Source organism: Diospyros lotus, chromosome 7 (assembly GCF_014633365.1).
Source record: "Diospyros lotus cultivar Yz01 chromosome 7, ASM1463336v1, whole genome shotgun sequence".
NCBI classification, from domain to species: domain Eukaryota; kingdom Viridiplantae; phylum Streptophyta; class Magnoliopsida; order Ericales; family Ebenaceae; genus Diospyros; species Diospyros lotus.
This window is the reverse complement of record NC_068344.1, coordinates 37,752,377-37,876,294: the sequence shown is the minus strand read 5'-3', so window position 1 is coordinate 37,876,294 and position 123,918 is coordinate 37,752,377. Positions and strand designations below refer to the sequence as shown.

The 123,918-nt window shown below is 35.4% G+C and overlaps 7 protein-coding genes across 12 annotated transcripts; 3 read left to right on the top strand and 4 right to left on the bottom strand.

Moving 5' to 3' along the window:
* The first annotated feature begins 15,899 nt into the window (after positions 1–15,899).
* On the top strand, positions 15,900–28,111 carry LOC127806439 (subtilisin-like protease SBT2.5). 4 transcript variants are annotated; one of them, XM_052343736.1, is made up of 12 exons: positions 15,900–16,118; positions 16,331–16,416; positions 16,714–16,965; positions 19,681–19,825; positions 19,954–20,348; positions 20,579–20,674; positions 20,766–20,838; positions 23,452–23,737; positions 24,885–25,210; positions 25,532–25,799; positions 26,239–26,520; positions 27,225–28,111. In XM_052343736.1, exons 3-12 carry the CDS (start codon positions 16,769–16,771, stop codon positions 27,629–27,631), a joined length of 2,475 nt encoding a protein of 824 aa, XP_052199696.1. In that variant the 5' UTR covers positions 15,900–16,118; positions 16,331–16,416; positions 16,714–16,768; the 3' UTR covers positions 27,632–28,111. The 4 variants fall into 4 exon arrangements, with proteins under 4 accessions (XP_052199696.1, XP_052199697.1, XP_052199698.1 ...); XM_052343737.1 differs by having other exon boundaries at positions 16,711–16,965; XM_052343738.1 differs by having other exon boundaries at positions 15,900–16,212.
* A 5,317-nt stretch (positions 28,112–33,428) lies between these two features.
* On the top strand, positions 33,429–39,631 carry LOC127806804 (oxysterol-binding protein-related protein 4C). Its single transcript, XM_052344326.1, has 7 exons — positions 33,429–33,741; positions 34,838–35,026; positions 38,039–38,284; positions 38,604–38,700; positions 38,783–39,074; positions 39,195–39,297; positions 39,377–39,631. The coding sequence occupies exons 1-7, from the start codon at positions 33,724–33,726 to the stop codon at positions 39,629–39,631; spliced, it is 1,200 nt and encodes a 399-aa protein (XP_052200286.1). The 5' UTR covers positions 33,429–33,723.
* A 4,281-nt stretch (positions 39,632–43,912) lies between these two features.
* LOC127806172 (sphingoid long-chain bases kinase 1) lies at positions 43,913–59,146 on the top strand. Of its 2 annotated transcripts, XM_052343280.1 has the most exons (10): positions 43,913–44,420; positions 44,997–45,072; positions 50,572–51,142; positions 51,242–51,598; positions 52,192–52,285; positions 52,386–52,423; positions 52,859–53,005; positions 56,206–56,305; positions 57,195–58,141; positions 58,602–59,146. In XM_052343280.1, exons 3-10 carry the CDS (start codon positions 50,723–50,725, stop codon positions 58,749–58,751), a joined length of 2,253 nt encoding a protein of 750 aa, XP_052199240.1. In that variant the 5' UTR covers positions 43,913–44,420; positions 44,997–45,072; positions 50,572–50,722; the 3' UTR covers positions 58,752–59,146. The 2 variants fall into 2 exon arrangements, with proteins under 2 accessions (XP_052199240.1, XP_052199238.1); XM_052343278.1 differs by lacking the exon at positions 44,997–45,072.
* Positions 59,147–60,400: 1,254 nt separating this feature from the next.
* On the bottom strand, positions 60,401–63,009 carry LOC127806788 (leucine-rich repeat extensin-like protein 2). The gene is given in 3 exon segments (XM_052344303.1): positions 60,401–60,958; positions 60,995–61,795; positions 61,798–63,009. Coding segments are annotated over 3 exon segments (2,145 nt in total). The 5' UTR covers positions 62,891–63,009; the 3' UTR covers positions 60,401–60,707.
* Positions 63,010–65,300: 2,291 nt separating this feature from the next.
* On the bottom strand, positions 65,301–77,138 carry LOC127806962 (zinc finger CCCH domain-containing protein 16). 2 transcript variants are annotated; one of them, XM_052344592.1, is made up of 11 exons: positions 76,984–77,132; positions 75,782–76,095; positions 75,036–75,234; positions 74,725–74,822; positions 74,507–74,602; positions 73,297–73,390; positions 68,299–68,522; positions 68,038–68,144; positions 67,718–67,958; positions 65,878–65,950; positions 65,301–65,719 (listed from the first exon to the last, which is right to left on the bottom strand). In XM_052344592.1, exons 2-11 carry the CDS (start codon positions 75,799–75,801, stop codon positions 65,681–65,683), a joined length of 1,191 nt encoding a protein of 396 aa, XP_052200552.1. In that variant the 5' UTR covers positions 75,802–76,095; positions 76,984–77,132; the 3' UTR covers positions 65,301–65,680. The 2 variants fall into 2 exon arrangements, with proteins under 2 accessions (XP_052200552.1, XP_052200551.1); XM_052344591.1 differs by lacking the exon at positions 75,782–76,095 and having other exon boundaries at positions 65,308–65,719; positions 76,984–77,138.
* A 3,655-nt stretch (positions 77,139–80,793) lies between these two features.
* Positions 80,794–86,620, bottom strand: LOC127806498 (uncharacterized). Its single transcript, XM_052343841.1, has 6 exons — positions 86,165–86,620; positions 85,675–85,728; positions 85,272–85,352; positions 84,560–84,629; positions 84,361–84,449; positions 80,794–81,128 (listed from the first exon to the last, which is right to left on the bottom strand). Exons 1-6 carry the CDS (start codon positions 86,342–86,344, stop codon positions 80,994–80,996), a joined length of 609 nt encoding a protein of 202 aa, XP_052199801.1. The 5' UTR covers positions 86,345–86,620; the 3' UTR covers positions 80,794–80,993.
* A 1,080-nt stretch (positions 86,621–87,700) lies between these two features.
* Positions 87,701–121,218, bottom strand: LOC127805727 (uncharacterized). The gene is made up of 25 exons (XM_052342478.1): positions 120,917–121,218; positions 120,142–120,262; positions 119,932–119,994; positions 117,303–117,404; positions 117,019–117,187; positions 116,801–116,899; positions 114,803–114,952; positions 111,204–111,243; positions 110,929–110,988; positions 110,732–110,803; positions 102,263–102,361; positions 102,012–102,127; positions 101,795–101,913; positions 101,016–101,086; positions 99,103–99,208; positions 98,421–98,560; positions 95,461–95,619; positions 95,281–95,384; positions 94,277–94,452; positions 93,329–93,518; positions 92,405–92,504; positions 92,100–92,268; positions 90,737–90,819; positions 90,530–90,606; positions 87,701–88,219 (listed from the first exon to the last, which is right to left on the bottom strand). The coding sequence occupies exons 1-25, from the start codon at positions 120,992–120,994 to the stop codon at positions 87,895–87,897; spliced, it is 2,988 nt and encodes a 995-aa protein (XP_052198438.1). The 5' UTR covers positions 120,995–121,218; the 3' UTR covers positions 87,701–87,894.
* Between the last annotated feature and the right edge of the window lie 2,700 nt (positions 121,219–123,918).

Sequence of the window (123,918 nt, the reverse complement as noted above, 5' to 3'; positions counted from 1 at the left end):
TAATTACAAAATTTTAATTTTTGTTATAATTTAATTCTTCTTTTAATTGTTGTCATCATAGTCACAAATTCTTTTAATTACCAACCCCTTGCAGGTCCACCATTGCATTCAGGAGTTTGGGATAGTGTTAAGTCGTTGATTTAGTTATATTTTTGTGTGAAAATGTAAAATTAATTATGTTTATTAGAGAGGTTAGGATTTCGAGATTTAGTTTGCAACGAACTTGTTCGTTCATCTAGAGTCTTAAAACAAGTAGACTGTGAATTTTAAAGAAAATAAAATAAATTTAAATTATAAAAATATAACTATGATTGAAGACTCTTAATTATTTATTTGACATCAGTCCAATTGTACACAAAATGTTTTCTTCATGGCCTATTATGTACATAATGGATGTTGATGTTTATTAATTAAGCTAGCATGCATCAAAATGTCACCATCATTCATCAAAGTATTAGCATGGCAGGTGACATGTCCATTCAAATGAAATTGACATGTCCATCTAAAAAAATTTCAAAACCAATGTTCCATTTTTTCATTTTATTTCTAATATTTATGTCTAAATAATTGTATTCATTGTCTAAATAATCATATTTGTTGTATGATGTGATTTGTATTTATTTTCAATTCTTATCGGATGACAAATATTATCATATTTGTATACTTATATTTTTATATCAAAGTTGATGCTTGCAACTTGTAAATTTTTTATCAGCCCTCTAATTTGGTCTTGATCTTAAATCCATTGGCATCATACTAAATAAAATAAAATAAAAAATAATTTACTTATTTCTTGACTCGTAATTGTATGGGTATTTTTTGGTCTATATTTATTCTATTTGACAAATTTTTAAATTTTTATCCCCGATAGTTAATCGAATTTACCATACGTCTATCAAGTCTAATAAAAATTACCATCCCTAAATTAATTCAATGCCATAAATTTAGTTAAAAATATATGAAGTTTTTTCTTCTTGTGTTATTGATTAAAATTGGTAATAATTACAATTTAATTGTGTTGTAGGCAAATTCATTGATCACTCGCTAGCGGTGTTCAAATTTCAGTTTCAACTAATTACACTTTAGTCCGATTCTTAGTCTACATACAAGTTTTAGCTGGTTATCAGTTTGGATTGGAATCAGTCCAAAACCAAAAATTGATTGCAATTAATATAATATTTATTATAAATTAATAATATGCATGTATTGTATAGTATATTACATTTTAAAATTTTAAATATTATATTCATGTTTAAATATTTAAACATATGCCTATAATATATACATATATTTTTAAAAAAATTACATTAAAAAACTACTAATAATTCCTCACTAATTACATTAAAAATTACACCCTTAACACTTATAATTCCTCACTAATTTTACAAATTCATCATCAAGATATATGAATTTCGACCCACAAAAATTGCAATTAACCCTAATATCTACCACCAGCCCCCACCTTTGAGGATGTAGCAATGTAATCCAATAGACAATTTTAAATGCTTTATTAGAGAAAACATGTTCCAATTCCAGGCTTGCGTGAAAGATTTTGGTATAGCATTAGGATGTTTTTGAATTGAGATGGGCCTTGTATCATATATGGGCTGACTGTCCATGGCCCATGGGACCAGCTTGGCCCATTAGCTACGTAATTATGCTTTACTAATGAGTGCCAAATAAGTTTCTCCCTTTTACTAATGGGCCTTGTCTAAGCCCATCAGCATTTTGATAAAGAGCAAGTTAGTTTTTCTTTCTTTTTTTCTTTTTAATATATAATTTTAGTTTTTCCAGAATCAATATTCTTGAAAATTTAAGTTTGGACTAGAAAATTAGATTGGATCAGATTAAAAACATTAATTCGATCTAAAATTAAACCATCTTGGTCTAGTCTTTGATCCGAAGAATTATAATTTTTTATTTTCGATTCTGATCAAATATATATATTTTTTACTCTATATATATTAATGTATATAAATATGTTAAATCCATATTAAATAGGAATAAAATTAATTTATTGCATTGATTTAGATCGAACACAATCGTGTCAATCGAGTCTAATTCGATTTGTTAAATAATGATTGAATCATTAATCTTCAAATTCAAAATTTCCATCTATAGCAATTGTACATCTCTAGAGATCTCTCAATTTTTCAAAATAGAACCTTTCATTGCCAATCGAATTTGAGTAACTTATGGTCCGCTCACTTGAGTTTGAAGAAAAAATTTAATTAACTTATGGTCTACTCAAGTTTGAAGACAAAATTTAATTGAAGTTACCATCTCACCAAGCAAAAGGAAGCCTTCTTATGGAGCGATGAAGTGCCACTAAGAGACGTGGAAAGATTTAAATAAACAATCTTATATTTAGTAAGAGGGATTGGTCATACCATTTAAACAAGTGAGAGTGATTCTCTTGATTTAGGAAGAAATCTCAAAACAATCATGGTGATTCTATTGATTTACAACCCAAGTTGGGAAAGGGGTAGATGATGTTGCTGTAATGGGAACTCAAAACATCAAGTGTGACTTTTGTAAAAGTTGGGTTTTTGTTCATTGAAACAAACTTCAATTTGGTATTCAATATAGAAAATGAAAAGCAGTTTGACGGGTAATACTTAAGAGTATGTCCTTTTTTTCTTATCTTTTGAGGACTATATCACTTATATAATCTAAATTACTTCAATGAATGTGTAAAATTTTTAGAGAGATTATTTTTCATGATTGTCAGGCTAGATTTCTAAATCGAGTGAAGAGGATATAAGATGTGAGCAACTTCTCTAATATAGTAGAGAGGAAAATGATGATACGTGATACCCAATAATTAAAGAAACGCATGTCATATCATTAATAGGCTAAAAAAATATAATATCATCTTAATCAGTACGTTATAAAAGAGGGATTGCCCACCTCGATAAAATTATGTAAATCACACTTACACACTTTCTATGAAGCACGGAAACGGCTCGGAAGCGCCGTTTCGGCGTTTCCGAACCGTTTCCCGTTTCGAAAACGTGAAGACGGCCTGAAACGGCCTTCGAAACGTTTCTGTAAATTGCGAAACGTTTTGGGGGCCGTTTCGCAATTTACAGAAAATATGGGAAACGCGATTCACACTTGAAACGCGTTTCCAGCGACCAGTCACTCACCTGCAGCGAGGAGGACGATCGTCACCGAGAGGCGAGGCTGCGGCGGGCGACGGCGAGGCGAGATATGGAGTATGTAGCGACAGTCGAGGCGAGAAATGGTGTACGGCGGTGGGCGGCAACGAGGGTGAGAAGCGAGCGACGGTGGCAGAAACACTTCGATTGTGAGAGAGGCGAGATCAAACGCGATGGTGAGGGCAAGAGACTCGTCGATGGCGAGAAAGACGAACGACAGTGGCAGACTTCGACTGCGAGAGAGGCGAGACGAAGGCGAAGCTGAGGACAAGAGACTCGTCGATGGCGACCGAGAGAGACAGCAACGACGGCAGAGATCGACTGTGAGAGAGGCGAGATCGACGGCGAGGGCAACAGACGCGTCGACGGCAAGAGAGGCGACGAGTCGGCGACGGTGGCAGGCGGAGAAAGCGGCGCAATCGACCATTGACAGCAAGGGCATGGGTCTCTCATCTCTGAGAGCTTGTGGTATAGGGTAATACTGTAATATTATATCTAGTTTGTAAAATTATAATTTAATATTATTTATAGGATATAAATGATATATTAATTTCACATACACCCCTATATTTTTTAAAATTACAGTTTACCCCGCGTTTCTGTTTCCTAACTTTTTTGAAAAATACCGTTTTTGTGTTTCTGTTTCCGTATTTTCCCGTTTCCCGTTTCCGTTTCCGTGCAACATAGCATACTTTCATCAAAGAAAATAATAAATTATACAACTCTCAACTAAAACTTTGACCAATTTAAAAGTGTTTTAAAAGATTAAACTTGCGACGCTAGTGCATTTATGTAATACATTTTATGTCACATTAATAAAAAGTGCCTCTAAATGATTAAAAAAACTCAAAATTTGTAGGGGTACAACACTTGATTATGCTTTGAATATTATTATAAATGGTTGTTAATGGCGGTGGAAAGGGCCGGGCGTGAGAGAGGTGGAGTCAAAAACAAAGTCATGGCCCAGAAAATCAATCACTCGGTAAAGTGAGCAATGAGAGAGCACCAGAATTCAAGCACTATATGATTAACACTGTGCATCCTTAAAAAACAATTTAAAAATTCTATAATATTTGTGAGTATGGATACGTACGTCTTTCTTATATTTTATTTTTAATAAAAGTTATTCTGAGTATAATATGTGTTCGACTTTTGACAAAAATGAGTTAATTTCTATATAATTGAGAAACGTAAAAACGGGTTATTTATTCACGAGGTTTTATCAACTTTTAATGATGATATTGTCTCATTTCATTAAAATTTTGAGTTATTTTCATTATATTTATATTTTATACGTTTTAGCAACTTGATTATGAATTTTGGAATCAATCACCGTAACATTGCCTCTATACAAACACTTGCAAGAATGAGCAAGGATTATTCTCTTAATATAGCATTTGACGCTCGAGTTAATGTAATAAACGAGAAATTTATATATATATATATATATATGTGTGTGTGAACACTATTGATTTTATATTTTACTTGTGGGAGTTCTTTGTCTTTATATAGGTAAGATGTATTTGAATACTCATAATTATCATTTCTTAAATTATCGGACTTAATTATATTGAAGTAGAGGCAAATCTCTCAAAACAGATAGAGATTGGCTCGAAATTTTCATAGATAAAGTGATTTGGAATACTCAAAGTTATCTCTACTCTCGTGTTCAGTTATTTCGAACTAACAAATACTTTATTGAACTAAATGAAGATAATGCTAATATCGAATTATTCAAAGACGAGGTGAATCGAGATACTTGAAGTTATTTTTAATTATTCATAAATTTTATTATTTTTTATCTGAATAAATTTAAATATTGGATTCAAATTCTCCAAGATAAAGAAGTAAAAATTAGAAGTCGATAAGTATCTTTTAAAATTAACATAGATGAAAATACGCATATCATCTCTCTATTATTTATACATATGACCAGACGATACTAATCAATCATTAAGGATAACATAATGACTTTTTTGAGGGTATTTTCTCGCCACAATTTATTATTAAACATTTTATTTCATATAGTACAATTGTTCTTATAATTTTTTTTAATAAAAGGGGTTATTATTCGTTAAAAGGAGATGATTAACGATTTAATATAGTTTAGATTGTCAACCCACCAAAAAAGTCTTCACCTTTTCCATTTTGACAGCTGCCTTTGTCCCCCCATATTGGATCATTGACTGTCACCTTTTCATCCTTAATGATCGAGACATTTAGCAGGTTCACAAATTGATTTAAATTGTTAAATTTTAATTGATTTAATAAATATTTTTAAAAAGTAAAATATTAAATTTAACTTATCAAAAAACCAACACGTAGTTGAGTTTAAGAATCTACTTACCTCTCTCCAACTTTATTTATTTATTTTTTTTATGACCCCATTCCAAATTTGCGCTTGACTAATCTAAAGATAATAATTCCGACCTCTCAGTGTTACTACTAGGTAAATCGCGGGATGTGCCTAATTGACCAGTATTTAAGGTTGGATCAACTGATAACACCACCAAGATTCTCCCAAAAAAAAAACAAATATCCTCCCAAAAATTAAACTCACATTTTAGCATGACATGCAACCCCTTCTTTGCCGCCCAACTATACCCCAAAAGACAATTTATCTTCCTTTTCTTTTCCATCCGGCTCTTGTTACGAAAAGAAAAAATAGGTTACAAGATTATGAACTCTAAGGTAGCTTAACTTTATTTTTGATGACTATTTTTCTTGTCCCACTATCTAATTTTATGCTAAATATTTGAATATACCATATTAAGTTAAGTATTAAAAAAATATATATTTTTCAGAATGAAAGATCATCTATTTATAAAAGAGTATGAAACTTTTTCAAATCCATTAGAATTATAATTTTTTAGATAATATTTCTCGTCATATTTTAAAATCTACTAAGATAATAATTCTTATGAATAACGTTTATCCTAATATTTTATGATCTATTAGAATTAGCATCTTTATGCATAATATTTATTCTTTTGTAGAATTCTCGAAAGAATTTTCAAATATCAAAATTACCTTGTTTATTTTTGTTTAGACCCTCGATTAGGAAAACAATTATACATTTTTAGTTCAAAAATTTATTTTGAATTTTTATGTTTTTTTTTTATCTTTTAATAAGTTTTTGCGACACATCAATTAGGTTTCTCAAACTTTATCCTCCTTTTCCACTCGTCTCCAATTATGAGGGGGGAAAAAGGTACAAGATTATGAAGATTATGAACGTCCATGTAGTCCAATTTTATTTTTGATGACTATTTGCATGGCCCACTGTCTAATCTCACATTAATAATATATCAAAAGTAATATTTGTGATTTTGGCATGTTGATGGTTAAGATACTTGTAATCATAACAAAAAATTTACTTTAAAAGATGCTTAGGAAAAACTCTTGTGAAAAAGAAAGAAAAAAAATAGGAGTAAATATTTCAAAGTTTCCTTCTTTTGGATAACGAAGTGTCATTTTATGATCATCACGAGTGTTCTCATATTATCAACCCAATTTAATAAAAAACTCGATCCCGAAATAATAGGCAACGACTCACTTATTATTTATATTCCCCTGTGAGTACTATTACTCTTACATTGACCATATCAGGATAATTAATTAATTATGAGTTTATTTACTTATTATTGAGCCAACTTACTCATATTAATTTGGTTTTGATGATTAATAAAAATATTTTTATGATATAAATATTTTCTCTTATTCATGTAAAAAGTAAATTTATTTTGAATTAAAAGAGAATTACTTTTAAACATGTTTTATTGTTTTAATCATTTATGTCTAAAAAACTTATATTTGAATTTTCAAATTTTGAATTAAATGATAATTAGTTTTAGACAAATTTTCTCTTATTCATACAAAAAGTAAATTTATTGTGAATTAAATGAAATTATTTTTAGATATGTTTTATTGTTTTAATCATTTATGTCTCAAAAGCTTATATTTGAATTTTCAAATCTTGATTTCTTATGCAAAAAATAAATTTATTTTGAATTAAATGTGGTTCTTATTGTTTGAGAAAACCTAAACATTTTTTGAATTTTAAACTTCATATTAACCATTTATTTAGTGGCTAAAATGCTTATAAATACTCTATCCTAAACTCATTTTTTGAGCATTCAAGTACTTCCATTGCATATCCAAAGCACTCGAAAGCTCTCAAACATTATCAAACAAAACATCAAAACAATCTGAGGCTCTCAAAATATTATTACACATCCACCGAAGTGCCACAAGGAAATAGGAGAAAAGTTCTTCAAGTCTTCTACTACAATTCGAATTTCTCCATTTGATATTACAAATTTATTTATTTATTTATTTGAATATTATTACCTTGTATAATTTATTCTTAATTGTTTATTTGTATTCAAGTGTGGACAAATTATTTATAACATTTAAATTATTATTATAGATTGTATAGGTTTCTAAGAACCATTAAAATCTAGATGAATCTAGTTTCAAATGTAAGATAAGAAGAAAACCTCGATGTAGTGGTTGTTTAGAAACCGTTGTAATCTAGGTGTGTATCTAATTTCCAAGATGAGCTAATGTGAAAATCTTAATAAAATTATTTTAGTGGAACCCCAAGAGTGGTTAGACCTTGGGAGAGTGGATTAGGTGTGTGTGAAGATACCGAACCACTATAAATTGTGTTATGTCTCATTGTATTTATTTTTATTATATCTTGTGACTTACATTTATTATTAATCTCAAATTAATTTATTATATTTATCAAATATATATTTTCAATCAAATTATTAATAAAAAATATTTATTAAAATTAAAAAAAATTAATTACTCAATTGGCCTACCTAAGGGACCAACACTTGTGATGCCAATTTAGGATTTAATTTAAATATCTCTTATTTACGTGGTTTATTATTAATACATAATTTTTGTTCCGATCAATTTAACTAAAAAAATTTAAATATTTATTTCAACATATATATTTTGGTTATGATATTTGTATTAATTAAGATCAATATTAACGCATAGTCACTATTTTTGGTGTATGAACTAAGATAGAAATACAAATTTAATCACTAAGTCATAATTAAATATAGTGATGGGAAACCCGTGAACCACTTAAAAAAAAATCTATGAAAGAGTTAATAAACCCTAAAAAATTGAGGTAATTGCGGGCATTAGGCATAGAAAGCCAAACCCTAAAGCTAAGAGCTAGCTTCTTTGACAATGTTGTCAATTTTTAAATATTTAAGAATAAAAATTTAAAAATATCTAATAAAAATTATGCTTATTTTGATCGATTTAATTTTTTCTTAATCGCCCCTCAAAATCAACTACAATTAAGACTCCATTTGTTTGTCGAAATACATTTTTATGGCCTTTTTTTTCTTGTTGTGTTTGGCTCTAGTTGGAAAATAATTTCCTAAAATTATAAAGAAATTATAAAAGTGACTTTTAGAGTCAAAATTAAGAAGTCACTTTTTAGAGCTATACAACAATCGGCCCTATCTAGAACATCTAACGTTTTCTTCGCCTTTATTGAGCTCCTTCTATATCACTCTCACTGTTTGTCGACTCTTCCTACATCACCACATTGTCCATTGAGCAACTCTTGCGTCGCCTTTATTATTCGTGACTTTTCTTACGTCGCCACCTCTTATGTCGAGCTTTGTCTATGTTGATTGGCCTCTCTTTATCTCCGTTGCACTCCGCCAGCATCTGTTTGGGTTGCCATCTTCGTCAGGCTCTGTCTTTGTCCAAATCCACTTCCTGCATCACTGTTTTCATTATTTTTCACCCTATTTATCAAGCTCTACATACGTCATCGTCTCTATTCATCTCCAACCAGATCCAACTCTCTTTGTTACCGTCTCCATCTTTCTCTACCATATCCATCTTTCTGTATCACTGCCTCCGCCACTAACCGTATCCGTCATTTGAATAATACATGTTATTATTATATTTTGGTCTTTATTATTATTATCTGTTCATTATGTTTTTTATCTTTACACGTTATAAATTTGATAATAAGAAAAAAATATTATAATTTTATAAAATATCAGACAAACATTGAAAAATATTTTTCAACAATATTTTTAAATTACATCCAACATAACAGAAAACACATTTGAAGAAATAACTTTTTAGAAAACTGTTTCTCTAAAAAAAAAATACTTTTCTCCTAAAAAAACGAACCTAAATTGGATATGAAGTCTGCAGAGGAAACATGGGATCAGTATAGGAGTGCGTGCACCAGATCTTTTTCCGCAATGACCTGTTTGGGAGGCATCTATCTATACTAGAATCCAAAAAAAAAAAAAAATTAAATGTGGGATTGAGGGTGGCGGTACTTGCAGCAATGGGGTTGGCTTAGATGGATGATTGGGTGTTGTTTTTTGGGGGGAAATGTTACATAAGTATCATTCGGTGCAATTTTATCATTTTTTTTTTTAATTTTGTCAAGTAGATATAAATTTATTTAATTTGATTTAATTTTATTTATCGATTTTAAAAAAATGTGTTTAGATTGATTTGATATATCATGTATCATATAATAATAATATTTATAAAATATACATATATATAAATAAAAATATATATATAGCTTGTTATACGTAATCTATTTATTTTTTTTTATGATTATCTCTATTAATAAAATATTTTTTCAAAATATCTTTTATGTATCTTGTTTGAAAAATAAAAATGATCAATATGTAACAATTTCCGACACAACTTTATCATTATATCGAAACAATTTTACTTAAATTTTTTGTATCCATCTTAGACGTTTATAACACGGAGCATGACTTTATGTCAATAAAAAAAAAAAGAAAGAAAGGAGAATATGGGTGATTTAGTACCATATCATAGCATAGCACATACTACTTGGCATTTCTCTCGTTTATGGAATCTGCTGCAATTATAAGTTGCTGTCACACAAATGGAGTTTCACCCACAGCTCACATGTGGTGTTTAAGAATAACGACAACTCTGGTAGGGGCAGCTCTCACATGGCCTCAGCTAAGCTAAAGTAGCCGTTACTACCCGCCCCCATCATCATCATCATCATCATCGTCCATCTGTTATTGAGCTTCCATGTGCCCCCTCTCTTAAAATTTCGAAGATACTGTTTAGGCACTTCAATTTAACATTGTGATGATATTTTATATTCATTTTTTATATTTTATATTATATCAATTAAGATATTAATATAAAATATCACTATAAATAGTAAATTTTAATGTTTAAATAATATTTTCGTTAGATTTTAGAGATTTATACAATCAATATATATATATAATATTGATGAGGATTTTGGGGGCAATCACTTTATAATTTGTATTATAGCTATGCCCTATTTGAGTTCTTCTCCATTTCAAGATACGAGATACTCGTAGTAGTAGCAATGCTTGAGCTAGAGCTTGTTTAGACGAGAAGGTTGAGGCCTAATCTCTTGATGAATCCTCTCATATTCAAGTCAGTCATTAAATTTTAAAATAATATAATAAATAAATATCTTGTCTTTTAGAAGACTACCCGTTTATATAGGTAGACTAAATGATCAATATAGGACAAGATGATGCCAAATGAGTGGTTGAATTTAATTTTTTGAGTAAACTCGGTGAGGTAGTCATGGGTGTGGGTTGGGCTCGGACCCCTTTTTGTATTATTTTCTTGAATAGGCTTGAGCAAGTTTTGAGTAGGTTTAACTTTTCAGGCTTGACCTCATTGGTGCTTAAATTAAATATCGGTTGTTATAGGATTAAGAATTTATCGGCAAAGGCTAAATATCCCCTCATCATATATATACTTGCATTTTAAACAAATTACCTTGTTAATACGAGATTACAGATTTAGAGTTGCATTGAGGTGTATTATTTCTCGAATGATTCTCTTTGTTATATATTTTTTAGTCGTGTTGGATTGTATTATTGAGAATGGAAAGTGTAGAGCATCTTTATAAAAAAAAAAAAAAAGATTTTCTATTATGATATATAAAAAATACTCTTTAGGGTATCTTATGATTTTTGATTTATATTTAAAAATTTCTAAAATAATTTACTGTTCACACAATAAAGATAGAAGATATAAAAATATAAAAAGAAAAATTTATGTTACTACTATTTTGATAAATAATAATGATATTGATACAATTACATATATAATAAGATTAAATATATGAGGCTCTTTACACTCAAATCATTTAAGAAGATTAACTCGACCATATATATCTTAGAATCATGCTAGATGTACATTATTTTTGTACATCTTAGGCTACACATAGGGATATTATGACCAAAATATCCCTCGTCTCAATGCGCCTCATAAAGGACATTTTTATTATTGACACACATTTGTTTAGCCCAAAATATACACAAAGATGTACCAATAACATTATTCTATATCTCAGGCCTCTTCACACCCAATTATTTCCATTAGGGCGTATTACTTATCTTATAAAAATTAAATTGTCAACTTTACGAGCTATGTTACTCACAAAGTAATTACCCAGTAGCATGAAAGAGCAATTGATGCCACTTTGGGACCATATCATGGAGCTGTTTTCAACCAGAGCCATAGCCCACACTCACAATGTAGTAAACAAGACAATAAGGATATAAGTTACAAGGGCAATTGCTAATTGCCATATTGAATTCCCAACAAGGGACTGGAAAAATAAACAGTAATCAAATTAGACATTAAAAGATTCGGAACATGTCTCATCTTCGTGGGCACAAATTATTGCGTCATCAGATATTTTTATAAAAAATTAAAATAAAAAAAATTATACCAGAATTTACTTTAATAAGTATTTTAATTTTAATATATAATTATTAATAAATTACATAATTCTAAGCATGATGTAGCAATGGCACCACGGGAATTGTTGGCAATAGCAAGAAGGACAAAAATGTAAATTCAACCCCAGATTTGTAATGCTGCAATGCTGGAACCCGACAACGTTTAGGGAAATTCTATTGGCAGCCGGACAAATTACTCTTCACAACCCACTTCATGCAAAATTATGCATTAATTTCCAAATTCTCATTTTAACCCCAACCCATTATCTCATCCGACCACCCCAACCACCGCCTCGCCTCTCTCTTTTTCTCCCACACCATATACACACAAACACATACACGCATGGCTGCGGCCATGCGTGTGTGTATATAGATATGTGTGTGTAAGTGTGTGTATATATATATATATAAATGTGTGTGGGTTAGCCATGGCCGGCCCACTCTCTCTCTCTCTCCGCGAGATGGGTCGGCTTCCATGGCAGCAGTTGCCATGGCCACGACCATGAAATCGTGTGTGTGTATATATATATATATGGTGTATGTGTTTGTGTTTGTGTGTGTATACGGTGTGAGAGAAAAAGAGAGAGTTGAGGCGGTGGTCGGAGGAGATAATGGTATAGGTGTCAAAAGGGCCGGCCCGGCCCGAGTCGGCCCACGGGCTTTTTAAACGGGCCGGGCCGGGCCCGGGCCCTTTGGTCATTGATAGGGCTCGGCCCGGCCCACGGCCCCCTTACAAAGGGGCTGGGCCGGGCCAGCTCGTGGGCTAGAGGGCCCGGCCAGGCCTTTAGCCCACAGGGCCTAGCGGGCTGGGCCCGGTGGGCCCGACCCTTTTTTTTTTTAAATAATTTTTTTAAAAATAATACATATAATATATACATATATAAATATCAAAATAATACATATATAAAAATTAATTTGTTTCTTTTTAAAATATTTTCTATCTTAATTTTTAAGTTTTAAATATTATTTCATTATTTTATATTTCAAAATTCTATATGCCTTATAATTTTTCTTGTGAATTGATATGAAAAATAATGTACATATAAAAAAGAGAATGTTTATTTATAATTTAAATATATAACAAATTTAACTTAAAAATTTTAAATAAATTAATTGATGGTTATTATTTATATATATTGCGAAATTAAATTTTTTAGTATCTAATATCAATAATTACTAAATAATAACAAAATTAAAAAAAAATATGAGTAAGGGCCTTACTGGCCCATAAGGGCCCAACAGGCCACAGGCCGGGTCGGGCCGTGGGCCTAATTTCTTTGGCCCAGCCCGTATGAACAGTAACGGGCCGGGCCAAAGCCCGGCCCGTCACGGGCTGGGCCGGGCGACCCGCGGGCCACCCGACCATTTTGACACCTCTAGATCATAATGGGTTGGGGTTAAAATGAGAATTTGAAAATTAATGCATAATTTTACATGAAATGGGCTGGGAAGAGTAATTTGTTGGGCTACCAATAGAATTTCCCCAACGTTTACTCGAATGTTCCAATTTTAGCCTCTCCTAATTTTAATTATTTTTTTTAAATAACGTGATATAATTTTTTAATATTTATATATAAAAAATGAAACTTCCCAATTACTTCATAATTATATAAATGATAATGTTAAAAATATTTATCAAATAATTTAGGCAAATATTAGTGTTTATTTCTTAAAGTGATATTTAAAAATCACAAATTGAATTTGTTGTAGTTCGAACACAATAATAAATTTATTAGTTAAAAACATTGTTGTCAAACTGTTTAAACTTTACAAAAAATAGAACAATAAGAGGGTGTAAAACAATATCCACGCAAACAATCTAATATTTAAGTTATATACTAAACTTCACTGAATACTTGAATATAATGTATTCAAGTATCAAATACATTATTGGAATTCCAGTATCAAATGTATACTCTTTTTAAAATCAGGGCTATTTATTTATAAATGAATATGGAGATTCGTGATAAATATTATTGGAATTCCAGGATCCATTAAAATTAGGATTCTAACCAATAAAGTTTATCTTAATATTTCAAAGACTATTAATATTTAAATTCTTATAGATAATGTTTATCCTTTTCGCAAAATTCTCTTATTTTTTTCCAGATATTGAAGTTATCTTATTTGCGCTTTATTGAAGTTATCTTGTTACCGTAGTCCTTGGGGAACACTAAAAATCCCTTGGTCTTTAGGAGACCATGATGTCTTTCAATCTTGTGATAGTTAAAAGACCATTACAGTCTCTTGCCCTTCCAATCTTCAAAAAATTATAAAGGTCTCTTGGTGTTTCAATTTTTGGGAAATCGTCGTGTTCTCTTAGTTTTCGGTCTTTGAAATATCATACTGGTCTCCCGATTTTTCAATTATTTGAGAAATTTACACATTTTTAGTTCAAACAATAATTTTGGTTTTTTGAACTTTTTCAATCTTTTAATATACTTTTGCCTATGACACATCAAAACTGAAATTATTCAATTTTTATTATTCTTATTGATGTCGCATCTCTAATAATTTATATAAATTTATTTTAAAAGTAGAAGAATTGTGATTGTAACTTTATTTTCTTTCCTTACCATTTCATCTAATAGTTGGAGAGTAATAATTTTATATTATTTTTTTATTCGTATTTTCTATTGTATTACAAGAAATGATTTTTGATTCAAAGAGAGATGAATTCCTTGAGTGTGAAAAAGCAAGGACGAAATGAAAAATTCGATGCAAAGGTAATTTTAGAGGAATATATGAATCGACTAAGCTATTATAAGTCTAATTGATTATAGTTTTTGCATTTTAATTTAAGTGAATCATAACTTATAATTTGAGAAGAGTTATGGTGCACTAAGATATCATTAAAAAGTTTATTCAAAGCTCTACGACATGCCTAAACAATAAACCTTTTAGGACCGAAAAACTAATTAGCTTCAAGATATTTTTTCCTATTTTTGTGTTATTTTTTATTTTATCATTTTATCCCCCTTAAGATTTTTGACTTCTATTTAAGGACTCTTAGACCTCTAACTATGAGGATTCATCATTAATGAATTTTTTGTTTTTGTTTTTATACATCTTACGATTCCAGGTCAGTATCACAATTCATCCAATTCAGCCCAAATTTTATAGTTTGATTTGAATTAAAATTTACGATCATTTTATTATACATCTTTCTATCGTAGCTTATACCCTAACCCAAACCCAACCACAACCACGACCACAACCACAACGCAAATGCATATCTCCCAAATGAAGGATTATATAGTAATAGCCAAATCTATATTTTGTCCTTGTACTTTTGTATTTTTTTTTTAGTGATTATTTAATTTTTTTGTTGTTTCGATTATATTCATAAATTTAATTTTTGAGTTAATTTAACTCTTATATTCTAATTATTTTTTAGTAACTCAAATTTTTTAATATTTTGATTATAGTAATGAATCAATATTTTTGAATCAATTTAACTCTTATACATTTATAAGTAAAAAAATAAAATAAAATAAAATATAATGATAAAATACACATCACATTCTATTCACATCAAAAGATATGAATTAAATTGATTAAAAAATATAAATTTAGATATATAATTAAAATAATAAAAAATATATGAATTAAATTGATTAAAAAATATAAATTTAGATATATAATTAAAATAATAACAAATATAAATTATCGCATGAAAAAAAGTTAAGGTATAAAGATTAAATTGGTTAAAAAAATATATATTTAAGTGTATAATAAAAAAACTAAAAGACAAAGTATAAGTTCGGGCTCCAGTAATAATAATATATTTTAATTAAATAGGATGGTGATTGGGATCAATGGGATATAATAATAATAATAATAATAATAGTAATAATAATAATAGGGGGAAAAAAAATCCAAAACCGCGTAAACAAATCATGACATCAACTTTAACAACAGAGAGAAATATAATTAAACAAGATGGCTGATTCCTTCATCTGCGCTCCTTTGTCTGGCGCCTTCATAAAGTTCTAACCCTAACTGCTCTCACTCACTCTCTCTCACTACCTTTTCCCTTCGCTTTGTGGACTCGGCCACTTCGAGTGGTCTCTTTCCCCCTATCCCCTCTGCTCATTTCAAGCAAATCAGCCCACTGACCTACATTCAATGAATGGCTGATTAGTTGGAATGTAATCTGAAAGCATTTTAGGTACGATAGATTCCTTTCTTGGATCAATGCCGGCAAAGATCTCCGCTTTTGATTTGCTGTGATCTGATTTTCTATCTCAGAGGCCTCGCCCTCGGTTTGGATTTCGCGATTGATTCCTTTCTTCAATGCTTAGGCTTGGCTACGTCTACGTGTGTGTAGCCATGAATGGTTAATATGTATTATTTATTTATTTTTTCGTTTCTTTTATGCAGGTTGCTTCATCGCTTCACTTGCGACTACTAAAGTGACCAAGTGTGTGTGTGTGTGAGAGAGAGAGAGAGAGAGAGCTTTTGCTCGGGTGAGTATCTTAATATTCTGAGTGCTTTTCCCTTTGATTTTCTTTTCTCAAACGAGTTCAGTTTTCATTTCCGTGGCTGCATCTTCGAGCTGGAAGCGATATGCTTCCGCATCTTGCATTTCTTGTTCAGTTCTTTCCTTTTTCTTTTTTATTATTATTTTCTTAGAAGCTGTACCGGCAATATTGCAAAATAAGCTTTGCTTGCCTTTTGGTTTTCTGTTTCACTTTTCTTTTTCTTTTTTAATTTCTTGTTGCTGCTATTGTTATTAATATTTTTAATATTCTTTTGCTCAGCAGTGTCCCTGGCGTCCAAGTGTTGTGATTTATATTCACAGTTTGTGGGTAAACTCAAATGGATTCTGGATCAGCGAAAATGGGGTCTGCAGAGTTTGGGTGTAAAATCTTATTGATATTTAGCCTTTTGATTGCTGGAAGGGCAGAGATTTACATAGTAACAGTTGAAGGAGAGCCCGTCATCAGTTATAGAGGCGGCGTTGATGGCTTTGAAGCCACCGCCGTGGAGTCCGACGAGAAGATTGATGCTACCAGGTAATCACAATTTTCTCCACAAATTATTGATCATGTTTAATTTTGAAGTTTATCATCTGGTATTTTCGAATTCTGACAGTATCTTTCCTGATAATGATGTTTGTGGGGTCATGGCCACTGAATTCTCCATTGCAAACTATGTATTTTTGCCAGTCTTATTGCTTTTTTTATATTGAATACATTGTTTGATGATTGGAGTCGTTGAATTGACATCTCCCAATCAGTGAGGTCGGCGTGTCTGAGCAACCTAGAAATGGTTGCTTAGTGTCTATTTCTACACTAGATTAAAAATTCAACAGATAATGCGGTCATCAAATTTTCTTTAGAAATGTAAGATTGACAGTATCGGACAGTTCCACTCTGTAAACAAGTAGAAATGACACAGCACGCGCAGCACATGTTTATGTTCTTATGGGACAGTAAATAATTAATTTTTTTCGCACTAGTAGAAATTACCTGATATAAGCAAAGATGTTATTTTCTAGGTTGACGTGTAATTGTTGTTGTTTCATGTTTGTCTCTAAATACTCTAATTCCTCAAGACTTATTACTCCTCCATCTTGCTTTGTGCTGCTTGTACTTGGAAAGAGAATATTCATAGTTGTATATAGAGATACGATGTCAATCACCTACTTCAACAACAGCAACAATCACAAAGCTTGGGCAGGGTTGACTATTCTAGACTTTTAGCCGTCTCTATCCATAGCTATATCTTGCGTAAGGTCATTATCTTGGTCATGTTTAAGGATTTTTCACCTAGTTTTTTTAGTTGTCCTCTTATTCTTTCACTACAAACTTCATTTCATCGATTCGCCTCACAGGTGCATCTATATGTCCTTGACGCAGATCCTAATGCAATCTAATTATAATTGAAAAAGTCTCAGTATCTCATTCACAAGTCCTAACATACATTTTTTGCTCGGTGATAGAAGCCCTTAGTAAGCAATTTGGATTTCTTATTTTCTAGAACTCTTCACAAGACTTCTCTAGGGACTGCCATAGGTTTTTCTTTTTCCAAGTTTATTAAACACTTGATACAAATATTTTGAGGCCTCGCCAAATAAATAACTTCCTTTGTCGACCTAGTAGGCATAAAGCTAAATTGGTTTTCAAAGACTTTGGTTTCTCTTCTTGACATTTACCGAATTTTCCTTTCCAAGAGGTTTATAATGTGGCTTATTTGTTTGATTCTTTTTATAATTTTCACAACTTTGAATATCTTCTTTATTTTTGTACACAAGCACTAAAGTTTTCTTTCTCCAATTGGCCGACAACTTTTTCAATTTAAGGATTACATTAAAATTTTTTGTTAGCAAAAAAAGCTCTTTTCTTATGTTTATTTTGAGATATTATTTGGTCCAACTATATCACCATTAATCAATTTTGGGTTAATGACCAAAAATTACCAAACTTTGGCTAGTATATCAATTTTACAACAAACTTTAAAACTTATCAAGTTTACATTTGAACTTTCAATTTTGTATCAATTCTAAAATGTTGTCAAAAATTTGTTAAGTTTGAAAAATGGGAAAAAAAAAAATCAATAATTAAAACATGAAAAGAGTAATAAGTTTTCAAGTTTTAATGGTGTTGTAGAATTAATACAGAATTGAATGTTCAAATGTAAAATTAATATGTTTTAAAGTTTATTTTGATACACTAATGAAAGTTTGGTAATTTTTCCCTTCATTTTTTCATAACTTGCAAGCCTTTCGTATGACAAAGACATCTATAGAACATTGACGTCATTACTTTTTAAGAGTTACTAAGATGCTCCAACAAAATATTTCTCTAAATTCATTGAATAACTTCGAGAAATACTCCTTTCATCTCTTCTTGATCGCCCCTTTTGTACTAAGATGCCTTTTGACTATTTATCCAGGTATGGCCTAGGTAATTGCCTATGAGTTTGGGTGTGTGTAAGCAACTTTGACTTGGAAGTTATGTATTCATGTAATCATCACAACAGAAGTTCAGGGATTGTTTGTTGTGAACCATGAAGTCTTTCCTTCAGTAGGACATTTGAGAAGATGCAAACTCCAAAAGTTATACTTCTCAACCTCACGTCATGCTCCTTGGTTTTATAAGTTACGAACAACATCATGCATAATTAGTCAACTAGCATTCACATATCCATGTAAATGCATCTAAAAGATTATTTCTTATTATACATATGATGCTTGTGGGAATGCATGTTTCAATCCACAGGTGTAAGGCTTCATTAACTTGGTTTATGTTGGGGGAAGGCTTTATTGACTTTTGTTTCCATTGGCTCAGGGCTTTACTGATGTGGGTTTCTTTTGGGAAAAGATTCCATCAAGTTGGGTTAGCTTGGGTACTGAAATACTAAGTACCTAACATCCTATTTAAGTCCCCTATGGTTTCAGAGACATGGATATTATGGCACCACCTATGCATTCTACGGAATGCAATTACACTCGCATGTTTAGCAAGGAGAAAAATTGTAGTATGGTTATTGGTTGGTACTGTGTTTACTGAATGGCATGTAGACATGCTAACAGCTTTAAACCGTGATCACTGTGGAGGTCATTTTATAAGATCGATGTGTGGCATCCTGAACCTTGCTTTCTATCTTTTGTCACTTGAACTATGAAACATTGACATCCTAGTATTGACTTCTGCCACCTAGAAAAGGAACGTGTATGCTTAATGATTACCATACTTGATTGCTCACTTCTTGTTTTTGGCTTTCAGTGAAGCTGTGACTTCTTACTCCCGTCATCTAGAAAAGAAACACGACATGCTTCTAGGAATGCTGTTTGACCGCGGGACCTACAAGAAACTTTATAGCTATCGGCATCTCATTAATGGCTTTGCAGTTCATATTTCTCCCGAACAGGTGATGACTTGGACCATTCATTTTATTTTGATTTCCCAAGGACTGATTTCCTAGCAATTACTTTTTAGCTAATTGGTGTTCAATCTTCTTGCATCTACATTTCTTACACAATCTAAGTATATTAGTAGGCAGAAATTCTTAGACGAGCCCCTGGTGTTAGATCTGTTGAAAGAGATTGGAAGGTGAAGAGACTTACAACACATACGCCTCAATTTTTGGGGCTTCCAACTGGAGTATGGCCAACAGGAGGTGGCTTTGACAGAGCTGGAGAGGACATTGTAATAGGATTTGTGGACTCGGGGATTTATCCCCACCACCCAAGCTTTGCAACCCACAATACTGAACCATATGGACCTATTCCAAAGTACAGAGGAAAATGTGAAGTTGATCCTGACACCAAACACAAATTCTGTAATGGAAAGATTATAGGAGCCCAACACTTTGCAGAAGCTGCAATTGCAGCTGGCGTATTTAATCCTGCAGTTGATTTTGCTTCTCCCCTCGATGGAGATGGACATGGGAGGTTAGATCCCCATACAGTTCTCTTATATTTATGTCAAATGGTTATTTTGTGCTACCACTTTTGCTTTGTTTAGAAAGTTCTGTTGGTTGCCTGATGACTTTAACTTTATGAAATGAAGGAAACCATTATAAATTCTTCAGACCTTACAGCTAGTAGTTTGAATGCCTATTATCATTTTCTTTAGTCACAGTAATCTGATCACCTTGTTCATTAACAACACTGTTTTCCAGTCATATAGCAGCCATTGCAGCTGGTAATAATGGGATTCCTGTGAGAATGCATGGATTTGAATTTGGGAGAGCAAGTGGAATGGCTCCTCGGGCCAGGCAAGTATTGCAACCTTCAATGGTATTTTTTCTGATCATCTCTTTGTCAATACATCACTGGAGTAGCAATTGTTTGTTTGTGTGTATTCAGAATTGCTGTGTACAAGGCACTATACAGGCTTTTTGGAGGGTTTGTTGCAGATGTGGTTGCAGCTATTGAGCAGGTGACTGATCTCTATGTGAATATTAGAAAAAGAATGATGGTTAACATCATATAATATTTTTGTTGCCCTTTGTCATGGAGCTCTCAGCTGATGTGTAAGTTTGCTATTTAGTTTCTCATTTCAAACAACTAGCAACCAGCATTATTAGAAAATTAGATCTGTTAACTTTTTAGGTGATTGAAGTAGAACCTTCACCTTGTTGACTGTCAAGATTCCTATGTTATGTTCATTTATTCAGTTTTGACAAATGATTTTGATGGCTGCTTGGAGATGTATATATTTCAAAGATAGTTTCTTATTTCTAATAATCATGCAAACTTCACAATCAGAAAATTTAGATCTGTCAACTTTGATAGGTTATTGGAGTGGAAGCTTTACCTTGTTCATTGTCCCTATTGTCTTATGGCCAGGATGGCATTCTGAGAGATGATTATATACACACAGATACCTCAAAATTCTGTAAATCCTAGTAAGAGTCGGGTTCTCCCTTGTCTTTGTGTGGCTGCTTGCTGGTGTTAATGTGTGTATATGGTTAATTTCTAACTTTTGGGACATTGGAGAACATTAGTGACTGGACTGTTTTTCTTTTTGATTGCATTTTTTCAGTGCCGGGTTTAAGGTGCAAATGGTCTTCTAATAGTTGCCTTTTCTTAAGGAAAGGAACTCACTGCTATACCATCAGTTGCATTAGTAGCCATAAGGGGATGCTTTTTGAGACTTGAGGGTTCTTTCACTGGCAATAGCTGCAATACTATCCTGTCTTGTCCTATAGTTTGTGAGATATGAATTTTTGCAGATACTGGAATCCTTGCGGTTGAAAATGATGATAATAAAATAGAATACTAATAAAAGAATTTTGAAGAGGATGGTATGCTATTCTATCAGTTCTAAGATTGTATGAGAGCAAGCAAAAGTCTTGAGTTCAAACCTCACTGTCAGTTTGATATTTTAATAGTTGAATGTGTTTGGCATGTTGAGAGGAAAAGTTATTATATAAATATATAATTATCCACCACCTTCCATAAGATGAAGTGTTTAAATGAGTTGGTGTTTAACAATTTACCACTTGTGTTTTGTGCTTCTATTTTTTTTTTTTTTTTTTTTTTGGGGGGGGGGGGGGTGGCGGGGGGCGGTGGTGGTTAATTTGCATGTGTAATGATATGATAATAACTTTTTCCTTCTCTACTAATTGTGGTTGTTTACTTACTAGACTGCATATATGTAATACCTTGTTTTGTTTTCCACTTAAACCTGTAAGCTATCTACTTACGGTATTTGACTACTAGGCTCCACTAGCATTTTCTTTTTGATAAATTAGGCTCTATGCCATTATTGTTAGAGGTAAATGTGCTACCCCACTAAGTAAAAAGAAAAGGAAAAAAATCTGTTATCTCAGAAAAAAAAGAAGAGATTTTAAGCATGAAGTTCTTGATAACTAAACTATGTGGTAAAAGCAAAGATGTGGTAAGAAAGCATACCTTAGGATACGATATCAGTCACTTCACAATGAAGGTTTCTGTTGAGTGTTGCACTGTACTTGGTTAGATTCGATTGTATCAAACTGTCTACACTGGAAAGCTGCTTTTAGAGTGCGTGCCCTTTTTTTTTAATTTGAAAATTGAAATTTGATTGAAACGGAATGTATTTATTTCTCTACTAGCTTACTCCTTACTGAATGAGTTGTATCCTACAACAATAAAAATCACAAGCCTTATTCCCACAAGATGGGATTGGCTACATGAATTATAGCTTTCTGTCTATCTCTAGTAATGTGGTCACGTCTTTAGTAAGGTCATTACACCTCATGTCATGTTTAAACATTTCCCACCAAGATTCTTTAGTGATTCTTACCTCTTTTGGTACAAAATTTTTTCCATTGTATCCGCTTGCCTTGTAGATGTTTATTGGTCTTTTTCTCACATGTATGAACGATTTTAAATATGCACCATTCTGACATCAGTTTGATCCTTGAAGTGATCATATAAATATGCATCCACTTGCCTCATAGATGTTTGCCAGTCTTCTCACGTCTTATCTTAAATATTTACCATTTTGACTTGAGTTTGATCCTTGAAGTGATCATATAAATCTTTTGCCTACAGGTAATAAGTTTGATTTGATGTGGTATATGGTTCTGAAACCTAGCATGTAGGAAGCAAGTTATCCATGGCAAGCAAATTTATGGTAGTTTTTTTTTTCTTCCATGAAAAGTTTGCATGCTAATTTTTGGAGAAAATTGAAGTTATTTCATTTGCTGTCACTACGTGGCTCATGGATTTTGTTGCAACATTTATAGTAGCTTATCACGAGAATCTGTTATCAGTTGGTTCTGAAATTGCAACACAACGCTGCATCTTTGCTAATATTTTCACATTAAATTATTAACTTCATAAAGAATTACCTTGATGGCTCAGCTCCTCTTTGTTCACAACCATTACTTTTGGTCATATTTTTCTCAAGGGGAAAAATCTCAGCAGTGTGATTGTTGCAGGATGCATTTGCTGCAATCTCACTCAAATATCAGATTGTTGTTTAATTAGTTCTGATAAATCATCTTTTTCTATAGCTTTCAAAATTACACAAGTTTAATTCAAGGGAGACTTCTCTTGACAGGCCGTTCATGATGGAGTGGACATTCTCAATCTCTCTGTGGGGCCAAACAGTCCCCCAGCAACCACAAAGACCACATTTTTAAATCCTTTTGATGCTACGCTTCTTTCGGCTGTGAAGGCTGGAGTTTTTGTTGCACAGGCAGCTGGGAATGGAGGCCCTTTTCCAAAGACCTTAGTGTCATATAGTCCATGGATAACATCTGTAGCTGCTGCAGTTGACGATCGCAGATACAAAAACCACCTGACCATGGGAAATGGGAAAATTTTGCCAGGAATTGGATTGTCCCGTAAGTTTTATGCAATTTATTTCATGGTTCTTTTAAGTTGATAGCCCTTAAAAGAATCATTAATCGATCTTTATTATTCTTTTTCATCATTATATGCTAACTTCACAATAAAATTTGGTCCATAAAACGGTTTTTGTGGATTATAGATGTTAGTATAGTAACCTACTATGAAAAAGTCATAGTTATTGTAGAGACTTGTTAGCACCATGTGGAAACATGAAAATGTGTCTTAGATGCAAATGGACCTCCATGTGTTAACTTTTGATTGTAATTAATGCATATGATGATGTTTGGTTCAGTTAAAGCTGGCATCATGGAATGGCACATTCCTCTGTTTCTTGAGTTGAACTCTGAGGGTCACTTGGATGCACCAAGTCTGTTTCTTTCCATTGAGAAGCTGAACCACTCACATCTACCAATCTTCTTTTCATATATCTAAACCATCTTAATCGTGTCCCTCACATCTTATCTTCAATGGTGTCACTCTCATATTATTATGTATAATTTTGTTGTCTTTTTTATGGCCACACATCCACTGTAACATCCTCAGCTTGGAAGTTATTTTACCTTTAAATTTTAGGGGACCCGCAATTTATTATACCCATTTTGAGTTTTCATTCATAATCTTGATTTTCCTCTGCAAGAATACTGAATAATATAGGGGATACTATCAGACTTTTGCTTGAGCTTTTAACACTTTTCAGTCTATTAGCATTTGGATGGTAATGGAAGCTTGTACCCGTGTAGTCATGGGTTTTTCCCCTCTTAGGCCTTCCCTTCAGAGAAAGCATAAGATGATACTTAATGTGCAGGAAACTCGTGAAGTCAAAGTTCAAGTTGTCTAAGTATGTCTATTTGATTCATGGACAAATATATTTAACCAAACTGTTGTTACATATCATGTCAGTCAAATATATTATCATGACCTATAGCCGGTAATTCCTACTTTGGTTCAGGTTACAGACATTCAGAGATGTTTAGCATTTGTGAGAGTAGTGCATTTTTTCTTCCATTTTTCTGTTCCACTATGGCTGAGCACTTTGTTCTTTGGCATCTTCCAGCTGATTTTGATGCGATTGTCTAGTAATGTTTGGTTATGTAACTCTGCACTCCTGAAGCTAAACCATGTCTACATGGCTTAATGCAGCTGCTACGCATGCAAATCAAACATTCACTATGGTTGCTGCTAATGATGTTCTGCTGGATACTTCAGTTATGAAGTACAGTCCTTCGGACTGCCAGAGGCCAGAAGTTCTAAACAAGCATTTGGTGGAAGGAAACATTCTTGTTTGTGGTTATTCCTTTAATTTTGTTGTTGGTTCTGCATCAATCAAGAAAGTATCACAAACAGCCAAGAGCCTTGGTGCAATTGGATTTGTTCTGGCTGTAGAAAATGTTTCTCCAGGAACAAAGTTTGATCCCGTCCCTGTTGGAATTCCTGGTATTCTCATCACAGATGTTAGCAAGTCCATGGTAAATATCACCCCTTTCTGTATATATTTTGTGGCAGTTGAGAGTGGCCTCTTCAATGGTTGGGCACAGTTTAATATTTTACTGAAATTTGATGTTTGTAGAAAGTGTGATTTCAGTGCCCTGCCTTTTCCCCAAAATGACTTTTGCTATCTCTTAGTGGCATGTCTTCTTAAGCATTTCTCATTATCATGTGTTGCTAGTTAAGGTCATTTTAGGTTTTGGTGATGCAATTCTGAAGCATTTTGTTCATTTATATTTTGCTAACTGCACCAACTCATGGTTACTTTTTTGGAATCTGGTGATGGATATCCCTGGTTTTAGGACCTTATAGCTTATTACAACAGCTCCACATCAAGGGATTGGACTGGACGTGTGAAGAGCTTCAAAGCAACAGGTGGCATTGGGGATGGTTTGAAGCCTACACTGCACAAATCAGCACCTCAAGTTGCATTGTTCTCTGCCAGGGGGCCCAACATAAAGGACTACAATTTTGAAGAGGCAGATCTTCTCAAACCAGATATTCTGGCTCCTGGTTCTCTAATTTGGGCTGCTTGGGCTCCAAATGGAACAGACGAGGCTAATTACATTGGTAAGAGTTAACGACTCCAATTGGGCTCTCGCTCTCTCTGCTTTTTAGATCACTTGGCAAAGGGTTTTCAGGCTTTAAAATCCCTATTAACGTTTTATCAATTTTGAAGTGCAACTAAAATTTGTTATTTAAACAAATATATTTGTTGCTTACACGTGCATGTTCACACAACCATGTCCAGATGTTGAAGTTGTGTGCTCTCAATGCCTTCTGATGCATTATTTACTTATAAAGGATTTGAGCTGTTATTTATCCTTTGTTCAAGCCATTTGAAATGAAAACAAGCATACCTATTTCTGGATGGAGTTCAGTGCTGCTTTGGATTGGTATATAAAGACTTCTATATCAAAAGGCTTGCCTACTTTTGATGGAATGCATATATACTTGACAAATTCATGATATTTTTCTGTTTTTTAATTTGTATTTTTGATTGAGGCAGGAGAAGGATTTGCTGTGATATCTGGCACTAGCATGGCTGCACCTCATATTGCAGGGATAGCTGCTCTTGTAAAGCAGAAGCATCCTCATTGGAGTCCTGCTGCCATCAAATCAGCCTTGATGACAACAACAACAACACTGGACAGAGCAGAGAGACCACTTCAAGCTCAACAGTATTCTGGGTCCGAAACCCTGACTCTAGTCACAGCTACACCTTTTGATTACGGGAGTGGCCATGTCAATCCCAAAGCTGCTCTAGATCCTGGACTCATCTTTGATGCAGGTTCTCTCTCTATCTCTCTCTTGCCTTCTTCCTACCTCCCTCTCACTTCTCCATTGTATTTTATGCACTTGAGCACTCTTTATATTTGTCCTTGTGATGGCAGGCCGAGTAGACCCAGGAAAAATTTTAGATTTGAACTCACCCTTATATCGTGTTTTTCCTTCTTCCTTTTCTTGCGACATAAATTTTGAGCCACATAGGTTGCTGTAGAAGCCAGTTCTGAGGTTTTTGAAGTGCCTGTCACATGATTTGCCGGTGGTATGAGACATGTAATTATGCTTCGATCTTGTTATGGCCTACTCCCCTTGTCTAGAATTATAAAGAGCAAACACTTCTAGTGGCCTTGACGGGAGATGCAATGATTTGCAGCATTTCCCAGAAACCCCTTGACAGAATTCCTAGAATTTGCACGTTTATATCTCCCTTCCCTGATGTAAGATCTTATATCTGTTGTTGAAGAAGGGTCAGGGCACGGATTTCTGATTCATGAAGGCCGAAAGGACTAAAACATACTAGAAATTGAGCATTAGGAATTGCTTCTAAGTAAACTGGAAAAGGAACCTAATGAGAACCGTATGTCAGGAGTTAGTACACTAGGGAAACATGTAAAATAGAGTATGAGGATTTAACTGGCAACTGTTATCTTGTTTTCTGATGCATTGGATAGTTTCCAAATGATTGAAGTTTCTGTTTGTTATATATAGGTTACGAGGATTATCTGGGTTTCTTATGCACTGTACCGGGAATCAATTCTCATGAGATAAAGAACTACACAAATTCGCCATGCAACTACACCCTCGCCCACCCAGTTAACCTCAACACACCCTCAATCACAATCTCCCACCTTGTCGGAACTCAAACTATTACACGCACGGTAACAAATGTTGCGGAGGAAGAAACCTACGTCATCACAGCAAGAATGGCACCGGCAGTCGCCATTGAGACAAGTCCTCCAGCGATGACTTTAAGGCCTGGCGCGTCCAGGAAATTCACCGTGACACTCACGGTGCGGTCCGTCACAGGAACATACAGTTTTGGACAGGTTTTGCTGAAAGGAAGCAGAGGGCACAAAGTCAGAATCCCTGTGGTGGCCATGGGATATGATCGGTAGCGTGGGGTTTGTGTCTGTGTAATCTAGATTGAGTGTCATGATATGATGATATTCTTTGTTATATGTGGGAATAAGATAATATATATATATATATAGAGAGAGAGAGAGAGAGAGAGAGAGCTAGAGGTAATGGTCTACATATTTATATATATATATATATTATGTTGTAAAGATATCTTAATTAGTACAAGGAGGGGAGACTCCTATTTTCTTCCACTCATGTAAGCTTTGGTGAGTTTGCTTCTATAAGTAGGGGTGGGATGCCTTGTGTTCCCCTTGACAATGCTTGAAGTAGGCCTGGTTCTTGGATTTGTATCTGATCTGGAAGAGGAAGCTTGTGAGTTAGGCAGCAGGGTTTCACTGTCATGTACCTCTTAATCTTCTACTGTTGTATTCTTCACTCTTGTTCTTGTAATGATGATATATGTTGGTAGTTTGCCACAATTTGTTCTTTTGTGATGAATTGAATTCTTTTCCCAAGTTGAGTTGGTGAAAGGGGATGGTTAATCCCATTTAATTATTTCACTAATCCTTCAAGTTCATCTGTAATCCAGCTTAAATTAGGTAAAGGGTATCATGGATCATCTAATCCTAGATCGTCAACATCACGTATCTTACCCAATGCAAATGATTGATAGGACATGTTTGGCTTTGTGGGTTAAAGAGCAAACACTCCCTTGTCCTTGCTTGGACTTCATGATGTTAATTCACATGGCTGACAAGTTCAATTAATTAAGTCCCAGTAGTATTTTTAAAATCAAAAAATATTACTTTTTAATTTTTAATAATAATAATAATATTTAAAAAGATGAAGGAAGAGAATGAAAATGGTATTTCACCAAGTTGTTTGGTTCTTTGATAATAATTTAAAATGTCGCATATTTCTCATTTAGTGATATTTTCTTAAATGTTCTGTTATAAAATTTAACAGTGCTTATGAAAACACCGTTAATCAATGAATAAAATGAAATTTTAATCTTATTCTTGGATCTTGTTCGTGAGCTTGAAAAAATTAATATTTTTATACATTTTTTTAATTTTTATATATATGAAACCACTACAGTATCAATTTTTTCATTTTACTTTTTTATTTTCTTTTAACGTCTTCATTCTGATGTTCCTTTTGCTTCATATGAATTTAAAATTCCACAATATATCTTTTCATAAATCGAAGAAAGAACGACATTTTGAATAATAAACATTTAGTTTAGATATTTACCATTAAAAAATATTGGATTCTTTTCTAGATAAGTTTTGAAAGAAGCTCAAGTTATAACACACAATGAAGGACAAAACAACTCGAAAAACAGGAACACCTTTGCATTATCACAAATTATTATTAGATAACTTAGAAGAAGAGGTTACTTAAAGGAAGTGAAATAGAGATCTTTAATGGGAGGTGACCATTTCGTGCAATCAAAAGACTTTCCTTGAGGTGGGCAATTGACCCTTAAGCTTATGCCTTCCACTCTACATAGGAACTAATTAATTAAACTTAACGTACACTTTTGAACTCTTACACACACACACACAAATATATTTATATAATGGGACACGAGAAAGAGACCCATTTCAAAAATTACTTAATTTCTCAAAATCAAAATTGTTCTGAACTATCATTATAAATTTTTCATACTAATATTTTTATTGTCAAGATATAATAATAAATTTATTTTACTTGAAATGTTCTCGTCAAGTCGTCTGAATGTGTAAAAAAAAAAAAAATCAAATTATATGAGAAAATTCTCATGTAAATACTTTGATAGTTAAGTCAGATATTGAAATGATAAATATAGTATTAAAACTAATATTTGTCATATTAATGCTTTTATATAAAAAATTGTCATAAAAAAGTGCCAAAAAGAAAGACCCCTCAAATGAAGAGACCCTTTATTTATTTATTTATTTTCAAATATGCTATGTTTGTGCATGTTGAAGTATACTCCTTAAGAGATGGAGACATGGCACATGCATGCCATAAAATAATTGGTAGGTGTTAAACATTGAAAATTGATGTATTTAACAAAAGAGGCATGAATTAATAACGAAAATCTCAATCAAGTTTCATGAGTGTCGGTAGACCGAAAAAAAGAAATTGAGACTATTCCAAAATTGATTTAGAAAACAACTTTGATACTTAAGTTATACGTGAGTAACATAGAGAAGGTTAAGAAGGTATAGATAACTTAGTATTGATTTTAAGAAGGATTAAATGTTTACTCAAATAAGAGATTCTCCTATCATATAGCTATGAGGAGATAATTTTTAATTTAGAATTAGGTTTTTTTGCTCAAGAACATCTAAGTGTCGTCATCTTAGATAAATTAAGGGCATGAAAATTATCCTTACATAATGTTTTCCTAAGATTTAGGAGAAGAAGTTTATTCCAAGTTCATCGAGATTTGAGTTGATTACTAGATTGTAAAAATCCAAGTTCGAAAAAAAATAAGTTTGTTTGCAAGTCTACAGAAACTCTCAAGTGGAAGATTTCTTTCAAAATAATGACACCGAGACAGAACAAGATTTTATCTTTTGAGTCAAGGTCAATTCTCAAATATTTTCAATGACGTTCATATATAAATAAATATATAAAATTGACGTGTGAGCCAACATTTAAATATATTTAATATTTATCTTTCATCCCACAAAAAGAAAGAGATATAGGATGAGGGGGACCATCTCATCTTTTCTTGCAACTATCATAATTCCTATAAAATTTGCATGAAAATCGTTTCAACTATAAATTATATCAATTTACACCCCCCACCCCCCAACAATATGATTAAATGCTTAGAGCCCTCACCATATAAATTTGTACCAGTTTAGTCCTTCCTCCTTCCCTCTAATTAATAACTTGGTGGTTATTATTGTACATGAAGAACCCCTGCAACTACCATTAATGACTTTGCCAAATTAGTTGTTTCTTGAAGCCCTAGCTTTTATCACAATTAAAATTGACCTTATATTTTGTATAGCTTGTGCTCAATAAAAACATACCCCCACAACTAGAAGAAAAATAAATATAAGAGATTGATCGTGTCGTTCGGGCACTTGAATGCTCATATTTATGATCTAATCAATAAAAATAATAAGATCTTTAGTTATTAGAGTAAATTTTTAAAGACATAATAACTAACTAAGATTTAATTTGAAGACGCAACGATATGAGACTTAAAAGGTTGAATTTACTTAAAAATCAAAATAAAATTTATCTAAACAATAAGTGCTAGGAAAGAGACAAAGCCTAAGTCCCTGACCCACAATTGACTCACCTAAACTTGTCAAGATAATTGAATTCAATCTTTCAAGTGGTACCAACTTACCTTATCATGATTCTTCACTTTGCATGTATAAAGGCATTGTTGTTCAAAAGTCAAATATAACATTTATTATGTATGTATTGTTACTGTATCGTTCACTTGTTTAAACGTTGGAAATTAATTTGAAATAATTATAAATTTGAGGAGTCATATATATATATATATATATTGATAAATGCCCGTAACCAATAAACTTTTTTTTGATATAATCAAAGCATCTAATAGATGTTGGGCACAGATCCCAGATGGAGTTTAGATTTAGGTACGAAATCAAATAATAATATACTGAATCTCTCTCAAGAGTAGAGTACCAATACTACTGGCAATACACCCCCGGGAAAATGGCACATGGCATGCAGAGGCCTAGCTAGGGGGCAAAGCCCGGGAGACAGGAAGATCGAGAGTGCATAATAATAATAATAATAAATAAAGAGCCAATTGATTTGAGGTAGGTAGCTGGTGGTGGTGAGGGAGGTAGCTGGTTGTGAATATTAATGTTAATTATTTCATGTCTTCCATATCAACGTCACCTTTCAAGTCAACTCGGGTCGGGTCGGGTCATCTTATTACCACACTAAAGACTATTTTTTACTTAAAATATATTTAAAACACTAAAATCAAACTGTAATTGCCAAACGTCACTCACTCCTTGACGGTGATACTTTTTACCACTATTTTTTTTTTTTTATTTAGACATATATAACACAACACCGACCACACCCTCATATATATATATTATATATATACCAACTTTAAATGCTGTGAATGATTAACTGCATCGTCGCAAGTTTAAATGTTTTGAGACGAAAAGGTGAAATCTATCACTTTAAAAGTTTCTGCAGCTCAGTTTCAAGATTTCTGTAGGAGAGATAAATCATAGAACTGAGCAGTGAGATTCAAACACAAAACCTGTGACTATGACTGATTATATAATAATTAGAATCCAAGACTCTTTGAGACCAACACATGTATGATCTCAATCATTGAATTATGCTCGTGGGGGACCCAAGTTTAAATGCTGTTCATGCATGGAGTCAGTCGCACACACTTGCAGCAATTATTAACTTGTAACTTTGTTTTTATCCAAGTGAGGTTTTAGTTTTTTTTTTTTTTTTTTTTTGGGGGGGGGGATTCATTTGTTAATTAGTTCCTTGATTGGGGAGTTTGGAGTAATTAATTTCCTAAAATTGAGGAGCAATTTGTAATATATAATAATTATATATACATAATATTGTTTGAAAAGGGCACTATATATATATATATATTTAATGTTGTTATGATAATATAATTGATGATAGTTGTTGAAATCGATGATTTAATTGTGAGAGTTTTATCTTTTTTTTTTTTTTTATAGATAAAATGATTAATTAAGACAAACCAAATTAACAAAGATGTATATATCAATAAAAGTTGAATTCTCCTTCACTAAGACTACATACTCGAAAAAATTAATCTCTAAAGTTTTCCAGTTCACTAATTAGGATAGCGTACGTAGAGAGGTGGAATTTTTGAAATTATATGTCTAAGATTGATCTTGAGCTAACAATAAATTTGGTAATATCAAAATTATTTTAAATTGTACTAATATAAGTTCGAATTATTTGAGATTCAAATATGAGAATTAAATTTTAAAGAGTCATTCTTTTTAATTTTAGAGTTTATCACACACACACATATATATAAATATATATAGGGACATATGCATGGAGAAGTCCTGTGTCAGTCCCAACTAAACAATAATAATATATATATAAAAAAGTTTCAGTGGCCCAATCTCAACTAAACATTAATATACTTCAGTCACAGTGCTCCCCATACATTTGCCCCCATAGATGTAGATAATTAATTTTCATGTATATTCACAATTTGAATAATATTCAAAACAAACCTATAATTACAATGTAACGACACACATAGTAAATATGGGTCGCGCTATTCGTACAGAAGGGGTTCACAGAACCCCTTTCACAGACACGATAATTCATCATATATTGCAAGATTTTAACATAAAAAAATTGTGATATATTACGATTTATTTATCCCTTTTTCTCTCTCTCCCTCTCTCGCCGCCTGCCTCGCCCTCGCCTGCAACATCACCGTCTCCCGCCTCTTTTTTGCGCCTTGCCGTCTCGCTTTCTCACCGTTGCAACCTCCAGTAATCGGCGACCACCCAAACCAACTGAGCTGTAGCGGACGGCAGCAATTGACAAGCGACGAGGGCGATGGCGAGGAGTAGAGGCAAGCACGAGAGAGAAACAGAGCAGAGAGAGAGAGAGAGACACACAGAGGAGAGCAGAGGCGAGAGAGAAAATATGTGTTGGATTGAACTCAGGGATAATTGGATCATTTAATAATTTTGTAAAACTATCTGTATATCCTATCTGTACAAATAGTTTTATCCAGTAAATATAATGGACGCGTTGTCCAGTGATTCGAAACGCGACACACCGTTTGGCAGGAAATAAATGTAAAGAGAGACAGGGGATGTAGATCAGTAGATGGGCCACTAGGAAGGAAGGAAGGAAGGAAAGAAGAAGTCGTGAAACTCTCTCCAAACAATCCCCATCTCTCTCTCTCTCTCTCTGCATCCAAACTCCAAACCCTTCAAACGTGGCCTTTTAAATGCCTCTTTCCTGAAACTAAGCCACCCACAACAGACAGACCAGACCCCCACACCCACGTACATATAGATCCTTCAATATTTCTCGCCGGAAAACAGCTCTTCCTCGGCGTACTCTCTCTACCTCCCTCTCTCTCTTTCTCTATATATATATGTGCCAACACACCATGGTTATTTCTCTCTCTCTCTCTCTCTCTCTATTACTGGCATGCAAAAGCTGTTTTCCGGCGCCGGGCTGTATATACATCTTATACATATATGTTACTTTTACTGGTCACCAAAAAGCAGTTTTCCGGAGGCCTAGCTACTTTCTGCGTCTGCTTAACATATATCGATCTTATGTGTGTATATGTATATCCGCCGTAAACTGTTGATGGATTCGATGTTTAACGTTGTTGTGTTCTCTCCTGCTATTACATATATGCATCATGCCATCCACAAATTTATGAGCATATATCCATATATATTAGTCTGTATATTTGTCAGCATTTATATATATATATATATGTATGGCTGAGAAGATGGTATCATTGTTGCTTGCAATGTTATATATATAATATTCTATTCTTTGTGGGTTGGAAAAGTGGCCTGCCGGCTAGTTGGGCAACCTTTATATATATAATTATATATATATATTCTCTTTTTGGTTTCTTTAAGATTCACTGGAGGCTTTGATAACGTGTGACGAAATTTGATGCCTTTGAAGTGGTCTTGCTGAGAAGTCCTTGCACTTTTGTCATGTTTTCTTAATTAAAGTCAGTCCCTGAAAAATTACCACTTCATATATATTCATTTGTTGTTAAGTTTGCCAGCTCAATGCTTCCCGGCGATGAATGAAAATGGGCCAAAACTAGGATTATTGGAAATATGTCATTTGTTCTACGTACGTACTCTGTATTGTATTTTTGTATTATTGTGACAAAATATAATATATATGATTTGTATGCTTAGTTGGAGTCTTTAGAACTTTGTAACTATAGTCTTCAACTTTATAAAATAAGGTTTTTTTAACGAAAAAATATCTTTTCTCATTTGTTGTAAAATTAAAATCATAAGACGTAAAGTCATCCCGACCCGATACCCGAATACACCCGGCCGGGTCAAAATATAAAATGGGCATGTGAGAGTGAGCCAAACTCAGGCAAAGCCATTTGGATTAAGTTCTATTATTATTATTATTATTATTTTAATATCTTGAGATTAATTTGTTAAAAATAAAATTTGGAAGTGATGGTAAAAGGGGATTTTTACAATATTGTGTTGCAGGTGCAGGAAGGGAAGATGAATAGCAACGGGCGGGAAGGAAAAGCCAGAAGGGTGGCTGTGGTCACATCACCCTTGAAACTGGAAGGGGACTCATCGGACGGTGATGATTACAGAGTTCCCAATCTTCTCCACCGAGTCCTCAGCCTCTTGAAGAATGTGCACCCTGGAACCGACCTCATCAGATTCCAGGCAATTTTTTTCCTTCCCTTATTTTTTTTTCCGATTAAGTTGATTTATCTTGATAAAGGGTATTGCTTAAGTTAATTATCAATATATAACTCATTAAATCAGTCAAGTGATAGGTGTCTTGATAATTAATTAATTAATTAAATATCAATATAAATATCATTCTAGATATGTAATAAGTAATATTACTTGTAAATCATTATTAACGTCTTATTAATTAATTACCAATATACCCATCACTTAAATTTTAATTTAAATAAATAATATGTTAATAATTGATTAGTGAGTCGTCAACAAGGATGTGAAATAGTATTTTTTTAAATATTTTAATTATATTAAAAATCATTTAATGTCAAAACATTAAAGATAATTATGTGAGTTGATAACATGAATTGAACTCTATAAAATCTAATCTCCCATTGTTTCTTAGTAGCTCAAAACAATACATTTTTATCTTAGCACGAGATGTATTGGCAGCTACAAATCATTTGATTGGAATAAAATTTAGAATGGGTGCACTTGACACATTTATTTTTTAGATTAAATTATTTTTAATATTTTGACAAGAACAATCAAGCATTGCTAAGCTAGTTTAAGTTTTAGTTAGACCGGGTAAATCACAATTTTAGCCCTTAAACTTTGCATATTGTAGTGAATTAGTCAATGTATTTTAATTTTTGTTAACACGATCACTAAATTACTCTATTGATTTCCGTCTAATTCTATTAATGAAATTTGAAATGACGTATGTTAACATAAATCTTAAAATGACTTTATTGTAGGATTTAGGTTAATTTAAGTTAAATAATTTTTGAATTTATATTAATATATGTCACGTCTGTTTATGTTAATAAAATTTGACAAAATTTAAAAAGGCGGTTAAATTTCAGTAAAGATCAAAATTTAATGATTGTAATAACTAAAATTAAAATATAATAATTAATGTATTATAAAATATAAAATAAAAAACCTTACAATACTAGAGATAAAATTGTTTTGTAGAATAGTGGGAAGTTAATTGTCTCGCACTATGTATTAATTATATCTATGTTTTAATAAGCATAATAGTTGATTAGTTAGGTCATATTGTCACATGGACCCAACAAACTGTCCCCTTTTTTTTTATATATTTTTAAAAAAAATAATAAACAAAGTACCTTTTATTAAAATATTTACAATAACAATGCACAAAAGATACGAAATCTTATTTAAACATTTATTTGTGATACACACTCGCATGTTAATATATATTATATATTTATATTAATCAAATATAAAATATAATATATTAATATATAAAGAGAAATGCTATATATTATTACAAATAGATTTGACAATTAAACAATCCTACTCGTGTCACACATAAATTCATAAGATATATATTCAAATTCATAATAATTATACCTAAAATTATTAAATTAATCATAAATCTACAATTATTATAAAAATTATTTAATCATGGTCATACCATGTTCCAAAGATATTATAGAATCCATTATTAATTGTAGATGGAATTTGGTGAAGTGAACCTTTCCAAGTTGAATGAAGCAAATTAATTAAGGATGTGTCGGAGTAGGTAACACTTACCATCTGTCTCTCTCTCTGTCACTCCTATTTGATTGGACACTTCCTCTTCAAAATTTTGAAACCTAACAAAATTAAAAATAATCAATTACCTAAATTTTAATTTATTTTACATTTATTATGTGACCACGTGCTTTACATAAATTCTAATTCATTAAATATATTTTTTATTTAATTATTTACTCAAATCATTGTATCAATATACATTGTTATTTAAATCTATTTTCTTTCTTTTGTCCTTTGCTCAAACACTTAACTCATATCGATTTTATATATTTCCATCGTCTCTTTCATTGTTAGTTACCATAATTTTCCTCGTATTACTCTCTAAATTAATCTTTTCGTATCGTAAAAGTTAAATTTATAAAAAATGTATTAACGAGTTCACTTAAAATCACGGGAGAACTGATCATACAATTTTGTTTCTAAAATTATAGATTCTACATGTGTATAAAAAGTATACAAGTGAATAAAGTTTAAAGTGAAATTAATTTGCGACATTCTTAGTAATATTTTTATATTGATTTGTTAATGTCATAGAAGTATCAGAATCAAGTATAAAAAAATAACATAATTGCTACAAAATGTGTCTATATATTTGTTGTACTTTTCTAACACCATTTATTGTTTGTGTAGTTTGGTGAAAGATTGAGCTACTTATAATTGCATTGCTGCACCAATTGATAACTTTGGTGGTACATTAATGGGGCGGCTGACCCTCAAAATCATTTCTCTCCTATTCTATTTTATTTTGACAACTTAAAGTGTATTTTTTAGAATTATTTAAATACCCATTGTCAAAATCCAAATTGATAATGACGAAGAGTTTGAATGGTTATAAAAAAAAAAATAAAAATACAGAGTAAAAAATATAAATTTGACCAAATTTAATAGCAAGCAAATGTATAATTAATGGATAAATTACATTATTATTTTTAAATTTTATATTTCATAATAAATTAATCATTATACTTTAGTTTTTGTCATTACAATTACTAAATTTTAATTTTTGTTATAATTCTATATTTCTTGTAATTTTTCATCAAATTTCATTAGTAAAAATTAATACAGTATACATAAATATAAATATCAAAATCACTTAATTGTCAGATTTATATTAATTTTAATATTAAGTAATTTTTTAATTTATATTAATATATATTAGGTTAAAAATTAAAAAAATAAACAAAAAATAAAATTTAATAATTATACTGATAAAAATTAAAATATAATTATTAATTTATTATAATATTGAGATAATTGTCATTATCCGACCCCCAATACTCATATTTTTAATTACGTCAAGGAAAGATTTTTTTTTGATCCTTCTACTTCTACACAGCAATAATAAAACTCGCAATTCACCGGTATTATGCATTACGAGGGCTGTGTTTGTACGGATGAATTAATTACTGTAATAATTAAGTGCAGGTGCCGCCCGTCTTCAACATCCCCAAGTCAATGCTCCAGTGCTACGGCGAGCCGGTTTACTGCGTCGGCAAAGACCTGCTGGGCGCGTGCGCCAACGGCCAGAGCTCCGTCGACCGGTTTCTATCGGTGGTGGCCTGGAACATCTCCACCCTTCGCCCTCTGATGTTCGGCGTCGCCCCTTACAATCCCGTTCTCGGAGAGACCCATCACGTCTCCAGGGGCACTCTCAATGTCCTCCTCGAGCAGGTTTCTCTTATTCTTGTTCCTCTCTTCTCCTTCCCCCTCGTCCTCCTCCAAGTTCGTCTTCGAAGTGAAGTAAAGGAATAAGTCTGAATTCTAACCGGCACCCATGTGCAGAAAGAGTACCCTTTTACGAACGAACTCATTAAAACCAAACTCAGATTGGCCAGGATCATCATTGTAGGACGAGCATTTAAGTTAATTCGGTTGGTCGTGAATAATTTGATCGAATCAAATGAATTGCATTTGTATATAAAATTGTTGTAATCATAATATTTTAGGCATTTGATTATGGAACTCTAGAAAACCTTCTGGCCGTGAACAGGTTTCTCATCACCCACCAGTCTCTGCACTTCACGCCACCGACGAGCAGAATGGCATCGAGATGATCTGGTGCCATCATCTTGCCCCAAAATACAATGGTATTTGACCATGTTCCCACTTCCCTTTTTCTCACTTTCCCGGAAAAACATCTTTGATTTTGCTCCGTTTCCATGGCTGCAGGAACTTCAGTGGAAACCAGAGTTCACGGAGAAAGGCAGCTGAAACTACTGAACAAGGGTGAAATTTACGAGATTGGGCACCCGAACCTTGTGATAAGATTCCTTCCGGTGCCTGGCGTTCACTGGGTCGGCAATGTCACGATTCGCTGCCGACAGACTGGGCTTGAAGCCATGATTTGTTTTGGGGGCTCTTCGTTTCTTGGCCTCAAACCTAGTAATCGATCCGTTAAAGGCACAGTATTCATCTCATCGTCGAGGAAGCCTATTTACGACATCACTGGCCATTGGGACAGGTTTATATATTTCCATTTTTAGATATCTTTTCATTTGAACCATTGCCTGATGATTCTCTGTTTTGTCGTGTAATTCTATTCTCTGATTTCAAGATAAGTTTTTCAAATCTGGATTTGCAGAACTGTAACCGTTAAGGATGCCGGGAACGGCAAATCAACGGTCATATATGATGCCAGGGATGTGCTTTCACGGCTCCGAACTCCAATCGTAAAGGATCCAGAGGTAATATATATACAGATATATATATCAATCATATATATATGCATAACAATTAATTGTAACCCAAATTTGCATGGTGCAGGGGGTGTCGGAACTCGATTCGACGATGGTGTGGGGCGAGGTGAGCGAGAACATCCTGAGCAAATGCTGGGAGAAAGCAAGGGAAGCAAAGACCGAAGTAGAGGAGAAAGAGAGGGAGCTGTTGAGAGCCAGAAATGGCAGAGCAGAGATATGGCTGCCCAAACACTTCACCGTCTCTCACACACCCCAGACCGGATGGCAATGCTCGCCGGTTCAAAACCGGGTCCCCCCAGCCCCCATTGTTGTTCCTCTTTGATCCACAAATCTCATCATTAAACATTCAAGAATTAGTAATCTATGATTTGACAGTTAGTTAATCAAAAACTATTGGGTACTTTCTTGTACATCCGATTCGCTTCTCCGATTAAACGACTTTTCTCTGATAGTGTCCAGAATCGGCTTCCATGACCGCCCCTTCTTCGATGACCTCTGCAGAGTCTCCGGCGCCGCCTTTGTTATCTCCTGGGGCGAGCAGGAAAACCGGTTCGGACTTCCGGCCGGCGAAATCCAAACCGGGCTGGACCCAGCTGAGAATGATGACTTGGCTTGGGAGCGCCCAGATTCTGCAACCCGGGTGAGCTTCCTGGCTACGGAGGCCAAGTCCACCGGAGAAACGTCTCCCTGGATGGTGGAGTAGGGCAGCAAGAAGTAAACTTGGCCGCGCTGGAGCTGGGTGCTGGAGTGCAGGGGCTTGAAGGCGCCGGCGCCGGAGACGATGAGCTGGGCCCTGGTGCAGAGGAAGTGGCGCGTCGGCTTCCCGGTGACTTCGCCGGCGGAGACGGGGTAATCGAACTCTTCTATGAATCCGTTCAGGTGCACCACTCGAGTGGTGTTGAAGGTAGACGTCGGCGAGGAGGAGACGCACGACAAGCTGCAACCCATTGTGCTATGCGACTTCTTCTAACTAATGCAGAGATACCATAGAGAAGTATGAATTTATAAAGCTTCCCCATATCTGCCAGCGTAATTCACAGGGTAACCCTACCTATATAAGTCCAATTTTGAATATTTTATTCAAATATCCAAGTCCAAATAATTTTAGTGCCAAGTAGACCCAACTGTGCAGCCGTGGGATTAGGGTTGGACTAAGTGCAGTGCCCTTTTTTTTAAAGGTAACTCTGAACTTAATCTCATATATGCAGTAATGGAGTCGGTAGATGGGTCATGTCCCACTATTAAGATACACAAAAAATTATTAAATTTTAATTTATAACTAAAAGGATATTAAATTTTAATTTAATATATAATTTTATAACTATTATTATTTATCATTCAAATAACAGAAATGATTAAACAATACAAATAGTTATTAAATATTAAAATATAAAAAAATTATTGAATTTTACATTAAATTATAAAACATAAGTATTTCGTTAACCTCTTTTAACATCAGTTACTACTGATAGATATAAAATTATATATTAAATTAAAATTTAGTAAATTTTTAATTATAAGTTAAAATTTAATAATATTTTTACACCTTAATTTAAAATTTAGTGTGGATTTATGCTATTTAGGCCCATTCATCCATCTCACCTTAGTTAAACTTTGAGTATGCCCCTTCCAAGGATCAGCTGTCCCTAAATACCGTCCCAATTGAAGGAACTGCACTATAATTGCACTGGGAAAGCGACCCAATTAAGAATCAAACAAGACCAAGTAAACGGAAAGGAATATATGATTATAATTCAAGAAAGAGTCAAATCAAGGAAGAGTCAAAAAAGAGACTAAATAGTTCGTTAAATTTTGTATTAAAATATAAAAAAAATAAAATTTAATTTATAATTCAAAAATTATTAAATTTTAATTTTATAATTATTTTCAATTATAATTAAAATAAACTAATAAAATTTTAGCATTTTTGTATTTGATGTAAAGTTTAATAATTTTTTTTTGTACTTTAGTACAAAATTTAATGATCATTTAAGTTATTTAACCTTCTATATAGTTAATCACAATATTATCTCATTAGTCTTTTTAACGATAATTGACAATAATTATAGAATTATATACTTAAATTAAAATTTAATAACATTTTAATTATAAATTAAAGTTAAGTCATTTCTTTTTTATCTTAATACAAAATTCACTATTTATCTTATTTAGCCGTGAAAGATACTACGCGTTTGGCGTCCATCCCTTCTTGGGCGTTGGTTTGTTTTTGTCTTTGTTTATTCATTCAGCTAATAAAAAAACAAAGAGCAGAGTAGAAATCAAGTCAGCCCGCCCTCTCGCTTACGTTTAACTTGATTCGTGCTTTCTTTCACCGTGTCCTCGCGGGCATTCATCATCGCTTCGGAGATGTCTGTCAGTTGACTGCTTCTGCCTTTGTCTTGCAGTCTTCAAAACAGTCCACAATTTTGTGCCCAATCAACAGTCAAATTATGCACTTCACCCTCACTGTTGCTTTCGAAAGACTGAAGAATAGCTGCTAGTTAGGGTTTAGAGACGATGATCAAAAAGTTAGATTGTCATTTGATCGTAATTGTTGAATATAATAATAATAAATTTCCTTATTAAAAATTTATTTTTTAATTATTAAAATTTTGTAAAATATAAAATTATCAGATGAGGTAAGTTATTTTCTGTACAAATTCTTTGAATACTGTAGAATTTGAATTTGTATATTTTTTAATCTATATATCTTAGTTAATACACACTACCTTAGACTTTGGTTTATATACCCATCAAATACAATTAAAGGTTGATTTGAATCACGCTAATATTATATATATTTTACTTTGGTTTGCACAATTCCATCCTCACATTTAATATGTTATTAATAGCTATATTGTATTCTTTTAATACCTAATAATAGTTTGTTATGCATTATTCTTCATATATATATATTACGTTAAAGATCCCAGAAACTATGCCATGCGACAAATGTATTTGCTTAAAACTTTAAAAACATTTGGATCAAACCAAACAAAAAAAAAATGTTACGATGAGAAGTTATAACAAAATGAATGTTGTTGTTAACTTGGGGTATCTCATAGGTGATGTTACATATCATTAGATGGAAGTTATTGACGGCCACTTAACCCAACATGACCTTCCTTATTATTTGAGGTTGCGTTGGGCAAAGTGCTTCCTCACCCATGGCCCACTATGGTACGATCTGGGCTTGTGTTGTCTAACTTTTCATCTTCTTTTTTCAACTTTATAGGTAATAGGTAGGGACGGACTTAGGAGCAGATCTGGAAAAGACCTGACCCCCAAATCTAGAGTATTTTAGCTTTCTTCCCCTCAAATAAGTTAGATCTGCCTTACAGATCTGCGAAAAGGTTGAATTTGGAGGGACTGTAACAAATAAGTTAGATCTACCTTGCAGATCTGCGAGAATGTTGAATTTGGAGGGACTGCAACCCTTGCAGCCCCTCTAAATTCGTCCTTGGTAATAGGCCTTTATGATGTAAGCAAATTGCATAACATATTAAGTTGCTCTATATGAAACAAGTATTGTTACGTGTGCCATCAGGATATAGCAATATACTGATGTCAATCAAGTGGGTTACAAGTTTGATTTTGCCCTGCATAAAGGCAAAAACCTGACCCAACCTGTAATTTACCTTTCTTGGCATAATTGAGGGCATGAATACCGAAATCCGCACAAGAACAATTATCCCAAGTATTGTTACATGTACGAAGATGTTGGGCTAACCAATTTGTCATTTTTAGTTGTAGTCTCCAAATATTTGAAATATATTTTGTCTATTCTATTATTTATCAATATTAGATTTAGTATTGAAGCCTTTTTAATGAGAGATCACAATTTGTTATATATTTTTTTTTGGAATAGAAAATATGAAGCAAAATAAAAATTACAAATAAACATTTTTTTTTCTTGTTTTTAAAATTTTAACGATGAAAATAGGCAACAAAATGTACGCTTTTATTTTTGCGTGTTTTAAAACAATGAAAATAAAAGTTAAAAAAGTTTAATCTAGAGTTATAATACAATAATAGAAGATTATAACGTATAACAAGAGTGATTGAATAACATATGTCGAGTGAGTAAAATGACAAGAACACTTTGTTGTATCGCCAAAGTCGACAACAAAGTCGAGACGTTAAAACAAAAAAATGAGTATTTTTGTCATTTTACTAATTAGGCATATAGTAGTGGTGGAATTACATGTTAATGAGAATGTACAATTGTCTCCTCCCTAGCTTCTAAAATTGGCCTAAATTATCTTGGTGTTGTACATAAATTACTATGCTTTCTAATATTTGCTCAATTGATATAAAAAAAAGATGGCAATTAAGTAATGTGAATTTAATATATAGATTTAGATTTTGATCCCACTAACCCAAGATCTTGACTCTGCCGTTGTCACTGGCATCTTGAATGGACGACTAATTTGGCAAAAGAATATCATTATTTATGACAAAAACACGAGGAAGCTGAAGTGAAAATTTGGGCGGGAAATAAGGGTTGAAGTGTAATTTGACCGTAAATGAGGAGAATTAGAAGAATATGGGCAATGTTTCCGGGTTAAAAGGACAAAAAAGAACAAAAATATCAGTTGTCTACCTATCTCCAGTCCTGGCCAGATAAGTATCGAGTGTATTTTCTCTTGAATTGGGGTTTTGTTCATTTGATGGACGATTGGACACGACGACGGCGGGGAAGAGTTCAAGAGGGAGAGGAAGAGCGATATCGAGGAAGAGACAGACAGTGGTTTTGAATCGGCCGAGGTGGAATTGGATCCATCGTTTTGCATAGGAAAAGCTGATCTGACCTGACGCCGTAATCATCATCTTCGTCATCGTCATCCGAACCACCAACCTTGGAGGCGCCGTCAATCAGGAGCTGAAATCGGCACCACGTGTTGCTGGTCGCCGCTGATTCTTAGTTATAGGCGCCTGATATCACTTGATCTGCGTCCGGTTGTTGCCGCCGACGTCTACAAGCTGTAACTCGAAAATTCACCTGTTAGGGCCTGGCTGTCGAAGATCTGAGCCGCTGCGGTCTGCGTAAGTGGGAGGCCCTAACATTCATCAACTCTGGAGTTGTGTTCGGCTACGATAATTGAATTGAGGTGATTTTTGGTCCTTTGCCTCCCCATCTTCTGTAATTTTCCTTTGCAAATTTGAGAAACCTAGTTGCGTGTTTTGCTGAATAAATTGCATTCGGCGCCAACGTCTTTTGCCACTTCACAAATGAATATATATTGGCAGAAGGTAATGTTGTTCTGCTGAATACATTAGGGAACGAATGACGGGCAGTCTCATAAATCTGGAGAACCGTTATATTTGTTCAAGTGTCTCTGTTGGTAGTCATGTTAATGCGTCCTTTAGCTGCGTTTTCTTCTTTGGTTCTGTTATTTTATTGTTTTCTCTTCTGAACGGGTCTACATTGTCTGACACTTCTACTTTCCGGTACTCTTTTTTTGTCTGGATTTTGGGTGCTGGGGGGAGGGGATGGGGAATTGTTACTCTATTTCTTGGAGAAGCAAGCCCAGGTGTTCTGTCATAAGCTTACCAAGGACACTAATTGCATATAAGTTGTGATTACAAATGGATCCCCTGGAGCTGTTGGATTTTGATTTTTGTATTTCGCAATTCATCTTCAATATTGGTGAATGGAACTCCTAAAGTTCACTTGTGTTCTTTAGGTTTGTGGCAAGAATATCTCATCTCTCCACATCCAGTACTTATTGTTATGGAAACATTGACCTGGATAGTTCAAAGGTATAAAGGGTTGGTTGGCTTTCCTCCTTTTTATGCCTGGTCCTTCCGTCAGCTGACGGTTTTCCCCATTTCTGTTCTTTTTGTGGCTGATCCTCTTCTATTTTTTGATGCTAGGGTAAGAGATTTGAGAATATTGAGATTCTTGTTTTTATTTTTTGAGGTTGTGTCATGCTTGCATGGTAATTTAGCTAAGAATGAGATCATTTCTGTTGGTAATGTGGTTACTGGTATATTATTAACTTTTTTTGGTTGTAGAATTGGTTCTTTCTCTTTCTCGTACTAAGCACCTGCCTTAGATGCAAATCTAAAGCCAAATCATCATGGAATGGTATGGTTGAGAGAGATGAGAAGAAGGCATGTCTTGTGAAAAAGGCAATATACTTGTCTAAAGGTGGTAAAGCTACCCTTCATGAGGGTCCTTTGCTACCTATTCCTGTTTGATGTTCTTGTTTCATATTGCAATTTCAATCTGTGAGATGAATTTAGTTATCACCTTGTAGGTGGGAGAAGGTGCATCTTTCTTTTGAACACAAGAGTTTACCTACTAGGATCCTTAGGCTTTCCAAGTACTGAGCTCTCCTTGGAAATTGGCTTTGGATACATGTTCTTAAAAGAGTCTTTGCTGGATAGTGATTTCTTGTAAATTTGGGTGTTCATGGGGTGACTGTTGGGAACAGTTCTTTACCTTTTGGTTGTGTTATATTTTGAAAGTTTGGAATGCTTTATTTAGGAATGTTGGTTCTAAGGTAGCTTTTTGTGGTTGAATTAGATTTTAGCTATACAATTATTGTTGTTAAAAGCCTTGAGTGACACTTTTTCTGACCCTTTTAGTTTTGCTAGAGACTGAAGCTTTTGCAAGTATTTCCTTAGCTTTTTCTAAAGACTGAGTTTGGTCTTCTATCTATAGAAGAAATCTTGAGTATTGGGAGGTTGGTTCCACGGCATATCATTTTGTTATACTTTATGAATGTTCTCAGTCTGGGTAATTTGAGGACATATTGTTTTAGAGGACTTTGCCTGGAGGATGATTTATGATTTGTTCATTTGCTAGTGTTCTTTCTGATCAAGGCAGTTTCTTCCTTTTGGATGTTATTAGGAGATGAACAAAATAAGTGGATCATGACAAAAGATGCAATCATGGAAGTGAAAGTTCCTGTCATGTAAGGATTAATGGCAGGCGGTTTGTCATCATAATGAATCATTTCCAAACAGTTTAGTTTAGAAGTTCAATCTACTCCAACATTGTATGAAGCACATCATAAAAATATTTGGTTGCCAATCTCGATGTTAATTCCGTTGAAGAATTTTTAGAAAAATACAATAACATAAGACATAAAGGTGTTAGTGCCATTAGCATAGCATACATGCTTATATATCCACTTCATTTTCTTAAACACTACTTGTAAACAATAGTAGGTCGTGCTCTAGAATGTTACGAATGAACATGGATAACATATGGCAATAGGATATTAGAAGTTGTATTTCAGTTGGGGATGTGGTGGTGACAGGTCAGTATTAGTGAGGAAATGGGAGCTCATTTTTGACAGGTGGTGAGTAAAGGGCTGCAGGGGTCCAAGCCAATGTAAAAAGTGGGTTAATTGAGGGGTATGGCAAGTGCTTGAGAAATGTGGTGCTGTAGTAATTTTAGTTAGTAGTGGTACCTCCTTCAGGTGGAGGACTGTGATGAAATGGGAAAGAATCAAGTTACAAAAATAATAAAGCACACATAACAGTTTTCCAATTGCAGCCAGTATAGGAAATTCATCTTTTATATCGAATTTATGTAGTCCTTTTGATCATTTGAGGGGTATTTTAGCCATCAAAACAAATAATTTGTTGTTGTTTGATGAGAGGGTGGAATTTATTTCAAGATTTGTAAAATAAGGGTGAAGATAAGACCATGGATAGAAATAATTTACAGGCTAAAACTCATGTAACCAACCTCATTTAGTGGGATGACGGCTTGGTATTATGTTGTTGTAAGGCAAGGGTAGTCTATATAAGTTGTCTAAATTAAGGGGTAATGAGTGTTTTTTCAGATACCTTAGGGGTGATCAGTGTGATTTACCTTTTTGTCAATGATTTAGAGTTGGGGATACTTTGGACACTTAAAGTACTTGGTTGTTGTTTGCCTTAGACATCACGATATGAAATCTGGCTATAGTAGTTAGTTGCTTGCTGATAACTGGAAGTAAAGGAGCAAATGGCATTTAGCTATTGCAGAATTATTTTAGGTATTGGTTATTTCAGTTGTTTGTCATTGATTGGCTGTTGTTGCTTGTCAATCAGTTGGTAGTTGTCTGTTGGTCGTTAGAGATAGTTTCCCTCCAAAAGAGAAGTCTTCTCTCCTCTCTAAAGCCTGGGATCACAACAATCATATTTCAGTTGCTCTCTCTCTCTCTGTACTTCCTTAGGGCTGTTCACTGGTCTACAGTTAATTTCCGTTCTTGAACCTTAAGTTTAAGGTGCTCTTGGTCGGAGACCTAACCCACCAACTAAAGTCCATTCTATTGTCAAATAGAATGGCTAAAGGAACCAGAAGCAAGATTGCTGAAAATACCAAACAAATGGAATCCCTTCAAGAGAAGATGATGATGGAAATGAATGACATTGGGGATTGACGCAGCGTGTAGCGCGTGTGTGAAAAAAATACACCAAAATAAACTCTTGAAAGAACAAACTTCAATAGCCGAATGTTGGCTTTCAAGAAGACGCAAAAACAAGATTGTTTTGCTAAGAAAACCCAAATAGGTTGCCGAAATTTGTATTGAGAAAAACTGATTACAAACTCTAGATTTTAGACATATTTATAGTGTTTGGCTAATCCATCTAATACTTGTAAATAAAATCCAACTAGAATAAAATCATCTAACTAGAATCCTACTAAAAATAAAACTCTAATCAAATATGAAATAGAATTAAAATCCTAAAACATATGAAGTAGAATAGAAGTAAAAATCCTAAAAAATCTAAAATCTTGAAAACTTATGGAGGTCTACTGTAGCGCTACTGTAGCATTACTGTTCTAGCCGGTTACTGTTCTGATTTGGGCCGGGTCGGCCTTGGACCGGGTCTTGAATATTAGTGACTACATCATTCACCTCTACTTGAGAAAAAATTCGACCTCGAATTTTGGTCCAAGTAGGACAACCTCATGTCTAACAAGTACATAGAGAGATTAGCCACATTGAATGTTTGGAAATACCCAAACCCTAACTCATTATAAGGATCAAAGGCTGCATAGTATTGTGGAGGCCACCCACAACATGAACAACTGGAACAGTCCCTGGTTCAGAACCCTTGAACTTTTCTGCTGAGGGAACATGAGCAAAGACATTCCTCCCCCTCTTAGCCCTATTTTCGTTGGCATCGGTCCAACCATCGCCATGTTTGTTGCCCTCTTCCTCCACTGTATTATTACTGTTAGATTGAGGACGTTGAACATTCCATCTTGAGCGCTTCTCTAATTTGGTAGATCTTATCACAAGTCCTTTTCCTCTCATCAGCTTTCTTGATTTTGACTCCTCAACAGCTTTCGAATTCATTCGTAGATTTTTCTTGCCTGGAGAAGTAGTCTTCTGCAACTGTTTCGAATAGAAGCTTATTCCATGACTATCAACAGTCTCTCCATCACTTAAAATATTGATGCTTGAATCCTCCTTTGGTCCAAGCACTTGATCAGGTATAGCAACAGGTGCTACAACATTCTTAGTTTCAGAATCTAATTTCAGATTAATGTCGAAAGTAGTTGCACTACTCGAATTAACTAGCCTAGGAGATCCAATACCCCTATCCACAAAGAGACCCCTGTGACCATCTTGCTTTTGAAATTGGAAAGGTGAATATGTTCCAATTGCCTTCGATTCAACCATGCCAGAGCTTGAATAAACTGTAGAAGGATTTGCTACCATGACCTCCATCTCCTTTTCGATTAGAAGAAACACTACCATCCTTGGATTGTAAAGCAATGTCTGAGCCCTCAGGACTGAAAAATACCCTAGTATGAGTCAATAACTTTGGAGTTTGTGTCATGTTAGCAGCATAAACCAGACTTGAGTTTGCCAACATTGAGGTTGCTAGGACAACATAATGTTCGAGATCAAGCTCCAAACTCATCGAAAAGCCATTCTTTAGTTTATACTCATCGTTCCCCTAATGGTTGTGTTGCTGCGCATTCCTCCTAATCTCTCTACCACTAGGGTTGGCTATCATACGACCAAGATCCTCCTCATCGTCGCTATCATCCATCATTGGTCTTTTAGAATTAACGAGGACCGAATTAATGGCTAGTCTTCCTGGTTTAATGTAGCCAGCTTGATTCACGTCATTAGTCCAATTCCGGTTATCATTAACTTGTTGTAAAATGCCCAATTGATTGCGGATTCGCTCCAATTGCTGCTTCATTGTACGAGTTATTTCCCGTTGTTCTTCGATTGCTCTCCAAACTGCGAGCAACCCCCGATTACCGTCATGAGGCTAGTTGCTACCGTTACTTTCAAGATTGGTCATTTGATTGGTTAATTAACCGCTCTGATACCACTTGACGCATCGTATAGCACGTGTGTGAAAAAATACACCAAAATAAACCTTGAAAAGAATAAACTTCAATGGCCGAAGCTTGACTTTCAAGAAGATGCAAAAACAAGATTGTTTTGCTAAGAAAACTCAAATAGGTTGCCGAAATTTGTATTAAGAAAAACTGATATCAAACTGTAGGTTCTAGGCATATTTATAGTGTTTGGCTAATCCATCTGATACTTGTAAATAAAATTCAACTAGAATAAAATCTTCTAACTAGAATCCTAATAAAAATAAAACTCTAATCAAATATGAAATAGAATTAAAATCCTAAAAACTTATGGAGTTCTACCGTAGCGCTACTGTTCTTGCGCTATTGTAGCATACTGTAGCATTACTTTTCGGGCCGGTTACTGTTTCAGTTTGGGCTGGGTCAGCCTTGGACCGAGTCTTGAATATTAGTGACTGCATCAGGGATGAATTAAAGGCTGAACTGCAAAACATGCAACAAAAGCAAGAGCAACAACTCCAGCAAATTCAAGAAGGGATCACAACACTTGTGATTTCTTTCTCACAAAATAAGTTGAGTACTTCAAGAGCACTTGAATTCAATGGAGAGAGACCCCTTTTTCCTCACCCTAGTACCTTACCAAACTCTTCTTTTCACCCTACTACTTTTTCTTTCTGAAATTCCTCTAGTCAATTTCCTTCCATATCAAACCTAGGAGTCTGCCACTAAATTTTTCTCTGTCTATCCGCTTTTTGCTAAATATTTGTTCCATATCATCCACTCTTCTCACAAGATCCTCAATTAGTCTTCTTCTCACATGATCAAACCTTTTCTTAATTGTGTCTCACTCATTTTATCTTTAATAAGAGCCACTATGACCTTATTGCAAATAACTCCATTCTAATTTTATCTTTGAGTTCTATGCATCCATGAAAAAGACTATGCTGAAATTTTTGACATGATTTTTACAGGATAACAGCTTGGGTGAATACAATGCAGGTCGATATGTTATGCTGAATTATACTGCCAATTTCTGTAGATCACCTCCTGTACAGCTTATGCAACGGCACCATTGCATTCTGTCTTCCATGTTTTATATCTGTTTTCTACAGTGACACAAATATGCAGAAGAGTGGGAGTCTTTCTAAGAATAATTCATTGAGGTTGACAACCCAGCAGTCCCTTCGCCGCTTGGGATTGTGTTCTCCAACAGCAACTGGACAGCACTCTTCCCCAATAGTCTTTCCAGAAAAACGTGGTAAGGTAAAGACTTCAAGGCGTGCTGACACAAATGTTGCCAGTGAGGATCTCAAGAAAGTAAAAAGTGAGGAGCACAGGATTGATATTGGAGATGAGCAGTCTGATTTGTTGGGACATGATGTATTTTCTGGAAAACTGGCTCTGGATAAGAGAAAGACAAGTAAAAGTAATGATTCTCAGACGTCAACAGAGACTGTGAGCCAGGATGTTGTTGATGCTAAACTCACAAGGCAGGCACTAGTCTGGGGTTCTCGTATGCTGCATCTAGATGATGTGATTTCGGTGAGCTTTTCTAGATTGTTTTGCTTTTTGGCTGAATAATTAAGCCTGCTTTTATATAAGTATAAATTGGACTCATTGTATAGTTCAATCTCTGTGTAGGTATCGTACAATATAGGTCTGAGACACTTTACTATTCATGCATACCCTATCAAAAAGGCTTCATGTGGCCTTTCTTGCTTTATTAAAACTGGGAGAAGTAGGAAGGATTTCCGCTTCTTGGCAGCTAGCTCTGAAGAAGCAGTACAATGGGTTAGTGGATTTGCAGATCAGCAATGCTATGTGAATTGTCTGCCTCATCCTATGAAGCAGGCTGCAGATATAGTTGGTGGTGATTTTCTGTTTGAATCACATATAAAATCTAAGAGTCCACCTAAAATCCTTGTGATTTTAAACCCGAGATCTGGACATGGTCGTTCAAGTAAAGTTTTTCATGGTATGGTGGAACCAATATTCAAGGTATGTTGACATTTCTGGAACACTTTAGAAGTCTGGTTTGAAACTTCTGTAGAAAACAAATACAAGAACTGTTTGCTTATTTTGTTGTTTCTTAGAGCTTAAGAACTTCCCCAATTACAAGAGTAATCTTAAGATAACTAGATACTCTAATGCTTTTGAATGCAACTAGTAGTGTGGACATCCTAGGTCTTCAACACAACCATCAAGTTTCAGCACCCTCTACCTTTCAAAATCTAGAAGACCAGAATAAAGTGCTGTAGAATTAAATAATCCAGAATTTGCAAGTTTGTAGAACCTCCATTTCTTCATCATCATCTTCCTCTATTCCTATGTCTGTGTCTGATGCTCTGGCTCTCTTGTCTTCCTGTCAAACATGTTGTTCCAAGATTCCTTGACCATGGCTTAAAATTGTGCATCCCTTCTCAAGAGGTTGATAACCTTCCACCTCAACACTTTTCTGGATTACATCCATATTTGGGTTGTAAAAGTTGAATAATGAGGCATTATATCCTCAATATGAGAAAGTTGGTAGGCCCATAATTCTTTTCTTTTTTATATCATGCAATTTATTTCAGATTTGCAACCTGTAACAGCTTGCAGGGTTTAAGATGGAGGTGGTCAAAACAACATCTGCAGGTCACGCTAAAAATCTTGCCTCAAGTGTTGACTTCAGTACATGTCCTGATGGTATCTCCAAACTATTTTCTGTTTCACATTGGTTCTAGTATGCTATGACATACTAACATTATATTTTGGACTTTTGTTCATTTGTGATATTGTTTTGCAGGAATTGTTTGTGTTGGAGGTGATGGGATTGTTAATGAGGTAAATCAAAATTTTCGGTTATTTTTGTCCATTCAAATTATGAATGACTTTTCCTGAATATTTATTATTTACCTTACCCTTTTGATAATTATATTACATATACAAAATGCAAATGAATGTTTCTATATGTACTCAGTAATATCAAATATTGGTGAGTTTTAAGTTTTAACCTTGTCAATTAATTTGATTTTCTCCCCCTTCACCTAGTTGACAGAAGGTAATTATAATTTTTGGGGCTACAAATTATATTCTTTCATTGTTATAAAGTAATTTCAAACTCAGAGGTTATGGATTGTATTTGAAACCTGTGTATTAGTTTGTGATTTGGATATCTTTCCTGTGTATTAGTTTATATCTTTCACGTGTTTGGATTTTTAGATGTTTCTTGTTTTTGTTATTGAGAAAAGGCTCATGCCATATAGCACTTTTCTTCAGGTTTTGAATGGGTTGCTCAGCAGAGACAACCAGAAAGAAGCAGTTTCTATTCCAATTGGAATTATACCGGCTGGTTCAGATAATTCTTTAGTTTGGACTGTCCTAGGAGTTAGAGATCCAGTCTCTGCTGCTATAGCTATAGTAAAGGTAATCTTTTTTTCTTTTCCGGTCACTACATAAATGATGGAATGCCGATTATCTTATGATATTCAAATATTAAATTTCTTCAACTTTCCAACACCTGATTGCTTTTTGATGTTCGTTAAATATATCTCAAAACATTGCTATTTGATATCTGCCATTCTTTTTCCTTTTCTTTAAATATTATTTCATGCTAGTTTTATCTCTACATAATTTTCCTTTTTGTTTAAGGAATAATATTGAACATATCCTATCAGTTTTTCTCAACACATTTGATGTTTTCCCTGTGCTAGTTCTGTTTTGTTCCCCCTCCACTTCTTTTTAGTGCACTAATGACATTATCTTAACAGCTTTATATTATCAAAACACACAATTAATTTGATATAGAGGACTAGTCCTTGTATTACATTTAGGTTTGATATTAAGTATATGGGCTTTATAAAAGGTAAGGCAATGGATAGAAATAAATGGAAAGCTAGAATTTATGTAGCTGACCCCACAGTGGGATAAAGGCCTAGTCTGTTCTTGTTGACTAGTCCTTGTTTTTGAACAGTGTTGAATCAATAACTGCTGAAAAATGATACTACTACTACCAAGGAATATAATATCATTTCAATTTAGTCACAAAACCAAAGAGAAGAATAATGTGAATCTAAAGTTCCTCACGTTTGATTAACCAATGATATTTCAGAGTCTTGACTAAAATTTGTAGTTTGGGCCAAAATGATGGTGGATTGAAATTCAATTTTCAAGAAGAGAAATATATTCAGTAGATATCCAAAGTGATTCTCTGCATAGGGGCCCCACCTTAAAACTGAAAAGTACAGCAAATGAAGGGAAAGAGAGTGCCAGTAAACTTGCTCTGGCCAGGGGGCCTAGTCATTAGATGTTCGGGGCCTTGAGTTTGTAGGCATCATGGGATTTCTGATCAAATGTTCAAACATGTTCACAAGGTACCTTTTCCTCCATTCTTTTCTTTGGTCCTTTATCTTTTTGGATTTCTTCTGCCCCTTCTCTTTTCTATGCAGGTTTGCTGCATGTAATTGGGTGATTTAGCTATTGCTCTTTAGAAATATAATTATTAGTTTTTATAGTGTTATATTGTAAAATGATATATTGTATTATATCATAAATGAGCAGCTAACAGATTTGGTCTGGGACAGAGCATCTAACAGGTTTGGTCAAACTAGGTGCTATCTAGGTCTTTGGTCAATCCTCTCTTCATTACTCTCAATGGAATGGGGTTTAGGGTCAGCTTTCATTAGTACTAAGTTGTCATTAGACTTGCTATTTCCTTGGGTGAGTTGGGCCTTCTTTTGGGAACAAGTTTCAATGTTCGGCCTGTTATGGGTTAAACTGGAGCCAATATTCCACAGTTTTATAAGAGCTAGGGATGGTGACGACCAGAGAAAAAGAACAGAAAGGGAAGAGAGTAAGAAAATAGGAAGAAGAGGAAGAAGAAGAAATCAAAGACAAGGAGAGAAAAGAGAGAGAGAGGGGAAAATAGCAAGAAGAAACTTATAAAAGAGAAGAGGGAGGACAAGGGGAAAAGAAGCAGCAGAGAAGAAGAGAAAGAAAAAGATTAATAATTACTATTTTATATTCATAATAAATAATTCCTAGGTTTATAAGATCGTTATAAATTAAATTGGAAATTAATTAAATTAGAATTCCTAATTCTCTATAATTTTTAAATAATTTTAATATAACTAGAATTAAAATTCTAAAATATTTTTCAGCTAATCGTTCTCCTTGGCTAAGTAGAACTCTCCTTCAAAGAGTTAAAACAAGGCCAAAACTTGAATTATTTGGGATCAGTCTCTCTTCACAAGTTGCCATGGTGTTGGTGTCTTGATCTGATGAGAGAGCAAGATTCCAGGCCTCTGGCAAAGGCTTGGTTGTATTAATTTTAAACTCTTTTTTTTTTGGATTGCTATTAACTTTAAGCTTTAACCAGGTCCTTTTTGTATTTAGCAAAACTTTTATGTGAGAAATAAGGAAAAGTTGTAACTTTTTCTTCCTTCTTTTCTCTTATATCCTCCTAGGTCTTCTAGATTCTAAAATATTCCTTTCTTCGTGCTGCTTTTCTTTCATTGGTTTTGGCAATCTGGCCTGATTTTTCTCATAACCTGGTATTATTTTTTGAAAAATTATCTGTATTCTGATTTTGTTCACTATATCCATGCCTTTCACTCAATGATGAAAAATACAATGCAAAGAGCTACACTATCTAACATATAAGTATTGTGATTGTGATGCCTCTGGAGTAGATGCATAGGTTAAAAGATTTAAATGATTAATTTCTTAAATAAAGAAGGGTACAAGAGAGAAAATATGCTAATCAGGGAAAGTACTACAAGTGATGAGTCAGACACCATCTTACTGGGAAATCAGGAACTTGGTTGCTTATAATCCTCAGTAGTTAATGCATATCGGGCTAGCTCCCCAATGCACACCTCCCTCCATGTCCAGTTGCAGCAAGGCATATATTTTGCAGAAGACATTCTTTGAAGCCCTGATGAATTTGTTTACATTCTTTTAATGCAAATTCTTGCTGGTAAGTAAACATGCATGCCAGTTCTTTATACCTCTGTTTGTGCTTGTGGGGCTTAAGAATAAAATGTTCCTGATTTCCAATGGAGAAAATTATGGAGAGAAGTTTAGTAAAAAAATAATGATTCATATGGTTCCCCTGTAATAGGGTGACACACATTGGCAAGGAGATTTTAATGAATTTTATCTTGGTATTAGAATGTAGTAATTATAATATTAATGCTAAACTCTGAAAAGTAGAATAAATGAAAGCTCTTTTATTCTTCACCTGAATCTATAATGTGAACTAGAATGATGTAATCTCTCCAATGCCATTTCCACACACACAAGAACCATATAATGACACAGTCTTGGACCCATTACAAAAATGAGTTTACCATGTTGGGAACTCTCATTTTCACTCCTAGTTTGGTACCCAGTCTAATAAGACATTCTGCAAGGGATTGTGGAATGTAATAAAATCATAGTTAGTGAAGGTGATATTTTAGAGCAGTTTCTTGAGCATGCAAAGATAAGAAATCATATTAATTTGAAATGTTTTCCTTTCCTTTTTGAAGTCCTTGACTTCATTTCTTGTGTTGATATGCATTGTTATAACATCCAATTATGTCCATGCAGTTAACTCATCTTCTGTTGGTTTTTGCCTGTTTCAGGGAGGGCTCACTGCCACAGATGTTTTTGCAGTTGAGTGGATTCAAACTGGGGTTATTCACTTTGGGATGACTGTCTCATACTTTGGTTTTGTTAGTGATGGTAATATCATGATACTTTTTTGGTTTAATGCCTTTCAATCTTTTCCTTCAATTCTTTCCAATTAGAGAGTTGGATGAATTAAATAGAAAATAAAGTAATTATAAGTCGATTTGGTGTTGTTTTAACAGATTTTGTGTTTGTTCTCATAGTGTTACATTTTTAACTTTAACCCAATTGATGGGATGACGGGAAATGTCTACTTTCGAAAAATCATGATGCAATAGAAATATGAATCTTGTTATACACAAGAAAGTTTAACTTTTTCACACTTTACACCATAAAAAAGATTGTGTTTCTTGGCCTAACTGAGTCTTTGTTCTGTTGTATTCAGTCATTGTGGATTATAGGGTAAGAGGAATTTCTTTAGGGATTACACTTTTTGAAGCAGGTCATATGACTAGAAGTTGCATAAATTGATATTCTTATGTTGCTTAGTTGACATTAGAAACGAGGGTTGAGATTTCTTGCAGTGTTGTGTTTTTCTAATTTTGAAAGCTTGGGATCAAATTATTTTCCAGGTGTTGGGTTCTTGGAGGATATGCAGCCTAAGCTATTTCTGTGGCTTGGAGAATGGCTGCATTTATTTGTGGCGGCTTATTTGGTAGGGGAAAAAAAAAGAACCCTTCAAGGTGCTAGATTATAGAGAGCAGGTTACCTACCAGAAAAAGAAAAAGAGAGCAGGTTTTTGTGACTTTTGTAGTTGGCTCTGTAATAGAATAGGGTCCTCCCTTTAGATTTTTGGTATGGTAATATTGACTGCTGCATCTTTTTGTATATGGGCAGCATCTCGACATTGCCTTCTTTATAAAATACTCTTCTTATGAAGCAAGTCTAGATTTGGTTTGATGATTTCTTTATCTTTCTCATGTACGTCATTTTTGTTTTGCAGTGTTGGAGCTTTCTGAGAAGTATCAGAAGCACTTTGGTCCTCTGCGTTATCTTGTTGCAGGTTTCCTCAAATTCTTATGCTTGCCAAAGTACAGTTTTGAAGTGGAATATCTTCCAGCATCAAAAGAGGCAACTGATCATGAGGGAAAAGCATTGGCTGTCCAGGAAATAGCTGACCTGTCAGACCTGTATACAAATATTATGAGGAGATCAACTACAGATGGCATTCCTAGAGCCTCTAGCTTATCAAGCATAGACTCGATAATGACCCCAAGTCGTATGTCTGGAGGAGAATTAGATACGACTTGTAGTAGCACCCATGCCAGCACAGAGCCATCAGAGTATGTGCGTGGCCTAGATCCAAAATCTAAGCGCCTGTCATCTGGAAGGAGTAATGTGATGGCAGAACCAGAAGTCATCCATCCTCAGCTACCACTTTCAGCAACTCCTAACTGGCCAAGGACTAGGTCAAAGTCAAAAACAGATAAAGGATGGAGTGGTTTGACGGCCACACAAGATGCTAACAGAACTTCTTGGGGAAATGCAGCAATAAATGACAAAGAGGATATTTCATCAACAATGTCAGACCCAGGTCCAATTTGGGATGCTGAACCCAAGTGGGATGCTGAGCCTAACTGGGATGGGGAAAATCGCATTGAATTGCCAGGACCATCAGAGGATGTTGAAGCTGGAGTGAGGAGGGAAGTTGTGCCTAGTCTGCAAGATAAATGGACTGCCGTAAAAGGTCAATTTCTTGGTATCCTGGTCTGTAACCATGCTTGTAAAACGGTTCAGAGTTCCCAGGTGGTTGCTCCAAACGCAGAGCATGACGATAATGCCTTGGATTTGTTGTTGGTTCATGGAAATGGAAGGCTTAGGTTGTTGAGGTTTTTTGTGCTTCTGCAATTAGGTCGGCATCTTTCACTGCCATATGTTGAGTATGTCAAGGTATGAACTAAACTTTACATTTTCGCTGTAGGTGATTCAAATTAAAGTGTTGCTTTTGCAAGTGGTGTTGACCTGAAGGAACGCAAGACCCTATTGCAATATGAGAATATTGAACAACCTCTTAACCCAAAAAAAGAGACAGAATACAAACAACCAAGGCTATTGAAATGTGTTGCAATGAATATAATGCTGTGTTTGGAATTAGGATTTCAAGGAAAGGGAAAATAAAGAAAAAATAAAGATCAATTGGATGTGTTCAATTCTCAGAATGTCCCATATTTTCCTTTACCCTCCAGGAATTGTAGTCCCAAACATATTGTAAAGAACTATGTTAGATATTTTGGGTTTAGACATCCGTTTAATGCATTCTTTTCTTTTTTCTTTGGTTTTTTTTTTTTTTTTAGTATCATAAGAAATAGAAAATGCATGAAGTTCTAACACCATGTTTCGTCTGCAACAGGTAAAGTCAGTGAAGATTAAGCCTGGGAAACACACACACAATGGCTGCGGCATTGATGGGGAGCTTTTCCGAGACCGTGGCCAAATCATGTCTTCATTACATCCTGAGCAATGCCGGCTTATTGGTCGGTCGCCTACTAGTAACAAATGAAAGCTGAGTTCCGCTTGGAAATCTTTGATTTGAGCTCCATGGATGCATATAAGTTCGAATTTTCATTTTGTGATGGTGCAATGAGGGGAGCATTCCGTATCCATTGAAGGGAACTTTTGCTGCTCTGCCATGTTATCTCAACCTCCCACCATTGCATCTTTGCATGCCGAGATCCCTGTAAATTTTTGTCACTGTATTTTTGTCGTTTCGGCCCTCACTTCCTTTACTATCATCCTCCCTTTTATGTCTCTGTATGCGTTCATGATGTATCTTCTTCACCCGCGTTGCGTTCGTTACCGTGTGCAAGCTGCTGCTAATGGTTTCTGTTTGTCGTATACTCGAGTGGCTCCCAACATATTGTACCTAATGAAATGTTTTGGTTTTGGATCACTTAATGCTATGCTAAGCCGCCCCTCTACTCTCTCTTTACTTGTTTTTTTGTTCTTTTGATGTCGTCCATTCTATATCGGTAGGAAAAAGGTTCCCATAAAGACATAAAACTGTTGAAGATTATGTACTCGTTTCATATTTAATTTAAATCTGAAAGTACAAAATTGATATGTTGTCCAGGTCGAGTGATATTATGTTGCTTGCATCGTCCCACCCTTTTTCACCCTACCCCCAGTGCAACCCCCCCTCCTCTCGGTACTCATATCAATCCTTTTTGAAAGTATTGAGTGTGCATCCATTTACACACCAACGTTTGTCTTCTACATATTTGCCAATTGGAAAGCTCTCTACAATGTTGTACTTTTTGAGTTGAGACTACTCACATGTTGGTTTGTAAGGAAAAAAATATGACAAAAGTAATCTCTCCTGACCATTATGGGTAAATTTGACATATATTTATCGAATTTTAAAAATATAATTATTTATTTATTAAATTTTAAATTATTACTATTTACTTATTAAATTTTGTTCAACGTCAACCATCCATCATTTATTACATCATTATTTGATCTTGTAAGCAAAAAATGGCCACATGATTAATGAAAAATGTCTGTATGACTAAAGATTTAACATATATTTATTAAATTTTAAAAGTATAATTATTTAATCACTAAACTTTTAAGTAAATTTAACACTCACTGAACTTTGAAATAAATTTAACACACTCATTGAATTTTAAAAATATAATTATTTACTCACTAAACTTTAAAAACAAATCACTTGTGAAAATTAAAACCAAAAAATAAATAAAAAAATTACTTTAAATGGTTCAATTCTAGAAGCAAACCAAAAGTATAAACTCAATCGAAGAATCAAGAGTATAAATTCAACTGAAAAATCATCATAAAAAGGGCTGCTCGAGTGCCTCAATTTTGAAAGCAATGCATGTGCAAAAACTCAATCAAAACAACAAATAAAAACTCATATGCATTACTTCTTGAAGCAAACTTAGCAACAAAAACTCAAAACTAATTAATCCATCATCCTTTAACCAATTAATAAATAAAAAAATTGCAATTTGTTTACCTCCTTTAAAAACAATAAAATCCACAAAGATGTTGAATTAGATTTATAATAATCACATTTTTCAAATATGTCGAATTAGATTTATGTATTCCTAAAACTTTAAAACAAAACAAACATGGACGATCATAATTGAATGGCAGAAAGAACATTATATAAAATAAACAAACATCAAGTGAATGTATATCTAATTAAATTGACAGTTTACATTACACCATGGTTGTATGACAAACTTGTTAAATGGCAACTCATCACCCCTGACCTGCCCATATCATATATGAATTACAAGAATATCGAAGTAACAGATTGCTAAAAGAAACAAAAAAACCCAAAAATGGCTCTCGGATAAGATTCGAACAGAACACACCGTGTGTTTGCAGTATTCGATCGCGGCAATTCCATTCCTGCAGGGCAGTCCTTGATTGCAGTGAGAACATTGCAATTTTCTCGGGAAAGTGTCGCAAAAAAATTGCGAGGTGTAGATCAATAGTAGGGAATAGCTGGGGGAGGAGGAGATGCATAGGAGACTCCTGTAACGGGAGGAAGTGGTGTGTTGTCGAACGGCGGCGGAGGCGGCGGCGGCGATGGATATGGATACTTTGTTGGTGGAGTTGGAGTATGGAAATGTGATGGTGTTGGCGGGTGATGCCAATGCTGGGAAGGAGGCGGAGGTGATTGTGAATGGACGTAGCTTGGCGGAGGCGGAGGGGGATGCGAATGGACGTAGCTAGGAGGCGGCGGAGGGGGCTGCGAATGGACGTAGCTAGGAGGCGGCGGCGGTGCCGGCAAATCACAACCGGAGTGAGGTGGTTGGTTTGGAGGAGACGAAGCTGGGTTCATCGGCGGTGGAGGCGGTTGAGTTGGATGCTGGTATGTTGATGGGGGAGGAGTGGCGTAATAGAAAGGTGGCGGCGGCGGGGAGGCGTAACTGTGGAACGCTGGTGGAGACGGAGGAGAGGTTTTGGGCTCTGGCGGCACATAGTAAACTGGAGGCGGCGGCGGCGATGATTTAGGGTGAGGGGGGACATAGTAAGCTGGCGGCGGTGAGGATTTAGGTGCCGAGGGAACGTAGTAGACTGGAGGTGGCGGTGCAAGGTGCGTCTTTGGTGATAGCTTCTCAGTAGGAGGCGGGGGCGGAGAATAATGGTAGGCCAATGGTGGAGATGTCACAGGTTGCTTGCTAGGAGCGGGGAGCCAAATAGGTGGAGGAGGCGAATGTCTCTGCTCTGAACTAGTGTGGTTGATCGGCGGGGGTGGCGGAGGAAGATGAGGCTTCGATGAAACGTTACTTGTAGGTGGTGATGGAGGGAGCGAAGGAGACTGGGATGGCAGCGGCGGAGGCGGGTGTGACCTGAAAGCCGGAGAAGATTCGGAAGACGGTGAAGGCGGCGGGGAATGGGGCTGCGGGGATGGGCTGGGTGATATAGCGGCTCTCGGTGGCGGCCCCGGCCTGGGAATAGTAGGAGACCTACGGCGCCTAGAGCTCCTGCTCCTGCTTCTGCTGCTACTACCGCCACCGCATTTGGATTTGCTGCAATCAACAGGACGAGCTGCTTCAGAAGAACACTCCTGGAAGAGCGCTGTCCGATCTTCCCTGGTATGCAGTTTTCCCGGCCATCGGCGACCTTTCCTCCGGTGGATACAGCAGCGCATTGCGGCGCCTCTCCGGTGAAGTAGTTGAAGGAATAGGTGAAGTTCTGTAGCCTGGGAAGCTGGCAAATGCTGGCCGGGATGACGCCGGTGAATTGGTTGTGAGCCACGTCCAGCTGGTCCAAGCTCTTCATCCGGCCGATGGTAGGCGGCAGAGAGCCCTGAAGGTGGTTGAAGCTAACGTCGAAGACCGTCAGCTTCTTGAGGAGGCCGATCTCCGGCGGCAGACAGCCGGTGAGATTGTCGTTCATGAGGACGATCTCATTCAAAGTCTTCCCCATTTTCCCAATGCTGCCCGGAATACATCCCCCGAGGTCGTTATTCGCGAACACCAGCACCGAAACAGGCGAGTTTCCGAGATTCTCTGGAATGCCAAACTGGAACCTGTTGTCATTGAGGAAAATGGCGTCCAAGTCCTTGTCGAAGAGCTTGACGGGCACCGGCCCCTCGAACTCGTTGAACCGGAGATCCAGATACTTGAGAGACGGCAACGACAGCACCACCGTCGGAAAGCCGCCGACGAAGCGGTTGTTACTGAGGTCGAGCTCGTGAAGAAGCGTCATCCCCTTGAACGTCTTCGGAACGACGCCGCAGAAGCGGTTAGAGTTGATGTGAAAGAGTGCGAGGTCAGTGAGTCGACCTAGCTCCGGCGGCAGGTAACCGGCGATGTCGGCGTGGTTCAGGTCGATGCCGGCGACGACTCTAACGGACGGATCGGCGGCAGAAGGAGCACAGAACACTCCGCCGTAGGAGCAGACGTCGGCACCGTTCCAGTTGGCGGTGAAGTTGAAAGGATCGGAGAATATAGCCGACTTCCATGCTTGAAGAGCAATGTAGGCCTGGCGGAGCTTCTGGTTCTCGAACTGAAGCTTGTTCACATCGGCATTAACACCGTCGCTGTCGCTATCGTCATCGTCGGCGGCCGAACAGATCTGAAGAAACAGAGCGGAGAGAATGAAGAAGACGGCGAAGAAATAGGCGCTACGTCCGAACAACGGCGGCGGAGACCGCGGCATTGTGGTGTGGACAGTTTTCCGGCGATGATCGGACGGTCAGAAACCAGGAAACAAATCCAACATAAGAAGAAGTTCACCGGCGAGCTCCGTTGCCAAGCCAGGGCCCGTGTTTTATATTTATAACAAAGCCAAACCCTCTCTTATTTATTTATTAATTTGAATATTTTTATTTATTTTTTATAAAAATAATAATTGGGAAAAACAAAATCAAATGCGCATTGCATGGGATGGGATGGGAGGGGAGGGGAGGCCTGGCTGGATGATTCCTGTCTGCTGCTGCTGCTGCCGCTGACACTCACTACGATTGATTGATTCGGAGCAAAATTATAGGGATGTCCTGCGCGGGTCGATGTTGTGGTGTGCATCCACCGTTGATATTTGGTGATCGATTGATTGATTCATCCGAATCGGATGGATGATGAGTGAACAATAATAATAATAATAATAATAATAATAATAGAGTAAATTAGAGCTGCAGCAGCAGCATCAGGACCTGACACTGACATTAGTCGGTCTTTCTTTAATTAATTATAAATCTCTACTGTTGGAGCCTTTCATTATTGTATTGTATTGAATCTCAATTTTTATACATTTGAATTATATAAAAAATATTATGATCAAAATATCTTGTGCCTTTCAATATATATGTATTATGAGAGATTTTTATCATTAGTACACATTTGTGTACAAAGGTGTACCTACCAAAACTAGACTATAGTATTATTGTTTGTCTCTGACTTCAAATTTTAGGAATTTAATGGTTTCTTCAAAATGTATTGTATTATTGTTTGTTTTAAGCCTTTTAAGGGGTAAATTCAAAGCATTTTTAAATATATAAATTAAATTTTTATCCTAATTAACACCGTTTATTGACTTTTATGTCACAAACCTCCTATAAAATCTTATGATAAAAAAAGAAAAAATTTAAATTATCCTAATATATATAATTTGATCGGATGTGATCATCACGTTGTTGTGTAACTCTAGACTCAAGACTGTGACCTCAATAAATACAGTACATGACGATGATGAGTTTAGTTCAAATTATAGAAAGCTTTTAAGCAAAACTTTTTGAATTGTGACCTCCCTGCCTGCCTGCCTGCCAGCTCATAACAACGAGGAGGCAACTAATGTTGTTTCAGAAGAGAGAGGGAATGATTATTAATAATAATAAGAAGACGACGAAGAAGAAGAAGAAGAAGAAGAAGAGGAGGGAAGGGATTGAAGATGATGATGATGAATGAACGAGTAAGTAATCGAAGAGAAAGCCAACGAATGAGAAGGGAGGTGGAGAAACGTGAGAGGAGCACAGGCCAACGACCATGTCTGTCCCACTTTTTTCAAAACACTCAGCCCCATTCATTTATTTATTTATCTCTTTCAATAGATTGCCAATTGCAATATGCAAGCCAGTTCATTATTAATTATTATTAATAAATAATAACAACATAAAACCCAATTGCCATTGCCATGCATGCTACCTCATAGTATGCTGCTGCATATCATTCATTAGTTATTTTTCGATTCCTCTCTCTCTCTCTCTCTCTCTCTGACTCTCATCACCTGAGAGATCTCATCTACTACCATTTTAACTCCCTTTAAATGCCATGCATTTGCACATTCCAATTTTCTATTAACAGATAATTCAAATTACCATCAAAGTAATTAAAAATGACTTAAGCCAAGCACCACCCGTACACCACATTGAAATCTAATCTAATCTAATCTAATCTAATATGAAGAAATGAACCGAAACTTTCTCCTTTTTGTTTCCAATCCAGAAAAAAAGGAGGGGATCCACCACCGTGCAACATCAACAAGGTAGACCTATATGATCTATTTATCTATGTATGAAATGAAAGTCACTCGGTACTCTAAATATTAATCGGGCAAAGCTTAGCTCAAATACTTTTTAAGTGAATTAAAAAAGAAAAATAAATAAAACCCTGATGATGATAATAATAATAACAATAAGGTTGCTGGGGGGGGCACTAATGTTAGGGAAGGGAAGGGAAGCTTTGTCCGGAGATGGGCCCCGCAAATTCATTGCGGGCACGATGTTCAAGACCTTTTCAATGCCGAATCATATTTTGTCAGACCCTACTCGACGCGTCCATCTCTTAAATTGAAATTTTACTTACTACATTAGGACACCAGACGCGTTTTCCCCTCCTACAAATACTTCACGACAGCTGGGCAAAAGCAAAAGATGGATTGGATGGACCTCCTCTCTCTCTCTCTCTCTCTCTCTCTCTCTCTAGGTCTCTCCCCACCCCACCCCCAACCCTACAGGCTACAGGTTGTCCCACGTGTAGCCGAACTTAAACTCAAATCCAACCCTATAACAGTACACCATGTACCTCTCTCTCTCTCTCTCTCTCCCCCTTTTCAGGGGCCTGATTCGTTCACTTTCCATCCTAGCCCAACCCCACTCAACCAAAAATCCAATCTGATTTTTTTGCATAATTCATTTTATGTATTATTATGCATATTCAATCAATCTATCTAATCTAATATACATACAAAGGGAAACATTTATCTATTCTCACCAATTAAAAGAAAATCTTTTTTCAAGTCAAGGGAAAGATTAAGTTGCTGGGGTTCCTAGAGATGCGAACAAATTTCCTAGCGGCGCAAGCACTCAGGACGCGTCGGCTGTATGCAAGTTTGATGCCTTTCCTGACAACAAGCAGCAAAATCAGTCCACGGATAAGGATAGTTGGCTACCTGACTGACAAGGGGATCATGTCTTCGTATTGGGCTGAATTTCACGTGTAATGAGAATAAACTTTAGAAAATATATTTGGCAGGAGGTGCTATTTCCGGAATCTGAAACAAGTAAAACAAAATGCAGTTAATTATTCTAGATATTATAATTTCCATGTTCTTAATAGAGAGAGAGAATCTCCCCAATCATGTAACTGCAAACATAAATTTATGAACTCAAAAGAAGATTCCAAGCTACACACAAATGAACTGTTATTTACCTCTCCGGGATTCCATTTCTCTTTCAACCAGATACTATCATCTACACCACCATTCTCGCTTTGCACGCTATCACTGCAGGTCAGGAAAAAGATACCAAAGATAATCACAGGCATGCATGTCGCTAGCAGTAAAAAAAATACATATTTAATAGTAATATAGCACTCTTTTATCTTTGTTATTTTCTTAATTTGCAAATTCAGTTTTTTCTTCTTTTTTGGGTAGTTTGGTGGTGGGCGTGCGGATAGTTTAGAAATGATATGGTGGCGGTGTATTTTCTGAATAAAAATTGATCTCACGGATACGAATCCAAGATTCCAAGGTAGGACGTGTAGTGAACACTAAAATTTCAACATTCACTAATGTACAATGGCAACAAAAGCACCTCATATGGTAGGTAGTCTTGTATATAATGGGGCAAGGTATACTATCATTTTGCTTAATTATAGGCGATTTGGAGTTCTGGGAAGGACATGTACTGTGGAAACTAAAATTTCAACATTTACTAATGTACCAAGGCAGCAAAAGAGCCTCATATGATAGGGCTTCCCGTGTATAATGGGGCAGGGTATATTATCATGTGGCTTAGTAATAGGTAATTTGCAGTTCAAGGTAGAACATGTACCGTGGCAACAAAAGGGCCTCATTTGGTAGGGCTTATTGCATATAATGGAGCAGGCTATATTGTCACGTGGCTTAGTAAGAGGCAAATTGGAGTTCTGGGTAGGATATGGACGTGGATGCTAAAATTACAACATTCACTAATGTACAATGGTAACAAACGGCCTCAAATGGTAGGGCTTCCTGTATATAAAGGGGCAAGGTATATTGTCAAGTGCATAGTTTTGGAGTTCTACGGTAAGTCAAGTATGGTGAAGACTAAAACTTCAACATTCACTAATGTACAATGGCAGCAAAGGGCCTCATATCTAAAACTTCAACATTCACTAATGTACAATGGCAGCAAAAGGGCCTCATATGGTAGGGTTTCCTGTATAAAATGGGGCAGGGTATATTGCCTTGTGGCTTAGTTATGCGCAATTTGGAATTCTAGGGTTTTAACTGGCAAAAGAGGCTTTTAGTTAAGCATGAACAATTTGGAATTGTGAATGCATCATGCAATCCCGAGACAGATTGAAAAGCTCAACATGTCCCTAAAGTACTGTCTTGAATTGGAAGCATTCAATAGTCAACATTTCTAGTTTAAGTGGTGGAGAGATGATGGTTGGATTTTGTACTGGTTATGGGGTTTGGGGAGTGAAACCCGAGGGCAGCGTTGTTAGAAAGGTGGTAGGTTTTATGGCATGTAGACATACGCATATAATATTCAACTTGTGGCATACATGAGAAACCTGAAAGTATAGTAAAGGTTTCTAAACGGTTGAGGGGAAAGACATGTCAGAATATGCTTTAAGCATATTCCACCCAATCAACAAAAAAGAGTTGAAGTAGGAAGAGAGGGTAGTTTCTTGGTTATCTGAGGAAAAAAAAAAAAAAGAAAGAAGAAGAGGTGGGTATTTTCTTCCAAGATATTCTATGATTTATCATATTGCATGATACAGGAAATGTTACTAAAAACTAAAGAGTTTGGATGTAATTCACTCTATAAAATTAATACATCAATAAAGCCAAGCCAAATAGCAGCGAACATGACTAGAAAGCTACCTTCACTTAGACCTTTAGTGGAATAGGAATACAGACATTTAATATAAATAACTCCAATCCAAAATGTTGTAATTAATAGAACTTCTATCCAGATGGTTGGGGGGAAACAATAACTTCTCCGAGAACTCACATTGCTTAGGAAGAAGGGAGGGGAAAACAACTTCTCAAAGAACTTACCTTCTAGTGTCCACAGTTGCAGATACTTGTCCAACTGCAGTAGAGATGGTGTTTAACCCATTAGGAAGTATGGGAAACTGGACACCGGCAGAGTTAGGAATTTGAGGCCATGCCATTGAAGCGGCAAAAGGATTCTGTTCTGCAGTAGCAGCATTGTTGCTGAAGGTTGATGTGTCCAAGGCAAGTGAACTTCCAAGTGATTGGTTAGGAAATTGGCTACGAGGTTGGCTTCCAAGTGAACCTACCACTTTATAAAATAAGTGGGATATAACAAAGAATGTAGCAAACTAGGCTGTAAGATTAAAACCTTCAAGTTGCACCTGGAAATCCAAATGGTGAGTTGTTTGTCCCAAATAAATGTGTAGTCTGATTAGGGAGTTGGACAGGGCTTGGTTGCACAAAAGCATTATTTTGTGGAGAAGCAGCTCTGAAACATATAATTCAACAATTTAAAAGTCACAAATGTAAACTTGGCATTTCAATAATCAAAACATCAAGATAGGAACATTTAAGGTGTCCTGCATATCCCACAATTAGTTAGAAGACAGCCAAATACAGACAGATGTAGAAGAAAATCTTACTTTGCAGCAGAAACCAAATTAAGTGAAGCACCAAGTTGACTGAAACTTGAAACTGAAGGAGCATTGCTATTTTGAGCAGTCAATGATGATAAACTTGGAGTGGCCCCAGGAAAAGCACCTTGGTTGGCAATAGCAGCAGCATCTCGTGGAACTGAATATGGATTACGCAGTAGGCTTTCAAATTCAAGTAACTTGGTATTCAGTAAACTCCTCTCTCTCTCAACCTGCAAGAAGATGAGATCCATGAGTCTGAAAATAAAAAATCCATCCAGTAGCCTCAAAATGCACTAGTATATGTATATCATTGCTGACTTTAATGATCAAAATTGTAGCCCCTATTTTAATTTCCTTTTACAAGCAGAACGTGAATGGTTAAGCGGAGCTAATAAAAACTCAAAATGCAAAATTGTAGTACCAACCATTGGTTCTTAGTGTGGTACCTCTGAAACCCTCAGCAAAGAAGGTGTGAGGTTCAACCCTTGCGCAGACACAAGAATATGTATTTTGTTATGTTGTTGTCTCGACATAGGATAAAGTCAGTCCTAGAAGATCAGTGAAGGCAGTACACATAAGTGGCTATTGAAGATTTAGATAGGAAATTGTATCTCATGTGAAATTAGTGAAAGTTATGGGGTTAAACTGTAATTATCTAAAGTCTTCATTGGGATGTCCGCCCTATTCTATAAATAGAGGGAAAGGGTTAGCCGAGAGACAAAATTTATTATTCTGTGCGAGTACAGTTTATGTTCATTCTGAGAGGAAAGACTAGAAGGAAAGAGATAGTTCTTTGTAATCTTGGTGAGCGATTGAGGGTGTACTCAGATTTTGCTTGTACTGATCGGTTTCTGAATAAGATAAAGGCTGCTCTCGGGGTGATTTGAAAGCTGCATGTAGGGTTGCAACCGTTGCAATCCAAACCAGGATATATCGCTTGTCTCTTCTTGTGGTTTAATTGTTTCATTTCTGGTTTTCATTCCTTTAATTCTGTTATTTCAATTTCAGTCTTTTATTTCTGTTGTTTGGTTTTGATTTTGGGTGAGGAATTGAGAGAATTGGCGGTAAGAATCATTGTTTGAGTTATCAAAAAGAGCTCCTAATCATAACATATTTCATTTGATATTTTCACTGCCCCATCCCAAAATCCCTATCCCTTGAGGTCCATGTGACAGAAACAGATACAAAAGTACATAAGCTTTATCCTCTAACAAACTAAAATTATATAAAAGAAAACAAATTCCAACCTAACATGGTAATTGGCAATGCCTTAGTGGAAATCATTTTTTTGGAGTTAACTAATAGATCCCTAATTGCCCTATTCATCTAAGATTTGTCATGCAAAAAAGGAAACTGCCAGTAGCATGGAACTGAGAAACCATTCTGAACCTTTTGTCATAATGGCTAAGCTTTGCATTCCTATATCAATTAGGAAAGACCGACTGCCTTATACACATGGACACTTCTATGAAAGTGTTGCATTACACTAGTACTGCCTTGTTATCAAAAACTTCAAATGTGTGTCTAACACTTGTCCCAATGTCTTTTAGTGTTTTTTTAATGTCTTGAAAATTGCACATCTATAATGTCATGCCCTAATCTTCGAGAAAATTACAATGAAGTGTATCCATGATGTAATGTCTGTGTCATGCCTGTTCCCATGGTTCTTTTTCTTGGCCAGCCACCTTGTAGAAATACATATGCCACAGACAACTAGGTAATCAAGGGAAGAAAGCCAAGTCTCTCCATTATGCATAAGAGTCAAGAAAGAAGATGAACAAGTCTCCTAGGCAAGGCTTCTTCCACAAGAATTATATGCAAGCATGTCAATCAATTTTTAACAAGATTGCTTCTGCTAGGGTCTCAATACCAACAAGAATACCACACATGTTAATAGACGTGCTATGTTGATTTAGAACCATAATGTAATCAACAATAGATGGACAGCAGATACAACCATAATGTAATCAACAATAGATGGACAGCAGATACAACCATAATGTAATCAACAATAGATGGACAGCAGATACAACCATAATGTAATCAACAATAGATGGACAGCAGATACAATGTGGACCTGTAAAAAAGCATTGCAGAATTTTGCAATGCTACATGTCATGAAATAGCAAATAAAAATAGAAGAGCGAAGAGGAAGAATAAAAAAGTGAACACAGAGCACAAGGGATAAAAATATCTAAGGGAAGAATGGAACGATAATATGAACATTCGTGTGTATGAGAAGATATAGAGAAGAATAATGTGAGAAGTAGAAAGGAACAAGAGATGGAAAGGCAGTGGGAATTCAAGCTGTTAGGAATATTTCACCAATTATTCTCTCTCCAATGCCTAATCAAATTTTATCTAAGATGAAAACTCAAATAACACAATTAGAACAGACTCCTAATAGAACTCTTATGAGCAGACCAAAAATGTTAAACTGGATTTTAAGTTAACTGGGTTGTATCAACCCCTCCGCTTGAAAGCCTAAAAATCATTCAATTGTAGTCTCCCAATAATAACTAAGGATCCCTACATATAACAGAGAGGTCAGAGCTACATGTCATCATCTAAGGGGCAATCTATCACACTTGACTATCCCATGGTAGGAGTAACGTCATTGATCATGGAGGTAGTCGTTGAAGACTTGTAGTGGCACTATCATAGTTGAATCTAGGAGCATGGGCATAGGACAAACCCATTCTGCTAATTGCTTGGACTCAATCTTGTGATTGATTAAGAGGAAGGGTGCCCTTGAGGGAAGAAAGGGGCCATTGAGAAGGGTGTCACCTTGACCAAAACCATAACTTTAGCCTTCAATCCACAAGTAGACCACAAAGCCACATACTATGTGAGATATAGGCTCTGACTCAACTAATTTGTTGGAGTAGAGATGGTAGAGATCATACTCAAGGAGTTTTGCATACATAAATGTGCATATGTAAAGAGAATAGCAGTATATGTGGTACTCAATCAGCATAGGAATGATGTTGGTCTAGGTGATAAGGTGTGACTGATGGATCACTAGGGGTTTAAGGGATTGAATTCATTACAGCCACGAATAATGGGACTAGTGATCGAGGCACAAGTTTTAGCTTTTTGGGTAGTTTAGTTCAAGCAGTGCTGTATTTTGAGAGAGAGAGAGGGGCAGAAGTTTTGGGTAAGGGAAATGCATAGGTAAAACATGGGGCATTTTTGGGTGGATGGTGGGTGAGGGGGGGGGAGTAGTGGGTTAGTGGTTGGATGCAGTAGAAGATAGGGGTGAAGAAATTGAAGAGAGAAACAGTTGGGCATGGGTGCCTTTGTGAAGGGATGTGTAATGGCCTTTATCAATTGCTTGACGGAAAGGGGCATGTGTGCTGAGTTTTATAAAATAAAGGTAGTCAAGTAATTTCTAGTGCATGAAGAATATTTTGTTTGATAAATCCAAACCTCCAGGGTAATTAGTATAACATATCTAACTAAAAAAGATTTTGGTTTCTAATCTTACAAACACTAGGATTAAAAGGGCCTCATTAATAAACCTGTAATATGTGCACAAACATGTCCTATTAGATTATCCTCTTCCTAAGCAATTTGTCGCTGTTATTCAGTATAAAAGTGATGAATAGAAGGCACCATAGATCAGACTATTAATTTCTAGCTTAAATTCTAAGAATACCCTTTCATGTTGTAAGTCTATATTTAGTTTGTCCACCTTCCCTATGGTATTTTCCCTTCTGATTACAAGTCTGTCAAATTCCACATGAAGTGATTCATTTCTCTACAATTGCTTGTAACCTAATTTCCTCTAGCAATTAGAAGTTTAAAAATCCCAAATTTTCTTTGCCTGTATATTCCTTTTTCTGCATGCTTATTTGCAAATTAACACCATTTGCTTTGACTTGCATTGATATATAAATTTCATTGATTTTACCCTAGTGAAATTGACACCAAAAATTACATCAAGCTTTCTTAAGAAATAAGAAAAAAATTAGAAATCAAAATTTTCTTCTCAATTCATCAGGTGTGTCAACCCATATATGATTCTTTAGGGGAACTAAAATAACTTTATGCTACTAGGAGATAAAGTGCAGAACTCATATACATATATTGAAAACCAATAAAAGACTATGCCCGACAACTAGCAAGGTCTGGTTACAACTTAGCAAACATCAGAATTGAAGCAACTAATTGTCACCACATAAGAAGTAAGGAAAATGAAAGGTTAAAAATCATAAAATTCGATCAAACTATTTTTATCATAATAAAATTGTTCCAGCAAGAATACCATGATGCCCCTCCATGCCACTTAGGGAAAAAAACACAAACAAAAAGGAGGAAGAAAGAAAGAATTAAAAAACATTAATAAGATTGGTAGAAAGCCCGGCTTACATTGGCAGCCTCCCCAGGCATTTTTGTATAATACTATTGATGCAGAACAGCCAAAAGATTGTATAAAATCAAAGAGAAACAGAATAAATTAAGAAGAATAAGAAAAGAAGAAGAAGCAAATGCCAAGAGAGAGAAAATAAACAGATTTAAGTACTTAATATCAAAAGTGCTTACTGTCAATTACGTCATATGGCTGTTTATAGGGTAAAATCCAATCCTAACTAAACATAATTGAACTAACTATGATTACCTCAACAAAATAAATAAAAGATAAAACTTACTCAAAGACTTACCCAAAATTCAAAAAAACCAAAATTCAAAATCCTAGCAAACTCACCAAAGGGTACTTAGTTAGTTAGGATAAACAACTAAATATCCTATCAAAATTACCCTAGTTAAATTATCCTAGCAAAATAAAAGAAGTCAAAAAAACTTAAATCTAAAATCCAAAATTCAAATAGGACCAAGATCTTAATGTCAAACACATACAAAGTCATGGCTTAGAACCAAAAGCTCACCAAAGGGTTAGGGAATTATTTTCCAAACCATTGACCTGGGGAAAACAGTCCATAGTGTTAAAAAAAAAAACAAAAACAAAACTCTTAACAAATGTGGCATGTCATGTCTTCTTACAATTGACTGCAAGCTCAATCCACGCTTAGCATCATCATATGCTACTGCTCGCAATTCCTCAAAGCTAATATCCCCTGTAATGTCACAAGGAGAACTGCAAACAAAATAACTTATCACTTGTATTGCTGCCTTCCTATTCTGTTATTACCACAAGAAGAAAGGACTGCACATAGTAGACTTGACATAAGATTGTATAAGACCTGAAAACCTTCCATTCATACATTTATTGTAATATTTTAATAATTAAAGAACTTATCACAAGTATTTGTTTGTTTTAACTACATTTCCATATTTACCTGTAGAAACTACATGAACAGATGATTTGCATCAGAATTTTTCCCTTTTAGCCAAAATATGCTTATTCAAAATTTCCTTAGTATGGCATGTATGAGAAGTCTTCTAGCAAACCCTTTTGGTCTTGATTTTTTCTTGTACATCCTCACTCCACCTTTAGTCACGTTTCAAATTATAGTAGCCATCTCATTTCTACCTTGGCTTCAATAATCCAATCTCTTTGTTCACGCACCTTTTCTCAATTACAAAATATGAAAGTGACAAAGTAATTGTTTTTTTAAATCCATTCCTAAATTAATTGTAATATTTTCCAATTTATAGTTAAATATTTTTATCACTAATGTCCAATCTCTAGTTTTAAACTTTTCAGTCAAGTTATTAATTACATTACGAGTTCATAATATAGGTTATACGAAAACAGAATCTAAAAACTAATTGAAAGTGGCATATTTTAATATGAATGCACATCTAACTGCAATAGTATTACAAGAATTTTGAAAATAAATGACGGAAGCAATTCTACTATTAATATTATTATCTTTTTTAGTTTTCATGGCTGAAGTAACAACAAAAAGAGATCATATGACATTTGACAAAATGGTATTTTTTCGTGTGACCATAAGAATTGGAAGAAGTGGTGGCAAAAATGACGAAAATGGGATATTTTTTACATAACTTCTAGCTAAGAAACCAAGGTTAAGTATGTGTTACCTTAAGATGGTAAACTTGAGGTTTTCTTAATAAAATAAAATAAAATAAGGATAAGTAACATAAAAATTTGTTCCCTAAGTTTGTCCAACTAATGTACAACAATTTCCCATTTAAATTTAGATGCCAGCTCAGTTGACACAAATATGGAAAGCAAAATTTTCAAGTTCCAGTCCAAATGCGCATATAACATTGTTATTGAATGTACCTTTTACCATGGCCATAGCATGTAAGCTTCCAAAGTGGTCTCTCATGTTCAAAATCCTCAATAATTTGGCGTTTGCACAACTCGGGGTCTGTGCATCTTGACATGAATAAAAATCACATTTTATCAGGCTTCATACATAACCAATGAAAAATCAAGATCATAGTGAAAACATAGGGCAGAAAAACAGAGAAGCACAAGGTCATTACTCGAGTACTCACTTATGGCTAGCTGACATAGGCTGATTATCAGGTTGTTGTGATGATTGGGATCCACCAGCATTTGTGGAGGAGAAACGGGACCACTTATTCTCAAAAGGCTGATGACAACAAAATAATTTCAAACAAGAAAATATTAATATGAGACATGAATAAAGGATGCAATTAGAGTATAGGTTTTAGACTAAGTAACATTGAAGGAAAAACATATCATGCAAGGTAACTTTTATATCTTGATCTATAGTGTTGAGTCAAAAAGAAATATGCAACCATTCTTCTGATAGATAGCAAAAAGAATCAGAAAAAGAAAGAACCTTGAATTGGGGCCTGATTTCATTGGAACCTCCTCGCTGAGCGCTGCCCTGAACACCAAATCCAAAAGGATTGGGCTTTTGCTGTTGTGAATTTGATCCCTGAAATGGCATGCTAGTTTGCATTCCAAAGCCAAAAACATTCGGTTTTGACTGTTGTGAAGTCACGTGAAGAAACTTACACCGTTCACCATATTGGCAGCTGGTGAGGCAAGGGAAGAATTTAAAACAAGAAAAGTGATACTGTGCTTTAGAAACAAAATTTAGAAAAACATAACATAAAGTAATTTTATGGCCCAGCATCATCACTATAGGGACACAAGATGATAGATAATAACGATGACGATGATAAGCCAACATTACTTAGTTCACAGTTCATTATGGTATGTGGGGCAAAAATGGGTATGCAGTATGATATTTTCTCCATTTGCATTATGAGGACGTAGCCTTAATTGGAGCATTATTTGAAGATAGAGTTCAAACTAAAGCAGGTCATTTATATATATAAACATATTTCAAAAGATAATTCCAGCAATAATTAGAATACGAACAAATTTCTGAGTTTTTCTATTTTGCCCTAGCTTCAATTTCAGATTCCAAACTTTAGGTTGGTTTTGGTTTTCAACGCCCTAGAGAATTCTTTTTAGATGTTTATTTAACTTCCTTGATCATATTTCCTCTTAATTGAGGTCAATCCATGTCGCAACTCAGTGTACAAAATGCACCGTGATCAGGATTGAGGGATCCACATTGTGATTCCATGGGGCATGTGATCAGTGCTCCATCCATATTGCCAGACAAGGAGAATCCACCATGTCTTCGCACTTTTTCCAGAAGGCAAGGCAATATCTTTCTCCAAGGCCTATTGACAAGCCTATAAAAGGATCCTTATTCCCAATATGCAAGAGGTTCAAAACATTGATCTCATAACTTTCCAGATGCTTAGAAACTCTCCACTACGTACCCACCCCCCTACCCCCCATTGCCTCAACTTTCACATTTCCAGTCTGCCAGTACCACAGTTACTTGGTCTACACTTCCCACAAGGTTTGCCGAAACCTGCCTGCTCCATTCATCCAAAAAATAATAAATAAATACGGGAACATTAACAAGTGGTGTTTGATTTGAGAATGCAGCTCATAGGTGTAACAAACAATTTCATTTGAGCTCTTGATAAACGACATCAGAAAACTACAGCTTAATGTTGCCTAAAATTGGATTTGTGATAGGCCTTGAAAATGAATAAGTTTAAGATTAGGGTTCTAGAAAGTAGATGGAAATCTGTAGCATTTCTAGATCCAAAAAAAAAAGGTTTAGTTTCACTTTCACAAGATGCGGGTAGCAGGATTTTAGGTAAGAAAGAAATAAATAAGTCTGGGCTGGGGTAGAGATCAAAGTCCACTTAACAGATTGACCAGAAGGTATTCGGTGGGAATTAACACTAACAGAACACTGATATTAAGGAAATTGAAACACCTAAAACACCCAAGAAATAACACCACGAGGTAAAATTGGACAAAAACATGACAGAATTCTCTCAAACCTAGTTTGCTAGAAGTATTTATTGTATCAATAAGTTGCTGGCTCTCCTAAACCCACCAATATCATTTTGCCTTCATCCTGTTAGGGAACATCACCAAACAACAATGCCAAAGCAACTCAACCAAACGGAGGAGCGAAAACGTTTTTTGCGGGAAACCAAACCAAACCCCCCCCCAAAAAAAAAAAAAAAAAATGGATAAATTAAGCTTTGAACATGGCCTGGCCTGGCCTGGCAGTGAAAAATCAATAGTCCTATCCTAAATGGGTAGCAGCAGAGGCAAGATAGCATTGTAAAACTAGAATATCAGATGGCCTGGAAGTGAAAAACCCTAGAGACTAGTCGCATCAAAAGAAAACAAGCAGCAAGCTGATTACTGCCAAGGACGGAGGAAGATTACAGAATCAGTACCTTCCACGCTGAAAATTCCTGCAGATTTCTTTCTTCTGAGGCATAATCGAACCCTCTTTCGCTCTACCACACTGCGGGAAGACGATGAAGCGAAACAATCTGAGTATAAACTACACAATCGTTATACACTCCGCTACGGGTTCTACAAATTTCGAAACGCGATGAGCTCTCAGGGATCAAAATTATAATTTATAGTGTCGTGCTGCTGAAACATAAAAGGATTAATTGCATTTAGTCCCTCTAGTTTGGATTATTTTCACTAGCATCACTGTCGGTGTGTTTTTCCTATTTTCCAAATGTAAAAGAAATTCAGCGATTTTCTTAAAAGCCCAAAATTCTAAGGGTTTCTTTGAAAATATATTTTTTTATTTTTAAATTTTAATTTTTATTAAACAATTGAATGTATTATTATAAAATAGAAATTTTATTATTTTTAATTTTTTTAACTTATTGTCATTCGAACACAACACTAAATTTATTAATTGGAAACATTATTGTCAAACCACTTAAAATATACACACAAAAAAAAAAAGCAATCAAATGGTACAAAAAAGTTCTCGCACAAATACTCTAATATTTAAATTAAACATTAAAAATTTAAATATCGTATTAAAACTAACATCAAATATATATTTCTTTTGAAATAAAAACTCATCTATTTATAAAGAAACGTGAAACTTTCCCAAATATGCTAGAATTAACATTATTTTAAATAATATTTATCTTAATATTGTAAGATTAATTATAATTAAAATTTTTATGAATAATGTTTGCCATAATATTCATTACAATTATGATATTTATAGATAATGTTTACTCTTTTTGTAGAACTCTCAAATAGATTTTTTAATATCGGAGTTATCTTATTTGTGTTTTGTTTAAAATTGTAAAATATTGTGACATTTTTAATTATAAAATTATAATTAAAATTAAAAAAAAACATTTTTTATTACAATATTTATTTATTTTTATTAATAAAATTGTCACTTTAAATTTAATTAAAGAACGACTAAAACTTATAACACATGAAATCGACACCACAAAGTCATCAACATTATCACCTACCACTTAAAATTTCAATAGTTATCTCATTGATTTTTCAAGCCTATAACTACTGCTTTTTAGGTGTAAATTAAATAAATTTATAGAGCACAAATGATAAACTACAAAATAAATAAATACTAAATAACCATACAAAAATTTATATATGTTAAAGACTTAAACCATTAACCATAAACTTTCGCATAAGTTTGAATTGTATTGATCATAGGAAGATTAGCAGGTTAATTACATCATTAAAAAAAAAGTACCAACTTATGTTAAATAATAAGAGGTATTTTGATAAATTCAAAAAGAAATAATAGAGAGTTGGTAGAACTAACCTATAAAGGTAAGCATTTGTTGATACACATTTTTGTAATACCCCGCATCGAGCGATAGAAAAGTCTGGGACAATTTACCTTGATGGGCCTACGTGAACTTCCAGGGGGGTCACCCATCATTGGATTACCCCAGGTCAAGCACGCTTAACTTTAGAGTTTTTTTGCCTATATTCAGCCCAAAAGGTATCAAATTGGCGTTGTTTCATTCTTTACTTATTCTCGATATATACTACCCTTCTCTAGGCTCTTGGAGTATTACACACATCGTGTCATCATTATAGGGCCCACAATTGCGAGTCAGCTCTCAACTATCGTTCTTCAACAACCCATAGCCCCACTACACTTAAGGACCCCTCAATGGTTATCCTCTCAGCAACCTGATGTGGGATCGAGTTGAGAGGGCAACCATTGAGGGGCTCTTAAGTGCGATAGGGCCCTAGGTCGTTGAAGAACGATAGTTGAGAGCTGACTTGCAACTGTGGGCCCCATAATGATGACACGATGTGTGTAATACCCCAAGAGCCCAAAGAATGGTAGTATATATCGAGAATAAGTAAGGAAGGAAACAACACCAGCTGGATACCTTTTAAGTTGAATGTAGACAAAAGAACTCCAAATTTAAGCGTGCTTGACCTGGGGTAATCCAAGAATGGGTGATCCCCCTAGAAGTTTGCGTAGACCCATCAGGGTAAGTTATTCTGAACCTTCCTATTGCTCGATGCGGGATATTACAAAAATGTGTGTCAATAGTATTTGATTGAAATACTAAAATGGAATAAATTAAAGTTGTATAAAAAAATTGAATCGAATTGACCGAACAAACTAAAAAATTGAACAAAAGAAAAATTGAAAAAAAATGAACAAATATGGGAAAAAAAATGAACCAACTGAAAAAATAAAAAATAAAAAACCCAAAAAATTAAACTGAACAAACTAAAAAAAAAAACCCAAAACAATAAAAAAAATTGATGTTATTTCGATTTTTTTAAATATAAAAATCGAATTAAATAAAAATAATTAAAATTTTCAAATTTAATAATTGAATCAGTATATAAAAAAATATTAAGGATCATTACAGGATATGACATTTTTACATCCTAACAGACATACAATCACCACTTTCTAATTTTTTATTATATATAATTCTATTTACATCGTAACTGATAAGCTAATTTTCTTCTCTTGAGAAGGGGTGGATTTATTTAAATTTTCCTGTTGATAGCGACGTGCACCCAATTTCTTATTTTATTTAAATTCAAACATTTTAAGTAAAAGTTACAGAATTATTGTTTAAAATGTATACTATCCTTTATAAATGTGTTTATAATATTTTTATTAATTTTCTAAATAAAAAATTAAAATATTACGTGGCACTCAATTATAATCTCTCTCTCTCTCTCTCTCTGGTGATACCTATGGGTTCCTCCACCGGTGGATTCGCGGTAGCGGTGAATCGGAAAGAAGCGGCGGCGGCGGCTGAATAGAACTGGCTACCGATGTCAAACCCGGACTTGCTGCTACCCGCCACTGACGTCGGCGTTTACTTCTGCTGCAAGAAAAAGCTCGCCGCCTCCACGAGAGGCAGAGGCGGCGACGCAGACAGTACACTGTGAGCTCTGAAGAGAGCCCTGGCTCGGGTCGTCGTCGACTCCCTTCTACCCCGTCACCGGAGAAATAGTGGACAGCCCTCTCGGCGAGCCGGTGCCGCGCTTGAGCAACAACCGCGGCGTGGATTTCACCGAAGCTTACGCCGACGTGGAGCTCAAAAACCTCGACCTTCGTCGTCCAGACGGCTCCGTCCATGGAAAGCTCGTCGCTTTTAATAGCCGATGCATGCATGAACACACACACATATATATATATATATATATGGAAGCTTTTGATCGATCCACCCATCGACCGTGTAATTATGTTTTCAATCTGCGGAATTTGCTTCTGCATGTTAATGCATGGTGATTCTTCAATCGTTTCAAAATGCACTACTCTTAATAACAAGTTCAATTTACCACAACTCTTCCCTTTACCCATTATCTTCCTACATTTATTGTTCGAGAAAATTTAAAAATTTGCTTTTTAAGTATCGAAGGATAAGTGTAAAAAGATGCTTGTGTAAAGGACAAAAATTATGACAAATTAAACTCGCTTCCAAGAATAACGTGTTTGTTGAATCTCACTACTCTTAGTAACGAGCTTAACTTGCTAAAAGATTCGTGTTCCAACTAGCATGTTGAGTTGGAAGACAACAATAAATCAACTCCTCCTTAGAATCCTGCCATTAGCAACTATGGGCCAAGGCAAGAACAAAACTGAAAAGGATAATTAGCATCACTCAATGTATAGACAACTTCGTCTATACATGCAGCATTTAAGATCCAAGTTGTTGAAACGAATTGACAGAATGCGATCATATTAACTGACAGCAGAACAGTTGTTTTTTCGTTGAGAACTAGAATATATAGTTTAGTTTCTAAGGGCAAAAGGTTCTACCATGCTGAGAGTATAGAAGAGAGTTCATGTTCCAGTACATTGCCTTTGTAAAACCAATTGGCAAACATAAATTATAGGCTACAAGTTTAATCAAATCATTGCCTTGCAAACTAAAGCCACCAAAGTGAAAAATCACCTCTGTCATCTATCTTTCAGTTCCTGCTCAAATTGGAGCAATTTTTCACGCACCGGATGCAGAAAGAGCTTCAGATCCTGGCTGACTTTCAGTTTATCTTGTCGAGGGAGATCCTTCTCTTCCTTAAGCCTTACTTCAAACTGTAAAGCATAGAATAGGTAGGCGATGTTATTTCCAGAGTAGTACTCAACTTTCCAAATACGCCCAACTTGGTTTCACAGAGCTACAAGTATGCAAGTGGAGCGTTAAAGCATGTGAACATACTATACTATACACAGGATAACAAAAGGCACCCTTGGTGCTACTGGTAGTTCTTTCGCTGGTGACATTATTCTTTGTGGCCCTTGATTTTACCACTTAAAAGAAATTTCTCTTAAGCGTGGAAGCATAGTGTTTAATGAGGGAAAAAAAAAAATGCATGAATACTAAACCCCTCAGAATCTATATGTTTCAAGTTCAACAGGTTGAAAACCAAATATATGAAATATAAGTTTAGTAAAATCAAAAGTTAAAATGAAAGTGGTAAGACTTGAAGAACCAATTAATAAAAAAAATACATAAAATGAATTGCTAAAAAATGAATAGATTTGAGAATGTTACCTATTGAATCAATGAAAGATGGTTCAAGCAAAGAAATGTTTCTAGCATTTTATGCAATCATAAATTTCCTTTAAAGTAAAAAGAGAAATTTTCTTTGGATGAATATAAGATGAATCTATTGTATAGCTCAGAATATAAAGTTCCAAATAAAAAAAACCTCAGAATATAAAGTAATTAAGTTCTAACAAGTATAAAATGCTTCTAGGAGATCCAGAGGGGAAAATCCCAAATAAAAAAATATAAAAAAGAGAGCTTGATACTAGACTTCACATAAATGCTATAACAAAGAAAACCTAAAGAAGGCAATTAGAGAAGCAAAAGCCAAAAGCTTTATCAGAATTTATACCAATGACTTGACACAAAAGATGGGGAAATAAGTATATATGAACTAGCAAAGGCAAAGAAAAAAGAAAGCGAAATGCATCAAAGACAAAAACCAAAAAGTACTAATAAATAAAAGGGCAACTAGGTTATATTAAAGCATCTTAGTAACTTTGAAGATGAAAATTGCATGTTCTCTATAGTTGTATATGAAATAAAGGATGCATTAAAAAAGATGAAAACCAATTGAGCAATTTGACAAAATAGTATCCTGATAAAAGCACAGAGGAGAAGAGGCATTCTTGGATTAACAAAATTATTTAATGTAATCCTTACATCAAAAAGGATGCCAGATGAGTGAAGTAAGAGCATTTAAGTGCCTATTTAAAAGAATAAAGGAAATGTTCAAAGTTGTGAAAATTATAGAGGAATCAAGCTAATAAACCACACTATGAAACTTTAGAAAAGAGTGACTGAGCAAAAATTAAGAGAAACCGAGAAGTACGATCGCGAGTGAGGTCAATAGAGGAAACTATAAAGAGATGAGCAAAAGGATTTACATATATTGCTCCTAGATTTAGAAAAAGCTTATCGTGTTTATAGATTTTAGAATAAGCTTGTGACAAAGTTCCTAGAGAGGTCTTATGGAGGGTCTAGAGAAGAAAAAAGATCAAATTGCTTATATACAAAGTTATTAAAGACATGTATTAGAGTAGATTCACATGTCAAAAATGTGGATGAGATATTGAGAGTTTTCCAATTACAATTGTATTACATAAGGACCTGTATTAAGCCATATCTCTTTCCCTAGTATCGATAAACTCAGGAAACATATCCAAGCAAAAGTGTTTTGGTGTATGCTAGTGTTTTGGTGTTTTGAAGATAAAGTCATCTAAAGAAAAGATCGGTTCAAGTTTCCTGGATTAATCATCCAAAAAAATAGGAAGATTAATGAGGATGTTGCCCATAAAATTAAGGTATGATGGGTAAAATGAAAAGGTGTGTTCGCCCATAAAAATTCTGCCAAAACTAAAAAAGTTATAAGACAACCATGAAGACTAGCTTTGTAGTATGACACAAAAAGAAGGCAGTAAAGCACCAACATGTGCAAAATATGAGTATAACAGAGATGAAAATATTACGATGGATATACAACTATACAAGAAAAGAAAAAAAAAAATAGAAATGAGTTTGTTCATAATAAGGTTAGAGCAGCTCTTATTGATGATTAAAGAAAGATGAGTGAGAAAAGTGGATGGAATGGAACAAGTCTTTCACAAAAGAGGTTGAGGAAGACCGAGAAAAACTTGTTGGAAGGCTCTTAGGGGCTGTTTATTTGTGGAATACGCTTTCCAGTTTTCAATCTCCAGTTTCTAAAAAATCTTTAGTTTTCATTTTCCGTAGAAAATTTGAAAAACATGTTCAAATGTTGAGTGTAGACAACTAATTTCCGATTTAAAAATTTGGAACATTTGTTCAAGAGAGAGAGAGATCTTTTTCTTTTGTGTAAGTGTACCTTGCATTGGAGAAGGAGGTATAAAAGATCTGGGGAAAAAAACATAGCATAAAACCACGTTTTTCAAATCTCCAAATGAGTAAGAAAAAATTGAAAACTCATTCTAGGAGATTTCCAGGTTCAGTTCAGTTTTGGAGAACAGCGTTCTCCAAAATCTCCATTTTTGTTTATAAAATTTTTATATTTGAACAAGATTTCTAATTTTTCATTTACTGTGGAGTAATTTTCTAGAAAGAGTTGTTTTCACAACTAAACAACCCCTTAGGCATGAAAAGGTTATAAGGGTTTTTACAGAAGAAAAAGCCATAATGATTAGCAACTAGAATTCATGTAACCTACCCCACATAATGGGAATAAGACTTGATTGTTGTTATTATAAGTATAAAATATGACCACAACTGAGTTGAGTGATGCCCATAAAAAAAAAAAATACATTTGACAGGTCTAAGATGATTTAGATGTGGCAACCAAAGAAAAAAAAAAAAAAGAATATTAAAGAGAACTTGGTAAAAAAAAGCCTTAGTCCATGATACAAGATATAACGAAGACATATTCATAAATAGGGATTGGCAAGTTAGAACCCCACTAGGTGGGCTAGGCTACATGGGGATAGGGGTTGAATGGTGTTTTTGTTAGTGCGTTGTGCTAGCCTTAGGACCCAAGTTTGTCGAGTGCATTTCAGCCAAAGCTTGGAACATGGGATTTTTGTGTCATGTGGTGAATCTGGAGCAAGAACAACAAAGGTTTATAAAGTGTGGAGAAAGTTTGCAGCATGAAAAAAGTCTATTCTTGCTCTTTATCTTTTTGGTTGGGAAAGAATTCTCTCTCTCCAAATTCCTTTTAGTTCATAGATGATATCACCCGTATGAAGACAGACAATTACTTTTCTTTCTACACAGTTGGCATTACTTACCAAAATAAAAAATATTTCATACCTGCAAGTCATTCAGTTCACCAACTGAGAACTCTGGGATATCTAAATAGCCCTTTACTTTCTTTTTCTCCTCTCCAATAAGCCACTCACCTGATTTTCGATGTTTTATAATTCAACACATTCACATGATAAAGATGCAGAAAAGGGAAAGACAACGAAAGACATTAAAAAAACAGACTAAAAACCGAAGAAACACTCACCTTTGACGCTTAATGACAATTCATATGTGTACCCAACACGTTTCTTATTTCGCACAATCACCAAAAATGCCTGCAAGTTACTTGAACACATTATCAATGTGAAATGAATTGAAACCATACTGAACCCCCGTGTTAGGAAACCTAGTTACATGTGGAGGAAAAAAAAAAAAAAGTAACAGGGTAACTTCCACAGCAAGCTTTGAAACGTAGAACCAATTTTACTCCAAGCATAACTTTCAACTATTGTGAATAAAAAAATTCATCAAACATATTGCATAATGAATTTTTAAGCACACACTCCCACCACCACCCCCCAAAAAAAGAAAACCTACAGGATTTTGACTGACCTTCCTGAATCTATATTTCTAGTTAGTAACTAAATCCCAGAAGAAGCTGACAAATAACTTTGATAAGTCAAACAAGCAATTCTACGCACAGTAAAACATCACCATGGCAGTTAAGTTTGGTAGACCAAATAGGGTTCAAATTCTTCTTGGCACCAATACGAGGTGGAAAAACAATGAAAGAACACCTATTAAATGCAATTAAAATTGCCACCAATTAAAAGGGAAAAACAAAAGAATAACAATGTGCAAGACAAAAGTTTAGGATCAATTGTTTTCTAGACATGTTAGAAAACAAGAGCCCTGGAAACTTATAAGCACAATGCTAACATCATCTTCAACTTCAAATTGCTGCTACGAGAACTTACATCACCCACACATTTTGAAACTTCTGTTATTTCTGCCCTGCCACCAGAGAACTCCAAAGATCCTACAGAAGTAATCAACTCCTGCAATTCAAGACTAATGTTAGAGAAAGGGATGCAAAATCTACGGTAACAAAGGAAACAATACTTCTAAATCTTCAATCCACATTGATAAGATGCCTTCTAGTCCAGCAGCATGCCGCACAAAGGTAACATCTGAACGACCAAAATTAAATATACATTGTTTAAATGCTCAGGCCATAATTAGCAAAGCAAAGCACACATGGCTGATAACCACAAAGTGCTTACCAGAAACCTGTTCATAGCTAAATCATAGAAAGACAAACAAAAAGCCTGGCACATGAGTCAACCGAGTAAACTTTTAGACATTCGTGAAAGCACAAACCTTAATTCTCTCACTTGCCCACTTGTTAAGGTTCTTCTCCTCCCATGTTCCAGCCTACATAAAGTAGTGTAATATGGTCAGAACTGACCACACAACTATTAGAGAAATATAAAGTTTTAACGCGCAACTTCCTATTCCCATATTCAGATGGATGGTGATGACTCCTTTTCACCTCAAATGGATTTTTTTAATTTGCTTCTCAATGAAAAAAAAAAAAAAATCCATTTGAAGCTAGGAGGAGGTATCATCCTTGAAGATGTAATGTTTCGCTCATATAGTGAAATAATGGTTAAGACACAGACATAACGAGACCCAAAGGAAGACACCTCGCCTATGAACATCGCAATAAGATCTTAACTAAATGAGGCTATGGCTAGTGCCCGACAATGTATGCAAGTCCTACACCAGCACATTTACTAGGTTTAATTCCCGCACTTGACTGAAAAGGAAGAAGAGAATGATACGCCGAATAAGAGTCGGAAAAACATACCCGATTCCAAACAGAACCGAGATGCGTAGTGGTGCTATTATCCAGATCATGGGACGCGAGCTTTTTGGGAACAGGGAGTGGAGCCGCATCTTCCCCCTTTTCCCTCACCCAATATCTGTACGACGAAGCCGCAGCCGCCGCCGCCTCTTTCTCCTCCAACACTGCCGCTCCATTCTCCATTTCTTGTCTTCACCCACCCCCTCTCCCTCTCCCCAACAGATCAAACCCTAAATACAAATTGGATCGGACAAATAGATCAAAGCAGAGATCGGGTTTCGTAACTGCAAAATCGGAGAGGGAGAGCTTAGAATCCGCAAAAGAATGCAACAATGGCGGGGGATAAGCGGAGGGCGGAACAACAAAGCGAGGGAGGCTAAGGAGAGATCGCTTCCCCCTTTTCTATCCTCTTTGGTTTCGAGAAGGTTCCGGTTGATTGGAGGCTTGTCTGGACGACCGGGAAGAGAGAGAAGATAGATTGCTTTGACCAAATAATAATACATCAACGGTAAAGGAAATGCGGATAAATCAGGGTAAATAATTCTTATAAATTATCTTAGCATGTATAAATTAATAAATTTAGATAAAATTATTATAAATTTGTATAAATCACATCAATTTATACGATTAAATTGTAAATATAAATAACCTTAGAATTGATGTGATACTGAGATAATTTAAATTATTTGTAAACATTTTTTTTTTGGCAAACATTGTTTGTTATCTATAATAATAATATTATTAAAACTTTAATTAAAAAAATTAATAATATTTTATTAAAATCCATAAAAAATAGAGTATTAACAATTTCATGAATAACACTTCAAGATTAGCAAAAAAAAAAACTTAACTTTAAATATGAAATAAAGTCAAAAATAATTAAATCGTAACTCTATATTTGATTAAATAAATACTCATTCGTTAAAATAAATAAGTCGAATTTAAACATAACTTTGAAACTTGATTTATAAAAGAACTAAATTTAATCTCAATCAAACTTAACTCATTAAAATTTACAAACATATTCAATTAAAATCTAATAAATATTAATAAATTCAATTTGAAACTCATAAAGATGTAGAAAGTGAAATTTACTCTTTCTATGCACAATTTTATGTTAAAATTCAAGGTTACAGACAAAATTGACAAGTAAAAAATAAAGAATTATATTCTCATATTGAACATTTTTCTCCTATTTATAGCCAAATAATAACAGAGCGTCTAAACTTTTTTATCCCAAACAAGAGTCCGAAACCAAAATGGACAAAAAAAAAATTTCCCAATTTGAACAAATAATCATTACTCCTTAGAGCCCATCTCGAGCCTACGTAAGGAGAATTATATGACAACTAATCTAAAACTCTTCACAAAAACATCTTGAACTCTAGACGGTCAATCCTATACTATTAACAATGACCTAAAATTCATGCAGCCGACACATCTAACCAAATTAAGCATTACCATTTCCATCACATATAGAATCAGTACAAAAACCACTTGCCTATGCTAAAGTTCTGGCAGTTGGGTGAAGACATTCCAAAGCAAAAGCAAACTACATGGGATTGAAATTCAACTGCCATCAAAAGAACAGTATATCACCTACAAGTCTACAAGCACCTTTGAATCCCATCTCCATGACATAGAAGGAAAATTAAATTTTCTACATCTCAGATCTTCCATCCATCATTTTTAGTCTGCAGTCTTGCAATTGCACTTTCCTCTATCCTACATCTCTAATGGATTAAAAGAATACAACTTTCACTAGGCCGACCAAATGACATGAAAAACTGATTCTCTCCACTATGTTCTACTGTTTTAGTTAGGTTATTAGAGCGATTTGGCTCTAGTAGACCTGTAGAAAGTATTGCTGATTGACCATTTGCTACCTCAGTTGATCTTCGGCTTTGACGTCTTGGCCTCAACACTAACCAGAGAACAAAGAGGACGACCAAAAAAGCAGGGATAGTCGTCATGTCGAACTCAACATCTACCTTCCGTTCCCTGGTGCAGTGAATTGGGTGAAGAAGCGCGACAGTTGAATTCACGTAATCAGCAAACCTGCAAGAAAAATGAGCTATTAAACACTCAAAAATTTAGGGGAAAAAATGGTTTATTCACATTGAAATATGCACTCAGAACTTGGCAATGAGCATGCAATTCACTAGCTTTTGTTCTCTTCCAACTCCAACACAATGCAATACTACATGGAGCTTGAATTTTAACGACAACAAATACTAACACCGGCTAGACGATGCACATGTAGTGTAAATTCCTACCCAGTATAACGGTTTCTTGAGTTGGAGATCTTGCATATCTTAATAAAGACAACCATTAAAAAAAGCTTAAAATTTGCTGAATGTCCCTATTGAAAAATTTGCTTCATTGGGATAACAGTTGGGAATTATTATAGCATAGAGCAGAGAAGTGATGTGCAAATATACACATGCATATCTAGTTTACACATGTATCCATGTCTCTGTTGAGAGATTTGGTATGGAGACGTGCCAGAAGATTATTATCCCATGTGACATCTGATGCGGAATGAGCTACTGACCAAGCAGCACAAGGATAGTAGCAGTGTGACCTGAAAAAGCAGGAACTGCACCTGCCCCGACCCTGATGGGAAGGGTTTTAGTGGATGATGATTAGTACAGCTTAGTCAGTTTTCTGCAACTATAGTATGATGAAAAATTGGTTGGTTAAGTCATAAAAACTAAAAGAAAGCCAGCGCTTGTAAATATGATGGATTCAAGCCAGGAGGTAGATTCTGCATAAGCAGATATATAAGAACTAGAAAAAAAAAAAAAAAAAAAACCTGTGCAGAGCATCTTCAGATCAACACTTGAGTCAATAAAAAAGAGTTCCACTAGTTTTTTGACAAAGAAAGACACTTTATTCCATTCCCATTTTGGAATACAGGAAAGACACTAGAAGAGCTGACAATTGATTGTGAGTGCTTGTAGTTGACCTGCTACACATTTCGGACACGACAACTGACCACCCAGCCAACTGTCATCTCTATTGTTCTACACTGCTGTACATTTTCTGGTCCGTTATTACATTTCCCTATGTTTTATTCTAATTATTTAGGAATCCATCGAGGTTCATAAATTTTTTCGTTGGGTTATACTTAATTTTAATGCCCCTTCATGGCTTGTCTCATCCACTATTAACCAAGCACATCTCATGGACATGAGTTCTAGACAAATGCTATCAGATCAAATTGTTATATGGCACAAACTGTTGGATAGTAAAGCCACCGACATAAGCAAAATATGAGCATGCCAAAGATCAGGATGTTTTGATGGATATGCAACTGTACAAAACAATAAAATTAGAAATGAGATTATTCGTAATAAGGTAGGAGTGGCTGTTATTGGAGATAAGATGCGTGAGACGCAATTAAAATGGTCAGTCAAGCAAGCAGCAGATCAATAGAAGCTCCTACAAGGAGAGGCGATATAATGGAACAAGTTTTTAGCAAGAGGTAGAGACCAAGAAAAACTTGGTGGGGACTCGTTAGGCCTTATATGAACTATAGAGCCCTTATAGAAGATATAACTATAGATAAAACTGATTGAGGAGTTAGAATTCATGTATAGGAGTTAAAGGCTTGCTCTTCTGTTGTCGTCTGCTGCTGGATCCCCTAATCCCAACCAAAGTTTTTTCACAAAGTCTGTTGGAGGAACAGCAACGCACCTCAGAAAATCTATCCAATAGTTTTGAGAGACCAAAGCATACATCAAGTGCTTTTGTGTCTATACAATCACAAATAATTCATTGAGATGGCACTAGATGAATCCAGTCAGTGTGGCAAACTCAGAATTGGCACTTGGCAGGATATAAGATGATGTGCACCTGTGGCTGGCGTGCTAAGGTCTTACCATAAATTATTGAATATTGTAAAATAAGAGAATGTAAAATTGTATATAGAATAAGATGTACAGAACTTATATACATGAACCTGTACTATCACAAAGGAAAGTGTATATCCTACCAATCATATAAGATATGAAGGAAAGCATACATTCTACCTATCATATAAGATATATGGTTACTATAACATAGAGATGTATATATATACAGTTGCCTAATATATATAAATCATAATATATTAACAAATATGAAAACGTGACAATGGTAACCAAAAGGAAGCAATTTGAGAGTAAATTTTAAGTGGCACAAAAAAATGCCAACTAACCACATATCTAAGACACAGCATAAACATCATGTACTCTTGCTGGTTTAAGAAATTGTAATTCAGAAAAAATCATAGGACACTGAACTGAGTGAGAATAGAAATTTAAGAAACACCATCCACTACACAATAGGTTCCTAATATCATGCAAAGGGTATCTAATGGCTAACCCTTTTGTTGCATCCTCCAGATTATACAGCAGTCTCAGGGCATCTGCATAGCGCAGTTCTCCAGTAACGGTAGCAATCTGGAAATTCAACAAAATATGACTCAATCTTGCAGATATTTAAAGTGTTCAAATTTTTTGGAATACATTAAGAATAAGTAGCTGGAACATGCCACTGACTGGGATAAAAGAAAATGAGCAATATACTCACTCTTCTCCACAGGACAATCACGTAGTTATATTTGTTCATAAGCTCACGCTCCTGGGACTGGAAGAGTTTGAAAGTTTGTTCATCTGGTTTTAGTTAAGGGCACATACACAGTCAATCAAAAGCATGATTAATATAAGCAGTTTTTTGAGTAAACAAACCACCCAGGAATCATAAAGCAATCCTCTGCTTTGCTGCAATGTCCTTATTTGGATAGACAAAATGGGCATAATGTTAAAAAGAGTTGAAGCAACTGAATCATTCAAACTCTTTTCATATCACAAAATAAGGCCTTCTCTATAATCAAGTCACATTAGCATATATATATTTATATGATTATGGACATCCAATTTAGCTGCATCATTTCCAATGATAACAAACTCCTAAGTACATGCACACAAAATTTTTCTGAATTCAGAAATTAACCAGAACTCTTTTCCTAGCTCACAAATGTAGTGGTGGGTATAAACAAATGACAATTCCTCCTAACACTCTCTAATGTAGCACAAGAAACTGCCAAAATTCAAGGATAAAACTGCAGCAAAACAATGCCATTTTTTTTTCTTTCATCAAAGCACTCATGGAGAATTGCTTTGAGCACTTTCAATGGCTAACTAGAAGACTACCTCAAGCCCTTAAAGGAATGGTTTAGCTGTGTTAATCCTTCAGAGAAGAGAGTAGATGACTCTTTTAAACAATGATGATCCAGGTCCCCAAAAATAAAGTCTATAAAAGGAAAGGGCAGTTGTGGGTTTGGGTGAGGAAGCAGAACCAAAATCAAAGAGTAGAGAGGGTTTGGAAGAAATAGGGGCCTTGGTAAGGGAACTGTTCTTTCTTGAGGTCCCACTAGTTGTCTGGAGTTGGAGAACAGATCATAAAGACAGGTGATTCAAAGTTGAAAAATGGTACACAGAATTGAGAGAAAACGAAGAGACAAAAAGAGAAATTGGAGGGAAAAGAATAATTCATTTCTATTAAGCTAGGTTATAAGTATTTATACCAAAACACTGTAACTGCTATGTACAAGCTACCTATGCTAGGTATAAAGTACAACTAATATATACAGGCCTAATACAACCAAGCTAATATGACTTCTCCACAAAAGTCTAGTTCCGATTAGAGGGAAAAGTAGAGTAAAGAAGGAACTAAAACAAGAAGGCACTTGATACTTGCTTTAGAACTTTCACTTGAACTGGCACTAGCACTAGAAAGTGACAACTCTTGTGAAAAGAACCACTAACACCATGTCTAATATCTGCATTAACTATTTTCTCTATTGCCATTCTTTTGGGAAAAGAAATTTATTGGCTTAACATGCATCTGAATTATTAAAATGCTATGGTGCAATACCATAAAGGAAGGATACAAGTTCGCTCCACAAGTAGAAGACGAATGGCTGTATTGACTAGTTGTATTGACTCCTCCAGAGCTGTAAGGATATAACTCCGAGCAATTGTATCAGAGTGAAACTGGGATATATCCCACCCCTGAGAAGTAACAGAGAATGGGCTGCACCCCACGGACCATATCCAATCCTATTAGATATCAGAAACATAATTTAGATACAGATTGCTTGTTGATACCTGAAACAATTACTAAAAGAGGCTTAAGTAAAAAAAAAAATCATGTAACAGAAGCACCTTTGCCTCGGACTTTGAAAATATGGCATACCTCAATTGCAGTTTCATGGGCATTACTGTAAACGAGATGAAGAGGAAGCAAGCCAGCTATATGTTCAGCAACAGCAGCCAATGCAGCTTTTATAGGCCTTCTGTTAAGGTATGAAAAGAAAGTAAAAACGAATTTGATGTCATGAACCTAGGGTTCATAACAGGTTTAAGAAGTAATTGGGGAGGAGTTGAGAGAGTTAGATCTCAAGAAATGGGGGGAAATTAAGGAAGACAGAACAGGAAGGGAGATTAGAGGGAATTTGGAGGGAGATTGAGAGGATTCAAGAGAGGGAAATGAAAGTATTCAATTATCAATTCAAACATGATTAACCTCCTACAGCAGTGGCTTATTTATAGCCTCAGCCCATGCACCCATGTGCTGTACAACTGTACTCCTAACAACAATTATATCTCTATTACAATATTGCCCCTCTAATGCTTCTGGGGACATGACATTTGATACCATGATCTGCAACACTAACTCCTGACAAATATCAAATCTTTCAATATAAACCAAATGTCATGCCCATAATATAAAAACAACATAATGTTTTGGCCAAATGATAAATCAATTCAGAATTTATCCTCAAGAGTAAACCAAGTGCAACTTTGTCAACACTATTAGAAGTGTCAAGAACAAGAAGTTGGTAATTAAATATCAATCTACTTGACCATATCAAGGATGTTACATAAATTTGCTCAACATAAATGTTTAGCCTAGGTTGGAAAGCTAAAACCTCACATCACATGTGGGTGACGTTGCATCATGGAACGTGACATAAGTAACAAAAGGAATGTTGGGCAAGTCTACAAGGATATATTAATTGCTCTTTGAGCCAAAAATGCAACCAATGCAACATCAATTAGTAACAGTTCAATGCATGGTATATATGAATGAAAATCCCTTGTAAATTTTGCTATGTACCTCATGTCCCACAAAAGTGAACGCCCATTGCACTGCAGATGGCTTTCCCAGGATGATGGCTCTGACTGAACAATGATAACCATATCTGAGAGAGCCTTAGCCTGATAGTGCTTGTCAACTAATAGTGCATCACCATGAATAAACCAAAAGATTGGTACTTCCAAGGTCGACCTGCTATGGGCATGTGTCCCTGCATAATTGCAGGAAAAGAATCAGCAAATCAGCATGTACACATATGGGCCACTGTTTTATCTAGTTAATGGACTAGGCAAAATAATTTTACGATAGTGGCTCCAAGCTATGGTGCTTTGGGCTTCATACTCAAATACACCATCCACCAATAAATCCCCAATGTCAAATAACTATTGAAGCTGTTTTCACCCTTTTCAGTTACAAGTCCTTTTGAGTCAAAAACTTAGGAAGAACTTCAGAGGAGAAATGGGCTTCCAATGCAGAAGCAGATTATGTATTTTTCACATAAATATAACTTCACTAATGATTAAAACAAAACCTTATTTTTAATCATGCTACATTCATAGCCAAACTGAATTTACGGTGACAATTCCAGCCCTTGGAACTAATTCTATGGAAACAAGGACTAGACTTGACATGACTGAACATCAACCAAAAAATAGAAACAAGTATATACATAATTACAGGCTGCTAAAGTCTGCTAAAGGGTAATGCATGTAGGGGATAACGCAGAAAGAGAGATATATAGGGTTTCTAAGGTTGCTCATGATATCCCTAGAAATGGAGAAAATATATTTTAGTTTGACTATTCAAAGCACCAACCATCTGATAATCAACTCCAATCCACTAATTCAAGAAACCAAAACTTACTCCCTTAGAAGAGGAAATAAATAAAAGAACAAGAAAAAGAAAATCATGGTCATTATTAGGGGAATGACGAAGAAGGACAAATTAAACAATCAAGAAGTGGAGAACCTTTAAGAGAACCACGATCATTCAGCCTCTGCAACTGATGCTGTAGAATGGAAGAATCCAGATAGGAACGGACAGTTTTCCTATATGTTCCATTGACAAGCAATAGAGGGACAGCTGCAGCTCTTCGTGCAACTGAAAATGCCATCGCCAATGTGGCATCCTCTGAAAGTGGTAACCTACAAGGCTCATCAACCTCAATATGGCTATTAACCAAATTCCAATGATGGCTACCCTTTAACTTATCAGCACGATCAACATTACATTTCAGACATCATAACTTACGGGCATGGATCAATCTTACAATTTCAGACATCATATAAGTATGCAAGGAAATACAATTTTAGAAGAAAAGTCGAAAGAACTTGGAAACAGATGTGAAGAGTCTCAAAAGGTAAACTAAAATCTACTTCACAAACAAAAGCCCAAAAATTGATTTGAAATAAACATATTTAAGGTTCACAAATAAATACATCCAAAAGCAAAGGTGTAGAATCAAAAGGTGAATGTTTGCATGCACAAAAGCCATTAGCAATACTAAATGAAATAGTTTTACTGAAGGGAAATATGACTCTTACCAGGATCTTTTTATCATTTTTCCCCAAGAAAAATCAGAAAAGGAAAAACATTTATGAGAGATTCTGATATGCATTGGTGCAAAATATTGCTTTGTAATGTTTTCAGGAATTAAGGGACTTAATAAACATGTTTTGTCAAATTTCCTGTTCCCTTAGAACTTTGTTGTGATTTCTAGGAAACAGAAAACAGTTCAACTTCTTCAATGGAAACAAAGGGAACTTTTAGGCAATTACTACAGAAATAAAATTTAAATGATAAAAGTTTCGACAAACCAGATTGTATTTCATTTACAGAAGCAAAAGACAGAAATGAACCAGAGAAGGACAACTAGGAAATAGAATTTTATCAGGCTGAACCAAATGCAAATAACCAACTCGTAATTTGAAAGCACAGTTGGCAATATAAGATAAAATGTCAACCAAGCATACATGTGCGGACTGAATATTGCTTTTTGAGAAGGTAACACCAAAGAGGAAAGCCCATCCATGAGAGCCTTGAGGTCCACTGGCAATTGCTTAACATTTTTAACTTTCTGCAAATAGATTTAAGACAGTAAATAAATTTTTGTCAAACAAAAACTACTTCTAACTGATCAACAAAAGTCATACCTCCTGTGTAATGAAGAACAACTGGAATGATATTTTCTCGTAATGATGGAATGCCCCTTCAGCCATCGAAGGTGCTATAATGTGTCTCATTGAGCCCCACAATGTTGCACCTAGATGTGCAAGGAAAGCATCACGGGCAACTGTGTAGTTTTGAAAGTCCTGCACACAGATGACAGCATCAAGAGAAAAGATTTAATTTCTGAGCAACAAGAGCAAATCTGGTAATTCAATATGGCTACCTGTTAGCAAACCTTTGGTGTACTATCGGTTTACACATGGAAAATTCGTAAATTAAATTTTCTGAATTAGTTATCATTAATTAATTATTGTATTTTCTGTTAAGTTAGTGCTTATTTTCAATTTATTTGCTGATTAGTTATTATGTTGCAGTTGAGGAGGTTACTCCTCCACTTTCCCTGTATTCCTTGTTTTTAGGAGGCAGTTGAGGAGGTTACTCCTCCACTTTCCGTATATTCCTTGTTTTTAGGAGGCAATTGAGGTGGTCACTCTCCACTTTCCCTGTATTCCTTGTTTTTAGGAGGTGGTTTCCCCACCAAGCTTGTATTTAGAGATTTGACTTATTCAATGGAATTATCAGAAAAATTTATGCCTAATTTCTGAGGACTTATCTCAGGAGATTGTAAGTTCTCTCTAAGGAATCGGCACCATTGGTAGACACGGGAAAACACCTTTCTCAACCCCTTCTAATTTTGAAACCACAGTATCCCATCACCAAATCTATCTCTAGGGACCGTAACATTTTGGTATCAGAGCAGGTGGTTATGGGAAATCAATTTCAGCAACAATTAGCACAATTAGTGCAATTATTCCAAGAAGAACGCGCAGCCAATCTTGCAAGACAAGAAGCAATCAATGCTCACCTGGATGTGCTCACAAAGGAGCTATTAGCTCGAAGCTTCCCACTGATTCTACTGAACAAAGCAGCCACAGCCGGGGAGGGAAGGGAGTTGTAGGCTCACAGACCGTGGGAGGGAGTTCCATTGTCCCTAAATTTTTGAAGCTGGACTTTCCGCACTTTAAGGGACAAGAGGATCCATTGGGATGGTTGAACAAGTGTGAACACTTCTTCCTGCCATCAACAAACACCTGAAGAGGATAAGGTGGGATTAGCATCTTATCATCTGGAAGGAAATGCTCAATTATGGTTCCTCCAGTTAGAAACAGATATTCCTCAACTCTCATGGGAAGAATTCAAACAGCAATGTAATTTGCAGTTTGGCCCACCAATTAGAAGTCATAAATTGGGAGAATTGGCGAAATTAAGACAAACTGGGTTCGTGGCGGATTATCAAGAAAAATTCGAGCAACTAGCCTCTCGAGCTGGAACTCTCACCTAGTCACAAAAAATAGAGCTCTATCTCAGCGGCCTTGCTAATTATATAGCAGTAGAAGTGGAGTTACATGACCCCTCGGACTTAGCAACAGCTATGAGTATCTCTCAATTATATGAACGGAAGGTACAACCACTTCGTTCACAATCACAGGAAGGTCGTGGGCCAAAAACAGCAGATCCTCCTCCTCAACAATGTTCCAAAATTGTGAAGCAATTGACCAGATCAGAGATGGAGGAAAGAAGACTCAAAGGACTTTGTTTCAATTGTGATGAACCCTTTGTATGAGGCCACCAATGCAAGAGGTTGTTCTGGATTGATTTAATTGAAGGAGGTGAAGAAGAAGGTCCCACAAACCAAGAGACACAAACAGACCAACCAGAGATTTCTTTAAATGCAATTATTGGTACTACCCGAACCTCTCGCTGTTCTTGAGCGATGCCTAGTTCACAGCATTCCTCAATTATTAATCCATTGGCAGCACACTTCTCCAGCTGATGCTTCATGGGAGACTGTTTCATCTATGCAGCAGCATTTTCCACACTTCACAATTGAGGACAAGCGTGATTTGGAGAGGGAAGTAATGTTAGCAAACCTCTGGTGTACCATCGGTTTGCACATGGAAAATTCGTAAATTAAATTTTCTGAATTAGTTATCATTAATTAATTATTACATTTTCTGTTAAGTTAGTGTTTATTTTGAATTTATTTGCTGATTAGTTATTATGTTGCAGTTGAGGAGGTTACTCCTCCACTTTCCCTGTATTCCTTGTTTTTAGGAGGCAGTTGAGGAGGTTACTCCTCCACTTTCCCTGCATTCCTTGTTTTTAGGAGGTGGTTACCCCACCAAGCTTATATTTAGAGATTTGACTTATTCAATGGAATTATCAGAAAAATTTATGCCTAGTTTCTGAGGACTTGTCTCAGGAGATTGCAGGTTCTCTCTAAGGAATCAGAACCATTGGTAGATGCAGGAAAACACCTTTCCCAACCCCTTCTTCTAATTCTGAAACCACAGTATTTCGTCCCACCACCGGATCTATCTCTAGGGACCTTAACACTACCATTCCATACCAAGAAATTAGTGAACTAAAGGATCGATTGCAGATCTCACAATGGGTCAAGAAAATAGAGAATACAAAGCATCTTGGGGTTTAGTATTTCATCTCTCACCAATTGCAAATCAGGTTCTCCCTGGTGTGGCTGCAACTAGAATCTTGCTAAATCTATTTTCCCTCCTGGGGAAAGGCTGCCAATTCTATTCTGGGTTCATTTCTTTTACATTTTTGTGCTCTGTTGGGTTGTGTACACAAATTCATATCCAACTCAGACATGCTTCATGATTTAAGATAAATCATTCACTGGAGGCAGTTTCAATGGGTTGCATATTTCTTAGTTTGAACTAAATCATCAATGTGAGCATCTAAATATCAGAATTCCAATTATGATTTTTTTATTTTTTTTTTGGGCGGGGGTGGGGGGGTTGGGGGGGGTAATCCCTCTGACTGCAAGATGACACACTCGTATAAACAACCCCTGATTCATATGAATAAATTCATTGACAAATTCAGTTACAGGTGGAATATCTTATTTCATAAAGGAACATACCTCATAAGTATCACTAAACAAATTCCAGTTCTCCATTCGCTTTAAAGCATCCACAGCCTTTCTCTTATGATTTTCATCATATTCCTCACCTTCAAAAGACTCTAGCTCATTTTTCAATTCTTGCATTCTCTCGTCAAGCTCTAGCATCACAAGAAGCCAAATTATTAGCACAGGCATCCAATCAACCATCTCATAACACAAAATAGATAAACACGCATAAAACCAAGTATTATAAATGCAATACTCAACATTAATAGAAGCAAAATCAAAATAAAAGTTCTGAAAAAATCCACATATCATACATGCAATATTGAGCATAGCTCCCCTCTTTGCGAGACTTGGAGGAGATTCATTTTTTTATATGCAGCCTTACCTTTGCTTTGCAAAGAGGCAAACTTGTAACCTTCAAATCACAAAGGAACAACCTTACCATTGCTAGCAAGACTTGCCTCCTTCAAAAAATAAGAATATAACAAAATAAAAACAAAAAATCGAACACATAGTTATCTCAAACAGGAAATACAAAAAAAAAAAAAAAAGTAAGCATGAAAAAGATGACAGGCTTTGACTTCGAGAATATTGTACACAGTTCACATGTACATGAAAGAATTCATTTCATCTGGAACAGAATTGAGATTTTCCAATCAATGCCAGCTTGGAGCTTGCCAATAAGAGAAATTACCTTCACAAAGAGCAAGTTTAACCTTCCTTCCCTTGCAATGTTTGAAAGCAAAAAGCTCATATATATCAATTTCTGCCATTAGGATATCAATGGCCTGATGATCTTTCTGGAAAGTTTAATACACCATTCATCAAAATGGGATAAACAAAAATCTTACAGCTCATGATAAAGTAATAACTGGAAAACATATTTTCTCCCCTTCTTATGAAAATAAAATAAAATACAGGATTATTCTTTGACTTCGTGAATTTAAGCTTGTTGTAAGAAAGGTTGTCATGATCCAATCCCACATTAGTAGTCTATTAGGGAGATATTGGACACACTACTTGGTCCCATAAGCTCGGGAATCACCTTCAGCTAGCACTTCTAGTGAGGACTCATGGTGTTACAAGTGGTATCAAAGCTAATCCAAGGCCACTACCGCATGGGTTGAGGCAAGAGAGCGTTTTGAATCTGCCTTGGGTCAAATTGATTGATATGGGATCTAGCTTGGTGAGGACGCTAAGCATTAAAGGAAGGGAGTTTGTCACGACCCAATCCCGCATCTATAATCTACTGGGGAGGTCTTAGGTATATTACTTTAGCCCATAAGTCACCTTCAGCTAACACTTTTGGGTGAGGACCTGTGGTGTTATGGAGGAATCTCAAACAAGGACTAGCAAGCTGAACTGATAACCCATGCATGATTGTAAGGTAAAAGCATCAACACAAATACTAATATAGGATATGGCAATTTGAAAAATAAATAAATAAGAAATACCACAGAAAAAAATGATATTCTATAACATTCTTATTAGCAATGTTTATGAATATAATAACCAAAGAGCACTAATCCAACATAAAGATACCATTATCCGCATAACAAAAAAGAAGTAACCATGTTGCCAAAGTTATAATTAAGCTTAGTTTTATGTTGCTTATTCCATGCTGAAAAAATTATTAAATTTGTAAATTTTTACCTCAAAGAAAAGTTTCTAAAAACTCTAGGAAGGACTTTCTCAAGTTCTTAAGCATGTCCAACTCATGGACATCTGTGCCTGTCCTGTATCACTTGTCCAATGTATGTATATAATAAAATACTTAGACATGCCATTTAGCATTTCAACACAAGTACCCAGCATGTCTAGCGAGTATCCACGCCCAATATGTATCAGACATGAGCATGGCACCCAATATGACGTCTCTGTGCTCAAGTTCATTTAATACCTAAAACTAAAAGATTGACCCATGAAGTTGAACCATGCTATGCTACCTTCCACACGTGTCTATAACCAATTATACTCCCTAATGAACATGAACCCAACAGGTCATGAACCATCAGTCAATATAATACTGTCAGAAGAATTAAATAGAGGTTCAAGCAGTCACACGTTAAACTGTAGTGGACTTAGACCCAACTCCAGGCAGAGAGATGGTGCATGAAACATGGAGCTCAGGCTCCCGTGACAGCACACAAACTGAGAACCAAGGCCATAGCCACCAAGCACCTCAGTTTGCAGACAAACAAGTTATATGGTCATCTCACAGCCATAAAAAGGTGAAAATAGGAAAGTTCTTCCTTCTAGTTCTAGTGTTATCATAGAGAACAAAGATTACTGTCCACATTCACCACCACATCACCCAACATAATATATTATGATGAATCAAACCCCTAGATGAAAGAGACTCGCAAAACTGAATACTATATGCCAAGGTTTGGGATTGTTCTGCAACTATGACACATATTTTAGTTCTTAAAATGTCAAACATGTTTCTAGAAAACAACCAACCAAGAGACTAATAACCAACAAGTCTTGTGATTCGTAGATGGCACAAAAACAAAATTAGGCAGAAATGCTTCAATAGTAAAGATAAGAAAGAAATGATAGAAAAATCAAGGTAGCCAATTTTCACTTTCCCTTCAGGGCACATACATCACCAAAAACAGAAAATTTTTCCTGAATTGCCTCTTGCAACTGGTCCTCGGCTTCGTCTTCTGAAATTTCTGGATGCCACAAAGGATATACAATTTAAGAAAGGATTAAGAAAAATTAAAGACCAAATTAAAGCCAATAATCATCCAACAACAGTAAAGATAAACTTAACTAGTCCACATGGATATTTCAGAATATTCAACATTTAAATACAAGAAGTTGAGCGCACAGCAGTAACAGTCTTCATATATTAAATGTAATTCAAACTATAGGTGAATAAAGTTCAAGTACACGGCAAAAAGATTTCAGAGTTAATTAACCCCATATAGAGGGTGTTTGGTAATGCAGCCTCGTATAATTGCTTACCAAAACAAAAGCCACATAGATGATTGGTTAACTAGAATCGGTGGAATCAACCCCACCTAATGGGATTAAGGCTTCGTATTGTTGTTATTGTAATTAGCCAAGCAATTCAAAATAAATCTCAAATGTATGTAAAGTGAAGAGCAACCAAAAAATCCATACATGCTTACGATTAGTGATTTAGTGTACCAACCAACAACTAATTTGGCATTCAAGTACTCTAAGAGAATTATGAAGTTTTATAATAAATTGAAGACTGATTGGGTATTGTTATCACTTTAACACATGTGACATCGCCTCCCCCCCCCCCCCCCCCCCCCTCCTCTTGTTGCCCCTTAAAAAAAAAAAAAAAAAGAACAACAGAACATGCATGCTTTGCTATAGAAAAAGAATGTTAATTTTGGAGCACCTATTACCTGTAACTGGACCGATGGTCTTCTCCACATTTGGTAAGCTTAGTTCAGTGCGTACCCCTTCTCCACCAACAGCAGGTCCCCATGAGAAAGGACCTGCACTTAAATCAATAAACGCCCACCTGAAAATGATCAAATCAAAATGACATTTTTGCGTGAGAGAAAGAGAGAGAAGGGGGGAGGGAGGGAGGGAGAAAGAAAGGGACAGAGGGGAAAGAACCTGTCCTTTCCAATCCATGTGTCAGTGAGACATTCAACATGAAGACCACTGAAGTCCCCAGATTTCAAAACCCTTTCCCAAAGAAGCTTCAAATCTTTATTCTTCGCATTTAACAGCTTGACTCCAACAAATAAAACAATATACGGACGTAGAGAATTCAATGTACAAAGTCAGAGGTTGAGTTTTCAATTTTTTGTTATTTTTAAGCTTTTTACAGTCAATACATGAAAAAAGAAAAAGAAAATGTCTACCTGTATAAGCTTGCTATGAATTATATCAGCAGTGTCCTTCCCTTGGTATAGCCTCTCAACGTTATTCAGCACATCTTGGCAGGAATTGTACCATTCTATCTGGTAAAAGGAGGGATAAAAGAAAAGCAAAAAATCATTAAATAGAAGGTTTCAGCCAACAATGGCATATTAAAACAATTGAACATTTAAATATTTTCAGCAGGGAAAAAATATTTATTCATGCCGAATTCTCTATAAAAAAGAGTCATGCAGTTGATTTGTCAATAGCATAATCCACTTAGAATAAAATAGAATAATTAAAAAGATAGGAGCACTTTGTTCCATTTGAATTATTATATTAACAAACATTCCTAGAAAGGCTAGAATTCATGAGTTTTGATGTTCAAGTCAGTAAGGGATACCCAGGAGATTGAATAAGTCAAGATGAGCTTTGCTTTGGTTTGAAGAAAATCATTCAGCAATACTGGAAATTATTCAATCTCGTAGATCAAAACAGTGAGGCGGACATTATGGAAGTGTAATGATCAATGAACATGGAAGCATTCAAAAATCCATCTCTCTGCGGGTACTGAAGTTCACCAGGCTATGAATAAGAGGCAGAGACCTTTGGTACAAAGGGCTCCTCACTTTTCTTTTTGGTTGGGAAAAGGATTATTGTAGGTGATTTTGGATTGAGCCAAGCTATCTAGCAAACCCCATTATAAGAATTTGAATCTTGAGTTGGCACAGGGCTTCCACATATGGGTGACATAGCAGTTCAGACCTTTTACTGCAAGGAAGTTCAAACCAACTATGGCTTCTGGAAAACTATGAAATGGAAATGGCCAATTGAGGTTGAGGCTTGTTTAATAAAATATAAGGAGTTATGGAAGGGCCATCATGGGAAATTAGACTGTCATGTACCCAGGGCTAAGAAGAGTTGTACCAAAGCTGTTAGGCTAAGGGGAGGGGGGGGTGTACCTTGGCAGTTATAACAAAATTGTCCTAGAAGGTAGAGATGGCCAGGTCATTGTACGGAGGGAATCATTTAGTTGCTGCTGTAATCAATATATAGGGCCGCTGTATCGGCGCTCGGATGTAGTGACAAATGAGCAAGGGTTCCCGCATTTGCTTGGACGGATGTGGGTAAAGAAGTTAGTCCAACATCAAAATCAAAACCAAAAACAAAATCAAAATCAAAAACAAAAACAAATTCAAAGTCAAAACCAAAAACAAAATCATAGATTAAGGATTGGGTCATGGAACATAGGAACATTAACAGGCAAAGCTATGGAAGTGGTAGATGTGATAATTAGGAGAAAGATTAATATTATGTGCCTTCGAGAGACGAGATGGGTAGGGAAAAAAGCAAAAACTTTGTCAGAAAATGGATATAAAATATGGTACACAGGAAATGATCGAGCAAAAAATGGAATGGGGATCATTATGGATAAAAGCTTAGTAGATGAGGTAGTGGATGTAAAGAGCATAGGGGATAGGATTATTATGGTAAGGTTATTCTAGGAAAAATGACTATAAATATCTTTAGTACATATGCACCACAAGCGGGGTTAGGTGAGGAGATAAAAACAAAATTCTAGGAGGACCTAGAGGGACTCATACAAATGATACCAAGAGGAGAGAAAGTGATTATAGGAGGTGACTTAAATGGTCACGTGGATAGAGACAGAAACGACTATAGAGAGGTACATGGAGGGTATGGATTCGGGGAAATTAATAATGAGGGTAAGTCTATTCTAGATTTTGCAATGGCATATGGGCTCATCATAACCAATACTAGGTTCAAAAAACGGGACGAACACTTAATCACATATAAAAATGTCACATCAAGCACCCAAATAGATTAATTCCTCAAAAGACAAGAGGACCGGGTATGTTGTAGGGATTGTAAGGTGATACCGGGAGAGTGTTTAACTACTCAACATAGACTTTTAGTACTTGACGTCCAAGTAAGAAATTGGAAGAGAAAAAATCACATAAAACAAAATCCAAGAATCAGGTGGTGGGATTTAAAAGAGGAGAAACAACTAATCTTCAAAGAAAAATTAAGGGGTAGAAGAGAATGGAATGGAGAAGGACAAACAAACCAAATATGGAGAGAAATGGCTAATGCCCTGAGAAACACAGCAAAGGTAGTGCTTGGAGAGACAAATGGTAGAGCCCCTAACCTTAAGGAGTCTTGGTGGTGGAATGAAGAAGTGCAATTGAAAATTAAAAATAAGAAAATTTGCTATAAGGCTGTATATCAGTGCAACAATGAAGAAAATCAAAAAAATTATAAAGAATAAAAAAATGCAGCAAAAAAAGCTGTTAGTGAAGCAAGGTCAAAAGCATATGAGAATCTATATAAACGACTTGATACAAAAGATGGAGAAAGGGATATATATAAATTAGCTAAAGCAAGAGAAAGAAAAACAAGGAATTTAAATCAAGTGAGATGCATAAAAGATGAAAATCAAAATGTATTAGTGAATGAGGGAGCGATTAAGGAGAGATGGAATGAGTATTTTACAAAATTATTCAATGATGATGGCGACACAAGAGTTAGGTTGGGACATCTTAGTAACTCCGAAGGGAACGTGAGCTATACATTTTATCGACGCATAAGTCCAAATGAAATAAGGCAAGCATTAAAAAAGATGAAAAATCATAAGGCGGTGGGACCGGATAATATACCAATAGAAGCATGGAAATGCAGGGGAGAAGAGGGTATCTCCTGGCTAACGAAATTATTTAACGCGATTCTTAAATCAAAAAAGATGCCAGATGAGTGGAGGAAGAGTACTTTGGTCCCTATATATAAGAACAAATGAGATGTTCAAAACTGTGAAAATTACAGAGGAATTAAGTTAATGAGCCATACCATGAAACTCTGGGAGAGAGTAATAGAGCAGAGGCTCAGAAAAAAAATAGAGATCTCAGAAAATCAGTTTGGTTTCATGCTTGGTAGGTCAACAATGGAAGCTATATACCTATTGAGGCGCCTAATGGAAAGGTATCGGGATCATCAGAAGGACCTATATATGGTGTTTATAGATCTAGAAAAGGCCTATGATAGGGTCCCTAGAAAAGTATTATGGAGGGTTTTAGAGAAGAAAGGAGTCTGAATAGCCTATATACAAGCCCTTAAGGACATATATCATGGTGCAGAGACAAGGGTCAGAACATGCGGATGGGATACTGACCCGTTTAAAATTACAATAGGATTGTATTAAGGTTCTGCACTAAGTCCATACTTATTTGCTTTAGTAATGGATGAACTCACTAAAGATATTCAGACAGAGGTGTCATGGTGTATGCTATTTGCAGACGACATAGTGTTGGTGGATGAAACAAAAGAAGGAGTGAACACTAAGCTTGAGTTATGGAGAAACAATTTAGAATCTAAGGGATTTAAATTAAGCAGAAAGAAAACAGAATATATGGAATGTAAATTTAGTAAGAATGTAAGAGTGGAGGATGTTATAATAAAATTGGAAGACCAAATCTTACAAAAAAAATACCATTTTCGATATTTGGGATCAGTGATTCAAAAAGATGGAGAAATTCACGAGGATGTCACACATAGAATTAAGGCAGGTTGGCTAAAATGGAGAAATGCATCGGGGGTGTTATGTGATGGTAAAATCCCATTAAAATTGAAAGGAAAATTCCATAGGACAGCTATAAGACCAGTTTTTTTGTACGGCTCAGAATGTTGGGCAGTCAAATACCAACATGAGCAAAAGACGAGTGTAGCGGAGATGAGGATGTTAAGATGGATGTGCGGCCATGCAAGAAAAGATAAAATTAGAAATGAAGTTATTCGTAATAAGATAGGAGTAGTGCCAATAGAGGAGAAGATGAGAGAGACTAGACTAAGATGGTTTGGTCATGTGAGAAGGAGACCAAGAGACGCTCCTGTGAGGAGAGTTGATGAAATGGAACAATTAATCAAAAAAATAGGTAGAGACAGACCTAAGAAGACTTTGGGGGAGACATTAAAGTTTGATATGAAGTGTATGGATCTCAATGAAGATATGACAAAAGATAGAAATACATGGAAGTCTAAAATTCATGTAGTCGACCCCACATAGTGGGATAAAGGCTGGATATGTTGTTGTTGTTGTTTATTCTCTCTCTCAATCTTTCTCCTTCTCACTCTCTCTGTTCTTCTAATTCTCCCTATACTTCTTCTCAATTTCCCCCTTAATTTCTGTCATGTCCCAAGGGTAATTAGAAGGGCAATAATGTAATTAGTTATATTAGTTTGTTAGGAGATATTTGGGTGTTTGTTAGGAGCACATGGGTGCTATTAGAAATTAGTTAAGGAACTAGCTAAGACCTATAAAAAGGCCCATTGTAAGAGGAGAGGGCATGCTGAAATTGATATCCAATCTCCCTCACGTTCCTCTTACTTCTTCCCCTTTCTCTATCAATATCTCTCCCTTTTTCTACTGATTTTCCCCCTCCTACAATTCTAATTTCATTCCCCAATTTCTCTTCTAACCTATCACGAACCCTGGGTTCGTGATAAATGGTATCAGAGCCAATCTTTCCTCGGCTGTGATTCCAGCGAACTCATAGCAATTTGGTTGAATAACTGCATCCCGACGGTGGTCGAAACTGGGCGTTCTCAGCTCTTGATGGGTGAGTGCAAGCAGCAATTCCGATCAGATTCCGAGGAATCAAAGGATGAGTCATAACCGAGAGAACAAAACAACTCTCGGTACGAAATTGAGAAGCTAAGCGCAGGACGGTTTCAGAAGTCGAGCATCATTCCAGTGAATTCAAGCAGCACTGGAGGCAACATGAACAGAGGAGCATTTGCGATTGGAGTGGGTCAATAGGTGAGCTAACCTGAGGCGACGCAAACAAACAACGTTCGCGATTGGTGTGGGAGTCCGTTGAAGGTGATGACACGGACAGCCAGGAGGGTCGTGACTAGAGCGAAGAATTGGAGCAGTGAATTTCGCGGGTGGATTTGATCAGCAATTCAGTTGCAGATCAGAGACACTCCTGTTCAAATTCTGAAGACGAAGACGGCCATTGAATCTCGGAATTGATTCTAAGACACGAGGAGGTGAGATACGGCCACGATTCTTGGCAACCCAGGCGAATTCAAGGAGCTGCCATGCCATCTGCTAGTGGTCCTCGGCCCAGAAGGTCGCGACTAGAGTGGGTGACCAGAGGTGAAGCGGACAGCCCAGAGGGGTGCGATCGTCCAAGGCGAGAGTGAGTCCGTTGGAGGTGAAGCGGACGGCCCAACGAGTTGCAACCAAGTCGGAAGACCATTCCGACCCAGACCAATAAGCTTCCTACAGGTGCGGCTATGGTGTTGTAGTTTTGATCGGCCATCCCGTTCGGGATTTTGTGGGTTCAATTCGATTGGGCAAGGATTGGAGGCATAAGTGAAGTTGATCTAAGTTAGGTCACTGTAATCCAATGACCCATGCTTCCTGGTTGTGAATTCAGCAACTCCCAACAGCAAATTTGAGGCCAAGCGATTGTGAACGGGTAGGTGCAGTAGAGCTAGGTTATCTTTGTGGCTGTAAGAAACCAGTGATCAGAATTTCCGTCTAATTTTTGGAGGAGAGTAGGCCGGTGCTCCCGACGGTAATTCCGTGTAATTTGAGGCAATTCAAATTCAGAACCAATTAACTTGCAGAGGGGTTGGATCCAGAATGTATAGAACTCCTATTCCTTCATCGTCGAAGTATGTTGTTGGTGAAAATTCAGCCATGGGTGGCAGTGCATATATGAGACCATTGGAGCCTCAATTGCCGCAGATGAATACTTCATTTTCAGCTGGAATGGAGCTTCAATGGCAGCCAAAGAAGGCTGCATTTTCAGTTGGCAGCAACAAGGAACATAAGAAGGGGATCAGCCAATTGAACAATGGAACCAGCAGTGGGTTTGATGAAGAGTGCAAGGAATTCGGTCGAATGTTTCGCGAGAAGTTGCAAGAATTTGCAATGATACTATCTAAGAAGTATCATTACAATTTTTCAGCGGAATACTTCGATGATTATCACGGAAGTTTTAACAAGGAGGAATTTCTCAAAATGGACCAACCGAAGGAGAACTCAAGATGGCAGGAAAGGGATTCAGTTGCAGTGATTGAGAAGTTAGAAGAAAAAATAATACCCGAAGAGGCATCTACTAAAAGGCTACAAGGAAATAATAGGGAAGCAATTGATGAAGTGATAGTGGAAGCCAAAGCCAACTCGTTACCCTGGGTGGCTAGTGCATGGGCGGAAGGATTTGGTAGTGTTCCAGATCAGAAGTTTGTGGGAAATGGAAAAGCATTGGGTCAAGAAAATCTTATTGAAGGACCAGCAATTTATACAGATATTGGAGCTGGAATTCTCCCTCCGATTCTGGACCTACCGGAAGCTAAGAGTGGGAATACCTGCAACATTTATCCTAGGCCGGGTCAAGATTGTGATGGACCACATGCAATTAAAGAAGGCCCTAAGTATATTGCTCCTTTGTCTTTGGATCCAAAGAAGGTTAAATCATCCTTGGCTGGGGTTAAAATAGGTATCAGACAGCCCCCAGTGCGGGTTTTGGCAAGAAGGCTAAGAGAGATAGCTGAAGAAGTCAAAGATTTTGCCGAAGGAAACAAAACTTCCGTTGCTGTGTTGTTTTTTACTTCCACTAGCAAATCCAAGTTGCTATCTACTACATGGAGGGATGATTTGTTGGCTAAAATTGAAGTTGCAACAACTCCTAAGGCTAATGCTCCCAAACAGCCTTGGTATGAGTGTCCAAGGCAAATCTGCAATCTTCCATTGCTGCATTTCGAGCATGTTGTTGATATCTTTCAATGTGCAGTTGTGGTGCACCATGGAGGTGTAGGAACAACTGATGCTGGTATTGAACTTGAACTCTATCAAATTGCTCCTATTAAAGTTCCAGGCCGAATTACGACGAGGATTGATCTTGGATACTTAAGAACGAGGAAGAAGAAAAGGCCTAGAAGGACAAGAAAAGAAAGAAAGAAAGAAAAATCAGATAGAGAAGGCGGGCATTGGATAAAGAAGCAACGGCTAGGTGGTAATAAGTTTCTTGGGGACAAGAAACATTTCAAGGGGGGGAAATTGTCATGTCCCAAGAGTAATTAGAAGGGCAATAATGTAATTAGTTATATTAGTTTGTTAGGAGATATTTGGGTGTTTGTTAGGAGCAAATGGGTGCTGTTAGAAATTAGTTAAGAAGCTAACTAAGGCCTATAAAAAGGCCCATTGTAAGAGGAGAGGGCATGCTGAAATTGATATTGAATCTCTATTTTCTCTCTAAGTCTCTCTCTCCAATCTCCCTCGCGTTCCTCTTGCTTCTTCCCCTTTCTCTCTCAATATCTCTCCCTTTTTCTACTGATTTTCCCCCTCCTACAATTCTGATTTCATTCCCCAATTCCTCTTCTAACCTATCACGAACCCTAGGTTCGTGACAATTTCTTATCCAAATTCTCACTAAAACCATGAGAATTCATTGCCAGACTCGGAGGTCTGACATAAACATAAGGGTGAAGTTCACAGGCTAAGCACAAATATCTTTTGGTTACTCAGTCCTATAGTCACGGGGAAGATTATTGAGGAAGGCTAGGAGAGAATTCAAAAATGCTTTTTGAAGGGTTGGAATCTTTGAAATATAATGTATATTTTATTGATACCATAGGCTTTTTATTTTCTTACATCCTTTTCTTCAATTTTCTATCTATATGCAAATGTGCATGGTCCCTTTAAGATATTTCTAGTTTATATGAATGAATAGCAAAAGGAAACATATGATTCAAAGGGAGAGGACAAAATTAGGACTCCCCAATTTATAGACCCAAAAAAGATATTCTCTTATAAATAAATAAAAAGAAGAAGAAAGAAAGAAAAAACCAAGCACCATCCTCACACCAATATCCCAAGTAGTACCTCACTGAATGACTGAAATGTACGACTAAGGGATACTCCTCAGCAAAGACCTAACAAAAATATAACTGGTAAAGGAGACATTTAAGGTGTTTTGGGGAGATTAACCCACAGTTATCAACATCTCTCTATATTTAACATACCAACATGCACTAGCTGAATGCTTCTTAAGTAGAAAATCATGTTATCCTCAAGAACCAGACAGTAAAAGAATGTTTGAAGCATTGACAACAAACAATAAGACGCTTCAATATGTTTCAAAACACATGTTCTATTAGTATATGCAAGAGTTAAAATATTGATTAATGCTTTAGATATGATGAGTTTAAATAGCATAATCATAAGGGAGTTATTTTATTGCCCAAAAACATTCCTCCTGCAACCAGAAAGGATCTTGATTGCTGACTTGATGAAACAAGTAGGAAACACACATTCAGACACATGAACAGGGAGGGAGGGAGGGAGCGATGGGGGGAGAGAGAGTGTGTACTGATTAACAGTTGAACAGATGAAAGAAATGAAGTACTGTTTATCAGTCAAACATCCAATAAAAGAGGACACTTACCGTGTCAGTATCTTCTGTTATAGTCGAAGCAAACTTTGCCATTGGATGCTTTTCATACAAAGGTCTCTTCATCTTATCAAGAGCTGGCAAAGTATTTAGCATTTAGAACACAGCTGTATCTGTAGGAGTCCAATTGAGCAAGAATTTGCTACATCTCCAATGCAAAATAATTTGGAAGACATTAAATAGGTATTTACCACCAAGAACACTCTCTGGAACGCTTCTGACTGAAGAATTCTTGTTTGCAATTTCTTGTCCTGTTGATAAAAATCAATTAGTGCTGACGTGCTGACTCCTTAAAAGACCATGAATGCAGCAAGAACAAACTGCAAAATAGCAAATGCATTTTTTTTTTTTTTTCTACAAGCAGGATTTTTCAAACCTAAAATGAAGAATCTCCGGAAAGTAAATAACTAGAAAACTATGACATTTTATATATTTGAGAAACCTACAGTACACCACTAGAAATTACCTCCTTGAGAAAGTTTATTTCTGTCTCTGATAAACCCGTCCTGCAAGAGATGGATAACTGTAAACATGAAAGTATTGGAAGTATACTTGGACCACACACATGGAAAATGACACCTTGAACAGATACATTCTTATAGAATAACAAGTGACTCAAGGATAAATCTAAATAATTCCATGCCTCGACTCCCCACCCACCAAAAATGCATAAATATATACATATATGTATATATATATATATAGAGAGAGAGAGAGAGTTCTAGAATTGCCCATTTACTTGAAAAGCAGAAAAACAGGCAGGAGAATATATCATTTAGAGCAATTCTTCCAGAATAAAGAGTTTCAGTTGCATGATGAACTGCAGAATGAAAAATACCACTTGGTGCAAAAAGTTTCCAAGTGATATGGGCAATGTCAACAAGTATGCATGTGGCTGCGGGGAATTAAGATGCACCTAGATTATCTAGCAAACACATGAGAGAAGCCAGCTCACTGCAGAGGCCAACCATGGCCACTTAAGAAAGCAAGTACAAGTTAGGGCAGGGAGCCGCCATACATGTTACCCTTTAGACAGGGATACGCACAAGTTAGGGTGCGGCAGGGAACGAGGGGGTGTTGCACAAAAGGCCACCATAAAACTCATCAAATCAAAACATCATAAACCCCACCCACTGGGATTAAGGCTTGTTACCGTTGTTGGCATTCCAAATACCTTCCTACAAGGAAGATAACCAGCAGCAACTGGTTCCTTGCAGAAGTACAACCATACATGAATGGACAGCTACGTGTATGGTAGTAAAGAATATTTTTCAACCAACATTTTTTGGACTTGTTTTTGTTTGTCTTGCATTGATATTAGAACTTGACGCAGCGTGTAGCTCGTGTGTTGAACATCCCTCATAGGAGGTAGCTCATTAGGCAACTCCTCAAGAACCACATCATAAAATTCCTCAAACAATCCCTGCACCTCCACTGGAATTTGATTCACCTTCAGTGGCTCACTCATGCTCTGTCCCTTGATAACCAATAAGTGAACATCTCGAGTATCCTTACACTCCCTCATAAACTCAGTGTACTTATGTGTAATGGTAAGAAAATTTCGCCCCTCCACTTTAGAAGCTTTGGTTTGGTTTTTTTCCACTATGGGTAACAAAGTATAACGCACACCTTCTTTCTCAAGCTGATATGTGTTCTTCCTACCCGAGTGCTTAGCATCCACATCAAATTGCCAAGGCCTCCCAAATAAAATATGGCAAGCATCCATATCAACAATATCACAATAGATTTTGTCGGAGTACTTACCAATAGAGAAAGGCACCCTGCAGCATTCATCCACATGTATGCCACCAACTTCTTTGATCCATCCAATCATGTAAGGGCTTTGATGTTTTTCAGGAGTTAACTGCATCTTTGTCACCACGTCTCTTCCTATGATGTTCTCCTGACTTCCACTATCAATAATCAACTCAAAGATTTTTCCTTTCACCGTACACCTCGTGCAAAAAAGCTTATGCCGTTGAGTAGTATCTTCATTCTTTTGAGATAGCATTAACTTCCTCACTACACAGGTGTATTCCCATGTCCATAATCTTCTTCGTCATCCTCCCCATCAAGCCCGCAATATACTTCCTCTTCAGCAACATCTTCCTCCTCCTTTTCTACAATGTTAACTGTTTTCCTCCTTCAGCAATCACTAGATCGATACCCAACCTCATTGCACTTGAAACACTTTAAAAGAAAAGGCTTTGCATAAGGATTAGGGGATTTTGGAAGATTAGAAGTAGTACCTCGAATGTTTCCCCCTCCCGTTGTAGCCTTATTAGAGTTGACTGTTTGGGGTGAATTGGAGGGTTGCACTCCCTAAACCAACTTGCTTTTATCAAAAGCTGCTTGTTTATTTTCATTCCCACTATACCGACGATAGTTGTCATTACGAGCTCTCTCACTCAACATTAACTCAGCCTTTAAAGCTAAGTTCCTTGCTTCTTGCACACTCAGAACCATCTGAACCCCAATTTTATCACGAATAGCAGACTTCAATCCATTCAAGTAACAAGCTACTTGTTGATTGTCACTTTCTGACAATTGGTTTCTCTCCGCCAATCGCAGAAACTCAGAAGTATATTCATTCACACTCTTCATTCCCTGTGCACGTCTTTAATAAGCTTCAAACATATATTGTTCATAGTCAGTGGGTAAAAACCTACCTCTTAACAACTGCTTCATTCGTCTCCATGTTTGAATTGGCTGTTAGCGTTCACTCAATCTCGTTTCTCTTAATCGCTCCCACCAAACAGATGCACCGCCCTTCAATCTGTAAGCCACTAACTTTACTTGTCGTTCATCTGGGATCTCCATGTATTCGAAAAAACGGTCAACCTCAGTGATCCAATCCAGGAACCCCTCAATATCAAGATCTCCACTAAAGGTAAGAATATCAACTTTTAGTTTATACTCATCGTTACCCCAGTGGTTGTGCTGATGCGCATTCCTCCTAACCCCTCTACCACCAGGGTTAGCTATTGCTCAATCAAAATCATCTTCATCGCTATCTTCAATCACGGGTCTTCTAGGATTAACAAGGACATGATTAATGGGTGGTCTTCCCGCTCCGGCTTGATTCACCCCATTATTCAAGTTTCTGTCATCATCAACTCGTAGTAAGGTGCCCAATTGGTTGCTAAGTTGCTTCAATCGCTGCTAGATAGTACGAGTTCCTTCCCCCTGTTCTTTGATTGCTCTCCAAACTACGGACAACCCCTGATCACCATCACGAGGCTGGTTGCTACCATTACCTTCAAGATTGGCCATCTGATTGGTTGATTAACCGCTCTGATACCACCTAACGCAGCGTGCAGCGCGTGTGTGAAAAAAAACACACCAAAATAAACCCTTGAAAGAACAAACTTCAATGGCTAAAGCTTGGCTTCCAGGAAGACACAAAAACAAGACTGTTTTGCTAAGAAAACCCAAATAGGTTGCTGAAATTTGATTGAGAAAAACTTGATTACAAACTCTAAATCCTAGGCATATTTATAGTATTTAGCTAATCCAAATCCATCTAATATTTGTAAACAAAATCCAACTAGAATCCTAATAGAAATAAATCCTAAGTAAAAGTCAACTAGAATCTTAATAAAAATAAAATCCTAATCCAACATGAAGTAAAATCCTAAATCAAGTAGAAACATGAAGTTGAATCCTAAATCAAGTAGAATTCTAAAACTTAAGAAGTATAAAAATATTGCTTCGACGTGGTCGGGTCGGCTTTGGGTCGAGTCTTGATTGGTGACCGCATCAAAACTGGGCAAATAAATGCACCTCCAAGTAGGAAACATGACATATCAATAAAAAAAAAAAAAACAAACCCAACAAGCACACTCAGAAACAACTCCAGGCAGCTAGATAGGGAGACTTAGTGGCCCCTAAGATGGTAGTGTCCCCGCTCTCAGCTCAGGATGAGATTAGCATCCCATAAATCCCTTTCTTTTAGCCTGATCTAAGAGCTTATGTAGAGATGCTAACTTAAGTAATGCATGTCTTATAAAACATGGTCAATTTTTTTAATCAGTAATAGTTTCAATCCATGATTAAAAAACTAACCGGTAGCCATATTTAACTCTTTTCACATCACGCTTGGGGTTCAAAATGAAAATGTTGTAAGCATTTCCAAGCTGCAAATATTCGACAAGGCTGGTGAAGATAACATCCATCATGTCCACATCAACTTGCCAAAGGCCCACATTGTCACCCCTTCAAAGACAAAATAGAAGAAGGTTAATAAAGCAAACTTATACACAAATTCAGCTCTTCTTTTTCTCTCCTTCTTCGCTCTTTTTTTTTTTTTTTTACCTTTACAATTTATCATTTGTTAAGCAATTCAACAGAAGCAACAAATAAAGGTTGCTCAATATTCAAGCAGAACCTCAATATCCATGTAACCCAACCACAAAAATGCAATTTGACCACAAGAAAATTAAGCTAACTTGTTGACAAAAAAATTAGGGGAAGAATGGAAACTTAATTTTAAAAGAAAAACTTTACCACTCTTGGAAACACTCAACTCACCTTTGGCCCAACTATATGTCAGCTACATGGATATATTTGCCCCAAATTAATTCTTTTTCTCACTTACAATTAAAGTAATGATGTCATTCCTCACCCATGTTCTCCCAGGTTTACCTCTATTTCTTTGACCACCTTTCCACATGGACCAAATCACTCCACATAAGCATGTTATTTGGTCTACCATGCTGCCATAGTACCATCTCAGATGGCTACCTTTCATTTCTATCATCAATTGTTACAATCCCCGGTGTCAGGACCCAAGGGTTTCCTAGGGCAATAATTGTAATTTTTTTTCATTTTCAGTTATAGATATTTGTCCTTAGCTATAGGCAGTTATGCTCATCGTTTGTACTGCACATGGGTGCATGTAGGAGGCTGTTAAGCTATATATAAGCCACAGCTAGAGGATCGGAAGGCATGTTTGAATTGATAATTGAATTCTCTCATTTCCCTCTCATCAATTCTCTCTCAATTTCCCTCTGACCTCTCTCCTGATCCCTCTGATTTCTCTCTAATCTCTCCCTTTCTCTATTCTGTCCATTATCTCCCTCTTTCTGTCCAATTCTCCCTCCAATCCTTTCTATTCTTGGTCCTAACTTCCTCATATTCTCCCAATTTCCAATCCAAGCCCTAGGTACATGACACCCAGCTTTGTCATAATAATGAATTTGTCATTTTATCTTTGCTTTTAAGGCTGCTAACCATCCATATTCTAATTTTAGCTACATATTTTCTGAACATGTTTTTCCTTAATTTTCCAAATGTGAATAAAAGGAGTGCACAGGAATGTTTTATGGGATTGCTACAGGAGCTCATTTGTTAAAATCCCCGGCTTTGTCATAATAATGAATTTCTCATTTTATATTTGCTTTTAAGGCTGCTCACCATCCATATTTTAATTTTAGCTACACATTTTCTGAACATGTTTTTCCTTAATTTTCAAATGTTAGCCCTCACAACATATGAGCTCCTGTAGCAATCCCATAAAACATTCCTGTGCACTCCTTTTATTCACTCTGTACAATAAAATAAATTGATTAGCGTTTTTATTTTTAGATTAATTTGTGACAAGGATTCCTACCATCAACTTATTTCTCAAAGGCCAAATTTTTCTAAAGGTTTTGGAGACAGTAACATGCTATGTTAAGTTTGTAATATTTGATGTGCAGATAGGTTACCCTTGTTTGCAAAATAAACAGATGCCCTCAATCATGGCATTGCCTTTTTCATATCATGAAGAATATAACTATAATCAGCCATAAATAATACAACATTTCAACAAATAGAAACTGCAAGCAGAAAACCATTTGGATTTCTACAGATTACATAACCAACCAAACCAATTTATTTGGCTCATTCACCAAGTTCAAGTCCTCATAATGCACGCTTAAATCCATTACAAGTATAGTTTACAAGTTGCACAAATTTGCATCATAAAAATTTTCTTAGTACCAGAGAAATCCAAGGTATGTCCTAAAGGTTCTCTACTATTACAAATGAAAAACAAAAACATTTCACAAAAGGAGATTTCACCTGGTATCAGAAATATCATCCTTGCGAATAAGTACATCAATGGCACGCTCAAATACAGAAGTGACTTTTTCTCCCATTTGAATAGCATGAACAGAGAAACTGCAGAGTTTCCATGATTGCATTACTCATAAGAAAAAGGAAGGAAATACCAGAACTTCCAAGTAGCATTGCTCATTCCTAGTGTCCTCAAGAATGATGCCAAGCAAAGAGAAACTTACTTGTAATTAATGTGACTAATAATAGGAAGATCGTGGCGTTGCTCTTTGTCTATGCTAATCTTGTAAAACGGAGTAAGAACCTCTCCAATTTGTGGTACTCGTGTATGTTCAAAGATGTGATCAATTTTGGTAAACCAGCGCTCAAGTTCCTCAGCATGTAGCTTAAATTCTAAAAGAACAAAGAATGATAAGTTATCTACGAGGAAGCTATTAAGAACCCAAAAATCTTTATCTTAGCACCAATAAGAAATCAAAATAAGGAAAAGGTCATGATAGTCATATACCTTGGTTCCCCTTGCCTTCAAATCCTATGAAAATAAAATTCACAGGAACAGGTAGATACATGGAATCAACTTCCATAAGCTGTAGATAATTTGCAATGTTACCTGAGGTAAAAGGAATACATCAGGAGGTTTATACTTCCTTTAGTTTAATTCATGCTTTCTACAGCATTAACCTTGGTTGACAAACCACATGAAAGTGAATAATGCGGAGAACAAATAATCAAATCTATTAGGAAGCAAATAAAAAACTTAAGGTTAGCAGGACGTCTACAAATTCATCAACATCCCATGTTAACAGGAGAGCCACAAATCCAAGAGCAATATATGATGGAGACCTATAACAACAATGTTTCCAATGTTCTTTATTTACATTACTTGAACTAAAGAGCAAGAAACATAACAATTTCTGCACAGGTAGAAAGCTTCTAATCAAAAATTGTGTAAATCATAAACTTAATTCAATGGATAAAATCCACTATGTCAACTGTTTCCAAATTAATTTTCAAAAGAAAATTGCCCTCGTCCCTTAAAATCCAAATTCCAGTCATTCTCAGCAGGCAAATATTTACACCAGGAGAATGCATTTAACCAATCATGAGGCACCAAAATTTTTAGTGCCTTGCAAGAGTTAGCATTCTAAATTTAGATGCAAATACAATGCAGCAAAATTATCACTTCTTCAGGTCTTCCTTTATCATTTACTTGTTCACATTTATGGATTAATTGAATACCTATTTGTAATTGGTGATCGACATCGACATATTGATTATAGTAATTGTTTTTAAATTAGATTGTCATCTAAGAAACACATAGATTTTATGTTAGTTCTCGTACCCATGTACTACTAGGACACAGCAATATACATTTTAGACAGATCACAAACTGTCTCCAAATCTTTTAGTAATTTTTATTTAGACATATCTAGGTTGGAGTTGCGAATGCCACCCATGCCCATAAGTTGGACACGTGCAAACATGGCAACACATTTAATATAGTTTTCAGAACATTGCTTGTGATTTAAAAAAACAAAAAAAAAATTATAATGAATCCAACGAAAGTAGTTACTTTTTATTATGTTGAATGAAATTTATATTATTATTGTTATAGATTTGATTTATGTTGGATTACTGATATTTTTTCAATATTTTTATTTACAAAATCCTATAGACCGAATGATATATTAATTAAATTAATGGTACTTCTCTTTTTTTAGTGCATTTTGGCTATTATGTTCAGAGATATTATTAATAAAGGATACCAAAAAAATATTACTTGTAATTCTATCCCTGCCATATGCATGTGCTTGTTTTTAGGCACATCCAGTATTCATATCCATATGAACTCTTCTTTGATTATTATCTTTGACTTTCTTCATTATCATTGAATAAAATGCATGCGCATATCATGCAAAAGAAAAATTATCTCTATTGTGTGCCTGAGGAGGCTGTGCCCTACATCTTTTGCTTTGGTCAACAATGGTTAAGGGTTTATTTTGAATATATTATTATCTTAGATGCGAGTTAGAGATCCTTTTCTAACAAACAAAACACAAATCATCTGGTTTTTTGAAGGAAAAACTTGAATGATGCTGAGACAGGTAGACATAAAGTATGTGCTTATCAGGTCAACATGGGTTTGCAATCTACTTTGATATTATATTTTGTTAGATATCCTTTCTGATAAATAAAGCATATACAATCTAGATTATTTTTGTAAAAGGTCATTTGGGGAATGCCAAGCAGATGGGTAAGACCTACATACATAGACATAAAAAGAGAGGCACCTCAAAGGATGGTTAAAGAGCTGCCAGTTATCCTGTTCTCTAATGGCTAAAAAAGTGTTGAAGAAATGTTAAAAAAAAAATTAATGAGACTAGAACTGGTTGTTCAAAATAAAGCACATATCATCTGGGTTATCTTTATCAGAGCTCTTTTAGATAATGTCAATTAGAAGGGTAAGACGTACTATATACATATACATAAAAAGAGAGGGATCTAGAAAAAATGAGTTAGAAACCTGCCATTTACCCTGTTCTTTAATTGGCCAAAAAAGTGTCGAAGGAATATTATGGAGAAATAAAATCTGAACCAGAGTTTATTGTTCATAAATGAACATGTTCGCAGAAGTTTGTGCATTCGTAGAAACCAATTTGAGTGAGTGCTACAACTTCAATTCCATGAGACAGGTGCCAGTTTAATGATAATTATCACATCACTCACAAGCCAATAACTTCCCAACATCTTATTTCCAATTGTAGCTACATGTCATGGGCCAAGATGCAACATGAGTAAAGGCTTTATTAACAAACCTACAATATTTAAGATCCATGATTTATAGAGGATGCCTGGCTCAGTTACCAATCATAGTATCACTCACTATCACCTCTCTGAGAATACTATTAATAAGTTCTGAAGTCCACTTAAGTTCACAAACACTGAGCAAATCTTTAACAGCCTTAAATCCCATGGACAGAAGTCCCAAGCAAAAATTGCCAGTAGACAGGTGCAGAACCATCACACAAGCAATGTTTGACTTAAAAATACACATGCAGAGTCTTGCAAAAGAACATTGGAAAATCACATTGTTAGTTGAAGATGTTTATTAACAGTGGTAGCACACATCCAAGTACCTGCCTTGGTGTAATTCATAAGACTTGCTTTGCCAGCGCTGGAAGATTTCAAATCATCAAAACCTGTACATGTTTAATAGATATTCTCAAAACTAGATTACTAAAGGAAACTCATTGCTCAGGGAAACCTCCAAAGGAAAACAACCAGAACATATATGCAAGTCTTTGTTTGTTAGTGTATTAACTTAAGTATCTAAAAGGGATGCATACCACTTCGTATAACAGCATCACTCCAGAATCTGCTCTTTTCTCTTAGGTTAAACAAGGAAAACACTGACCCCTTCCCACTTCTTCGATTTCCAGTAGGAGATCCATGTGAGCTTGCCGCCAACTGATAAAAATTAACCAAGCAATTAGTATAAACAAGTTCTCTACGTGAACTAGCGTCTGGGAAAGAAAAACCTATTACAGGCCAGTCAGCATTATGTAGTGGGCTAGCATCAGAGGGTAAGTAACTGGGAATCCTAGTAGCAAATGTGAAGCTGCCCATGGACCACGTGAAGGTCATCCAGGCATGTGGAAACCAATAATTTCATGCTTGTCCATGTAGTTGTATGTGCGCCCATAAGAAGAAGTGCCAGAAAAATCAGAAAACGAGCCCTCGATCATACTTATGGAGTGGGTCAGAAATTAGACTGTCGAATTACTTAACAAGGCATGCATTATTTTTCTCATGATTGATAATCGAACCAACAAAACAAACTTATCGACAAAAAGGGGAAGAAAATCAACAATAACAAAGCAGCAGCAAATTAGCAACGGATATGTAACTGAACAAGCACGGATATGATAGAAAAAGGCATAAATCGGGAATTCCATAAAGAAATCAATTGTGAATATAGTATAACAGAAAGAAAGGAAGTCATCGCATAAAAACTACAACTAACGACAGAAATAATAAGAACGGAAATTATCATTTACACAATTTATGCCCTAACCCTTCTAACCCGGACAGTGATCAACGAGAGAGGGAAGATTGATTTACCGAGAAAATGAAGAGGAAGAAAAGAGGGAAAAGACAGTGTGAGGTGCGAAGGGAACGGATCGTCTGAGGGATGGACATCCTTCGAATAAGACAGCAGATCTATATAGCAGCTTGGCGCAATCAAAGATCAGGAACTTGTTGATATTATCCCGTTGTTGACGAATAATCTTAGAGAGTGTATAGTAGTTGCACCGGTAACGACGAAATTGAGCTCCGGCGGAGAGCCGGAATTGGTGTCCAACGTTGACAGCTTTGGACTTCCGGCGAAGTACGACTACCACCACTGGCCTTGCAGAAATAAATCGATGGCAAATATATACCACCGCATGCTTTTATTTATGTGCAAGTTCAAATATATTTTTTAATTAATATTCAATATCATTTTTTAAAAATAATATGCATATACAAAATTAGTTTAGATAAAATTATATAATTGATTTTCATATTTTTTTATAACACGAAAAACCGAAAAAATCCCTAATCACATATGATCTTTAGCTTAAACTATCTCATTCTCTTTAAAACTCACAATTCGTCTTGACCCGATCTAGATGTATGAATAGATTCGACACGAGTCAAAACTTAAAATTTGACTTTTATCCCTAAACACAAACGATTACATAATTTTGCACAAAGATATAATTAAATTCATAACTTTCTAGTATCTCAAGTTTCGAATGCTCGTAAGATAGATACAGGCGATTTTCAAGTTAGGAGACAATAAATTTTAATATTATTTTTTGAGTGTTAATGAAATTTAAAAAAAATTGACAAAATTTAAAAGAATGGAACACTGAAATGATTATTTGCTTAAATAATATTAAAGGGGGGACCCAGGATTTGGCAAAAAAACGTACTTAAGGCGGTGGGCGCCATTGGTAAATTATACTATTAATTAATATTCTTTATTTTTCTTTAATTACATACGATAAATTGAGGTAGGAGATAGATTTATTTTTTTTCATTTTAACAATATTTTTTTCACTACATGGGTATATTGCATTCACACTTTGCAATTTGGATAATTTGCAATTCGATTCCTATAGTTTAAAAATATTTTATATATGCCTTTGGTTTTCTTTTATTGCATACACCATTTTTATTAACTCAATAATCCAAATAAGCTCATTTTAATATTAGATATGAATTTAAAAAATTTAATGTAAATATTATATTGGAATTGTAAAAACCAATAATTATTAAATTAGTAGAACTTTATGAGGGCAAACCCATATTTTGGTTCTCTACTTTTACGTTTTTTTTATGTACTATTCGATTTTTAATTATATATTTAATTTTATATTTTTAAATCAATTTAATATTTATATTTTGATATGTAAAATATATATATATAATGAGATTAGTCAATTTAATCATTTTTTTATACGTCAAAGTATCTAAGTTAAATTAATTTTTATATGTCAAAATATAAGAATTAAATTGACTTAAAAATAAGTGTATGAATGTATAATTAAAATAAAAAATAAATTATTATAAAAAATAAATATTAAAATATATGAATTAAATTAACTTAAAAATATAAATATAATAGTTTAATTGAAATACTTAAATGTTTTGATGGTCACACAAAAAAAAACGTGAAAACATATTGATAAAAATATGAATTTAACTAATTATTTAACGTGAAGAACATCAAAAGTCTATTAAAATGCATTAATTTGTAAAACTTTAAAGTCAGATAATAGTTAGCAACCTAAATTAATAAATTAATTAATGGAATTGATTTTGCTAACAAATGTCTTAAGAAGGACACTCATTAAATAGCATTTAATTCACGTTATTTTTAGATAAAATTTAATAATTATACATTATTTTTAACACTAACACATTTATTGATTGATAATAGATATATTATATTTTAAAATATTTTATCAATTAACAAAAATATTTAAATATTAAAAATAATATCTATTAAATACACGTGACGAGTGTCACGAGCAAAACCCTAATAAAATTATATGTGATTTTAGACATTTATTTCCAATTTCCCATGTTGGGTGGGCTAAGTTAGGTTCCGCTGTCGATGGGCTAAGTTTGATTTGGGTTTTGGAGAATTGGGCCCGTTGGGTAGCGTTGTGTGATTTTATTTTCTTATTTAAAATTATAAAACAAAAAATAACAATTGACAAAAGGGTATTTTTTTAATTGTTGGTTTAGTTTTTGTTCTATTTTTATCTTTTACAACTTTTGACAATAATACTTGAAAAATGCTACTTTACAACTCTTGGTCTAAGTTTTTATTTTTTTTAATATATAAAAACACAATATGGATAATGGCGACTATTGCGAGTTTTTATTATATAATATTGATTATAGATAATGGGTAATTTTTCTCTTTCGTAATCATGACATATGAATGATAATGATACTTCAAATTTATTGACCTAACAAATATCCACCACAACAACAATTATATAAAAACATGAAAACAAAGTGGTCATATAAACAACTAGAGCAAAAAGAGTTTAATGGGGCCTCAAGCTCTAAAGGTAGCAAAATAGTTTGTCACTTGCATTTGAAAGTTTAGGGATATTGTAAAATCATAGATTTAATTATGTTTTCATGTGGGATAATACAATTGCTTGCATTTATTTTAGGGGTGAGGTCTCGGGTTTCTATTCATAGCAAAAGTGTTCGCATATTTAAGATAAGTCAAGACGAATCGTGAGTTTTAAATAGGGTAAGACGGTTTAAACTAAAAATTGTTTATGATCGGACATTTCTTTAATATTTACAAAAGAGAAAAAAAAAAAAAACAATTTAATATGGCCTTTCTCTTAGTTCTTAATGGTCAATGTTAAGCGAAGCTAACCGAAATCAACAAAAATCGATTCAACAATTTCCTTTTGATTGACGTTAATATATTTGATTTCATTTTCAAATCCAAATCATCAAACCCATGTTAGGTTGTCGTCATCCTATTTGCACACTTGGACAAGTTTCACATCAAATTGTTGACTCTCTTTCTATTTTTTATTTTT

Bases quoted from the DNA above. Each gene is read 5' to 3' on its own strand.
- LOC127806172 (XM_052343278.1), top strand. From the start codon at position 50,723: ATGCAGAAGAGTGGGAGTCTTTCTAAGAATAATTCATTGAGGTTGACA. The intron at 51,599-52,191 runs GTATGTTGACAT...AACCTGTAACAG, and splicing joins TGGTGGAACCAATATTCAAG to CTTGCAGGGTTTAAGATGGA. The intron at 53,006-56,205 runs GTAATCTTTTTT...TGCCTGTTTCAG, and splicing joins CTGCTATAGCTATAGTAAAG to GGAGGGCTCACTGCCACAGA.
- LOC127806962 (XM_052344591.1), bottom strand. From the start codon at position 77,027: ATGCCTCAGAAGAAAGAAATCTGCAGGAATTTTCAGCGTGGAAG. The intron at 73,391-74,506 runs GTACATTCAATA...TTTTGTTTGCAG, and splicing joins TGCTATGGCCATGGTAAAAG to TTCTCCTTGTGACATTACAG. The intron at 67,959-68,037 runs GTGCAACTTGAA...ATAAAGTGGTAG, and splicing joins CTCACCATTTGGATTTCCAG to GTTCACTTGGAAGCCAACCT.
- LOC127806439 (XM_052343736.1), top strand. From the start codon at position 16,769: ATGGATTCTGGATCAGCGAAAATGGGGTCTGCAGAGTTTGGGTGTAAA. The intron at 19,826-19,953 runs GTGATGACTTGG...GTATATTAGTAG, and splicing joins TTCATATTTCTCCCGAACAG to GCAGAAATTCTTAGACGAGC. The intron at 25,800-26,238 runs GTAAGAGTTAAC...TGATTGAGGCAG, and splicing joins AGACGAGGCTAATTACATTG to GAGAAGGATTTGCTGTGATA.
- LOC127806804 (XM_052344326.1), top strand. The intron at 35,027-38,038 runs GCAATTTTTTTC...AATTAAGTGCAG, and splicing joins CCGACCTCATCAGATTCCAG to GTGCCGCCCGTCTTCAACAT. The intron at 38,285-38,603 runs GTTTCTCTTATT...GGCCGTGAACAG, and splicing joins TCAATGTCCTCCTCGAGCAG to GTTTCTCATCACCCACCAGT.
- LOC127805727 (XM_052342478.1), bottom strand. From the start codon at position 120,994: ATGTCCATCCCTCAGACGATCCGTTCCCTTCGCACCTCACACTGTCTT. The intron at 95,620-98,420 runs GTATGTTCCTTT...ATCTGTGTGCAG, and splicing joins TGTTTAGTGATACTTATGAG to GACTTTCAAAACTACACAGT. The intron at 94,453-95,280 runs GTATGCTTGGTT...TGAGCCTTGTAG, and splicing joins GCAATATTCAGTCCGCACAT to GTTACCACTTTCAGAGGATG.
- LOC127806498 (XM_052343841.1), bottom strand. From the start codon at position 86,344: ATGGAGAATGGAGCGGCAGTGTTGGAGGAGAAAGAGGCGGCGGCGGCT. The intron at 85,353-85,674 runs GTTTGTGCTTTC...CTTGAATTGCAG, and splicing joins GGGCAAGTGAGAGAATTAAG to GAGTTGATTACTTCTGTAGG. The intron at 81,129-84,360 runs GTATGAAATATT...TATGCTTTACAG, and splicing joins GTGAACTGAATGACTTGCAG to TTTGAAGTAAGGCTTAAGGA.